Source organism: Orussus abietinus, unplaced genomic scaffold (genome assembly GCF_000612105.2).
Source record: "Orussus abietinus isolate OABI.00-Male unplaced genomic scaffold, Oabi_2.0 scaffold4, whole genome shotgun sequence".
Lineage (NCBI taxonomy): Eukaryota > Metazoa > Arthropoda > Insecta > Hymenoptera > Orussidae > Orussus > Orussus abietinus.
In genome coordinates, this window is record NW_019396014.1 from 1,547,250 (window position 1) to 1,650,518 (window position 103,269).

The following is a 103,269-nucleotide window of genomic DNA, read 5'->3' on the forward strand; positions in this document are numbered from 1 at the left end:
CTTTGTGACTGGGGCTTTATTAGATCTGTATGCCGTGTAGACTCAGGTGCGGCCCAGACGGAACCAATGGACGGAACAATGGCCGTAAAAAAGACGCGAAGTCAACGTCTCTTCATCTACGCTGGCCGCACCCCCACTCGACGCGGAACGTGCCGGGATCGCCTTGGGCCCACTTTTCCTCCAGTTCCTGGAAAATCCGGGAGCGGACCGATGAGGCCCCGAGAATCGGCTGCCATTCCCGACACTTTCTCCGGACTGGCCAGCAATCCTGGCAGTCCTAGCAATCCAGCATCGCTCACGTGATCGGCCCACACTCGCGGGGCCGCACGTGCTGGGACTACTGGACGACGCGCGTCGGGCCCAAAATCCCAAACTCGGTACGCCGAGATTTCCCCTTCTCGGCGCATAATTAAATACTTTGGTAGAAATGCATCTTATATATATCCGCATCGTAGAGATACGGAGTAGCGAGTCCATGTTAAAAAAAGTTTCAGAAAACCACGTGGCAACGTTAAAATTCAATAAAATTAATTACTCCATGTGGCCAAATCTGGACCTAAGACTATTTACCTCTAAGGTACGGATGTATTGGCCGTGCTATTCAATTATTCAATATAAAATCCCGGATTGTACCATTAAGGAAGACGGTAAAATACGCGACATCATATTGAACAACCTAATATCAGTTTACCGAGTATCGTTGGAATCTGTTTGGGCCCATTTTTCCGCTATTCTAAAAAATCTAAAGTAGGCGGAAACAATCCGATGAGACCTCAATTGATCGACTGTCTCTTCTAACACTTTCTGCAAAATAATCAGCGATTTTAGCAGTCCTAGCAATCCAGCATCGCTCACGTGATCGGCCCACACTCTCGGGGCCGCACGTGCTGCAACCACTGCACAGTGCACGTAGGGCCCAAACCGAAGTACTCCTAAATGAAAAAGCGTCGGAACGTTAGAAAGAAAAAAAAAAGAAATAATGCATTAACTATAAGAAAATAAAGTGTGTGTAAATAGGAATAAGCCAATGGGTTTGGATGATCGGAAACGTTAAATAAAGTACTTAACATTACTCGGTACAGGCCAGTATTCCACAGGTGTCCCTGTCCGTTACAAACAGGTTTCGGTATACGGATGCACCGTTGCTCGAGCGTTGCTCTTCTTCCAAATGGAAGGATTGTCAGGCACCGATTTCTTTTTACATTCGTTTTTTCCGAAAATCCCCACCGACTTCGGGCCAAAAACGGGCAAGAAGTCGAAATCCGGAAAAGGGGTCCTCCACTTTTATGACCATTTTAATTAGCACCTGAAATCTGGTACGAGCCTCTGATCAGCCTGGCGACATTAACGAGTCTCGGTTTACGACTCGGGGCGAAAAAGTTTCGTTTTGTTTTCGGTTTTTGGTTCCGGTTTCGGTTGCACGTTCTGGTTGCTAGCCGGTTCGTCTGAATTCCTCGGCAAGGACTTTGACTCCCTTCTCCTCTCACCTTGGCCAGAAATCCTCGGGTGACACAGGCTGGATAAAGACCCGAAGAGACGACCAAACTCCGGAGGAATCCTTCCTGGAACCGAGGATCTGAAAGAAAATTCCCTTGGAATTTTTAAGCTGTCCTTTTTATAAGAAAAGGTACGCGAAAGAAGATGCATACGTGGGGGAGCCTCGCTGTAGGTACTTCGTGGCCTTCGGGTGTCCATAAGAGACAGTTTCATGGGTGCCAAGCACCCATCGCACCTAAACTAATGCATAGTCCGGTTTATTAAACTTTTACTACTCCTTTAATGAACTTGAATTTCCATACCGAGCTCGACAAAAGTTCCTTACGTAAAAATTGCCGTTTCTTTGGGTTGCCTCTGCAGCTTTTACAAAATGGCGGCGTCCGCAAGCCGGCGTCCAACTTGCCCAAGTTTGCGATTTAATACCAAGAAGACCAGCCACCTCTCGGAAATTCAGCCCAGGACTTTTTTCACGCAAATTTCACGAACGATCTCCCCATAAAATGTGAATTTTTTTATACGTTTCGTATACAGTCCAGACGGAAGAACAGTTTCGTCGCCCGCCCTGTACAAATGGCGCGGTACGGTTTTAATGGTAAAGACCGCTTTCATAACCGCCACAGTATATTTCTAACTGACAGAGAGAGTACTAGGGCTGCGAAAACTTGCACGCGATCTTTTGAAAGTCGTGAAATGTTAGCAACGAAAAAAAAAAAATGGCCAAAACTCGAAAGTCAACAGGGGCTCGACCGCGGGCCACTCGCAAGAAAATCCGGACGCAGCTCGTTGTTAGTCGGTCCGACTCGACCGGTTTTGCCAAATGCTAAATAAAGTCATGTATGGCGTACAGGGCGTACCAACTTGGCGAGATATTGGCCATACCGATAATGGTAACTTTGAAAGAGTACCAAACCTGCCGAAAGGAACGCACGACACCTCCTCCTCCCGCTTCGCGATTTCGTGGTGTCCGACATAAATTTCCACATTCATGAAGCCCTTACTTTACAAATAATTGGATGTTATATTTCACCACACAAAGAAGTCATAATCACCCTTAAATGGTAATTGTTTCATAATTAATCTATTAAAGTTTGGACGGGAGCATAATTGATCTAGATATCGTGCGAGTGGGTCATTGAAAGAAGTGGCAGGAACGACTAAAGGTTTTTCAGATAATTTCACAAGTTTTTATCGTCTCATTAACAATTTCATATAAACCAAACCTCAGGGTAACGTAATTGTGTTTGCAGGGGAAGGACCATTCGTGGTAAAAAGCGCATCACGTGTTTTTTGCAGCCGAGGACGCGTGCAGTCGTCAAGGGCCGAATCGGTAGGAGGAGACGACTGGATTTCGTTTTTTTGCTTGGTCCCTCGGGGCCCGGGCATTGCATTCGCTTTTAGCGGGCCCAATGGGTCCAGGTGGGGATATTTTGGGGACCCACTCTGGAGTCCAGCATCCAAGGATGAAGGAACCAAGAATTACCCGCAGCACGGTGCTGGAAGCTGCAGCCTTCGAGAAGAGCCCGCTGACGAAAGGACCTCGTTTCATCTACATCTAAAAAAAGAAAAAAAAAAAAGAAACAATACCGCAGAATATTTTACAGGAAAAATTTGAGAAATCAATTCGTCAAAACTTTTGACAATTCAATATTTACCTCGATGTTGTCTAGTTTGCTCTGAGACATCGGATAGGACATAATAGGAAGGAGGGAAAAATGTGTGAAATTGTACGTGACTGTATGTAGAAAAATTCTAGACAATTTATTTTCTTCAATTCCAACGAGTAGTTAATGTTTAAAGAGAGAAGTGTAGAGGTGGGATTGTCTTTGGAGGGACGTAGATGCACGTGCAAGACTGGGCCCGAACCGAAGCCAGCAGAGTCAGCAGGTGGAGTTGGGCCTTAGAGGCGTCCGGAGTGGGTTTTCTTTTTCTCGGCGTTACTCATTGTAACCGCAAAACCACGATAGTCGGCTCGCACGACTTTTTCGACTTCGTTATCGGCTGGTCCGCTCGGACGCATCCTTTGTCTTCCTTTTTTTCCCTCCTTTCGTCCTACCTTACGACGCGTGCACGCAAGTATAGGTGGGTGCAAGTACACGCGTTAAAATTTTTCGCCGGTACCGAGTGCGGATACCGTCGGCTGTCTCTCGTTTGCGGCCTTGCCGAGGTAAAGGCTTTTCGCCAAAGCCAGTCTGGCTATGTTACGCGTATGTGGTACATAGTTTAAGAAGGCTTGCGAGTATAGGGTGATTCGAGGCTGAGTTTCTGCCCTGCAGCGCGTAGCCGGTGAAAAACCACGTGAAAAGTCTCCTTTGCCCGAATCTCTAAGCCCAATAGTTTTCGAGATATTCGCCGGTAGAGCCGGCCAATCACAGACAGCGAACGGAGGAGTAGTGGGGGTAACGCTGCGCGCGCAGCCACCCGAAGACTAGGAATAAGTCTCCCACTTTAATTTTCGATATCTCCGAAAATATCGATCGTACGGAATTTCTGCAAAGGAGCTTTCCGACTCGATTTTTCCCGTTGGTCCGTTTCGCTTTTCTTGCCCATGACTCGCGCAGATTTACCGACGAGGTGGATGGTTAACAAACTTGTATGTCGACTTTCTTTCTCGAAAATATTGACCTTTAGGAATTTCTGTACAGTTTCTTCGGCCAATTTTCCCAAGAAATTCTCCAGTGAACGGCGAAACCGCGATTTTGAACCACCGTGTACCTACAAGTCGCTTATGCTACATACTTGCGGGAAGTACTTATACACGCCGGCTTTCGTACCCACGTATTACGTACGTCTGTCCCGCATGCGTTTGTCCGACGGGAGTGCGTACCTGCGTGCAGCCCCGCCGAGGTACAATATTTATTATATGCCAGCGATGAATTATGGGCCGTTAACGTTGGCTCGCGGGATACCCGTCGTTCTCCAGGTCTGTCTCGAGAGACCGCCAAAGTCTCCGCGGAGAGGGCGAGGCGAATGCACCCGGGCCCCGTCCCGAAACTCGAGACGCCAGGGTGCGACGACCTCGTCTTTTGGGACTCCGCAAGGCTCCTTCTTCGGCAAGTCCCACCACCTTGTAAATCCAATCTGATATCCAGCCGAACCCGCGGAAAGCGCAATCCATCCGCGCAGATAATTCAAACAGCCCAGCCAACGTAAGGGTTCCGAGCTGATCCCGATCCGTCCGGGTTCCACTATAATCATCTCTTTGTTCTGCGTCTGAAAACACTCCGACAAACATCGTTAATACAATTCACTCGATCCATTATTTTTTTTCCCTAGCTAAGTCTGAATCGGTACAGCAAATTATACTTCAACAACTCTCGAAATGCCCTCGCCGGATGTTTCGAAGGACAGAAGAAGCTAAAGTGGAACTCGGAACACCTGGAGGCCGGAACTTAGCGAGGGGCTTGCGGCCCTCTTCTCGCCCATCTCCTCGACGCTGTTATCCTTGGACATCTCTTCGGGGGGACACGGGCCATTTAAATACCCGTTGATCCGGCGACATTCCTGGAGGTTCCATTATTCCATGACGTAACCACGCGTTCACCTCCCAGTTACAGGTAAACGGGTTCCATTGCCCGGAGAAGAGGAGACACTTTCAGTTTCCACGATGCAGCGGCTAAGTGAGCGCGACCGAGCCATCTTGGACAGCATCTTTGACCCGTTTCAACCGCTGGGCACCGACGCCACATCCGGCCTGGAGAACGAAGACCTCGGTACGCGGTTTCGACGATTACGCTTCGCAAATAACCCTAGTGTCGCTCCGCATTTTCCAGCGCGTCTTAAAGAACACATGAACAACGTATTCCTAACTGACAAACTAAATGTACATTCATGAGCCTTACTTTCTAAGCACTTATCGAGGTACTGCTTCCTATCCAAGAAAATGGTAAATCACCGCCTTCGAGATATATATGTATAAAAAAGAACCGACCTAACATATCAATTAACAATCTCGTTTACACATTGATTAACAGTTTCAGAAGCGGAAGATGGCACTTCTCTCGAGCCCGCGATTCAAGACGTCGTGAAGCGCGCCATTTCAGCATCAGAGGGTGAACATTTCGAGGAGGCTTTCAGGCTCTTCGGGGAAGCTTTGATGGCAAATCCAAACTCGGCGGCCATTTTGAACGACAGAGCACAAGCCTTGAGATTGGCGGGCCGAGACCTAGGTAAATTTGGCCCTTCCTTCCATGTGTACGGGTTCTGTTAATGAAACTTAAAAGAATTTAAGGTAATAACAAAAAGTCGACGTACCTCGGCCTTAGCGAAATTATCCGTGTAACCATTAATTTTGCGCATATTTCCAGAGGCCATGGAAGACTTGAACGCCGCCGTGGGATTCAGCGAGGGTAAAGGCAGAGCCGGCGTTCGCGCACTTTGCCAAAGAGGGGTGCTTTACAGGAAAGCGGGCAGAACGGAGGAGGCGAGAGAAGATTTTACGAGGGCTTCCAAGGCTGGCTCGAGTTTCGCCCGTAGCCAGCTCGTCGCCTTGAATCCATACGCCGCCATGTGTAACGCAATGCTGAGAGAAGTGGCCCTCAAGTCCGGTGAATCCTGAACTCTCTGCTGGAAAATAGGAAAATAGAATGTAGAAATATACTCTGTAAATAAAGTTAACACCATAGTCAAGCGCAGCTGCTCTCGTAAATTTAAATATAATATAATACAATAAAGAAAAGAAAAACAGTTCGAGGTAAAAGGTACCTAGAAATGCACTTGCCGCGAAACTCAGCCAAGTTCCTCGATTCAGCTGAAAATGAGAGACGTCTTAGGTGTCTACGATAGCGATCCGGATGGTCAAGACCGAGGATAGTCTCTCAGATTCCTTTATTTCAAGTTACCTTTGACCGACAATCTCACGGTGCCTAGGACAGTAATAATGATGTCATTGGGGTTCTCGCATAAAAAATATTAGAGTTGTGAGAGACCTGTCACGTGTAGACGCGTGGCGCACCAGCTTAAGTACGAAGACGCATTCCAGTCCGGGGAACAGAGATAGGGACATTTGTATTCAATAAATAATTAAATGATGAACAAAAGTTTTTAACTGCCGTTCCAACTCGATACAATGATTAATTTATGCAATCCTTCCGTAAGCATCGTAGAAATCATCCAACTGTCGTTGTAAAATTATTTATTGTATTAAAAAAATGTATCCATCCGTGTCAGGAAGATTCGTACCAATCGCAACTCGGGATGGAGCGAGGAGGCGTCACTTCTGGGTGTCCCATTATATTCAGAGAGCCGAGTGAAACACCAAGGTAACGAAACAATACCTAATTAACGAGGAAACCATCGAAGTACATATATATATATAAATTACTTATTTCCGAGTTGACGACCTGAAAAACCTACTTGTATTCTACGCTTAAAAGTTACAACGATCGAGATGCACTTAACCCATTCGTAGCTGCGTCATTCAATGTCATTAAATATCTATCCGAACAGTCAATGACGCATCAGGTGCGTATTTAACGAGGCTGCAATGCGTGCCGAAAAGAAGTTCCAGCTCCTGGGGGTACTCTTGCGACGTGACCTCGGTCTCGAGTGAGTTAACTCGGATCCCGTTTCTCTAGTTTAATCGCATTACAGATCATTACCACAAACACAGTAAAACCTTTTAATTTTGCATTGGAACATATCTCCTACAACAATTAAGTACCTATAAATCCCGCTGCATTAAATGTAGTTAAGAACATTGCTTCGAGAGTATCTACTTGAAATAAGTATCCGAAGAACTGTATTCCTGGTTGCTGGATTTAATAACTGCAAATCGCTATTAGGTTCCGATAGGTTCGTCTTTGTAGATAAATAAACTTGGCGACCTTCCTCCGATCAACCTTGATTCCCAAGAGCGGGTATCTAAAACGTTTACTTGACATTGTTGAAGTGATTCCGCGCAACATTTCAAATTTTTCTCGGCACTGCCGAAAGATCTGAATCCAACCAAATGCGTACCATCAGTATTGATGAGAAACAAAGGAGCATTCGAAAATTTTCCTAGCATCGTCATTTCCTCCACACTTTTCTAGCAACGGAAAGAAACCAAACAATGCGTGGGTCTTCAATACTCAGGAAGATCTTAGAGCACATCCTGTACGAAGTCATACGGATATCGTTAAATGCAGAGGAGTAAGTGAAGTGTTTCCTAAGCCTCGTTTAATCGTTCTAGTTATCGCTATAGTCTTCCTTTTAGTAAAATTATAAACCCGGTCCCCATCAGTCCGTATCCCTGCGATAATCTCTTCGGTTCTTGACGCCTATTGAGACTTGGAATTTGATAAAACGATCTAGAATCATCCTACTTTTCCCCATAAAACGCAGCTGGTGCGAATACTCGACCGAACGGAACGACTTTTGTTGTTGAACTGAGTCGTTTTGCTGTCGATGAGTTGACCGTTCCTATATTACACGCGTTAAACCATCACGAAATCTCGGCCAGTGTTGGACTTTTCACTTTCGGAGCCTTCCTCACTGCCCTCTTCGCCCGCGACCGATTCCGAGGAAGGATTTCTCGATTTCTCATCACCGGAGGTGTCCACCCTCTCGATTTCTTCCACTTTAGGTGATGGTAGCAACGGAGCAACTTCTTCCCTAAAATTGTAATAATTCATCAGTAACAATAGTTCAATAAGTATTACAATAATTTGATTTACGTAAAATGGAATTGAATGAAGGAATTGGCTGAATTTTAATTTAAAAGATATCTATTCGATTTCCCATACAATGATAAAAGTATAGGTAGAGTTTGTAAATTATTTAATCAGAATAGAAATACTCTATGTCTTTCGCTTACGATTGTGCTGGAGTTGTGTCTTCTGTATCGGAATCTTTGTCTTTCTTGCGTTTTTTCTTCTTGCTTGATTTTTTCTCACCAGATGATGACGACCCATAGTATTCATACTGTGATGTAAAGAAAATAAATTACTTTCTTTTATAAGTATGTATGCATCTTATTTAGTTTATTTAGTATTAATAACAAACCTGGTACAATGGCCAGAAAGATGCAAAGACCCCTACATCTTCTGCTAGGTTTGGCAAAAGCCAAAGATGATGTCTGCCAAATGTCAAGACCCAGAGTAGACAGAAGACGATCACTCTTATCACAGCTAGTGCTAAAATGAAAACCAGGAAGCCTGCAGCTGCTACGCTTAGATAATATACCCCTTGACGAATGGAAGGTGGCCATAGTGGGAAGAGACAGACACCAATTGATCCGAGAACCACTAAAGTACCGAAAAACCAGTAGTATGCCGGTATCGGTTCATAAATCCAAACGTAGGCATCATTAGAATCAGCAAAATATTGTTCCAAATGCATCTCCAGTCGTATCTGTGTGGAACAAAGTTTTATATTTTTCTCATTCTAAGCATATACTACCATTTTAAATATTATCCTGCTTCAATGAAAGATAAAAATATAGATTCTTACTTTCGGTTTTTGTTTGAGTTCCTTGCGATCATCCTGCTTCTCCTCCCCTTCTTTTATGTCACTGTCCTTGCCGTCTTTGCAATCTTTACCATCTTTGCCGTCTTTACCATCTTTACCTTCCTTAACTTCCTTAACTTCCTTGACTTCCTTGTCCTCTGCATCCTTTTCTTTCTCCAAAGGCTTCTTCTCTTCCTTCTCTTTTTCCGATGACTTCTTTTCTTCCTTTTCCTTCTCCTTCTCTACGGATTTCTTTTCTTCCTTCTCCTTCTCCTTCTCTAAGGATTTCTTTTCTTCCTTAACCTCTTTTCCTTTCTTTTTACCAGCCCGTATTTTAATTAATTCCTCTTTTGAAAGAACGACCTTTTTTGCTCTATGGAAAAACTTGTGCCTTAACATCACATCAAGGAAGTCAATGACGTGTTTGCGATTCTCAAACAAAGTATTGCTCCATGGAGAATTTTCCAGTAAAGCATCCACCGCCCGTGTCCCGGTGAAGTACTCGACATTATGATTGGCAAATTTAGTCTTTTTAGAGGGGACATTGTTGCGGATCCATTTCGCTACCGAGTACTCTTCCTTAGAAGGTTTATCTGGAGCAGGATCACCATCTGGATTTATTCCCTCCTATGAAACAAATTTTAATGTCAATAAACATGACGACACCTCTATTAAAATTACATTAATCACATATCTGATATTACATTAATCAAGTATCCAAAACCTTAACCTTTAAATACCAATGCAAATGAAAATAAATATCAATCCACTTGTCAACACGCAATCCATTAAATAACAATTAATCAATTGTAAATGAAATGTCTCAGTAAATAAGCCAAATTCGACGGATCCTTCGAAACTAAGGATTGCATTAGATGTAGGTTCTTCGAAATTACCAAAGAATTTCTGCAGACACGATAAATCTTAAAATGTAATACGTAAAAAACATGTACACGCGGAAAACTCGTCGACGTCACCCGTCAAACGAATGCGAAAAATGTTCTGGTACTGACACGTGTCACTCGTTTCCGACTTCGGAGAATTCCCCTCCGAACAAATGGCATATCGGATTCTTTCTTGAAAGGAATTCTCGTCGACTCGAAAGAAGACATTATACAGAATTAATTCCATATGTGACACTTACATCTTTGCGTTTCCTGTTTTTCCTCCGTTCCGCCATATTGTAAATTGTGCTGGGACTGTGAGCATATCCTACGCGGCTTAGATAATCCGCGGACGTTCGCTCTTTACTGCCGCATTCCGTTATGAGCCATTTTACAGATTACTCTAATGCCCGAAGCGTGTCACCTTCCCTAGGAATTCAAACCTCTGATTGGCTGAACCGTTACGAGTGCCGTTTGACCAATGAGAAAGCCGAATGTGAGATTTGAACGATAAAGTCGAACTGACATAGACGAATCGGGTGTCACACAAAGCCACACAAAGCGCAGCGCAACACAGTCAAGGATGAACAACCAATCAGAACTCCTCAAGAAATGACGCATTGAATAAAGCTCAATTCTGATTGGTTGTTCATCTTCGAAGCGTTGACGCGCCGTGCTGTTTCACCCGACGCGCCCAGTGGGACTCTGACCTAAAATCTGTATAAATTAATTTATTCAACTCCTAGAATTCCTTAAAAAACCAACAAATTCAATGAAAAGCGAATATTCGTTTTACATATTGTCAAAATCTCGTAAGCTCTAAAATGTATAGTCATATGTGTAGTTATTTCGGTTACTTCGCGTGATGGCTAACAGATGGCGCCAGAGAATAGTTCGCGGCGGACTCTACGATTGCCATCACTGGTATTATTTAATTCATGCTCTAAAAGGATTAGATCACCAAGCAAAGGATGGGATCGTTCTTTTGCATTAATATTGAGATCCTTGCAAAGAAACAAAAAATGAGAAAGTATTGTTTCTTCACAAGAAGTCCCTTTCCCAAAGTATTATTTTGTATAACCTCAATGTGTTTCCCAAATTTTTGTACGTCAGAAACAATAAAGCATTTTGCAAGATCATCACGATGCATTTCATCTCTTTATTGCCCGATATTAACAAAATATTAATAACGCATTGCATAAATTACTCGGCCATGTAGTGTAAAATATTTTTTTATTTATTCTTTAACAGAGTCATAATGGATAAAAATACATGCCATGAATTTCGACGTGATAATTATACTTGAATCACGTTCCGTTGTATTCACAATGTTTATGCGAGAATTTCACGCAATTCATAGCCGATGCAAAAAGAGATTTATCATTTTAAACGGCGTTTTAAAACGAGTGCAGAAACGCAAGCCGACCTAAGCATGCAATAACGTCGATTTTATTGCTATTTTATTATTCCGTACTTGGTACGTGTAATTAGATTATTGGAAAGTTTCACGCTGACTGTTGAAAAAGGAAAGAAGCATTAGGCTAAAGGGGCATAATGACTGCATTACGATGTTAAATAATAAACAGTGTCGTTGGTAACTTTTTCTAAACGATAATACACTGGTCACGCTAGAAATAATTATCACCCTTATGTCAGCATTTAAAATTAGCATCCTTTACAACCACTTTCTCCAATTTCGTGGAAGATGGAGGAACCTCCAATAACGTGTTTCGTTGCAGAATTATTGTCTATTTTCCGAACAACTAAAAAACCTCGCGAATTCCACTAATACCAAAGCTTACTCTCTAATTGAATTGAAAAAAAATTCTCACAAGTCGGTCGAGCTTCAAAGATATTTTTTTCGAGGTATAATTAAAAAAATCGTTTCTTTCCCTAGAACGGCCAGATGGATGCGGAATTTTTATAAACGACTCAAATGATTTTCAGAAGCTGTCAATATTAAATATTCCTGTAGATTGAAGACACATTCAGACCTACTTCTATCTGGAACTACTGTCCGAAATTCCTTCGGGAAAAATAATTCTTTTTTCGCGAAGCGTCGTTGCGCTCGCTCTTCCAAAATCGCTCAGCGCTCTGTCGGAAGAAAGTTAACTTGCGTATCGAACTACAGTAATTTAACGGGGATATAAGTATAAGAACGCAGAGACGGGGAGTTGGCCGGACTAGTAAGGCATAACACACCACACCCAGTGCAACACCACGGAAAGGAATGGCCCCGCACATCATCGCCATAGTAAGTTCCCACTTCGTTCGCCATTTGCATTTTTGCAACAATAACTCCTACGTTTACGTCGCCTAAAAGAAAGCCTAAAAAATGACAAAAAAAGCCTAAAAGCTCAATATTTAATGCGACGCGATTTTTAAATACCCCGACGTAAAAATTATCATATCCAGAGTGTGTGTGTGCGCGCAGCCGATTTATAATAATAATAAAAATATACTTGGAACGCGGAAAATGAAGTTGAGTTCATTGTGATCTTTTCTGCTCGTTTTTCCGAATTATCTGGCAGATTTTTCTTCTCTTTCTCTTTTTTTTTTTTATGGACGAGTTTTAAAGAGCATTGGGGTGGCGGATTTTCCCGGTCGCTGAGGTGTCTGGAGGAATTTTTAAATAATTTTGTCTGCCTCGTGGAACCGGTACAGAATGCGATTCTGCTCTCCGGGTAACAACTTTCACGTCCCAGCGGGCAACGGCGTGGTCAAATGTAGCCTGGAATGTGAAAAATCACGTGCGAAATATGCGTTAAGAGGCCCGAGATGACTATAGAGCTAGCGAGGCTGTAACAATGTACGTTCCCGCTTGTATAACATCCTTTAAGAATGTTCCTTAAAATGAATAAAGTGGAAGCAGTGAATATTTAAGAAATATGTGCCTCGTGTTTCATGCACGTGAAGAATGTTTAACGCTGAGGACACTTTTATCTAGAAAGGCCTAATATTATTTTTCAAAGGGGATAATCAAAATGGCGGCACTGAGGACCAGGATACGCGTTCCATGAGGAGAGTTTCTTCGCTTCCCGTTTGTATAACATCCTTTAAGAATGTTCCTTAAAATGAATAAAGTGGAAGCAGTGAATATTTAAGAAATATATACCTCCTGTTTGAGGCAAGTGAAGAATGTTTAACGCTGAGGACACTTTTATCTAGAAAGGCCTAGTATTATTTTTCAAAGGGGAAAATCAAAATGGCGGCGCTGAGGACCAGGATACGCGTCCCATGAGGAGAGTTTCTTTAAGTAAGGAATTATGTGAATTAGGAATTATGAATGAAAAAGTGAAGTATCGAAGAACCTTTTAATGGTTCAAAGGTATCGATCCCTTGTGTTATCAGATCAACGTGTCTCGATCGAGACTCGGCAGGAGGCAACAAAATGGTTTAATTAAATGTTACGGTTTATAAGAGGAGTAGAAAAATTGGAGGGGGATAAGGACGAAGTGAAACCGTAGTAGCTAGGAGCATTTCACTTAAGAATGTCGATAAGAACTGGTTATTACCCACGTATACTCGACGAAGGAAAGGAAACTCGTCGAGTAAGCTTAACTTTCATCGTCAGTGATATAATCGTCCCGATGATTTTTCCCCTCCGAATTTGAATATAATGGCGAGGTCCTAATCCTTCTTACCCGCTGCGAGTCGTCCTCTGTAAGAAAAAACGGAGCACTTTTACTCGTGCTCTAGAAGGAGAAAGCTTAAGTCCACCTGTTAGCTCGACATTGTTGGGTGCGGCACTTCTTTGACCTTGTTCCTTTTCATCTCTTTTTTTTTTTCTCCCCGTCAAGATTTTTATAGGTCATGCCATGATGACTCGTTTATGAAATGGTCTTGCGACATGAAATCCCTGGAAAGGTTTTCGCCTGAATGGAAAATCTGACATATGAAAGCGACAGTGAATCATAATCCTCACGTTTAGTGGAAATAATCGTATCGGCGATTCCTTTGTATAAATTTCTGGAAAACGGTAATACATTTTATATTTCTCGTTAAATTTGTAGGAAATCCGTGTATTCTAGGCGAATGGGAGTGAATGAAAATCCTCAATCAACCTTTCCTTCTCTTTGACTATTTTTCACTAGGCTTTCTTACAACTCCTGCTGTAAGGAATTCACTTGTAAAATTATATTACGCGCCGTTTGCGAGCAATTGAGGTTTCGTAACCGAGACACCGCAAAGTAACATTGATTCCCTGGAAAAGTTCTCGCTCGAGAGGGAGACTTATGGCAAAAGTATCGCGAAGAGAAATTCAAGGATCGAGTGCTGCCTATACGAAGACATGCGTACGTGGGCGCATGATCGGAAGAAACTTTTTTTTTTTTCCAACAATGTGGGCCGTTTAATCATTCTCGACACGAGTGTCGAGAAATCGAGCCGATCGTGCGATGGCAATTTACTCTCTCTCTCCCTCTCGAGATTGCTATCGCTTTTCCAAGAGTCGTCGATTGTTTTCTAAAGTCGCACACTCCACCTCATCGTCGCTCCTTCAGTTTTCCAACCAACAATCATTAGCTTAAACATAGCTGCAGATAATATCAGCCAGCGTCGAAGAAAAATATAACATTTTAAAAATGGACGCCTTTTCAAATAGAAACTTTACCCTAAGTCTAGAGGAACAATACGCCATATGATAAACTTAGCGAGCTGGGAGTGCTTATTGCAAGAAGTAATGGGAAAAGTATTGTAAAAAAAGAAACGGGTTTATGGGACATTTGTGCTACTTGAGTATCGAAGCCTATCCTCGCTGAATGCAGGCCACTCATTTCTTTAACGAAAAATTCTATTATATAATGCACAACAAGAGTAAACTGCATTCGATCGAGTTACCCAGCCGGGTTTTGTTACTAATTCCATTGATCTTAACCTTTGGTATCGAATGCTTTCCAGTCACCCGACTTTGGTCATCCTTGAATCGGCTTCGCCGGATAAAGTTAGGAGATTTAACCTGGCAAGAAAATTAATTTCTGAACAGGTGAACGTACTTAATGACCCTGGATGCAGAAGGAGTAGTTTTGCGGCCTGAAATGAAGTCAGTGAATTTAAGACACGTGTAATTAGGTCTGGAGGGTAATTAGGTCCTCGGAAGAGGACCTTGAATTAATTCGCTTAATTCGAGGTACTTGACAATAATCACTGTGGTTTTCTCCAGACTTTACTTCTATGCGGCTGCAAATGCATCCTGGCGCAGTTCCCAGAGGTGGACGTTGCAGTCCTGTCGCCGAAAGTCCTGTCGCTAGATCCTGGACGACCTGGTCGCTTTCACAGATTGCCAAATCCTCGATCTGGTTCCCCGCAACCATTAGGAAACCAAAGACTCCGGAGACCGGTCACCTTTAAGTAAGTCAATTTTCATCGATCATCTTAGAATCCATTCCTGCGAGAATGAATAAGAAAATCCTCGGACGAAAATTGAAGAGGGACAAATTAATTGCTAAACTAGTTCCCAGGGATTGTCAAATTAAGTCCTGGGATTGTAAAACGCAGACGATCATGTATCGATAATGTTTAGGTTCAGAACCCTCGACGATCTGGCTGTCAAAAGAAGATATGAAAATATCAGCACATGAAACTGAAAGGAAGAATATTATTTAATTAATCCTGGAGTTGTAGGTGTAGGCGGGATTTTTATTTAAGTCTTAGAGAGCGCGAAGAAACATTTGTATTACTTAATGGATGTTTTTAGGGCCAGGATTACATGTTTAGATTTAGAACCCTCGACAATCTCGCAGTCGAAAGATACGATTATTGTCATCCCATGTGGGCGGCCTTAACTTCCGGTTAATTCCGGTAACACTCAACTCGGTCAGCTACTGTAAACCAGACAGAATTGAATATGCTCATCATTGTTGATGGGAATTAAGGGATGAAACTTGATCCCTATTAGTGACACTAGACCGAGATAATGTCGGCACACCTACTTTTATTCCACCTGATGTGCGAGATTACCCAGCAGACGTTGCAACTGATAAATTAGTGGCTGAAAGTGTCAATGTACAAAGATATTTAACATAGTCAATAATTTAATAAGTACACAGTTTTAAGAAATTTCATTTTACCATAAACTAAATTCCGATATTCTTTAAACTGCAAGAATTCCCTGCCACCTTTGTCTACGTTGTAATTTTATTTTATTTTTAATTGCGTGCAATACATTTAATTCCTTTTTTATTTTTATTACAGGCCTCGATTAACGACAACGGAGGACTCACTGAACGTTCCAAATTACCCGGAAATTCGAGGACCCCGACCAATCCCAATTCAGAACAGTCAGAATTCGGATCAGCTTTTCTCACCTGCGCAGATTCAATCTCCACCGACACAACAGGTGAAACCAGTCAACGAGGAAAGAGAAGACGACGAAGAAAATATTTCCCAAGCGATAGCCAATCTTAGCGCAGTCTCCGGTTTTCCACAGCCTACAGGTGAATAGCATAAACAAATTAATAACGCGATTATTATATTCAATTTCATGCTCCGTATAAATGCACCTCGATTGCATTTAATCCGCAGTTTAATTTTACAGTTAATTACAAAAAACTTAATTCTCGTTTCTCCTTGAAATCTGAAAATATAAATGCCACGCGGGAGACCAGAAAATCAAGGAAATTAATAATTTCTGAGAATGCTCGACCAGGGAATAAGAAAAATTATTTGGTAATTTATTTAAGCGTTACTGGTGTACAATTTAGACCACGATTTATTTTATTCCACAATGAATAATTAAGTCTTACATTTCTTCAGTGCTATTCTTCTATGGTTTGGAGAAATTAATTTGAAATTGATTTTTACAGGACGATCATCATCAGCACCTGAACAGTACCCAACACCTGCATCTCAACAATATGGCCCACCTCAGGGCCAGAAAGTGCCAAAATTGAGGAAACCTATCGAAATCCCCACAGGCCGTCAGCCTGTGCCAATTAAGCAATTTAGGCCTCAACAACAACAAGCACAACAATCGCAACAACAACCACAGCATCAACCACAACCACAGCAACAACATCAACGTGCACCGAGTCCACCTCAGTCGAATACTTATGAAACTCGAGGAAAGAAACCCGTAGCTCAGGTAATATTACGTGAAATATAAAAAAGTACCATGTCTAATTGTTAACCGACAAAACAATCGTGCCGATGTAAGAAATCCGACCCATCGACAGCTTTTCATGTCAAGACATTAAATGACAGGACAAAGAGCAGTTTTATTTATCTTTCCCGGAGGAAATTCTTTAACTTGCTTGAAGAAAGTCGGATTAAAATATCCAGTTAAACTTTATGATAAAACAAGAAAATATCCCAAAATATACGGAATTTAAATTTATTGTGTATTAAATTATCTTTATATCACTTGGGATTTACGAGAGGTACTTGGGTTGCGTGTACATTCAAAGGCATTTTTAGAAGGTTTAATCAATTATAAGAGATATATAAAAATGGGGGAATGTCAGGGAATGTTTTGGTAATAAGTTCTACAAGGAATGCAAATTTTTCCAGAGCATCAAGCGTTATCGCGAAGACAATGCGGACGGCTCCATAACCTGGGGCTTTGAGAACGACGACGGCTCGTACAAGGAAGAACTAATTGGTGTAGATTGTATAACACGTGGCAAATACGGATACGTAGATCCGGACGGAGTACGCAGAGAGTACAGCTACGAAACTGGAATCAGGTGCGACGAGACTCAGCAAGATGAGGACGAGCAAAATGGTTTCGTAGATTATCAGGAGAACAAATTGGTACTTCCCAGCGGAAAGACCATCGACTTGTCCACCATGGGGAAAAACACGCAAGGCAAGCGACGCCCGCAATCGGCGTACAGAAATTAATTCTAACCTGGCAAAAATGATTGCGAGGCGTAGATTTATGGTACATGTCGGTGATACACATCAATACGGAAAAGAGGTTGCATAATGGCATCATTTCCCAAGATACGGTCCAGCGAGCGAATGTAATTGACGTTTAATTGCGCCCCTTTGCGCCGAATGTTATTATCGCTTCCTGAGGCCTGCTACGTACACAATTTTCGGTCTAAATATTTTCAAAGTGCTGGAAAACCTGGAAATATATATGCGTGACTAGATTTATCCAACGAATGTTCAATCTAATTCGGCTTTTATATTTCTCTAATGTTTAAAATTTCGGAGAGTGGTGGAATTATATCTCGTTTTTAGAGTTATGCATCCTTCTTTGTCGTGATGATATGTTAAGAGAGGAGGGTAAGATTCACAGAAACCAGTGAACTATATGTTAAGGAGATTATTAATTTTATATCGTGTAGAAATAATCGTTGAGTGAAATAGATTGTAATTGTAGAGTTTGGATTCGGCTGTTTTTATGCATTTAATTGTTTATATCCGAGCATTGGCTTCTTGAGTACTTGTCTCGGTGAAGGCACATATTTTGTCGAGACGACTCCTCTTTTTTTATATAATGTAATATATCCTGCGATTAATTCACCGAGCCACCTTTTCCTTCTTTTGGCATTTGTATAAAATGAAAAGTGTACTTCTAGAGTACTTATAAATTATCACTGAAAGAATAGACTCACAAATGAGGCACGTCAAATTGAATGAAAATTGCCACAGGCCATAAAATTGGCATTGTAAGATTAATTATTAGATTGTGATACCGTTTACTTCATCTCTGTGAACAGTTCCATTATAAAAGTAATGTAAACATAATAATAAAGTTCACTATTCCGTTAGTATTGGATTTCTTTATGCGTTGTATACGAAATATCTGATATTCCAATAAAAACACTGAAAGAAGGTATACTAAAAATTAAATCGGCTTTCTTGACATTAATTAATACCTTTAATGTAACAGTAATGTAGCATACAAGTTAGCTATGATAATTTTACTTTATTTTCAATTTTCGGTAAGAAAAAGTAGTTATAGTTTTGTGTGACAGAGAATATGTAAATTATATCTTTAGGATGTGTATTTATAATATATCGTAACATTAAAATATATTCCTTCAGTCCCATGTTTTTCGGGGCTTCGCCCCGAATCTCTCGGAATATAGTATTCAGTTCATTTTTAAAGCTTTGGCTATAAATAGGGAATTCCGGGGGGCTTATTCGATTCTCGTAATAGTCACGACAAGATCGAGCCACACAAGTTGAGGTCTTCTCTTGCGCTTCTGTTAAATTTTCCTTCTTTCAATAATAATCAAAGATTTATAAAAGCAAACAAAAGGATAAGTAAAATTCCTTGAAACCATAAATAACCATACAAATTATAAGCAGTACAGTCATAGTAGATGACATCAACTTTTGTACAATTTTTCATGTTAATTTACCTGCAAAAATTAACTCCTTGACCAGGAGTGCCGCGTGTTAATAATTATCTGAGAGTATTAACTAGCTGGCAAAAATCCATATTATAACGAAATAACTTAAGTTTCCTTCTTCCTCATACAATTGAAAATTTTATCTCTGGATAGAATTATTGAAAATCATAATAGAAAAGGTACTTCTGCATGCAAGATATTACCGCAATAATCTATTACTTCTCGCGTCATAAGACTTGGTTCATAAATTTAATTTTACTGTCACGTCAGGCCAAGAATGCGAGTTTTCCTTGAGTTCAAGATCCCCGAAGTCTCTTCGTACAAAAGCATGCATTCAAAACACTTGTACGCTACCGTATTAATCTCAGTCCGATATCTGATATTGTCGACGACACCTAGATTCCCGATAAAAAAAAAACTACTAACGATGCTTAATCTAAAAATCATTCCAGAAAGTACATGCAGTGCAGAAGGATGAAGTACACGGAAATTTTCGGATCAATTGCCAAATCGAGGGTGACCTTACCTCTGCCAGGAATTTGTTAAATTATTCGAGTTGGCAAGGGCACGTAGGAATTAATAGGAATTTCCGGATGACGATGAAATTCTCGGAAGAAATCATTGACACGCGTTTTATTGGCAGGAGTCCGACAATTCGCTGGAAATTTAATGTTTTGCCAACGATTTGGCTAATGATTCGTTAAGGTAAATATGCCTAACGCAGAATTTAAAGAGATAAAAATGTAGTTATGTTAATAACTTGGTGATAAGCGGCATTTATCTATCAAGTGATATTGAATATTCGATCGATGGGTTTGGAAAGTACTCCACATTGGACGTAAATGTCCGAAACAGTTGGTATTTTATTGCTAATAATTGTTTTTTTTAATTTCTCGTTAAAGCGAGAAGCTCTTGCCTGTACTTTTTACCAATATAAATAAATATCGCCTGAAAGCTCTGCAGAACACTACGAAATGGTAAAGATAAAACTGTACTGATATATTAATTATAAGAATGTATGTACGTAAAATACTTTCTCGTGTAAACATACATGCAAGGCCGGAAGAAGGTAAGGCAGTCGAGAAAATATTGATGAATGGGCCTACTTGTCTTCTTAAAAATCCTCAAAATGAACACAAGCTGAACGAAATGGTTCCTTCGGTCGAAATGATTTACAGTGTTTTGCCATAGAGAATTATTTGTGGACGTATAAACGTAACCCTGCGATTATCGTATGTAGATCATGGCCGCTCGGTGGAATGAAGAGGTGCAGCAGGACGTACGTCGCTGTAAACGTAAGATATTTTTCAAGTCGTTAAAAAGCTTATAATTTACAGCAACATCTCCTCAAAGAACGGCTCAAGCCCCCGGAAAGCCGAAAATATTTTTAAACTCTCCGACACCAACAAATCAACCAGCGCGCCTCCACCAACAATACCATAAATTAACAAATGATTTTCTCAAAGCTGATTTTCTGCTAAAGAATGACAGGTTGAAAAAAGACCAAGAACGTGGAAATCATTTCCTTCGTCACCGTAATAAGTCACAAATGATTAATTTACATATGAATATCCCACGTGGCGAAGTAGTGCACGCGTGTACACAGGCCGACATGAATGTCTTCCCATACCCTGATCGAACACTGGTAGGAAGGGAAGGCATTCATGTCCATCAGTGTACTCACCCTCATACTGGTATACCCTCGTATACTTAAAAACACTAAGGTACACTCTTACGTATCAAATGCTTTACAGAGTCCTCCCACTCCCTGACCGCCTAAACCAACACAGGCGCAACAAACAATAAACGAAACAGCCAACACAGGCAAAGTGTACAGTACATTGCGTCTAGATCATGGCCATTCACCGTCAGGAATCACCGAGCAGGAGTTCCCTCTCCACCTTTTTCCCTCAGCGCTCCTGTCACTCCGTGGATCGGCCAATATTTTGGCATCTGTCAAGACGTCGCGCGAGAGGAATCTTCTACGGGGGGCAGGTCCTTATCAGGACCTTATCAGGCTCCTTGCGGCGCAGGAGGGCCCAGGTACTGCCACCGAGCACTAACCAAATGGCAGACAGAGTGCGACTCGCGTGCCGAGGAACTATATAAATAATACTTCGCACAAAGTCAGATCAGTTCGCCTGCGGCCACCGCACCTGCCACAACATAATGCGACATTATCGCACTTACCGGCGCTAGTATCGTGTCTCACTTGGAACCACATCACTGCCCTAGAGTGCTCCCGAGGGATTGATCAACACCTCCAGGAGGGAACCGGAAATCCAAGGAAACAGGAACACCGCGAACATGTCGCACGACAATCTCGGGTTTACCTCCAGCACCGTAAGTATCGAAAACATTCGACCCCCTTTTTTTATCCATTTTTAATCCACTGTTATCATTTTTCTTTTCCACGCCTCGGGTGTCCCTAATCCTTGCTTTATTCATTTTTATCCAATTATCGGGAGATACTGGAGCTTGCCTTATGAGATTCGTGCACAGGGAGTGTTCGACGAGATTTTTTCATGTTAATGTTTTCTCGCGGGAAAAAAAAAAGGTTCGTCCAACGAAATCCTTTAATTGACTGCATTTTGCTCCTTTTCGAATTCCATTTGCTCCAATTAACCGTATCTTAGGTTGCTTCGATCATACGAAGGGTTTTGAATAAATCGGAGTACTTTAATATTTGGTACGATCTGCCACTATGATCTTATCGATCAAACGATTTTGTCACATCCAACAAAAATATTTCACCGTCGATTTAATAAGTATATTGTATGGCTAAACCAAGAAAAAGTTTAGATTGGAAGTGTCGAATTAGGGTATTCGGAAGTTTTATTCTTCGTCTGAATTTTTAGATCGATTGGCTCGAAGGTTTGTAGTGCTCTTTTATTTGTTATAGTTATTTTGAGTCTTTCAGAGAGTTGCATCGTCGCGCTATTTTGAATTCGTTTGCCTCTCCGTCGCCGTATAGAGGGTAAGATTTCATGTCTAGAGTTTCGTTTATCAACATTAATCATCATTGTCAACTAGACAGTATTTTCATCCTTTCATCTCGATTACACGTGCGAAGAAACACTCCAGAATTAATGTTTAATCTTTGCGAGGTTCAGAGTACTCGTCGGGGATTTTCTATAAAATATTTCCTGACAGTGATTCAAGAATTAATTTTTTCTTGTCTTTGGTTAAATGTTTGACCCGGTTTTAATTAATCTTTCGAAGAAGAAATCTCGGACAAGAATCTCATTTTATCTCGGAAAGTCACCATATCCGAGAGTTCTTTTTGAATACCTGCACCTGTAGAATCTCATTATCTCTGGATTTTTGATATCTAATCTGACGTCTTCCTTTCGTTTTGATAATACTTCTGAAAGAATAAAAAATTCATACTCATGTAACATTTCTCCACGTGATGACTTCCACTCGGAATTTTATCTTTAAATGGGGAATGTTTAAAATATTTCGGATAAATCATTTAAGTAAAAATTAAATAAACAAAAATACCACCCTACAAGAAAATCACTTGTAAACTGCCACGAAACGCGAAACCAGATTTGCCTTATTTTGCATTTTTTTTTACCTTCTCGATATTTTGAAAAATTGTATACTTTCTTATTTCCGTTTTTCTCTGACAACATTTATTTATGAACCATTGACTTTAATATTTGAATTCATTTCAAGCAGGTAAAAAACTTGTTTTAAGTCTTATCGTGACGCGAATGTGTACTCTGTTTGTAACAATTACAAAAATTTCAATTATGGTGGGATTTGACTGCAAAGTTTACGTTGCGTATGTTTGGTGTACTCAGTTTCCATTGAACGGTAATTTTACACTGATTCGGGTTAAACCGATTTCACGAGTCTCGCATTTTGACAATCACCGCACACGTGAACACCGTACGCCTTACGTAAGTGCGCACTTAAACCAATTATGCAAGTATGCCTAAGAGCTGTCTGTACAAAAGTGTTACATGTAGTATTGCCAAGGCTGAACGGCATTCTGTATATATTTCCCATACGTGTTTACGATGCACAAACGTAAGTGCATCGCATGGAACACATTGCAGTACGTCGAAGTATAAACCTACATATTTATTATAATAAACCTTCACGTATTGCAAAAATAATACCATTCACTTCGTCCTATATATCTGCATTCATTAATTATCAATTCAGCGTCCACAAATGCAATTTAACATTTCTTTCTCATTTATTAAATACATCGAAATGTTCGAAAATGAGGGGTAAAAAATATTTCGTGTTTATATTTTCTAACAGATTAAAAAAAAAATTCTTTCTTTACAATATTTAACGATAGAAATAACATTTAAAGGGCGATTATGTGCATTCCTGGGCGCTTTGCAGTGCAAAGTAAAAGGAAAGTGATACGAGTCGCCCTTGATGAGAAAAATAAATACTTTAATGGAACGCGACTTAGCCCCATTCATGTCGAGTACTAAAGTCAACAATTTAATTATAACGATTAACACTGGCACGTGACAATGAAGTAGCGATATCGCTAAAGCAGAGTGTAAAAGTCATTGTGCATATATATGTATATTCCTTTGAAGCGCATTTAAGTCGCTTCATACTCGATCACCGGTGCAGTGTGTACATTAAAATGCGACCTAAACAAAATGAAGAACATCAAATAATAATCTCAATTAATTACCGGAAAATCAATACCGCCTGAGCATTACTCCGCATCAGAGCAATGGAAATCCATTTTCACTTGCCTTAAAATTATTATTCGGCTCGTGAAATTGTCCAAGCCCTTATATTACGTGTAATGTAACAAAGCAGGGTTTATTTTATAATGAGGAATTTCTGGGGGCGAAAAAGAAATTAATTGCGAGGAAAGGAAGACGCGCAAACGGTCCAGTTTACTGAAGGCGCGAGTACACCCACGTACTGCACCGATTGCTTGTCCGTAATGATCCGGTAAGGACGGTGTACTTATGGGCAGAAGTTCACGTCAATATCTACCGAGGAACCACGTGGGCTAAACGGGGTCTGGATTTAACGAGCTGATTACAGGAAGTTTTTAAGATCGGAGTGGCCCGACGATCAACGATCGTCAATCCTCCTCGCTAGACAATCGGACTCTTGCAGACCTTGTATCTCTACACGTACCGGCGAAGAAAGGACGCCTAAATATCTCCAGTACTCAACTTTAATGACCCGACTAGCATTGGACCACGCAATGAATACTTGAACCAGGGAATAAAATTAGACCGACCTATTAGAAGCTCCTCCGGGGTCGCGACTTCCTGAAGAGAAGCTGCTTATAGGAAACGTGCTCGAAAATTGGGAGGAAACGTTAATACTCAAAGATTAATTGATTCTCTCACAAAAAAACAATATATATACCAACTAATTAGTAATTAGTAATATTACCGTTTTCTACTGGGCTCACTTTTCTGCAACGACTGTAAGAGTTTCTTCGGGAGGGATAATTTTTTTATCGTGAAAAAGAGGCAAGCTAATCTTGGGATCTGATTCCTTCTTTTTTTTTTTAGGTTTCTTTCGTTTTATTTTTTAGACACATTGTGATAATTTCATGCTTGGGTATTTTTTATTGGCAAATTGAGTTCGTAATTTGCGTTTATCTCGCTGTGAGTAAATTCGATAGGGGAGCTTATTTAATAATTTATCTGGACAGCTTGGTTCGCATTTTTCTTTGTTTTAGGGCCTTATTGAGGTCTCATATATTGAAACAATGTGTGTGCAGCACTTGTTCTTCCGTGATCTTGCTTTCAGATATCTTCTGTGAACGGCGACACGTGCACAATATAGCGCGTTGTTTTACCTCCCTATCATTTTCTCGATGATAATTCTAACCAGTTATTCAGTCATTGAAAACAGGTATCCGATGTTGAACTCGATCGATATTTCTAAAGCAAGAATTTATCTAGAGGAGAAAAAAAAACGAGTTATAATTCCACCAATGACGTATCCTGCATATCGATTTTTAATGGAAATTATTAATCTCTGATAGACATTTTAGTACAACATACTTTTCCGTTAATTGACAAGAAGAGTTGTTTAAATAGCCGAAACATTCCAGAGTGTTTATCGACCGTGTTTTTCCATTATTTTTCAGCGTCTTTACGATCGCGGAAATCCACGATTAACAGCCGAATAATGTTAATCCCAAATGAGTATGCGTAAGGTGGCCGCTCATTATCTGCAGGCACATTATCGGTCATTTGTCGAGAACAAACGAGATTTAACTTCCAATAAAATTGATGAAACGCTATCTGAAGGAAAAATCTTCCATTCGTGCGAAGGCTCGCTCATGGCTTAGTGTAATCGGCAGATAAATGTTAAGCAACACTAAAAGAGCATTCCCGGTCTAAAATTGTTAAGAATTCCACATAGTTCGAGTCGTTGTCTCGCCCTTTAAATTTCCTAGCGATAACTGGTGGGATTACATTCCTTGGGTCTGATAAGAGCTGCCTCTCCCTCAATTTCTAGATTTTTAGAGCGGCAATTAAAATACCTCCATTCAAGACGAGAGATTAGAAAGAAATCGTTATTTCTTAAAGTCCCGTTAAAAAATTACCATCCCATGTTTGACGCAAGGATATCTGGTGACTTGCGGTTACGAGAAATCGATTGTTAAACTGACCTTCCTCAACGAGATAGTTATTAAAGATTGTTTCCTTATGGGCCTGCGTCAGTCCTTTCTCTAACAGGAGGAAAATTGCATTATTCACTCCGCCCCTCGGTAACTAAGAACCGTGAAATCCATCTCCCTGCAATGATGACGATAAACAATATAAAAAGGCTCTGTGTACTGGAAAACCACATTTCCTAAGATACTCGTACGCGGTAATCAAAGACGACCACAGGTTCACTCGAGAAAAACGATCCGTATTAATTGAGAATATCTATTCTCCTTGGTCTTGCGTAATTCGGTAATTTTTTTTCTTCTCTTGAATCGCATTGCGAGTACTGGCGTTAATTGTTAGCGTAGTGAATCCCTTACTGAAAGGATCTTCACGAAGCTGAAGTAAGACCTACGGAGTATGCATCACTGACCAGCCCACACCGTGTCAGGTACATAAAAGTGAATGTCCAATGAGCAATCAAGTACAGCGGCATTCAATAAAGAGGGAAAGTTTACGGAAAAAGGCACGAGAAAACATTTGTTACCGATTCCGTTACCGTAGAAAGCGAGGAAACGTTTGCTTAACCTTCGGTCTCTTCGCGCGGTTTGGAACGTGATAAAGAGGAGTTCTCTCAAACCAAAATTGTACGAGACGGAAATGCAACTTGACATCTCGCGTAAAAATTTCCCCGGAATTCTCGTAAAGATTTCCAATGTTTACGCAGGGGAAATAAGTTACGGTAACATTTGTTTGATCACGTACGTACGATGATTAACTCAATGAGAGTGTCACTCCGACGTGCAATTTCGATTTCAATTTGAATTTTAATTTCAGAATCCCACCGGAGCTCCGACACGTGTTAGTAGTAAATCCGTATCTTTACGACGACACGTATTATTTTGTTAAAAAATAGGGGAACATTCTCTGAATGGGGCTGTCAATCAATCGAGTCTTGCATACGTCGCATCAATTCTTGCAGGGTAATTGGAGCGTCAAGACTTGTCACGTACTTGGGGAAGATACATTTACTATCCCGGCGAATGATTAAACCTGCAAAGAGTCGGTTAAGTTTGAAGAAAGAATTCTCGTAGGAAGATTGGGCGACGGTCGGGTTTCACGGTAGGGGCGATATTCGTTGGACGTAGCTTGGGAGTTTGACCCTTATCTCGGTATGATCGTGACAGATGGGCCCACGTGGGTTGCGGACTGCGGAGGTTCTCTTTTTGACCGTAGACCCGGAGATTGTCTTCGCGGGTCTAACCGGAACTTTCCGGTTTAGTCGATGGAGCAGATTCGAAGGCGGAACCCATGGAAAACCGTAAACCGGTTCAATAAGCTCACTTTATTGGCCGTCGTGTGAGACTTGACGCGCACAACTTGGGCGACGGCCATTAACCTGAAAGGTGCTTGCCGGAGCAATGGGAATTTCCTACAACACCGCGAGCCGGATCAAACTTGATATTCTCGATAATTGAAGGCCCTGGATAAGTCCCGATTGATCCGGGATATAGGGATACACACAGTTAGCTATTGAAGTAATGTCCATGAAACATGATCTGCATGGACGGCGAAGGAGTCGTTAGTTCGAAAAGTGTTGGTCAAACTCAAGAGCTCATGAGAGCTTGCTCTCTACGGGTTAAAATGTTGCAACGGTTCCAGTAATTCTTGGGAAAATCGATCTGTACGAAATCGAGATTGATCATTACCGCAAAAAGTGTTGGTTAAGACTCAGGGATTACGGGTCGTGGAGGGCAGGACATAGACTATGGATTACGAACTCTTGATTGCATATTCAACTTTTGGGAAAATTCACTTCAACGATATGAAGAGCGATTATATCTGATGGTCTAATCCAAGACTGCGGAAAATGTCACAATTTTCTACGTATTAATTCGGATGAAAATTGCGACCAGTTGAAAATAATATCCAAGACTCGGTCTGCATGAAACGCGGAGTGACCATTACCGCGAAAAATATCGGTCAAGCTCAAGTACGTGTGAGGAATAAAAATGATCACGTGCCTCAGATGAAATTCAATATCATCAATAATTGAAGCTCCTGGTTGAGCTGCGATTGATTTAGGGACACGGGTACACGCGTTCTAAAATTGTTAACAATTTTAAATTGTTAAATGAAATAATTGAAGCCCACGGTTGACCTAAGATTGACTTATTATTAAGAATACATTAATTGGTTGGCAGGACCAGAAATATTAATAATACCCGGACAATCGAATTCGGTTTATTTATTCTACCAGGGAAGGCTTTGAAGATGGCTGCATAATCTAAAAAGAAGACACTATATAATTACAATGACCATCGCGTAATCTCCTTTGCGGTAATTATGATACAAAAAAATATGGCCTTTACTCTGTATTTAAGTGACGCGGAAATTTGGCTGAAAATTGTTGGTAGTTAGGGCAAGTAATTATTTTAAAGCTATATGCGCACAACATGCGAAATGGACATTAACACGGAAGGCTCTGGTCAATTGTCTTGTTTCACGAAGGGAGTGATCAAATTTAATTTTCCTCCCAAATGAAATCCCTGATTTACTCTTTACTCATAATTATTACCTTTTACATACAAATATTTAATTACCCAATTCGAACCATTTTTTCTTTGTCCAAATTATTCTTGATTTCATCAATAATTTAAATTCAATCTCGAGCTTTGATTAACTAAAAGAATTAATTGGAATGTATTGTTAGAATTAAATCAAATGGAAATTTATTTAAGACGCTCAGATTCATATTCATATTCGTGGGTCAAAGGTGTATGGGACTTTACTTATATATAAATCGTGGAGAAAATTGTTTTGCAGCACAATTGCGTGGTTACGCGAACTTAAATGTTTTCTACTTGTTTTGATAACTGAAGCTCGCAATTCGCAAGATAACTGTTAACACGAAAGTCATTGACCATACGCATGTATGCGTGTAGGAATTTCCCACCTCGTTGCAAGCCAGATTAAACGCGATTCTATCAGCAATCAAGTATGGAGTTAGAGGGAGGATTAATCTACGGTACGTCAATTAACAAATAAAATACCTCCGTAATTATCGGTGTCAACCTCGGTGACGTAAATGGAAGATTTCCTCGAATGCCGCGATTGGGATAGGGCAATATTGAAATTTAATTACTTTCAATACATGTGAAATTATTATAATTTTTTGCAATTATTTAACTGTGCGTACAATTCGATGCTCGTAATCGCCTCCCAAGAAATATACACGCCGTGATAAGAATAATCCCGTTTGCATTAAATATTAAATTCTAGAAATTATAGATTCACCATTAAATTTTTCTTCGATTATAAATCATGACAAGTTACGCTGCCGTTTATTAAAAAATATTCCAGGAAATGGGGGCTTTTTAAGAGAACGTAAAGTAAAACGGAATCACGAGAAAACATGGTCTTACCAAAAAGTATCGTTGGAATTTAATTTTAGACTAATTAGCCTGTTAAAGTTCTAAACTTTTTAAAGGCAGAGCCAGTAACGTTTTATGCACTTATTCATTTTACATCTCTTCCAGGAGAAGCTATAAAATGTGGCATTTTATTGTACACGTAACGATTAGTACCCGAATGACATAACGATGACAAAAGAAGGAAAAAAAGTCCGTCATTGACAGTTGCCAAACGACAAGTGATCTTGCCGAACTTTCGTAGCGAATTTAGGTATTGTTTTTTTTTATATATATTTTATCGTCTTATCGCTCGAATGGCCAGTAATTTACGTTTATCCGTGGGAACGAAATACGAAAGTCAGTGCCGACGACACTTTTACATTTGTATACAGAAACAGTATTCTAATCATCAGCACTGCAATTGCATCCGTTCTTCCAGTAAAAAAAAAGGCAGAAAATTACAAATTAAAGCATAACTAATTCAAGGAAAAGTTCAAATTTTACCCGAGGGAAAGAAAAGGAGGCGAACTTTCTTCACGTTCACGTTTTTATTTTTAGTTATTTTAATATCGAATGAATTTGCATTTCTTTAATGTATAATCGATAGAGCGTAATAGGAAAGGTACTCGGTGAGGAGCCTTGTACAGTTTCTCAACTAGTCTAGGAGTATCTAGAAAACGGGTTCGACAAGTGATCGATCGAAATCCTCGACAGAGAATTCGCGTTTGACGCAGCTTTCCAGGAATCGCGCGGCAAGGAAGAGCAAACGCAACATTTACGAGATGCCAATCTCGATACGACCTCATCGAGTGCGGTCGATAAATTATTTAATGCAATCCTTAGATCCTTCTTCCTCGCGGTCGCATTAAGATGTACTCAAAGTGCCAAGAATTATTATCAATTTATTCGGCTTTGAGGAATAAAATAGGAAATTAAATGGCGAAGCCTTCCGCAGGGAATACTTAAAAATTGATGTTTAATTTAATATAATGGGATTTAATATAATGTAATTCATTAAACTTAAGCAGGGAATGTTTCGGTCCACCCAGAAAACACTCCTGGATCCTATAAACGTAATTAAATATTCACGTCGTTCATTGTTCCCAGAATATGATGGAAATATTTAAGACGAGTATCCCTAGGTACAATGGCGTTATCAGGGCATTTCAATACACGCGTTTATTAATTTATTCCAAAAGTCTCGGTACGATGCACCTTGTGCCTATACGAAACACATTCCAGCATATCCCTGACATTACGTAATACATGCCGCGTCCTCTGTGCCATTCATAATTACCGATACAATTCTAATTGACGAGCTCTCGATACGGCCGATAGTGACTGGCCGATTGGGTCCCATACAAAAGATGACGCAAATCCCCGGGAATGACATCGATCGTACGATTTGTTGCATTCAGGATTAATTCGAAATTACGACATATCTCCTATCTCCCCTGGAGGCAACATCCTGCGAGAATAGCGCGTAACCCGGATAATTGCCCTGTAATTGCGCGCTGGGAAAGATTTTACCGCACCTTGCCTGCCCCTCGGTACTCAAAATGGCAAAGGATTAAAATCTAATAGATTACACCAATTTTCAAAGCTAGATTTTTTTAATCCACATTTGCCTTCCGAAATTACCAGAGGCGATAAGTGCGTGTTCAATGTCAGCTTTTTACGCGGTAAAGATTTAAAAAAAATGGAAAAATACGCAGATGATTAAATGTGTATGTGGTTATTTTCTGTTTTTAAACTGTAGACGATTCCATGTACTGTTATCTTCTTTTTCTAACCAATCGTTTCCGATTACTCTTGGGGGCTCTAACCTGGCTCAAAAGTGTTAAGTGTTAGTGTACCATCCTTTCATTGCCCAGGTGTTTATCACCAACATTTTTAAACGCGTCCGTGACACGATATAATTTGTAAGCAAACCTGTTCCCAGAGGTTTTGTACATTGACTGATTCGCAGATAATGACGGACCGCCAAAGCCAATATTTTCAGGCTGACGTTACGCGGAAACTTCCTCTGGCATCCGTCAAGATTTTCGGAAAAAAAAGAGAAAATTAGTATTACCGATTTTCTAACGCATCCTAAATCTAATTATTCTAGTTTTTACGATTTCGTGACTGATACCGATAAATTGGGCTTACCGGAAAATTTGCTCGGTAATTTTTTCCCCGATTAAAAAAAGGACTTAATTAATTTTTCATCGATTTCAAAGGAATTAATATGCTTCCTGCGCTTACATGTAGTACTACCACGTTTACCTTCTAAGTATATTTAAAAAAAAAAGAAAAAAGAAAATACTTCATGCTCGACGAGCATCACTGATAACTAGGAATCATTAATCAAGTAATTATTAAGTACGACAGAAATGACAAAGAAGGTTAAAAGACCGTATCGTGAAGGAATCATTAATTTGCCCTGCAAATGGTATCGAGTAATCGCCGATTAAAGGCCAAACGTCTCGTCGCAATTATCCGAGATGGCGGAAAGAAAAAATATTGCAACATTATACGCATTAATTCGAGACGTCTCGCGAGGGGATGCTGGACCCGACATTACTGCATTTTTCCTGCATATTTATTCATGAGAGGGAAACAAGTATGTAATGATTTCCTTGACTTTGCGTCGTTTCACATTTGGCACATCTCTCTCAGCGCTTAAACTGCGTTTAATACATCCTTTTACAAATCGCTGCGCATCGGGGGACAGGGATTGGCCATAATTTATGCACCAGGCTTGCAGGAAATATACGATTAATTACAAAATGACTCATAAATTAATCCTTGCTAATGAAATTCATGGATCAGAGGATTTAACGAGTGGAACGAAAACGGCGGGATTTCTGCCTTGAATGATCCCAAGACGTCTTTTCATTAAATCTAAGAATGATACTTGGAGGACATTTTTTTCCCTTGATAAACTTCATATTTAAACAATGGGTTATAAGTATAAAAGATACGATACCTGGTCAATTATCAGCCTGGAGAAATTAACACTTGCCTAAGGGTGTCATACAAAATAGGGTCAATAGAGTGTCAAGCCGGTGATAATTTAACCACGAGTTAATAGGGTCATTAATTAATCATTAGTCGAGTTTATCCCGGACTTGATAAAAAAAAAAAAAGGAATACGTTTCCATGGATTTACGTCAATAGCACTCTAACGTCTATTAGATACTTTTGTACTTTTATTAATACAAAAAATGCCTCCCTTATATCATAAAACAATTTCAATGTAAAATTAGTACTTTTGAAAAAAAAACGTTTATTGCAAGTACCGTTAAAACTGTGAAAAAAAAATAAGAAAAACTGTGTAATTGTGATATATCTGTTAGTGGAGACGAAAATATTCTTTTAAAAGACTGCATTTGTTAGAAGGGAATTATTTTAAACATATTTTTAATGACAAGGTAAAGTTTGTATTTCCTGTTGTGCGCTGATTTTTGGAGGCTTTGCGCGTACGCATTCTAAACATCAAAGCTCATTGTTGACATTCTTAATGATAAGTAGATCACTATCATCTATTAAAAGCCTGTATATCTAGTAGACCATTTTTCGCGGTGAATGACTCTTAAGCCATTTTGGTGCAATCTTGCATGCAGGTGTCTATTGACTCTGTTATCTGCATTGACTCGGTATCCCGTGACTATCGCCGTAGAAAACTCCCTCAAGGATTTTCCTTTCACGATTCGATTATCCGAGGTGTTCAATTAGGTCAACGATCCATAATACAATCGAGGATACACGAGACATGCTCGCTTTGGAGTTGTTCCAAGTTGAAACGCAACCTCCGATCTTGGGAATGCACAAGTGGAAAAATTCCCAATCGGCGGCAAATGTTCGAGTAGACGATAACTATACATAAGAAAAATAATGCAAAAAAAAGAGAGAACAAAAAAACAGCGCATCGACCATTCGGAATTTTTCCGGCATGATCTGTGGATGATCTCGCGAATGAGTGAAATAATCAACACGTGATTCACAATCAGTCAAATGGAAGATTTCCATGCGACATTGCCTTGATCCAAAATGATTTTTATCGATCTCATTTTTCCCGACAAACAAACCATCGACCTGTATTTATGCAGGATATTTTTATTAAGATTATGCCTAATTGATCAAATTTTTGAAGGAGTGTTTTATTCGCCTCGATGATTTCTTTTTTCTTTTTTTTTTCCAAGGAGTAATGTTAATCGTTACAGATTTCTGACATATTTTCCTTAGCCAGGAAAGTGAAACGAAACGCACGCATGCGTGGTAAAATGCCTGCAATAAAGTCGCCGTAGAATATTATTTATCGTAAATGTTAATGAAGGCTGTTGGGTTCGGTTTACGGGAAAACTATAAAAATCGAAATACGGAATCTTAGCTAACGGTTAATGGAATACATTAACTCTCCCAGCTGTAGTTGTCTATTGTAGAATATCGTGCCAAGGTGAACACGATTCCGGGAAAGAAACTGGGAACAATTAAAGATGGGCGGTGGCATAGTTACTAATAGTGGGGATGACTATAACATAGAAGTTGCACGCATATTCATTTAATCTCTTCTCCTCTCTTCTCATTCCAGTTTCCCCTTGGGGTTTTAATTTCCTCTATTTTTCAACCATACCGAAATGAATTCTTTCTAAGTGACCCGAATAACACTTCATCACTTGTTTGCAATTTGTACACACAATGAAGTCACTCAATCGATGGACAAAGTTGCTTCGTCGGATTGCGAGGAATTCCGAATTTCTTCCGAAATATTGGTACAGCTGTTTATTAACATTGACAGGTGAAGGAATATTCCGTGTCTACCTATTTCTCCGGGAAGGCATAAATTTCAAATCATTCAAAACCAACACTGGATTGTTAATGTCGTAATATTTGTAGCGTCAAAGTCATCGACTTTTATATCTCTTTTCCATAAATCCCCTCCTACCGTTCCTCCTTTTAAATAAATTTAAATCGTAATTAATCGATGTTGAATTACTGAAAAAAAAAATACTCCACATATTGTCGCTACATTTCTAATAGATATTAAATACACAAGATCATTCTCAAGTATAATTATAAAAAATTAAAATATATCATTCTAGTGAATTTCATGATGCTGCAGAATAAAATTGTATTGCAATGTTTTTATACAATAATAATTCTTACGGGGGATTAAAACGATATAAAATTGTGAGAGATGTCGATGGGACATGACGTGGACTAATTTATTCATTTACTCGATCAACATCTGATGAGACGAAGCATTTTTGCAACCGGCTTAATCTGCTTTCTCGGAATCGGAAGGCCGAGGAAGTTCTGCTTGAAATGTTAATGGAGATGTGTGTGTATGTATCTTGGCATTTGTAGGTGGTGGGAGAGAAAATATTCCGTGGTGTATCCCACTTTATTGTTAGGCTTCCATTCCTATTGTTATGACTGTATCTCCTTCTCTTTCCGACCTACACTCCTGATTTCTTCCTTTCTCGCCCTGTTCCACGCTAGTTACCTTGCTCGATAAAAAGAACCCCGTTATTTCACTCCAACAGTTCTTCGTCTCACAACTCTACATTTCTCCAATTGGCATGAAAACAATGGAAATAATGAAACGATTAAAAATAGTGGAATTCCAAAGGAAATCCCTAGAATCGATTATCGTTACAGGAAATAGCGATTCTGGTCCCTATTGATTCTTCTTCCCTCGGTTTTGGTTTTTAACTATAGGTTTTTTTAACTATAGCTTTTTTGAGGTATTTCCAAAAGAATCGAATTTAAACTCAGGAAATGAACAAAAGGTCCTCGTAAACTATTTTCCATGAATACGACCGGAATGCAGAAGGATTCTGCATCTATAAAGGAGGATGACGAAAAATCTGGAGAAATTCTTTGAGGGCTGTGAGTCATTAGGGTCATCCTGCGGTGTAAAATTTGAATGTTAAGAATTAATTTGTCGACCACGTGAACGCATTTGCATACGCTATTAGGTTGGTGAGAAACTTTCCTGCATGGAAGCGTTTTAAAATCTTTAATTTTGCTATTAACTAATACTAAGCATCGAAGCTGCATTATCATATCATATGCAACCTCTTCGCAAAATGTTCTGAAATTATGAAAGAGGGTAGATAATTCATTTTTCATAATACATCAAATTCCTGCCTACTTTGTCCTATTTATTTCTTTTTTTTTTTAACTTTTTCCAATCCGTAATAATCTTCAGGAATTTCCAGAAAGGTTCTCACTCGCCGTTAATTTATTTCTATCGTGGATATCAACACGTGATTCTGAAATATATGTCCGATTTAATTTTTTAACCTTCTTTCATTTCAACAAGTTTCGCAAGTTAGCGTTTCTTATAAACGTCGGATTGAGTAATAAGTTAGGAACTGGGTGTTACTGTTTCAACGCTCGAACGCTTTTTTACATATTTCCACGGTAAATGTTAGGCGTGAAAGAAACAGTCTCGTGACCTAGAAACTGAGTGTGTAATAATCTAAAATAAAATGTGCTATTAATATATAATTTCCCATATGGACGTATAGTGTTAAAATGCGCGTAACGTTAAATATATCGGACGATGGCGCTTGGCAAATTTCCCAGATTTCTCGAAATTTTAGAGTCCTGTCATAGAATCTAAATATGCACTACGTGCACGATCCACTTCCGTGAATAGTACGATTAATCCTAAGTTTACATCGAGGTGACGTAAAAGTCCTTCTCATTTGTCGAGCACGTGTTTTTTACGCACTCGGCTTGTTAACGTTACAAAGTATAACTCTCGGAATATTAACAGTGACTAACGATCACTTTCAAGAGTACCGATCCTTCACATCATTTCTAGCAATGAAAACTATCCTCCAATTTTCAATTTTCCCATCATCCCCATCATTAAATTGAATTAATTAGGCTGAACTCTGTCCTGATGATCATCATTCGAGTGATCGCCATGAAATACGAGATCCGGTACTCGATATGAATATTTACGTATTCAAATATTCCCGTAGTGATAAATTACCACCTCCGATTATTTCATTACCTCGTCAGACATGCACTTTAAATTTATAATTACCCTTGCCGTGCAATAAATTGTTTACGCGTTCAATTAACTCCCATGGAACAGTATTAAATCCAGACTCGTGTCCTTCTTAAAGGACACTGCCTCGGTTTACAATAATTTTCCTCGGACATTTATATGCCATCTATAAATTGGCAGCTTTAGTTATTTCATTGCCTCGCGTGATTTATGCACGCTTTTCGTTTGGAAACACGCTCTCGGGGCGCGATAAATTGTCGATTTTCAATTATCTCATGTTTAGTATCGCAGACCCGGGTCCTGGAGAGTCTTGTCCGCCTCGAAGGACACCGCCTTGGTTTGAAATAATTTTATTCGGACTTCCTTTTTATTCCTTCCGAGACCTTCCTTAGGCCCATTATCGGGCTCGTTCCAAACCTGATGTACTTCAATTTCTAAGTGGAAGAGATCCGGCATCGTTATTAAATCGTCACTGCATTCAGAGCACGTTTATCAAGGACGCTCCCTCTTTTATCCTGACGGAGTGTCTCGTTTAAAAAGCTGAACGCGTCGAATCCTTACCACCGCTTATGGGTTCAGGTGGACGGAAATAATTCCGAGGCAATGGAACTTTCAAGGCTCCCCATTGAAGGTTTCGTTGGAATGCAAAACGACGAGGAAACGCCACCTAAAACGGATTTCCATGTAACGCGAGAATTATGCAGAAAGTGTTTCAAAAGCAATAGCGGCTCGTCGAGTTTTCACAAATTACAGAAATCCAGAGATAACTTACAAATAATAAGAGCGTGCAATTGTAATCGTCCGCCGTAATTACTAATGAAATTAAATTAATGAACATAATTTAGTCCACATTGAACACACTTTTTTAAATAGCATTATATATGACATTTTGGCACGAAATTGCATTTCCGAAAAATTATCATACCAAGTCTTCTTTTCTCGGCAAAGAAAATTATCGGCAGATTATTCTGACTTGAGTGAATCTCTTTCTTTTTTTTTAATTAGTAAGCGGGACAATTTTTCTTCTTGGCCTTGTTCAATAATGTTGTTGGAAATTGCACGCGATGCACCCACATGAGGAACGTTGCAATTGTCGGGAAAAAGAATTCCAATGTGCATTTTCTTGTTAACTGGTCGTGGAATAATGGCCACATTGGCAGACTGTTTGCAACGCCTCGTAACATCATAAGGATGTGCAACGTTTAAGGGTGACTCATACACGGGGAATTTTCATGAAAACCGCAATTACCGTCCACGTGTTAGTTATCCTGTGAGTAGACCGCGATAATCTCAGGAAATGAATACAAGTCCGCGATTCGAATAACCAGGTGTCGTATTATGCGATCGCGAGAGATCTTTAGAGTCTAGGAAATAATAAGACCATTATAACGTAGAAATATGTCTCCTCAATCACTTGAATGGCACACGTATTAACCTTTGTTATTAAATCACGACGATTTTTTTTTTTTCTTTTTTTAAGCGGCCAATTGACTACATCGAATTTCTCGATTTTTATTAAGTAATGGGAAAATTGTCCTGGGGGATTATTAAATTCTTTTTCGGGATTTTTTGAACATTAAAGGGAACTAGAGAACGAGCCGACGGCACGTGGTCGTTACTGCACTTTTACGACGAGTTTATCAATAAAAACGTGTGACGTATTATTGCAGGAAGGAAACGTGCGCCGCGTATGACGTTCCGACGAAGTGTACGCACGTGAGTCGATTAAATTTACTCGCTCGACTCGTTACATCACTGTTGTAGGTGAAGAACCTTCCACAACATATCGAACTAAAATACGTCTTTCAGAAAAAGCGTAGTGAAAAATGTTTCACCGGTAATTACTTAAGGAATATTCAGGAAGAGATCTGGGGAGATTAACTTTGCAAGAGAGCCCGGAAAAATCATACAATAAAATTGAATATAATTCCCCGGTGTTTGTAAAAGTTTTTAACAATTAGCCTGACATCTTCGGTATCTTAAGGATTCGTAAGAAAAATTTAATTTGGAAGCTGAAACGTCTAATAATATTTAACATTTTTTATTCTTTCAGGAAGCGGTGGACGTCAAGCCACTCCCTCCGACCGGGAAGGACTATCCGCGAAGGTAACTAACAATTTCCTAGACGATAAAAGTTTATTACATCGGTCTATCGAATACTAATAAATAAACTTGGCTTGCAGTAAAATTTTCGTCGCGGAAGTTGAGGAGAAGAAGAATTACTTAAAGGATCCAGAACAGCCTTACGAACCTTATGAGAACAGAGACGTACAACATCCGACTACGTAAGCTGAACTACTTACTACCACTATTTAGAAGCGAAATAATGTTTTACCTTATCACCGAGTGGCAAGATAACAAGGCGAATCGTAGATTTGCATAATTAGCACGGTGATACCATTCTAAGGAAGTCGTGCTCTTTCAATGCAAGAATGCATTGCGATCTGCATTCTGCGAAGTTTCCTCGCTCGAGCCATGAGTGAAAAAGTGGATAACAGCTACTCTAAAAATAAACTATATTTAATAATAGATTATGCAACAATGAGTCAGCCAATAATCGCTAATAAGCATAACACACGTGGAGAAGTGAATAAAATAACCTGACAACAGAGTTTTTCGAAGTACAAGGGGGCAGAGATTTTGGTTGAATTTAATTGCAGTATTCATATGTATCACGGTATTAATTTCCGTAATATTTATATTTTAAAGCAACCGGCAAAATGTTCCGGAGAGAATTCGAAATTCCGTTTTGTGTACAAAATGGGGAAAAATCGAAACGAGGCATTCAGTACAAGAACGATAAGCAGACCTTGAGCTCGATTGTTGGCAACGACCAGTCTGGGACATTCTTTGTTGCAAAAACGGGTTAACAGCGTTTATTGTTTGCATGAAGCATATTCAGGTGTACCTTTGTGTAAATTCTCGGGCACGAGAGTAATGGCTTTATTAATTCATCCAGACATCAAACTTTCGCTTCTGGAGCAATGACACCGAGTTGGGACGCAGCATCTTAACAATTTCGGAAAGCCCTTTTTTCGTTACCAATTTATACATATATATTTACCGTTCGATGCTGATTTTTTGTTATAAAATCCCACTTACAGGACAATGGCATGAAGTCACGACGAAGGGCCCGTAAAACCCGAGAATTCATCAAGAGCCTGTTCCGCAACGAGGGGAACCGCGTCATTGCACCGGAGAAAGTCCATTTCTTATGACCGGCGGTCATTACTACTGCGTACTTGTCGTATTACTTCTTCCTCGAGGTTTAACAACCGCCGAAATCCCGCGAGATGAAAACCGCGCCGAAAGCAGAAAGTTAACGAGGTTTACATACCCTCGAGAGCGTTTCGATAAATTTCACCGCAATAAATGTTACATGCCCAGAAGAGTAAAAGCAGAGCCGAGGAAATAATTGCAATTGAACTTTTACACATTCGCGAGCATGACGCACGGGTCCACGTGTAATTTGGCGCAATAACTTTGAATGATGCAAAGACAGGCTCGTTACCTTTATAGGTGTGATATCCCGTGTAATTTGAGGTAATATCGAGTGCTTGGTAAATAATTCCCCCGTTTACTCCCGATGTTAAATGGAGATCTCGGCGCAGCTTTCGAGAGATGGAGATCAACCTGAAAGCAGAAAATTGAGGAAGGGATTATTATATGCGGTACTCTGGGAACGTTGGAATGAATTTAACGCGCAACGTGGTTCCAATACTGGGAATGAATGGGACGCCGGAAAAGGACTCTTCCTTTTTTAGAGCTGTATTATTTGCAACAATTTGCTCTCACTATTCAATCATAAAGTGTTAGGTGACCGGATCAAATTGTCGTTCCGGTGATGGAATAAACTGCTATACTGAATGGTCTTGAGTGGAGTTTATATTTACCACGGCCAACCCCCCGCAAATGTACATCGCATTTGTATGAAAGTGTCTGTCTATTAACATTAAGTACGGTGTCGATGGCATTCTACCGAGTAATTCAGCCTTGCCTTTCGCACGATCAGACTCCTAGTTGATAGCATGATTGTCGCCTGTGATCGCTATCATTCAAGTGGAGGAGCAATGGAACTTTAGACTTTTGACAAGGCAAATAAAACACCGCTGTGATTGTCTAATAAAAACATTGTGAAAAAAAGTAGCTTGCTAATGAAAGCAACCTGCAAATTTTCCGCACTATCGTTGGGGAAAATAGATCCTTAAAAAAATGGCACAGATTTAAAAAAAAAATTACCAGATTAATTTCTGTCATTTCCCGAGGCACCTGATTAGGCGTAATCATTAATAATCGGGTTAATCTTAATTTCATTGATTTTGTCATTTTCTTTTTTTTTTCAGGAATTCGGAGACGTTGCTGCACCTTTTGAAGGGAAGTTTGGGGACGGGGATTTTGGCCATGCCAAAAGCCTTTGCCAATGCAGGGTACGTCGTCGGCTTGATCGGGACTGTTGTCATTGGACTTTTGTGCACATACTGCATACACCTGCTGATAAAGGCTCAGTACGAATTGTGCAGGAGGAAAAAAGTACCTTCCTTGAGTTATCCGGCGACTGCGGAAGCGGCGTTAAGCGAAGGTCCGAAGATATTGCGACGATTTTCCAAATCGGCCGTGTAAGTACTCCTTCGTAATACCCGCACGTACATTTATTACACCTAGATATCCTTGCTGGCGGTATCTAGATGGCAAATTGTCACGTATTCTGAAAACATAATTCTAACGAAAGGCAGCGCGTGATTCGCATCCGAGTTCGCTACCGAGTTAAGATTTCAGATACCGAGACATCCGGAGCACTTGCATAGTTTATTCATCGTTTCCGAATAATTGCGTACACGTATTAAACGGCGCGTTTACATACGACGTACATTAAACGATGACGGGAATTTTATTCTCGGGGTAAGATGTAACGAGCAACTTAGAAATTTCGACCACGCCCCAAGGATCGATACTTTTAAGAGAACTCTTAATGAATAAATACTTTACTCGGATTTCACTCCACCTGCCATCGAAGTTACACAAGTTTGAATTATTGAGGTGCAATGATTCTGACAATTATGCCTTTAATTAGCAGCTACTAGGTCCAGAAAGGCACTTATCGAGCTTTTATTCGGGTCCCAGACAAACCCCTAGAAAGCAGAAAAAAATAAAGCATTCGCCTCTCAAGTACATCAACTTACAAGCTTCCGGAAGTTGCATTGAACGCATTTCACATGGAAGTCCATAGATTTAGCAGAAAAATTCAGGCCAGGGCTGTGCGACCTGGGCCACCATCTACATCAAGGTAGATTAGCGTTACGGGACATTGGGCACTAACTCGGAAGTCCGGAAATGTGTTCTCGGTGTCATTAAACGAGTTACCTCCGATATCGGAGCCGTTCTAATTGCTTCGGACAATGTCCGTCGACTCCTTTTTGCCCTTATTTTCTCGCTTACTGGAAAAAGGGAACGTATCGCGAGCATTACCGACACTTAGGGGTTCCGGAAGTTGAATTGAGCACGTCTCAAGTAGAGGCCCGGTAGACTTACGAATTTAGGCCAGGGCTGTGCGACTCGAGCCATCTACGTCTAGGTAGATTCTTGTCACAGGACGTTAAGCACTGACTCAAAGGTTGACATTGTCAGGAAATTATTCCGGCCGTCATCAAAGAAGTCGCCTGGCGTCTCGATGCCGCTTTAATTGATCCGTAAGGTCCTTTCATATTTTCCTAAATTATATGGGAAAGTGGAAAGTTCATTTTAGTGGTCGCTACTTGTTAATCAATTTCCTATTTCCAAGGCCCTTAGATTCCCCTAATTGTCGGGAATCCCTCAACCGGACTTCCGTTGGCACTTCGATGACACATCCTGGGCGTATCAATGCTCAACCCAAGGGGAAGTTGTTCCGCGACAAGTTTAATTGGTCTACTCTCTATTAATAGATCATGAGTCTCTCTGATCGGTACTTCTCACCAATTGCCACGCTCGTAAACGTCTTCAATGTCATGTTCCTTCCTTGGCAAATTATTTCCTAGGTGTCGTCTACTTCGGTCGCGATCTCGAAGAAATGCGTATAGGAACATGCACCTAGAACCGAATATTCCGAATACTTAACTTCATCTATTAGTCAACATCTTGTCATAGATAACTTGAAATATTCTATATATGTTCTACTTACCCTCTACGCACGTGGAGAATTATTACACATGTAACTTACACTTCTTCCAAGGAACTCCTTTCGATGAAATATCCTCCTTTAATACAAAGCCATTCCTTAAAACAGAACATATCAATTAATACCTGGTTTACATACTTTAAAAAATAGTTGAATAATAAAATCTTAAACATACAAGCAGGCTCGATTAAAGATAAAAGAAAATGCTCGTGCGCCCGTCCCTCAATTTAAGCGGAGTACCACGTGCACTGATAAAAATTCCCATTGGTCATTTTTATGATACCACAATAAATTGCAGCAAAATTACATTGTCTCCGTAATCTCCCATCCAGCATCTAAGTTAAATTAAAGAAAGTTATAATATAATATTACATCTGGTTCAAGTAAAAATCCACTAACATGGTAAATAGTGTTATGGATTACCTCGTGAAAAAAAAAGGTGCCGCGTAAATTGAAGTATTCGGTTCATTTGCGCCGATTTACTATATCAATGCAGATCAATCGGAGCCGAAATAAACGAAGAACCGGACGATGCCTCGACACGGTCACTTCCGGTAGGCACGGCCACGGATTTATGCCACGATAGTGGTCAACCTCGGACGAGAAATGACGTCAGGACTATCCTCGACATATCCGAAGTACAGTCGTATGCATAGTCGGTACATCGATACATGTCGAGGGTTCTGGTTGACGCACGTTTACGAGGCTCTAAGTCCTGCTGCGCCTCTTTACCTCCCATCCATGGTCATACCAATTCGTCATACTTCACCTTCAATGGCGCAACAGGTGTCTCCGCCTCGGAGTTGACTGGCCCGAAAATTGTATGCAAAATTTAGCATTCCTCGAGGTTGCTGTAAATAATTTACACGCAGAGACGAGGATGTTAACGTTAAACCTCTCTGGCCTACTCCTGGTTATCTCTGCCGTCTGCAAATGAATAAAAAGTGATTAATTGTTTGTATTTCTTTTAAAGTGGGACTTTCAATTATTCGACAGGATGCAGAGGTCAAGTCAGAGTCTAATTGCATTGGTTTTACCTGAATGGCCATTCTGCTCATGGGCATGCATTTCGTCACACTTCAAAATGGCGCAACAGGTATCTCATCTTCGGAGTTGATTGTCCACAATGTTGTATGCAATTCTCCACGTGTGGTACACCGCGGATTCCCCGTGGCTTTTTTAAAGCGTCAGGTCGAACGTTATGTAGAATTGTGGTCGCTTGAAGAATTTCTCACCTCCTGCTCTTAAATCGGTACCCGATAAGAGATAATCATTCCTTATCGTGATTACAAAGTGATCCCGTTGTGCCTGTCTTGAATTTCTTTTTTATTTCCCTATAAGCTCAGAATTCAGAAAATGTCTGAAAGCGCTTTAGAAAGCGAAAATTCCGATTTTTCATTAAAACATAAGGAACAAATGAACCCTGGATTATAAACCCACTAATAAGAATAATTAATTCCTTTCTGTTATCGGCCCTCAATGTTTTTCCTTAATCTTCGTTTATCTTGAATACAATTTTGAGGATTTAGGGTCGAGAGATTCGATTTTAACGCCACCTTTGTCGCTCTGTAAGAATTTTCCGCTGAATAACAATGAAAACTAATTAATTGGAGTTTACATAGAGGCTTGGGGTTAGATAACAAAGAACTGCCGACTGGCCTTACACTTTCTCGAAAATATCTCGTGTCTAATTAAACGGCGCGAGAGATACATTGAACCGGCAGATGTGCGTAGTTGGAATCCGCAGAATCAGCAAAAGATACTTAGAAAATCTGAGCGTAGCGTGATCGTGACTCACGTGACGATACATAAAGTTGCAAGACGTGCATCGAAGTCACTGATCTTCCCGCGATGGAAAAGAGCCAAGGACCGACAGATGCAGAGGATGCAATTAATTATCATCGGGATATATCACGGAGGTGATATTTGAAAATGCCTCGGAATTCGAGAAGGATGCACCGGGTGTAAACTGATCTAATCAAAAGTAGATGATAAGAATTCTGCACGGGTGATAGCATTTTATGCGAGCAGTGTATTATGTTACCTCGCATCGTGAATGCACTTTATGAGCTCGGCGAGGTAAATGACAGATTATTATAATTAATTAATTGAAAGCGTTTCAAACCATTTGGTACATCTAGATACCGCCATTAAGGTAAAAAGTCTTTATCAGATACATTATCATGTTTTGGTAAGAGAAACGATATGCTAGATTTTTTTTTAAGAAAAATCTTACGCATAAGAAATAAAATTAAATGATTAATTCTTGTTCACAGGCATGTAGTAAATATCTTCCTGTTAATTTATCAACTGGGTGCTTGCTGCGTCTACGTGGTATTCATCGCGCAAAATCTTAAGTCGGTAAGTAATATTGCAAAATTGCAAAAACGGCACTAATGGTAGCATGACATTTTGTAGTTTGTATTTTGCATTGGCTATTGTGTTTCATTAAATGTCTGCGGATGACAACGAGAGTTTGGAAAGTGGAATTGAAATTGCAATGACTTAAGGACAGTTAAGTCGTTACTCCGCCTACATCCTCAATTATTGCACGTGGCCTTGCAAAGGTTTACTCATTGCGCGAAGTGACGAATAATATGGCGATTAGATCATTTGCAACCGTTATTATTGTACACCGTTAGGAGAACGTCGGTATTTAACCTCCCAGAGGCCGTTTTCTAGATTTCTACGCAAGATGTATTACATAAACGTAATGACTGTAATGCATATTCAGGCAAAATACAAAATAAATCAAGTCCCATATTAAATTAAGGTTACAAGAACAATTCGACTTCAGTGCAACTGTCTAAGAAAATATCACGAGGGAATTATTTATATATCCTTTCTCTTAATCAATTTCATTACCGATAAATATAGACAAAAATATTAGGGAATTAATTACCAATTTTAAAGCACTTTTCCCGTACATACTCAACTCGTATGCAAATAGAAATACCAATATCAACAAAGGAGACATTAGCCTGAACGCGCAGAATTTATAAAAAAAATAGTCTTATTAATCGCACCACAGGACTGTAATTAAACAATGTCAAGAAAATGACAGTCAAATGAGAGAGTTCACTGGAAAGGCACGACAATTCATTAAGAGAGAACGGATTGAGGCTGCTCTTGACGTCATTGTACCGACGAAACAACATGCCTGAATTTCAGCGAATACGCATCAACAAATCGATCTAACGGCAGTAACAACTAGCATGGCTTAAAATAGAGGAACAATAATGGATAGAAGATATAGCCAAACTTGCGATTATTTTTTTTTCTTATTTTTCTTATAAGCGAATCGTAAAAACCACTTTCTTAGGCCGCAGTTAAAAATAGTTGGGCCTCTTCCGATAAATTCCCTCAACGAGCGTTTATTATGCATAGCGAGGCGGAATTGGATAATATGGTTGTTTTAGTTTTTACAACATTAGCCAAGGCTGGGTCCGTTCAATCGACCCAATCGGCAATTCAATCACATCTGATTGAGCGAACCTACTCTTAATAATTCTGCACTTAAAGCCTCGGAAGCGACTGCAAGTCAAGCGGAAAGTTTGACAAGTTTCGAGAGGAGGAAAAAAGAAACTAAGAATCGTGAATTATTTCGCCGACAAGGGCCTGGAGATGATAGCCGATATAGTTCAATCACTGCCGATCGAGTTTGCCGATAGCCGAATTAATTTCAGATCACGCGAGAGGACTTTAACCGATAATACGAGCTTAAGAGAAACTCCAAGAATTCTCGAGAGAAATACGTAATTACAAAGCCTTCATAAACATCAATAAATAAACCTCCCGAAATTCGATCAAAACTTGTTAGAGCTTAACGAAGATAACGAAAAGTAAATCCGCTCGCAACAATAGCGTCTCGAGAGAATACTTAAAATGAGTGATTGAATGTTCCTTAATTATTAATTTTTGTTTCTTATCAGGCCCTGGATTCCTTCGTGACGCCGATCGACGAAAGATTGTACATGCTCGCACTCCTGTTGCCATTGATTCTGATCAACTGGGTCAGAAATTTGAAATATCTGGCGCCATTTTCCACGATCGCGAATGCTATCACCCTGGTGAGCTTCGGGATAATTCTGTATTACATATTCCGAGTGCCGCCGAGTTTGGAGAAATGCGACCCGATTGGAAAAGTGGAGAATTTCCCTCTATTCTTCGGCACCGTACTTTTTGCTCTAGAAGCTATCGGCGTGGTAAGTTGAAAAAACCATCCCTGCTCCTCGTAATTTCATTAGCTACATAGTACCCATTTCACATTGGTGATGAAGTCGGAAATTTCGTATCACTAAAATTCCCCTTTTGATCGCCATTGTCACATAAAAAATGTTTCCACGACCTCATTGTCGTTCATCGCAATTCTCCCTCAAGAGTAGATCCAGACGTTTGATAAACATTCTATGATTAATTCCTGCCAAGACGGGGTTATAAATTAAATCTTTATCGACAGATCATGCCGCTGGAGAACGAAATGAAGACTCCGAGGTCTTTTGGGAAATCGTGCGGAGTCCTTAATATCGGGATGTCCACGATCATTCTTCTGTACGTCGGCATGGGTTTCTTCGGGTACATGAGATATGGAAATGGCGTCAAAGGCAGCATTACTCTCAGTCTTTCCGACGATGAGATACCCGCTAAAGTTGTGCAGATCTTGCTGGCACTGGCCATTTACGTCACACATGCTCTGCAATGCTACGTGGCAGTTGATATATGCTGGAACGACTACCTCGGGCACAAATTCAAGTCGAATTCCCACAAGCTCTTCTGGGAGTACTTCGTCAGGACCTGCCTCGTACTCGTAACCTGTAAGTACCCTCTGGAATTACTATTCATAAACGAATAATTAATATCTCAATTGCACGGAAAAAGAAAAAAGAAAGAACTATAGCTTAAATGTCTTCGCAAAAATCCGTCATGCTTGAATACGATTGACGAAAGGTGACACTTTTAAATATTACAAGATTGAGAGATCGGAATACGTACAAGCTTGCAGATTGTGAAGGGAGATTGTTTCAAGCATTTTAATTGTATCCTAAATTCATGAAGTTATCCAAAATTCCCATTTTGCGTCTTCCAAGCACGCTTGTCCTGAAATTAAGAAAGATAAGAAATGAAAAAATGAATAAGTTTATATCGTAGGATAAATACTCTTGTTTTTTTTTTTTTTATTTAAATCCTGAATAACCTTTTTCTTTTACCTTTTCAGTTTTACTCGCCGTTGCGATCCCAGAGTTGGAGCTCTTCATCTCCCTCTTCGGGGCTCTCTGCTTGTCTGCCTTGGGCCTGGCTTTTCCTGCAATTATACAGAGCTGTACATTTTGGAACGTAATCCAGGGCAACGAGAAAATTCTCATGCTCGCAAAGAACACCTCTTTGGTTCTTTTCGGCATTCTAGGCCTAATCGTAGGGACCTACACCAGCCTGAGGGACATTATAACGACCTTTTCTTGAATCGACGCCAATGTGACAATTTAATTCGGAATAAATCACGTGTCTCGTTGCATTAATAGCGACACACTTTCGTCACTGTGCGCGAAAGTGCTCATTGTCGGCCGAATCGAACGAATGCATAAGAAACGAGAGGAGAGAAAATAAGAGAACAAAAACCGACCAAGAATAAAGCCAACGCTCGAATGTGAAGTGCGACGAGCCATCCTCGAGCTGGACATAGAAATAATTGTACATTCCAGTCATCGAAAGTGAGACGTACATAATGTTTAAGATAACGTAATCGAGGACGTGTGTGTGTAGAAAAAAAAAAAAATAGAACCGAAGACTCCTGACGGGGCGAGTAGTACAATTCATAATGCAATGTAATTAATTGCATACCTGAAGAGCTATTTTACAAAAAGTTCGTCCGAAAAATGTCCCGTTTCCTCAGAAATTACCGAGCCTAATCGTTAATTGTAGAAATCTATTAAACCCTAAAAATGTTGAATGATTTAAATTCCGTATAATTTTTCATCCGCACATTTGTATTTCAGATACAAAACTGCGATGTCGTGATTTCGAGATTTTCTTGGCTGTAGAATTTTTTTTTTTATGAGGTTTAATTGTTGTACAATGTGTAGCCAATATCATTGAGTATTGTCTCCTTGGATGAAATAATTGAATCGAGGAAACGTGACAAATGTAATGGACGTCCATGTAGTATTAGTGACATGCACTTTTTGCTGTACGCGCGGCAATGAGGCCAATTATTTTGTATATAGAGGATCGCATAGCGAACGCACAAATATATTGCAGTAGTTTTAAATTAAGTCGAATTTTTTGCAGAATATTTCGCGGGGAAAATGGACGTTAAACCCGATGATAAATGGACTCATGTAGTAAAGCATTTTGTTTACTTCATGTATTCATGAATTGAACGGCCAAGTAAAAGGAACAATAAAAATAATGTTAAAGCTAAAAAATAATGTTAGAGCTAAAAAAACCAAACCGAAATGTCAATAATTACCAACACGTTTGAGCTCATACGTTATCCATAAATTCTTATTGTCTAATTGTCTATGATTTTGCAACTTCTTTCAACTACCCCAATTGATCAAGTAGTATTTACAAATTTGTCAGTAAACTTATATTTATTCTTTAATAGTTTAATTAATTTAATAGATTTGCAAGTTAGGATATTTATATTCATATCGTTAATGTCCATTTTCTCCGCTCATCTGTACCGTAAATACCAGTAATAACTTTTGTCGAACAATCATCGCGTCGTTTATTAGAATTACGTCCGCAATATTCCGACACGGAGTGTCTCTTTGTCTACAAATGTTAGTACGAGTTCAAGGAATTTTTGTCAAATGGCAAAAAGAAGGAGAAAATCGCCGTGACGCGTGTAGCTTACCGAACTAGTTAGAATAATAATTGCACTAATAACCGTACCTTCTTGTACAACATAAAGTATTATTAAGGACAACCGTTAAGTTCCTGACAAGTACTGCGTGATATGTTTGTATCGTTTTAGTGTATAACAACGCTAATATCTTAGTAATGATACATACTGTATATACGTACACCGTCAAAATTTCATATCAGTTGACTTACAAATTTCTCATTGTTGCCTAGTTGTAAAAATCAGGACAAGTCAGATATTCATCTGGTTTTTCCAATCATTATACAGTAAACGATATCAATAAGTTTGCGCTTTAACCCCGGCAAACAGTAATTCATCCAAATTAAAAATTGTTCATCGTAAAAGTACATACAAATGTCTACTTTCTTAATTTTTACCGAACAGTATCCAACTCACAGAATAATTTCGTTAAACATGGAGCTTACTTTACGCATTCACTAGGTATAAGTAGAAATACAGTAACTTAAACCGCACTGTAGATATTTGTATACACGATTCCGGATATCCAGGGATCCTGTGTGCCATTAGTAACATTAGTAATATTAATAGCCAAGACGAGGAGGCGTTGTAAATTCGTCCTGTACATTTTACAAAGCAGATCTCATCGATATCCGTAAAGCACAATATTGCTTAACTATTCGACGAAAGAAATCCACGAAACTTGACGCACATATTGTTATTCGATTTTTTCATTCTATCTCCCTAATGATGCTCCGATCGCGTATCACTTATACAGTTACACTCTTAACTTATTCGAACAGTAATTATACATTTGTAGGATAATGTAACGTCTGTAAAATAAAGTACACGTTGAAGTTAAAATGTAATGATCACCTGTATACCCAGACTTGTATTTATTTCACCATTCGTACGCTATTAGAAACTTTTCAAGATATAATTTTTTTCATAAGAACTACTCCGTGGACTCTGTACATAGATTGTAATTGAAACATTACAGGGGAATCAGTTCGTCCCACTTTCCAACCCTTCCGGACCTAATGTCATCGTCATCTCCACTTCTTCCTCAACACATTTTGAATCACCAAATACATGAACCGCATTTTTACTTCCACTTCTGCACTACTATTTTTAAGTACAATAATATATTAAAAATTACCGTAAACGTTGAATGTTCCGTGTTTTTTTTTTTTTTTTTTTTCTTGTAAATATCAAGATTGCTTAAAAATGTCTTAAAATTTGAAAGTGAAAGTTACAGAAATCGAAAATGTTTACGGTGAAATAGTCGTTCTCTCCCGATGTTCGTTATTTCTTACCGCCAAAGACTTATGCTCTTGTTTTCATTAGTTGACTCGACTTCCTTGATACATATCAGTTTTATCAGTCAACGATGAATTACTTCGAACCAGTGAGACGTAACCGTGCTGGCTTTTCTCGTTTAAAACAATTGCGAACGTTCGTCATAAACCATTCAATGACTCCCATCCTGTCCTCAGCAAAACAGCTCGAATCCATTGCGCGACGTGAATAAAAAGTGCAATATCTTGCTTACGATGATATCTTCTTTTTTTTCAATTCTCCAAAAGACGCAATTCCTGTAAGCCTGAAACTTCTGAAGGACGCCAATTGTCTTCATAATAAATTCAAGGGAAATCCCTGGAAATTAATATTAAACAGTCAATAAATAATATACAAAATAGCAATGTAAGAGATATTTAGAGATCATGACCATGACATCGAATGATATATTCGGCTTGCGATGCAACCTTCCTAATTTTTGCATATTCAAACGTGGAACGCCATTTTCTCTGCGAGCTGTAAATCTCTAAGGGCTGATCACTAATGGCCCTGGCAATGAATCCAGATGTGATCCCTGAAAATGAATAATAAATAAAGGAGTAAACCATGGCGAGCCGCATCGGATGTGTCCGGCTGAATCACGTGACATGGAATACCGTGCTGAGCTCGGAGGAAATTGGAGCACTTGTAGTCGGTATGAGACAGTCGGTAGAACTCCACCACCGAGGACGCATTACCGCTGCCGAATTGTCCCCTAACGAGCGATTAGTTTCCCCTTCCTCGGATTGGTAAGTCGGACAACTTCCGAGACATCCGCACTTGTCGTTACATCGTTAGTTAACCCTTCCTCGGGCCGGAAACAACCGAAAGCTTCGGCAAGCAATCCCGCCAAGCTGCACGTCCGCCCCTTAATTACCGCTTAAACGCGTAATCATGAACAAGCTGTGCAAAAAAATTAGGTACGTTAAACATTTCACTCTGACCAAAGGTAAAGGGAATAAATTCAAAGTCTTGCGTTAACAAACTAAAAGGCATACTTACAGCGCACATTCTGTAATACCGCCAGTATGCCCGGATAGGTAAATCCATTTTAAAAAAAGGCTACAAGTACCAGAATCTAAATATTTCCTTCATCCCTAAATCCTACGAAAGAAGGGAAAATTATTGTCGTATTTCCTTGAGATTCGCGTTAAACAAACTCCTGTAATAAAAGTAATACATACTTGTTATCACCTGTAACGTTCTGTCGAATCGGGAAAAAGAATAATACTTTATAACAATGTATGGGCTGGTCTCTCTATAATCTCCTCCCTGCAATCCGCTCTGAAAAATAATTACTTAAAATAATTATCATTCTGAAGACGTGTGTGCGTATGGTAAATTAAGAAAAAAAAAAAGGAAACTTTATCTCGTCAAGAAGAAGGGAAAACGGATAGGATCTCTCGGCATGCGCCTGCCCGAGTCATCGCCCTTAGGTTTCCTCTCCCATCGACGAGACAACTCGAGTCTCGCTCGTCATTCGAGAAGTCGGCCGGTTCCACCAATAACCTTTCATTACGCCGGAAATAAGAATAAACTCTCGACCGGGGCGGAAACGAGTTGCACATTCCTCGCGGTTTCAGGCCTCGGTAATCCCTCCTTAAGTACATCTTCCACGTTAAGTACGACGAATGCAGTGGGATTTCTGCGCCCCTGGAATAACGTGCCCGTTCCCGTGCCGACCTGGCACTGTTAAACAACTTTTTAACCGTACCTGCGTAATTAGAGTAATGCAGGTCTTCAAAGGCGACGTAAATGCGGATTCTCGGAGCAGAGAGGATACCACTAGCTGGGCCATCCTCACTTTTCCTACCGCCGTGCATCCATTAAATCACGTAACGGGCCTCGAATTGACGGGGTAATGTCAAATCGTTTGACAACTTGTACGATCAAGAAGAGCACTTGCTGCCAAGAGTGCCTGGAACGAGAAATTCATTTCTTTTAATACACTTTGCGCGTACTACATCGTCGTAACGAGGTGAAAATACCGATTGCAACGGGTGGAATAATATTTTTTATCTATGAACCTGCAACATGAAATGTCTGATTATTTTATATATACATTAAATGTGAGCCTTGGGTGACATTATACAGGGCGCATGAAATTCACTTTTAAATTCGGGGAGTCCTTCCTTAAGCCATTTCGGAGCTTCCTGAAAGGGAAGTCTTTTTGAGAAATTCATTTCGTACGTCTGATTCGCTAGTTATATAGAATTGCTGGGCAATTTCTACTTGACCTGCCGATACCTCTGGATCGCCGTTTCTCTGAAATTAGTTTCCACCGCGAGTGCGCATGCGCAGCCGCTCCGTAACGCAGCTCGCTTGTGTTTCCTCTCTTAAATATAGAACACGATATTTCTGTGAAAGGGTGCACGTAATTTGGTGTTGAAGAACTCGGTGAACGGACAAATCCACCCGGCATAGTACCCTCTCGAATTAATTCAAAGTCCCTAATGAGAGTTTAAAATTCCGTACGTGAAGATGTAAGGAAATCGCCTATTAAGTCTTCTTGACGGAGTAAGAATAAAATAGTGAGTTGTGGTTTGCTGTGTTAAAAGAGAGAAAAAGAATAAGAGAGAATTCGAGAAGAGTGAGTGGAATTTCAGATCCACAGGCGCGAATGGAAATACGCTTACGAGGTGTTAATAAAAATTAATGAAAAATTAATCGTACGACTGGACGTTTAGAGGCGATTTATGCTTTTTTGACTTTGGAAGTCTATTTAAACTTGATTGTTTGAAAGGCTAATGTTCAGAATACCTATGCTCACTCTCGCTACAATGTAGTTCACTTGTGTTTCCGCTTTTAAATATAGAACACGAATTTTCTGCGAGAGAGTATACGAGATTTCGAGGGGCAAGACTCGGTTATCGAGCAAGTCCACCGGCAATTTGCCATCTTATAAATAAATTCCCGGTTATTATCGGCAGTGAAAAAATTTCACGCCCGAAGACATAACGATATTGCAGATGAAGAAAAAATGCGAATAGGTTGCTCCAAATTTTTAGGATTAAAATCGCTTTTGGTCGTCGCTATGGAAAATACATTTTTTACTAGGAATCGTAGATTTGCGTTGCGTGGTAAAGATAAAATTTATTATGGCACAATTTTCCTTTCGGGAAAAAAAAATGGAAATGCAGAAGTGATTGAATTAAACGATAAATCCAGACAGGCATCCGATGTGTTAATAAAGATTAATCAATTTACAGCTAGCCGTGTTTAAGGATGCGCTCATGCTCTTGGGGCTTGAGAAGTTTAATTAAACTTGACTTTTTAAAAGGCGAATGTCATGGCGCGATGTTGCATAATAAAGGCGCGAGTTAAAGGAAGAACCGAGAGAACGGATTTCGGAAATCCTGTGATAGATGAGGACACCTTACAGCTGTGTTAACAAAACCTAATCATCGAGGTTCCACAGGTAGACGAGTACTCAAATACTTATGCCATTGACATTTGAAAGACCTATTGTTGGGCGGAATTAAACGTGTGAACAATATTAAAAAGTATACGATTTATAGAAAATTCACTACAGAGCAATTTAATATTTTTACGGGATTTTAAACCATAAATTGGATATTGGCATGTTCCAAACGCGCGCAATTTGCCTCAATTATTATTTTCTAATTTTTATATCTTTTAAGATTTTTAATTCAATTCTCCACGTGCGAAACATTCCGCCAATCTACACTTTTACATAGGCTTGACAAAAGGGATTACTTTAAGTTTTGCCAAGAAGTTTTATGTAGGACGTGTATATATCGGGCATAGGTATTCATTCTCATCCTTCAAATCGGGACAAGTATTACTGGCAGCAACCTTGGGTTATGCAAGACGCTGTAAAACCATTACGTGAGCGAATTTTTGTTTAACTGCAAGTGTTCGGTATCCAAATTCTCGCATCCCTACCTAAAGCGACCATACAAATGTACTTCCCACACTCCGCTGCATCCAACACGATTCGCCGTATAACCATTAAAGAAACCTCATTCTAACGCAGTTCACTATAAATTAATTCTCTCGCGTTATTACCTCTTAACAATATTAAATTAATAAATATATCTCGCAAATGGCATAAAGATAGTTCCAACCCTCTTGTTTCATGGGAACATTGTATACGATTATCGTTGCACATTCCGCAACCAGTCGGTACAATTTTCTATAGGAAGATGTCGCCTCCTTCGAGTGAATTTCTTAATAGGACGACATATAAAATTTCTATGAAATTTCTGTGTGTGTGGGAGGTAACGAAATCGAAGCCGTTGCAAGGCTGATCGCGATTTCGTCGGCATCCATCGGCATCCTTCGGATTGAGAGGTGACGAGACAAGTATTACGGCATAGGAGTACTTAATAAAGTAAGCATCAAGCTGCCAGCAATCCTCAGTTAATAGCGTTTGACCTCAATGTATCGATTAAGAGCAATCAATTCGCGAATAGTAACCGCGGAGTGTCGCAGGGCCACATCTGGTGAGTACTATTTCTCTCTGCATCGATTCTCCCCGTGGTGGTTCCCCGTTGAAATCACCTCGGAATTAGTCACGATTAGCCTGGACTTAATTGGATCGACTCGTCCTTGCGTTGGTTGGGCCGATGGGGTTGCGGAACATGTAACGAAACGATCATGTGAAACGCGGCCATTATGAGTGGACGGGCACCGTGGATTAAATGCCTTTTGCTCCTCTCTTTTGACTCCCCTTTGTCAGATGCGTTGCAATTAATTAATCGTGACTCACGGAACGTAAATCATCGATTATCCCTGGCATTGCGTGGGTCCGGTAACGTATGCTGGACCTTTGTGGACTCGTTTGATGCAGGAAACAATCCCGGATGGACAGTGCTCGTTAAGGGCCCCTGAAACCTCCCAGGGGGTGACGGGAATCTGAAAATGAAAAAAGAGAATTATTTATCGAAGAGATTTCATTAACAGCGAATCGATTTCATTTTCAGGTGAGTCCACATTTCGGTTCCAAAGAGGCGTCCACCAGAAACAGGGTGGTCTCGTTGGAATTTTATACCAGGAATAATCTCCGAAGGAAATCAACGTTTGGAATAATTTCAGTATGCCATAGTACGTACTTAGATGACTCTTTGAACCAGGTGTACTTAAGCATTATTACTGGGCCTTGTTCAGTTTTTCTCACAATTGTTCGACGATTATTTTCATTAAAACGGAGACTTTTCCAATGTGAATTGTTACATGCGGACCGTGGATTCTTGAATACCATTGACTTTTTAATAAGGTTCCTACGAATCGGGGGACGGGCGCTTCAACAGGTGCTTTGAATGTGAGTACCTTGTTTATAGAATATATTGACAAATTGTTTCAAGCTCACGTAAACTATGCCACTAACCCATTTAGAACGAGAATGTTCTAATTCAAAGCAGAGATATACTTTTTAAATAATGAATCATAAATATGGACGATATAAATGTTGTTAATTTCCAACTATCCGTCCATCCCTTACCTCGAACGAACCGCCTTTAAGGGGTAACGCCATTCCGCACCGCGAGGTGCTTTGCCACCAGCTGGAAACTCAATACTTGGAGCAGGGTATTCCCTCTTATTAGAAGACTGCCAGTCGTTTTCAGTAACGCTGAAAAAAAAAACAGAAATATGAGTCTGCAAAATTATATGCAATATTCAATTCTGTTACCAAGAGCGCACCTCTTTCAAAAATCCTCACGGTTAATATACAAATGATGAACACGAGGTCATTCACTTCCTACGTGACGAATGATAAAGCTGGATGTCGCATTCTGTCAATTTGCACATTTCCATACGTTTCCTGCCTCGAATGAACCGCCCTCAGGAAGTGACGACATATCGCCCCACAGGGTAGTTTACCACCAGCTGGAAACTCAATACTTGAAGCAGGGTGTTCTCTCTCTTAAAAGGACTGCCAGTGGTCTTCAGCAACGGCGAAATTAGGCTGAGAAAAATCTGAAAAACGAAAGATTGTTACTTGCGATCATCAAGATGAAGAATTTATTGAATTGATATTCTGGAACCCACTATCAAGAAATAAAGAAACAGAAAAAATGAAATACTTGAGCTACGAAAGATACACTAAGCATGAGTGAAGGTGTTACTTTTCGGAGTGCAAGTAAGAGGGTAGTGGCACGATATTAACAGATAATTGTATTGTTTATTATGAGGTGTCTGGGATAAGATGAGTAACCTCAAGGAAGAATATATGTCGTGAACACGGGATTGCTTTGATATTAATTAAAGAACTGTAAAGTAATGATACTGTGCTCGGCATTGATCAAGCGAGGCAATATTTAGGTCACTAATTTATACAATATCTGTTAAGAAAATTGGGTTGACCAGTCTGTTGTGGATAACAGTGTGCATTGATTCTTCCGTCATTGTTTAGAATTGTCAAGGGTATAAGATGTGAACGTTACAGAAAATTATTACCTTCTGGAACATAGCAGATATGAAAATTAATGCGACGTTGGAAATAAGAGTTGCATTTGGAAATGCTCCATGAATTAATATACGTTACATTTTAAAGAAGATATCACGTCGCCTGATGCAAAGTCATTTTTAATAACACAAAATATACAATTTGGTAACAAAGGCTTATTATTAAGTAAATTCTGTAAAAGAAACCCGTAAAATAATTAATTGATCAATATTTGGAGTTTCTAGGAGGAAATTAAATGCAAAGAGAAGTCGTCGATGTGATGGTTGACTCATCGAAAGATTAATCTTGTATTATATGTCTTATTAAGACATCACGTATTAAGGGATAGACAAAGATTTGAAACATCAATGAGCCCATCAATAGCACTAATATATAAGTACATAATATATGAATTCACTGCCAATAACGTAAGCTGCAGGATTAAAACAAAGTGATTGATTATATCGATTATATCAAAATGTCTCAGAAGCTTTGGTGGAACTATCGATTATGGAAAATAGTTCTCAGCTTCTTGCAAGGTCATCTCTGCATTCGTCGAAAATTTAATAATAACATACATAACAGAAATTACATTTCAGGATTATTAGATGCACAAAGAATAAAATAGATCAATCTTCTCAGAAACGCTTTTACTTTTGAAAATTTGTATCAGATTCATTCAAGATTAATTAATACTCAAAATGTATAAATATGGTTGGAAAGGAAGAGTAAACCAGATCATATAACCCATCTTGTTTCTCCCGTTACATCGAACAAACACTGATAAATATTAAAATTTATAAGAAAACCTAGAAAGTATATCTTAAATATATTTTATCTTTTTTAGGAACACCATAGTCTCGTATTTACTAGTATAAAACCATGGAAAATAAGAATGGGGAAACAATTAACATGCAGCTTATCGATACACCAAGTCCGTACAAGTAAGCATCATTGTTTTGCTTCCCCCATTATGTTACGCACTGGCACACTCATTGTAAAATCTGGCAGTTTAATTTGTATCATTCTAAATATATAACTATCTACTACCATGGCTCCTGATTTTTATGTTTAAGTTCACTTCATCGTAACATTCCTACATATTTTGAACTACTGAAATTCAAAATTATGAACACTCGTTAAATCATGATAATTTACTTATTCTCCCCTGTTCAATAAATTGCATTACAAACCACTCATTGTTCGAAATACATCTCACTTGTACATCCTGCACAAAATATTATCTTTTTTTCATTACATTCAAACTCGCATCCATCACTTGTTTCGCACTCTATCCGCACTTGTGTCGGCAAAGTGAAACATTATATTTACGAATTCCATTCTGACAAATGATTTTCCTCGCAACAAATCCACTGATCTTCCTTCAAAATATGTGATTCGGGACCAAGTCATCTCTGATTCGAAATTAATTTTCAATCATTTCACTGTCTAAAGTCGAAAACATCGGTAGCAAAAGTTTTTCTAGGTTACAACTAAAAAGGGACCTTACAACTACAAAGTCAATGGCAACGCTGGACAGACACACCACGTGACATTTTGAATTTCGCGCCGTACGACACTACCAATGAAAATTAAAATGAAAAATTTGAAAATTGTTCCATACTTGTATTCACGTATCTTCGATTCACTTTTTTTTTACCTGAATGTACTATATCCTGAAGATGGAATCCGTAAAAAGAATTGAATAGATTCGAAAGTCACTTGTTTCCCTGCCCTGATGAGAAACTTTAGTAGTTCGGCTAGTGAAGAAATGCCACTTCTAACGGTATCGCGGCCGTGCAAGAAAAAAAGGAAGAAAATAGCAATAACTAAAACAAAAGAAAAGAAGAAAATTCGATCGAGGAAATTCGATCGAAGAAAATCCCTGGGGTGCGTGGACTGTCAAATCTATGAAATTCTTTACGCGTCGAAAGAAAATGGCGACAATCGACGAACATCTGCCATCTTGGTTTCACCTTCAATTTCACATTTTTACATTTTCATCCCATAAAGAATTAAATCGAGTTTGAGGTGGTATTGTAATCCAATAATAAGACCCAGAATATTAAATGAAGTCACGTACACGTAAATAGATGCAACAGAGTTTATCAAACTCTATTTTTTTCGATAACCGCTCCGCTTAGTTCTTAAGGTCAGCATTCTAACTTATGTAAATATAATTAATTACAGAAGCGACGGCCAACCTCCGGAAAACTCTCTACTCAGGACAGAACCAAATGCGTTGCCATCGTTAGATTCGGAGAACTACGACCCTCATAAGCACCGAAACAGACCAAAGCCTACCACGTAAGTATAAGACTAAACATTATTCCCTTAAATAAAGAAAAATTTGAACAGTGTGAAAATTTCAACCGATCAGCACGATACTTTACCATGAGTTTTCTTCCAATGTTCATTGACATCAACAATCAAGAAACCACTACTCCTTTACAAATCTCTTACATGAATAATATATAACAAACGTAATTATCTGAAATGTTGATCATCCTTAGGAACGCAGAGACATTGATTCATCTACTGAAAGGCAGCTTGGGAACCGGTATTTTGGCGATGCCAAATGCATTCCACAACAGTGGACTTATAACAGGTGTAATAGCCACTATTTTAATTGGGATCTTGTGCACATACTGCCTGCACATATTAGTGAAGGCTCAGTATGCCCTATGTAAGCGGTTAAAGGTTCCTATACTGAGCTACCCAGCAAGCATGAAATGCGCCCTGGAACAGGGACCACAATGTTTAAGATGGTTCGCTCCTCACGCACCGTAAGGATTGTTTAAACAATACTCATAATACGATATGAAACATGCATGTACTCGCTAAATATCTCTCAAAGAGTCCAAACATTGCTCCCCTGGGATCATGCTCTTACTGCAAGGGAAAGCATCAAAAGGAAAAATTAATTTCCAATCATATTTATTACCATACACGAAGCAATATTTGGGATCTTTCCTGGTTCTGTATACCCACCGCTACTGCTGGGAGTAGTTAATTAATGGTGTATGTATGTTTATTTTTTTTAGTTAACCATTTACTTGCGCTAATACGGATTTCATTTAAACCTCCGTTTCGAAGAAGCGAAAGGAATGTATGACATGTATGTGATTGGTTGTTAAATGTGACACTAGCCGCGTGTGCAACCCAGAGTTTTACGATCTTAGTTCGTAGTCCAATGAATGCGTCACCCCTTTAACCACACACGCTTAATTTCATAAAATATCAACCGCACCGGTTCTCTCGCATCCATGAACTGCGCTTTGTTTTGCACCTTCCAGGTATCGCGTAGTCCACTTGATAATACTTTTATTTAAGTTCATATTCTTCTCAACACGCGAATTGCATTTCTGCAAAGCAGAAAAGATACCGCGCACTCGACTGGTTCCGAAATTTACCGACGAGCCGGGTAATTGTTCATACACTTATCGAACAAGCTCAATATGGCTAGAGGAATATCTTTGTACCCGTTTGCACCCTCGTGTTAGAAAACTAGCACAGGATGTGCAGGATCTCTTCATCGACACGTAACAGTGATTGAAATATAATTAGATGCGCTGCTTAAACGAATAATAAGTTGGGAAAGATTAGCGCTAAAATAAACAATTTGTTTTCCAAAAGTTTAACTGTAGGACAGAACATATATATATACGTTATTTCCTCCACATTGTATCGATAGAGAAACCCTGTACATACTACCGAATGCTACGATAATTGTAATTACTCGCTAAAAATGCACACACAGCTATCGACAATATGATGAAAGTGATTGTTTACAGAGGAATCGTAGATGGGTTTCTGATAGCATATCAACTGGGGATATGCTGCGTGTACATTGTCTTCGTTGCAACGAATATAAAACAGGTGATTGTATGATACGTTAAAATTAGGCTGATATTAACCAAACCGTAACCGATAGACTTACGCAAGTATTGATTACTTTGGCAGAGAACACAAAAGAAAATACTGAAACAATTGCTCACACAAACCTACGACACGTTTTAAACGTTGCCCTCATAATTTCCAAAGACAAGAAAATAATCTCGGATCAGATACACGTAGGATAAAATAACGACGGTAATTAAATTAGTCGATAGAGAGAATGGAGAGGTTTGGAGATTGTTGTTCGGAGTTTTCTACCCGTAGGAGCACTGTAGATTAATCCTACCAGCAATCTAAATCAACCTAATTTTAAATTCTCCTCCTGACATTTTAAGATTCTAGGAGTAGTGACAATCACATTTCTCATCATTTTCTCAGACGACATTCGAACATTGTTCCGTCCTTATAGTCTCGGTTGTACTAACAGACAAATGATCTCGGATCAGCGACTCGTGTCATTAGGATAAATTGAGGAAATTGATTAAACTAGACCATAGAAGGAATGGAGACGTTGCTTAAAATTTAGCGTGTAGACGCATAGCTAACGAGCCGATTTACAAGACCGACCTATTCCTAGGTCCCTGTTGTGACATCTTAAAAAATTCGTAGAAGTAGCACGTTACGTTATCACGAGTCACATTTCTCATAACTTTCTCAGGTGGCAGATGAGTATTGGTCGCCGTTGAGTGTAGAAGTGCATATGCTGATTCTATTAGTACCGCTGATACTTATAAACTACATAAGAAATTTGAAGGTATTAGCGCCGTTTTCAACTCTAGCCAATGTGATCACGTTCATTGGACTGGCAATGATAATGGTTTACGTTTTCGATGATATGCCGTCGATAAGCGAAAGGCAGCTCTTTGGTTCGGCAAGGAATTTTGCTTTGTATGTGGGAACAACATTGTTTGCCCTGGAAGCTGTCGGTGTGGTAAGCCTCCCATCAATTTAATAACGTTATCTACCTTTTCACTTTTCCTTTAAAAAAAATAGGCAGTCTAAAAGAAACGTACCCAAAGAATTAAATAACGAAATTAAATCATTTCTGACATTCCCCCTTATCTCCCAGAGAATGGGCGCTATTCAGTAAGTTACACGAATGTTCAAATTTAACGTGTCACACGAATATTAAATACGTCACTTTTACGTTAATAAGTCGCAGAAGAAATTAATACGCTGCTCTCGATTAAGGAGTTGCAAAGAATTATCCGATCTTTCTCGTGCTTTTAACGTTTGCACGACTTTCGAGTACAATTCTGATGCATCACTCCCGATTCCGATTCACGTCCATTTCTTTGCATGCGATTTCCGTTCATGTCTGTGTACACGATACCATTTACGTCTTTCCAATTATGGCAGAAGTTCATAATGTTATTATCATCCGTGCCCGATGCAAGAACGCTTATTTAACTGTGCAGCATATACGTGCGTCTCATAAGCTTCGATGTTTCATATAATCGTGTCACAGTCTTGACAGAATATTTTATTATTAACGCTCTTAACATTAGATATCTCATTTTCGCAAATTTATTCAGACCTATTGTTTGACGATTTTCTGGGAAACGCAACAAATGCAATTTAATGGAACCGCCGCTTATCAAATCACATAACACAAACCAATAACATTTTGACAATATTAACTCTAGCTTCTAATTTTTCTCCTTGGTCTTTTGTGAATAGTATAAATAAATTAACTAGCTATCATCCATTAATGCCGTGGAAAATCTTGCACGGTTGAAGACATTCGTCACATTTGCAGATTATCGCCCTGGAGAACAATATGAAAACGCCGCAAAATTTCGGAGGCTATTGCGGTGTCTTGAACATTGGAATGACAATAATTGTCATTTTGTACATACTGGTGGGTTTCTTCGGGTACATAAAGTTTGGTGCGGATGCTGGAGGAAGCATCACGTTAAGCTTGCCAAAGGATGCTGTGTAAGTTAACCGAATTGTTAGCATTAATTTAACTCTCATCGTTGCGTTCTTCCGATGAATCCTTAATTTTCCATTCAATAATATTTCAAGCATTACCACGTTTCATTTGAAATAATGATTATACCGTTTCTTCTCAGCATGGCGCAAAGCATTCGAATAATGTTCGCCATAGCGATTTTGTTCACATACGCACTTCAAGGCTACGTTCCAGTTGAAATTATCTGGAATACGTACTTGGACCATCGCATACAGAATCGCAAACTCTTTTGGGAGTACGTATGTAGAACCGTAGTCACCCTAGCAACTTGTAAGTATATCGTTACTCTGCTTATCATACTTAACTTTAACTAAATATAATAACATTTCATACCACTATACCTAATGCAATTATTAATTAGTAATTTTTATCTCTCCAGTTGTTTTAGCCATAGCGATACCAAGGCTCGGACTGTTCATCTCTTTGTTCGGAGCATTGTGTCTCTCCGCCCTGGGAATAGCTTTTCCAGCGATCATTGAAATCTGCGTGTTGTGGCCGGACAAGTTCGGGCCTCTCCGAGTGATTTTGATAAAGAACGTCCTTTTAATCATCTTCGGTATATTAGGCCTGATAATAGGGACCTACGTCAGCCTGGTCGACATAATAAAGTCCTTTGAGGCTCCTCCGGACTCAACAGAACTGCTTTAGGCCCTAGAGCAGAGAATGTGAAATTATTGAAGAAGCCTATTAATTAAATAACATCCTCTTGGTTCGCCTCAATGCGTCGAACATTTAACACTTAGTGCCGATCAAGCTACTTAATAGTTGCAGGCACAAAATTGGCCGACTGGATTAACAATAGGTTAATAGGATTTAGAGGGCGTAAAAAGTATTCGATTTTTACAACGCTATTGCGAAGACTACGTTCAAGGCGCTATCCTGTAATGGTATTCGATTAGTTGAAAGTAATAAGAGCTCGAGGTCGACGCTTTTACACAAACTCATGGATAAGCTATCGTCGCCACTAGGATGAATTTAGCAATAATTAAATGCAGAACGAATTATTATATACATCGTAGTGTCTTTTAGGGGCAAGTTCTCGCGACAATTTATCTCGTACTAAGATACTCGTTAGTACTATTATAGACGCACGGAATCACGGATTAATACATAGCTTCAGGATGTACGATTTATGTTATGTGTAAATGGAACAATCACTTTCATTCGTTTGAGTATAACGCGCGGTAATGTGTAAAGAAAACCGTCCCTGATGAGGAAATTGCACTTCGTGGCAAGGTGGAGTTGTTTGACGGATGTCAACTAGTAGTATTACTGCTCAGCGATTATTAACTCGTAATAACGAATGTAAGAGGTTAATAACAATAATGCGTAAACTAAGCGAGAACAAATGCGATGATGAAAGAATTATTGTTACCGCGAGATCCCGTTATATGACAACCCTGTTACAGATGATAAATCGTCAACTTTTTTGATAAATTGTTTGGAAATGTCAAATAGGTTTCAGCCATTTTTCCCGACTATTAGTACCCCCCCTTTTCCCCTCGAACTCGTAATCGTGAATTTTTTAATCGATGTGTTCGTCCGACCTTGTTGAAAATTTCGCATGGAAACTGGTTATAGTAATAAAACACCAAATAAAGACATACAATGTTTATGTACCTTAAGTATTTATATACACGTTCAGTCGGCCCTATTCATTTGTACGTGAAATTTTCAGCAGAGTGTAAACATTCTTCTCACTACAGAAATAAAAGTCTGAAAAGTAATTATTAATCATGAATCACCTTGACATGCGAAAACTATTTTATAAGCAACGGATCATTTGAAATCCCCGACAAAGTCCAATAATACCATTTGCTAAAAGCATTCAAAAGTGACATACGTTGTTTTTAATTCGGTTCGGTTATAACATTCCGTAAATTCCGCATTTCATTTGCATTTTCAAGTAGTTCTTTTTATAGACTTTCTAAGTACACACAATATTGAAATAAATGTTGCGTTCCTTTTACTTAAAAGTTATGTAAGTGATTCCACTTATGTTCAAGTGATGCTTGCTAAGTCCAGCCATCGAATAATTGACAGGTCTGTACAATATAATGTATAACTTTAATTGGCCATCGTTGTTATAACAGCTACAATAATACCTCTGATATATAACATTACAGTAATATTCGGAATCTGTATTTTGCACTGTTGACCAATAATCGAGGATTGTATGACTTACAACTTATTTAGAAATATTTAAAATATAAATACAATGATTAGTTGCGAGCTATGTACCTATCCAAATTTGACGTCCTCCGTCGTATACATATCTTTACAAGACCCTGGCGAACGAGGATCGTGAAATATAAATATAAGGTCATATACATATATACTGTTTTTCGCGTCACTAAAAAATGGAAAATACGTACATCAATAGGTTAAGCTAGAAATTCAAAATTGTACAGGAACAAGTGAATAGTAATTTCACCATGTCAAAAGAGCATTTCTAAAATGTTATTTATGGCTTCACGAAATAAACCGATGAAGAATACAAAAAAAAAAAAGATATTTATTTGAACACCTTTGATATTAAAAAAAATCTTTTGAACTCACTTTGAAAAAGAGAGCATTCGAAAATTAAACACACATTGGACTTAATCGCACCCTGATAATACTTTCGATACCTCTTCATATAAAGTCATATGTAACTATTTTCAGTGAAATAAATAATTTCCTCTGCGTCCAATCAATTGTTATGTACAATTGTTAAGAGACACTTAGAGGGTATCTGTATTAATTGTGCACTTCTTATTCAAGATCACTCTTTCTTCGCCAAAGGGCTGCGTCTGATTTACAAGTAAACCAAACTGAAACGTGATACATTTTTTTTTTTTATGAAAACGACGTCCGACATTAGAACCAGCTGACACTTCACATGGTCATTCGACTGTTTTCACATTTTGTAAAATGAAAGGCCCTTATGCCCGCAAGGACACAAACTGGTGGAACACGTCGAGGATGTGCGGATCTAAGTCCGGAGTAAAAAGAAGTGTCTCTAATGTGGACGAGTACTTCTGAACTTGTTCATGGTGCTAAAATGAAAATTGACCATTAATAGCACAATACCTAAACACATAGAATTAAATCGAAAAGGAAAGACCACGTTAAGTACAGTTTGATATCATAAAAATACAAGACATACAGTCAAGAAGACTTGCTGAAGTCTTCCAATGGTCCACTTGTACCAATGCGTGTTGTAGTCCACACCGTCAGTGTCACACCGAACTAAATGTTCGGACAATATCATGATAAATCGCTGAAAAAGAAAATATTAGAAAATATTGAATACATCCACTGAAGATATTTCTAAATAAATCATTACTTGGAAAATAATTAGGAATAAATTCTTCTGATCGGCTTGTGCAGCTTCTAGTTTTTCCTCCATACGTTCCACCACATCTTCGGTTGGCCTTTCTCCACTTTTTTCCTTATTATTATCCTCATCCTCAGAAGAAGATCCTGATCTGCTTTCAGCTCTTCTCAATTTTTCTTTGGCTTCCGACAACTCGTTGCTTAATTTAATAACGTGTTTGTTCTTCTTACGAATGGTCAGATGCAATACCTCCCAAATGTACAACCTGAAATCAATCAGTTTAATAAAAAGTAAACCTGTACTATCTAGTGCTTCTTATAAGAATTACGTTAAAAAAAAAAAAATAGAATACTGATACCCACTTCGTAAATTCGGAGAGCATTTCTTTGGAGAATATCCAGTTAGCAATTGCGCTGCATTCGATAATCCCAGTTTTCAGAAATTTATCCGTCAGCACTACCATCATTTGGTAATGATTCTTCCACAAGGCATGCATATTTCGTAAAATGCAAATCTGCGCCTCTTCGGTCTCCGCTAGGACCTGATTGCACAAGTTAATAATAAATGTAAAAAACCCTTATAATAATTAAGTACAGCATCTTTGAATGTTTTAGCACGGACCTTAAAAACGTAATGGAACTTTCCTATAGCTGCAAAACTATGACTAAAGCTCTTGGATCCCAGATTCAATAAAGTCTGTACAAAAACGTCAATTTTCAAAGGATTAAATGTATTCTGCTCTTCGTTTTCCCCAGGCCCAGGCAAAGTATTCAAAACATTTAAAACATCCTCCGGTGTACACTTCCTCCGAATTGAAACGACCAGTTCATGGGCCACTGCAGTACCCGGAAGAGCACCTGAAAAAGAGATTTCATTCTTAATGATAGATGATAAAACTCTCCTTATCTGTATTTAACATTCTCGCTATCTTTTAAATCACGAATATATTCGCCACATTGTACAGTAACATGTACGCGATCGGTTTCATTCAACATAAGGAGTAGGGGACATGGCTCATCTTCGGCCTTCTCAGTTTTCACTTATACTTCACCTGTGAAACATGAAACCGAAGAACTCTCGCTCAATCCTACGAGCTTTCGTGCTGGTAAGTTTAAATAAACATGAATCTACATTAAACTATCTCGGAATGAATTAAACCAAAAAGCCAAAAAAGTCCCTCCGTTCCAGAAATTCTAAACCTGAATAATTCATAAAGTTTTCATTTAAATTTTTTTCTAGATGACTATGATGGGAAATTGCATTGCAACAGGGAATTTATTTATCCCTGCATTGCAACGAAAGGCAACACCAAGAACAATGACTCCGAGAAGAACCCATCGGGAGACCTTGAAGAAGTATCCTTACTGGCTGGATAAGCTGAAGGAGAGCATTTTCAAGACAATATCACCAGAGCCTCTGTTCAACAAGGAAATTTATCATGCCATTTTTATGGCCCCTTTTTACGGTCCTCAAGAAACAATCTCATCGACTGATTCGTACAAGGACACCGAAGTCCTTGCTTCTGGGGATTTAAGGACAGACAAAAACGAAACTTGGATTCTCTGCCAAAATGACTGTTTCAATTGTCCCCTCTGCACGAATATACTGTCCATACAGAAATTAACGTGGCTCGTTCAACGAGCAAAGCACCTTATTGCAAAAGACACATTTCGTTATGACCTTAATATTATAATTACCACATTCGCCCAAAATCGTCATCGTTTTGGGAAAGGTAAAATTCTAACGGACTACGTGTACTCCTTCAAGGACTTTCAGCCCACGAAGAGAGATGTCTCGGAAAAGAAAAAGTATCTTCTAAGTCCCGATGACTATGAGATGGAAGAAGAAAGGAGTGAAAATGAAAAAGATTTTTATAAACACTACGACCATTCTTTCCTCGATGGTACGAACTACATTCAAGAAAGGAACGATAAAAAGAATACTTTGGACCCTGAAGAAAGAGTTGAAACTCCTAATGGGTCAGAAGTAACGCCTGTAAATGAATTCCCGATCGTCCATCGCCATCAAGGTCGAACGAATGAGACTTTGTCGAGACTAAAGAAATTAAAATACGAAAAAGTATATCCAGACTATTATAATTTGATATACAAGGAGGTTCTCCAAGCGCTACTTTCTAATGATAATTTCTGGAAATTTATTCGCCAAAGGGGAAGTGAATGCTCAGAAAATACAACCTTGCAGGTAGAAATGGAAAATAAATTTAATGAGGTAAAACGAGAGTCTACTCGAGATGTAAGTAAGATTACCGTCCATGATAATGGAAGAGGGAGTAATGAATCGCAAAATGAAATTGCTCCAAAGCAGTCTAACGAATCTTTCGCAATGCCCTTTTCTATCGATGACTGGCTGGAATTTCAGAACTTCAAAAGTCAACAAAAATTGAATACAACCGACAATTTAGTCTCAAAATATTTGGAAGTCGACAGAAATTCAAATGTAGTTGAAGATTTTAAAGAAACATCATCTGCGCAGAGTTATCCAGAGGATAAAAATTCAACCGAAACGTATCCAAGTGATCTTGCAATAATAAGAGACAAACACGTAAACGAGAGTATGGAGACAGAGTATATGAATAATACACCTTTGAATGCCAAACAAGAAACAGAGAAAGAGTTAAAGCTGTACAAGGAAATATTAAAACAACTGGCCCTTTCCGTAACATCAGAGACAAGCGAACCTACATCGGACATGTTAGTGACGACATAAGAACTATTTATATATGTAATATTTAATGCTATGTTATTTCTCAACATCTGACTAGGATAAAAATAATACTAAATGTATCAAATGTCATTTAAACGTACTTGCTCCTTCGGAAGAATATTTGTATACAGGCTCTGGAGGTGCAGGAATTAATTCTGCATAAGTTTCTGGCATCATATCACGAATCCTCTGATAGTATGACAACCTGCAACAATTGTCGAGTGTAAATATTTAAGTATTAATGCCTCAAATAAAATATTAAACCATATGTAATAATTCCAATTTTCGCCAATGTGTACTTTTGTAAGAAAGTAACTTACCGCAGAGCTTTAAGCAGTACCTCCCTAATGAACTTTGGTCGTGGATGTTCAGCATCTCTTTGAAGGCATGAATCCCAATCTTCCCACGACCAACGGAACTGAAAGTTGCTTAGATGATAAGCAAACCACCAAACAAATCGATCAAATGCTGCTGCAGCCATACTATCAATACGACGGAACAATATCTCTGTAGCTTGGGCCAAAACCTACAAAAATTAACAAATCATAAATTATGCAAAAAATATTAATAGATTAAACGTAACTTAGGGGATAATAAGAATTCCTCCCCCTGCTGTCAGGATAAGGCTGTTAATGGACATACAATTGCAAAACTCGATGAATATGATTATATCCATTTATATTTAGTACCTGAGGCATTGTGGACGGTTGTAATTTACAGAGCTCAATTAAGATCGAACCGTAACAAATGTCCAAATACTTCGGCGTTGGAAGTCTAAATAATTCTCCAAACATTACTTCTACTACACAATAGTCCAGTGGAATTTTAGACTTATAAGGAAAGTTTAGTAAGTGTGCAGCGCTGTAACAAATAATAGTATGTAAACTATTCTATGCAGAATTTTCAAACAAACACAATAGAACGCTAAATTACCAGTCTTTCCTTTCGAAGTAATGGTTATCGATAATCTGTCTCAGGTGTTCTTCAATAAGGAATCTTTCTATGGCGTGACTACCTGGTAAAAGCGGTCCTTCAACTGGACAGTCCGTGTAGTCAAACATTCGAAACACAACAGTTGGTAATGGATACAAATAAGACTCATGATGAGGAGGAGGTAGTAAAGTTGGCAAATTATGTTGCAAGGCTTCACATAAAATAGAGTCAAAGGCAAGATAGGGTCTCGGAATATGTTTCTCAGCCCAATTATCCTGCCTGAGTTTTCGTACTTGAGCCCACAGACAATCTAAATACTCCTCTTGTGGATGCGGAGTATCGCTTGACCAGACTCTGAGAGCAGGTTGGTGTTTCTTGCTACGTTTGTTTAAAAATATTTCAATCGTCACCATTAAGTGATCCAATTCTTGTTCTTTCTTCTCATAAAGCTCTCTCCCTACCCAGGGTAATGTTGAAAGAACAGCGAACACATACCTAAAATGGTTGAATTCAATTTCAAGTAACTTTTGAATACAATAGGCATATTTTATTATATATTTAGTTGCTTGACTATTTTGAATATAAAGCGAAGAATGATTCAAATTTACTTTAACTGAAACCTACCAATCACGTCGAACTTGTGGTACGCCATCTTCGTTAGCTGCATCCAGCATATTGTCAAATAATTGCATTAACGATCCACAAGATAGGACATGGCAATTTACCAAATCTGCTAAAAACCTGAGAGAATACCTTGCAGCATCCCACTTACATGCTTTCAACGAGTCTTTGAAATTTCTTACCATGTAATCAACAAACTCTCCCCCAAAATTAAAGTTCTTAGCATTCAATAACCCTACCAATGTAGTATATATTGTACATTTCTCTGGCATCTTAATTGCACAATCGGTGAGGATTCGAAGAATTTTACTTCGAAATAGCCCAAGATCAGCTTCTAACACCGAAGCTAAGCCCTCTAAGTTACTTTCCAATGACGATGTAGATTTCTCCCCAACCCGCAAAATAAGAGACTCAAGACGATCCTCGATCTCTTGATTCTCTGACACCCTTCTACGTTTCTTATACACACGTTCTGAAAAACATTACCATTCATAATAATTAATCAAATCACTGAAAACAAAGAGACGTAAATATCGTAACAGTACATCGCAATACTATTCAATGAACCACTTAATCTGAATGTTTTGTACTTAGTTTACGGAGTAACAATCTATCGAGACTAAATTTTGTAAGTTCAGCGAACGATGACCTCGAAGCAAGAAAATATTTTAATGGAAACTTGGCTTGAAAATACGGAACAGAAATTGCAAAACTTTGTTGATTTTAAATAATAATACTACTAAAGTTTCAGTAGTTTACGAAGAACATACGCTGGGAAAACAAAATTCGCTAAATGACTGGTTCTGCTTACCGTATCCATCGTCATCCTCATGTGCTCGCCTACGACTCATTTTTTATAAAATTCTGTTCACTTGAATTGTAAACTGGACTGTTAATTACATTTGTGAGCACCAACTTCCCTCGTTATTCTTTCTAATTTATCATCCGTTTCCGAAGGATTCCTAACCACTAAATCCTATTCCGAAGCGAAACAGCAACGCCAACCAGCACCAACCAGCACGATCGTCCTCTCTCTGTCTTGCTCTGTCTTCAGCTCCGGCAATTAGTTTCTACGTTCGGTAAAGCATCAAAATTCGCTCCTGTATTCCTAAATCGACACGTTTCTAACCTAAGAATAGAGAAGTAATCTGTGTTGTCGCTCTTTAGGTAATTCAGTCTACGTATAGTGCCGCCATCTCGAATGGAACTACCAAAGCGTTATCCTCCACCGGTAACAGGGTCGTAATGATTTATTGAATTTACCAGCAGATGATGGATTCGTTTGATAAATAACAAACTAAATATTTTAATACTTTTAATGCACTAATTTAATATTTGATGTCAATAACCTGTTTACGAGAATTTATACAAAAATCTCTTCTGCGTACAATTATTCCCCCTGTATTCGAAAAATGATTTTATACGGACTTTACAAGCGACGGTAAGAAATATTGCAATCACCTTTCAAAGTGCTCGGTTGGATGTCTTTTCGAAGAAAACTTAAATCAGTGGGAGTGCCGTATACATTTTCTCCTAAAACTTGGGGCTTACGCTACCTCGAGCGTGGCAATTTTCAGTCCTATTGAAAACGGCTCGAAAGCCTTCCGAAGCGTTAAATAATCACCTTTTCAATGGGAAGGGTGCCGTTTAAGCAGATTAATGGTCGGGAGGGATATTCGTGAAATGGATATCCCAGCTTAGCGGCAGGGGACAACGACACCTGAGGCAGTTGTGAAGACGCTTGTACGAAACAATGAGATTTCCCTTTTGTATTCCGGCCGACAGGCCAATACCACGGCCATTGCAAATTTCCGAGACCTATCCAGACTGAGATCATAAATACGCGACTCTATTAAGCTTTGCCGATTATTAAAGGTGTGTTACCGTACACGGCGGGGATTCTAATACCTGGAAAGGAAATTTCCGCCGACCGGAAATATATTTTCCATATTCTAACAAAAGTAAGAAAAACAGTTCGAGAACCTTTTCATTAATTGATTTATTGGCGTGGCAAAATTCGAACGTTCCCAAATAACAGTTCTTATTCTTCCTCTTTTTCTTTGCCCAGAGAGTAAAACGAACGATTTGAAATTTGATAGGCGCTTCGGAAAACTTGGGGGTTTTATCTCCAATTTCGACTTTATTATTTACAGTTTTCTTCATTTGCATTTTATCCTCCGTCCATGCGTCTGCGCGAATGCCCGTAAAAAGTTGCGGTCCCTGCCATCCCTATAAAAAGCGTACATAATTTATGAACGGTCCCTAACATTACGTGATAAAATTCGGCTGCGATGACTATTGCGAATTCACTGCGTGGATGCACTAAACACGTCTTCGACCTGTCCACTCGCTGCTAGATTGCTTGACTGATTAACGGGTTCATGGACAGCCCATAAAAACCGGGAACAGCAACGCATCGTCTTCTTAACTCTTAAAAGAAAAGCTTCTCTCCATAATATATACCTCTAAGGAAACGCCATTTCAGATTTTCAATACTCTACGTGCATACTCTTCCACAAGATCTTGTACAATTATTACTATGCACTGAAACTTAAGAAGTTCTGGAATCCAAGATGGCGGAGCACGCTCGCAAGAATGACGAATACAAGACATCACCTTCTTGCTGAAAGGTACCTTTTCTTCTTGCATTGTTCATCTCCGCGTGGTATCAGATAATTAATTACGATTAATTACAATTAATTCTGATTAATGACAACGCCTCTTTATAATGGAAACTAGGTGATGAGAGATTCCCGCTATAACGCCATTTTGCGTAACGATCTTTATCGGTGTTTCGCAATCGGCAATCGCAAGAGCTACCGGAAGCATGGAGTTGTGAAGAAGCCGACAAAGATTCTCGCCAGGGAATCGTAATCGAGTGGAATGAAAGAGAAGAAAGAATGGAGTGAAGATAGCGAGAGACGCGCAGCTGGGCGGCGCGAAGTTCAAAGCGCGCCGCGGCCCACGCGCGAAAACGCTTTACTGCGCCCGGAAATGCCGTTTTGTCTTCTTCGTGATCACGAAGGAATTAAGGCGCCTACCGTCTTTTAATGCCGTGCCGTGGGGGCCATTTTCTCACGTATTTACGCACCCTCGCGTCCCTCGAAATGAAAAGAGCCTGGCTCCCGGCCACGTCGTTCCCACGTAGATGCGCACATACCTCTCAACTTATAAAAAAACATTTCCATAATTTATTTCAACTGATTAAAATTTCAACCATCTTAATATTTCGCGGACGTTACTTCGATTCCTCGGAGCCGACTGTTGCAAAAGAAACTCAACCGCAGGAATACTTTATAATTTAATAACACATTTGCAAAGTAAAACAAAACAGTCCCGAAGGATTTAATAATCACATAAATTCTAGTCAACAATCTTTTATCGAGTTTCTTCTTCTAGGACCAGCGTCACCGTGTGAGGTCTCCGCAAGATGCGAGCAATCCTCCCCGCGTTATTATTCCGCACGCGGAATCCTGGACTTCCTGTCGGCCATATTGTTCAAACAGAAGACCAAGGGGCGTCACAGCCCAGTCATATTTTTTATTATTAAGGATATGGTCGTGTATACCCATAAAATACATAAGTAAGGGATTTACAGAAGGAGTCCTTGCGAGTGCCGCGTCCTTCGGGCAAAATCGAAGGTCCTTCGTTCTTGCTTCACGTCACGCCATGTGTAAACATCCGTAGGGATAAGAGAGCGATTTCGAGGGTGTTTGTTTACGTTTATACAGAGCACAGGAAGCTAAGTTTTGGGGTTTAATACGACAAATGAGAACTATGGGTAAGTAAAGAGAGATAACAGGCACGAGTTGAGGACGCTCAAACCGGAAGCGGATGCATGCGTTGTAATTTCAATCCACGGATGACTAGAACTGCGCTTCTTCGCCCCACACCTCGCGATACATGGCACGATTTTACAATAAATAAATACAATTATATACAAGTCTAAACCTCGTTGCCTCTTTTACGAGTAACTCTTGTCCTGTATTTTCCTCCCTGCACTTGTGCATTGTCCACCTTTTTTTCAGGTCTCGCGTGTGCTCGGAGCAACGCCGCGCAAGAAGCGGCCGTAATGGCGCGTGAACAGTGGCGTTTGTTCATTTCGAAATCGAGGGCGGCTTTTTTAATGTCTCGTGGAAGCCAGGATGCGTGCCGGTTAAAGGCCACCAAGTTGGCGGTTTTTCTACTTCGGGAATCCGTTCCTCCACCGTCCTCTTCTTATCTCACCCCGAGCTCCGCCATGGCCGACGACTCTCCTCGCGGTTGTTTACGTTACTCAGTCCTGAAACAACAATACCCAGTGGCTCGTCCTGCCAGCCGTTCCTCATTGTCCCGTTTATTTGACGAGCCGTGATCCGAGATTCGGCACGATCGGCGTGCGAGACACGTGTCGCCGCAGTATTTGTACGTCTCGTGCTTAACTTCTTTATCGGGGTTTCCATTGAAGAGAGGCGGCGGGAAACTATGGGAACGCCGTTCGGTAAACGGCTGTAAACTGTTGGAAGCCGAAGACGTACCGAAAGCACTCCAAGAACGGCAGTTGTATCCGTCTGCACTCTCGACCGCAACGTAAAGGCTTCCTGGTGTGTTTAGTTACACTTGGAGTTAAGACATGGCGGGATAAGAAAAACGAAGTTGTCCCAGCTACTCGATAGAGCCACCCTTGAATGTGAAATGCAGGAAACCATAAGTGACCTGCACGTACTTTCGTGCTTTTTTTTTTTCTCTCAAGCATTAGATGTTCCCCTCCAGTAAGAACATACATTAGCGTCAACTTCACAGGCAACACATTTTTTATACAAAAGTTTAATTTTAAATGAAAAATTATTCCGAGGAGGTAACCAGTGTCAGTCATATTGATCCTTACGTGGAGTAAAAACTAAGTGTTGAATAAAAACTTGTTAAAAAATATATATATATAAAAGTGTGTGATCGTTCATTACTTGTGCTCTTCTCCCGATAGCAAGTAACCTTACAACCCCCTTCTAGAAACTCCGGAAACCTTTTTTTCTTAAGTTGCATCCCGTGATCAGAATCCTTCCGCATCTGCGCAAGAGGAAAGTCTGGTCGCCAGACGGCGAAAATGATCGTGTTGGAAAACGCGAGGGGTCTAAAAAAGTATAAAGAGACGTCGCGCGTCTCGTTGTCGTCTCCGAGTCGGCCGTTGTCCAGTCGCCATTAGCCGTGACGCGACAGGAAGCGAACCGTAAAGCTCGTTTGTTAACTTCCTTCGGGTTCGTCCTTCCTTCCTGCAGAACTGCGCCCCTCTACCTCCCCCCGCCGGGCTTCGCAGAAGGGGACCTGCAATTATCGTAGGGCCACTGAGAGATCTTTGTCGCGCCGGCAAAGAAGGTACCTACCTTGCTAATTGAGGTTATGCAGACCGGCTCGCGCGACGGTTTCCCCGCTGGAATGCGACCTGCGCGATTCTCGTCCTTTCCCTTCGATTTCCTAGGCCAAACTTCGCCCTCGACACGTAATGGAACTCCTATCTTAATGGGAAATGGCGAATCTAGATTCAGAGGCCATTTAGCGTTGCCTACTGTCCGAGCCGACGCTAATGCGAGACGATGCGTCTGAAAGTTTCAAGAGGTTTCTAGAAATTTCAGGTTTCCTCAAATTTGAAGAAACTACGAAACTTCATATTTCTCCAATAGATTCATATCGACGAGTAGACTGAACTTAGTAACGCCATGCGAAGAAGGCAGGAGGTTCTCCCGCGGAGATCTTATTTTTACCCCGTTCAAGAAAACGCCGCCATATTGCACGGCAACAGTTCGTTTACGAGTATCACGACTTAACTGCGTTTTCGACACTGAAAGATGCCTGGATGTTCGGTAAAATCACGTTTATACTGGAATGAAAAGGGAAGCGTTCCTATTTATTTATTTCCTTTTATTTTATCTCTTATAAATTTATCTAGTATTCGGCACCGTATTCTCATCCATCGGTTAACAAAGATGGCGGCGTTATGGAAAGGTACTATTGGTCCGTCGAAAGGCCTGCCCGATAACAAAACTTATCTCCTTTGCATCGTGCTTACCCTAAAACTTTCCCCGGGAACTCTGGAAGGAGTGAAGCCATGGACTTCGACATGACATAGGAAAAGTGAAACACCCATTAAGTTAATTAAAATTTGATCGAAGAAAATATTCGACGTGGAAAAATGACTGAAAAATGAAATGAAGATCCAAGACTAAAGGCCGGTAGACTTCGGGCAAAACTGACTTCGAAGGACTTCAAAGTTCCAGATTAGGTCGTTCGAAGTCCATCCTTTCTGAAAGCCGCGAAAGCAATGCCGATTCAGCCTCGAAATGCCGCCAAATAGCGAAGGACCTCTCAATGGCCGAAGTGAGGTTAGGTCGGCCCCTCGGAACGGCAGGACAGGTAGCCGCCGTTCGGGGAGGTACGCAGGGCGAACCGCATTGTTGTGGGTATCGCTTACAGTTAATCCGCAATTCAAAATCCACAACAATGACCCGATGACTGCACCCGGCCGCGCAAACGGGCGAATACGTGAAAAAGATGGTCCCGAGGAGCGAGATGGTATCGGCGGCCACCGTTTAGTCGGCCCGACGGTCGCGTTCGATTTTATCTCTCGGCTCGATCTTGTCCAGAACGAACTATTAACTACCGTCCCGCCAGGATTCCGTAATTTATGGCACGCATTTCGCTCACGACTACTCCGGTCCTACAACTCCATACAGTCGCCGCCAAACGATATCCGAAAAGTTTTCTTAAAGTATAGCATTCCTAACGAAACTCGTCACGCCACAATTTCGTTTTAAATATCCCTACCTAGCTCAAGCGCAAAATATATATTTCCATCGACAAATGTACGTAACTCTTTCATCTATTCCCAACAACCCAGGGTACTAAATTTTCTAGATTAGATTTGAAGATAGAAACCTAACGGCGGGACCAGGCATTGAAATCACCGAAACTCAGAAGTGGAGGTGTACATTTCCCGACGATGGGCGTCTTTACCTCGATTTGGAGTAACGATCTGTCCCTAAATTTAAGTTATTAAGAAGTGAGTAACCACATTGAGCAACCATTGCGCAGCGAGCACGTCGCTGCGGAAGATGCGGTCCTAATGGCTGTCGAGAGTCGGGGAGAGAAAAAAAAAAGGAAAGAAGGGACATTAAGGGGTGCGCTTTCTCCGGTGACTAATCGTGAGCCCGGGGAGGCGGCGAAATTCCAATTAACGAGTGCCGTTCGATGTCCAGAGGGTAATTAGTCGGCGTTAATGGGCACTCGGCGCGCGGCACCGAGGGCGCGCACCTTGGGGGCTCGATCGGAAGTGACAGCGCGCATCCTCGGGCGTCGGGTCGCAGTCCTCTCGGCCAATCAGAGGCCAGGAAACGGGAACGCCCCCCGACCAATCAGCGCTCGGTCCCATCCAGGAGAGGAGCCGACCCACGCGGTTCACGCTTCTAGGGGCGCGCAGCGTCTTCGTCTCTTCAGTCAACCTCCGACTGCGGACCCGTGCGTTTGCGTCAGCTGCATCGGTCCACCGCGATCGGTTTCACGTATCGGGGTGATTCAGATTAAAAAAAGACGCGATCAAAAGTTCGTCGAAGGGGTCGCCTTCGAAACCGAAGATATGAATCTGGTCTCGCCCATGGAGCTGCAACTGCACCTGCACCAGCAGATGCTCTACAGGCAGCAGCAGATCACTCTACATCATCACCGGCCAGGTATGACGTTATTACGATCACTGATACTTGATTAAAAAAAAATAAACAGGCTCTTATTTCCTTTCAACCGTATGGACTAACCATAAACGGGAAAATTAATCCAGCTAGTTAATTAAAGGATATCAAGGATTGCAGAATAATTTATTAACGTTTATTTATTCATCAGAGTTATTGTAGAGAGTTTTTATATCCTAGGGATGTATTACCCCAAGCACTTTGAATTCTGTTCCACGCGACGTGAAATTTTATCCGAGGTGACATCTCGCGGCGCGATCTCGTAATTATCAGACAATAACGAAGAATCCGGCCCATCGAGTGGGCACTTACTTCTGGCGAACGACTCCCCGCAATAAGTTCGGAATGGACGGCCGAGCTACCGTTAAAAGCTTCCCGAAAGTCGGCGTCGTTCCCCGAAGAGGACGAGGATCGCGTAATTGACGAAATTGCACCCCGAGGGCGGAAAGGGATCGTCGGGATCGTTATTATTTCTGGGTTCCCTCCTCGCGCACCGGCACTCTGTTATTACCCGGGGCTGGCTCGTTTACGCAATGGAGATCCGTCGTGGCATTGTTTTTCCGTCCCATAACGTCTCGGGACCGCCATCGGAGGACGTCAGAAAAGGACCGCCCTGTAACCGGCGACACACACACGCTCGTACCCTCGCGTGAGACCGAACCGCGGTTTCCGGCACCCAAAATGGGGCATCTGCGCTTGTTTGAGCCAGAAAACGACCGCCTATCCTCTTTTTCTGCCTAATGGACACGAAGGTGTTTGCTTTTTCCCCTCGGTCCCCGCTAGTCGGGGCAGGACGCGTTTCGGCAACGGTCACCTGATCGGGGACGCCGATGCGCCGCCATCTTGGATCCGGTGTCGCCATCTTTCCGTACGATTTTAATCCCGAAGGACGTATATGTAATCGCGTTCCAAAATAAAATCCACCATTGCCTGGGCGAGTTTTCAAATTTCGCTGATTTCGTCGAAAGCTTAGTAGAGTTCATACCTGGAAATGCGAATGAAATAAAATGTACACATTGAGGTCTTCAATTAAGATCGAAGAATGGGGATTAACGCATCTAGGGTCGAACGGTCGAGGTCCGATATACAAGGAGCGATCCAGGCCATTTGTAGCTTTCCTCTGGCTTTCCTTCGCGATAGCGAGAATGTTTGCTCTTTCTCCGACTCCCACGATTCAAAGACGACCCTCTCCCCCTCCGGGTTGACATTCGATCAGGTAACGCGACGGGGGCACCGCGCCGCCATCTTGGCAAGCGGGGCGATTCCCATGACCCTCCGAACATAACCCCCATTCCCTTTGTATATTAAGTCGATTACAGAATTAAAGTCACACAGCCGATAAAGTATGCCGCTGCTTACGAACCTGACCAACGTAATTTCTTTTTTATTACTTAACATCACATTCTAAATACACGAATGAGCACAAATATAGGATAAATCCGGTCTTCCAGCTTGGACCACTTCCATCATTCTCACGGACAAGAAGTATGAATTAATTCCTCACCGACTCGGTATACCCCGCCGATTATTTCCTACATCGCTGACATTCCTAAATTCACTCCTCTTTATGTACTCCCGTATTCCTGAAGGAAACACAGGTTCGCCGGGGGACTCGAGAAGCAGGACCTCCTCTGGCCAGAGGCAGGACCTAATGGCCCGTAGGTGGCCACGGGCGAGAGATCGCGGCCCAGACCCCGTACTTAAATTCCTCCCCTTCCCCTCGCGCTATTAAGTCACTTCCCGAGGGATATAATTCGGTCCTAATGGTTTGTTTGTTTTTCGCCGCGGTCCGCCCGGCCCGGGTCAGGTTAGGCCGCTGGCGGTCGCGCGCATGCGCGCCAGCCGGGCTTTCGGTGCGCGTTGCGTGCGTGACCGCGAGCATTACGGCCCTCGCCCCCTCCGTTATGCGTTCATTAGCACGCGAGCGCCCTAGCGGGGCGCAACCCGTCATTACGTATCTCCCGACGCGCTCTAAGAATTCCTTGGACAGGCGTTGAAACGCTCTCCTTAGGCATGAGAAACGCGCCACTCGCACGACCGCTTCTCGGAGGACGCAACGCTCTCGGCCCTGATCCGATTTGCCATTTTTATGTTTTCTTTTTTTCCTTCCGATTTTTTTTTTTTCCTTCTTTTTTCCGATCGACTCAAGGACGCGCTTCACGCCGTTCCCGGGCTTCGAGGGTCACGACCTTCGAGGAAGGAGGACGCCGCTCGAGACCTTGCGCTTCCGGAGTCCATCTTATTACCATACTCCCTGTCATCGATCATTATCGCCGACGCCTTTCCCTCTCTACACGTTTTTCATCCGCGCTTGCAGTGTGATCCGATGATTGGCATTATTTTGTTAGCTTTGTTGTATTTTCGGGTACCCTAGTTCCCTCGGTGGACCTTGGCCTGGATCTTCTCGGACAGCAAAATGCAACATCCTGCCGGGAATCCCTCGACTCGTTCCTCCTATAATTTCGTGCTCCAATTTGACGCCTACCTCGCGAAACGCCCTAGGAGGGGCTCTTACGGCCTCGGGGTTGATTTGAATTTAATTAATGGTTACACTTTACTGGAGTACCGCGGCTAATCCTAATTTATCAGGATACCTGAGCCGAATCGGTTGTTTTCGTTCCTCGAGGATGGGACATGGTCGCGGACGCGTGAGAACATTTTAAGCTGCTCGAAATTTATACGTGTACCAGTAAATTCCAGAAAATTATAAACGATCAACTTTTAAGGTGATACGAATGTGGCATCTTAGGGTCTTGTCTATGAAACTCTTCTTCAACCTGGATGCATCGAATTATTTCAACTTTTACCTCGTAGACGTGGAGGCTCCAAGGAAAGTTGACCCGTCCGTAAACTTTAATTTTCTAAGATTTGTTCATAAGCGTTATTTTAATTCGTGATAAGCAATTAAATCTCATTGGTATCAGGACCCTCTTTGCTTCTCCACGTTCAGGCGATAAAGTGTAAAACAGTTCGGTACATCCAGCTCGAAGAAAAAAATTTCATAAACGACGGATCACCCCCGGATGGCACCTTCATATTTCCGGAATAAGTAAAAAAATCGGGCGATCAGATCGCAAAATAATTATTCGATCATTTTTAAATTGTATGCAATCTCATTAGCTAGTACCTCGTGGTTATAGGCATCAATGTGAGGTTTTTGCAAAGGCTCTTGTACACCTTCGCCCGGGCCCAGGATCCCAGGATAACCAATCGCAACGCTCGCGTAATAACTAATTGAACGGCGTCTCCTCTCCACCCTCCTCTCTCCACCTCCTCAATGGAGACCACGAGACAGAAGGTTTCTTCTCACCTACTGTCCGAACATCCCTGCTGTTCCTTCCGCAGGTATCGCCCGTGTCCGGGGTACCGCAGGACGCGTCCCGGGATCCCGTCCTGGGATCCTTAGATCAAACGCACCGCTGTCCGACCATCCGTACAATCGTTATCTGCCGGCCGTGAAGAGGACGGCTCGGGAAGTCCCCTGAATGTCCCGCGAGGTCCACGGGCGATGCCAATTATCCTTGCCGGGATATAATGCGTCGTCCGGGGGTCCTGGGAGCGAGACAAGTGCGGCTCGCTCATGCGAGGACACAGAAGAGCCGGCCGCAAGGACCTCTCCATTTGGGGCCCCTCATCCGGGCCCCGGGTCCTTTCATCCCGTTCGCCCCCTTCGTCCTCGTCCTCGCCCGGCCAGGACTCCTCGAGTGTCCCCCGAGGACCTCGGCGACGGACGGCTCCCTTCTGCTTCGTCGAGCGTCGCGTGCGCCTCTCCATTCCGAAACGTAAACAGCGATCGCTTAGTCCGGGAACCTCTTAAGATCCTCCAGGACACGCATCCTAAACCGCCTCGAGATGGCGATCGAGATGAATGGATCCTGGATTCGCGCTCTACTCCGAAATCGCTCTTCTTGGGCGCCCGCTTCGACGGCGGCGAATTATTTATCTTTCATGGGTCGATATGTAGATATTAACTGTACGGTTTTGGGAGGATCTTAGGAAGGATTGTTTATAGAATTATAAATATAATCGCTTAAACGGTAATTAGGGATTTAGTAATAAATTAATTATTGGGCTTTTCTCTTGGTTCGATAGAGGAAATGCCTGCTCCTAGTGGCTGGTTCGTCCCTCCGAGTCCTGGCGCCGGACCCTCTTTACCGAGAGACGTTAAGGTGGAGCTGCACAACAAGGAGCTCTGGCAGCAGTTCCACGCCGAGACCACGGAGATGATCATCACGAAGCTCGGACGGTAAGTTGGCGGATGGACAATTGAAATTAGCTCTTCTACGCCTCCGAAGAACCGCGCGTCTCTTTCCGGAGCCTCGAACCAAGAGGGACGGCGGAGGGTCTTATTTGGGACCCTGGATGGACGTTTAGCGGCCGCTTAGTCGCGCTACGATGATTTCTGTGAACGGGGGTGTCCGGGTATCGCTTACCCGGCGTAACGAGCTCAGTCCGGGCGAGGCTGCCGAGGGATTATACTCGGCGACCGGACGGTAGCCTTTTCAACGGGGGTCCGTCTCCTTCGGCGCTCCTGGATAATATCCCATGGTGGTCGCGACAACGGCCGAGGCGCATCCATCCTTAACTCGCAGCCTTGCGGGAGACGAGGTCCTCCAGCTCGACCGAAGGCTTCTTCTCGTATACAAGAAGTGCCCCAAAATGGCGACCGATATTTCGTTCCTGGATAATGTCTCGTAGAGGTCGCGACAACGAGTATATCGTATCTTTGCTCAAGGTGATGTCAAAGTGGCGTCGAGGAGGTCTCGTTTATGAAACCTCTCTTCAAACCGGGTGTACCAAATCGATTAAAACTTTACAATATAAATATGGCGGGTTTAAAGAGGGTCCTGAAACCCATGAAATTCCAGAAATATATATTTTTCATTAATTTCTTCATAGATATTTTTAAAACTTGTTATAAAAAATGAAACTTGATGAGTGTCCTCCTTATACGTTGTCAAGTTTGAAACGATTGGGTACACCCAATTCGGAGAAAGTTTGATGAATGATTGACTCTTCGGGTACGACTTTTCGCATCCTTGCGGATGAGGAGGACCTCTAGCTCGACCGAAGGCTTCTTCTCGTATACAAGAAGTGTCCCAAAATGGCGAGCGATGTTTCGCTCCTGGATAATATCCTACGGGTGAAATGCATGTCTATACTTGACTTACGACTTGACATGAGACGGGAACCTCTCACTCTACCGGAAGCTTCTCGCAAACGAAGAGGGTCTCTCATAATGGCGACCGAGATTTCGCTCCTTCGGGTCCCGACGAATCCTTTGGTTCCCACTTAAAGGCTGTTCTGGAGGGTTTCTCGTCGCCTTTCTGATCTCTTGGAGTGCCTTCCGAACGTCGGAGGGACCCCTCGCTGACCTTGGGTCTTGGGGTCACCGAACGGACCTCCAAATGAGTCACTGCTCGCTCTATTTGCGAGTCGGCGAGGAGGCTCACCTCGGCGAAGAGGCGCGGCGCCACGACCGCCACGCGTCACCTACCAATTACCCAGTTATTCAATTATCCTCTCGCGCCGCGAGAGATCCGTCCTCGTGCACTCTCATCCTCCCCTTCTTCGCTCCGCGCAGAGGAGTTTAGAGTACGCCGTTCGTCGAAAAAGAGAAAATAAGATACGTACTCGTGAAAACAGGATGTGTTAATAACAGGAAAACGGACAAACCTGGGTTTTTGTCCCAGGGGTAGAATAAGCAGGGAAGGAGAACACGTAAAGACGACGAAGAGGTCCACTGCGTCCTCGCCGACGTCGCATTGTCCTTAAGGCAGCTATACCATGAACGCAAGCGATCCGTGAGATTTAAGAAAGTGGCGCCTAAAGGGTCTCGTCGGTGATTTCGACGATTTTGAGGTTGCGGGAGGTCTTGTATTTTTTTTTTATTTTTTGGCTGTCCAGGACCACTCCTATCGGTTGAAAAAAAATTCTTAACTTCGGTACAACCCGCAGTGTATGTACGGAAATTAATCCCTAAGTGAAAGTTAAAAGTTGAAGTCAACGTAGGAAGGGCGGACAATGGAATGGACAAAACACTATGTACAGATTCCAAACGCATTTGTATGAATCATGAGTTTCTTGTACGTCGTAAAGTCTACGTGTACATCGAGCTTTCTCTTTCGTTCTTCCATATCCTCCGTATCGGTATATCGATAATCCGAGATCTCCCGAGTCGCCGAAAAGCTCCGGTCAAAGGAGCGCGTCTAAGTCGCGCCGTAAATCAGGCGGAAAATCGCGGATATCGACGGGCGGGCAGGCGGCAATTTCAGCCGGCCGGGCGACGCAGGCGCGCGAGAGAGAGAGAGCGAGGCCGCGCGCCGCGGGAGGGAGAAGGACGAGGCGAGGCAGTCCAGTCCCACGCGCGCAGGGGGTCGGTCGGTCGGGTTGGCTCGCTCGGCGGAGACGGTCGGATGGGTCGGATGGGCCCGACGGACGGATGGACGGGGACAGACAGTCGCCGGCGCCTCCGACTACTTCTCTCCGTCTCCTTTGAGAGCCGCCACCGCCGGCGCGATAGACGGCGGAGACACCGCCAAGTTCGGGGCGCCGCGACGCCGGCTCGGAACGGACCCACGGAACCGTCCCATTTGAAGGCGACACGTATACCTACAAAAAACACCTTCGGTGTAAAAAAAAAAAAGAGAAAAGTCTAAGACCGCGCTCCTACTTGCGAATGCATGTTCCAAATTCACTCCCTGAGAGTTACCATTTAACCCTAGATCACTAAATCCTGATAATTACGAAGGAAACAATTGAATGATAATGTTAACAATGCATAGCTTAGTCATTCAAGGTCAGAGGAGTTTTATATACCTTTTGAAATTTACCTTCGTGTTCTCCTTGAGTTTCGGGGCGACGCCATCTTGGTTTTCTCGCGGTCGCTCGATAGGAAGTAAAGAGAAAACGAGGAATGCCGTTTCTGCGGCAGGTTTTTCATGGTTTTCCAGTCTTCGGGTTAGTAATGTAGGGTGTATCTCGGGTTTTATTGCGCTACCGACAGGTAGCCGAGTTATACAAGGTTGAAGGAGCTTGCAAACCTCGAGGTCTTACCTTCCGCCGTGACGCCATCTTGGTTTTCTTGCCGACGCCTAAGGGCAAGTCGTTTATTCGAGGGAAGTTTCAATAGTTTCCGTATCATTTTCCAGTTGAGGAATGGAATGGAGGGAATTTCTGGTTTTGTACCTAACAAAGGGGTAGGCGTGGATTTTGGTCGCCTGGGTGTGGTACACAACGGAGTCGGAAGAAAAACGAGGGGCGATTGCAGATGGCGCTAAGGGAGGCAGGGGACAGCGGCAAAAAGTGCCCAGGAGGAACTTATCTCTCGGGATCTCGGACGTCGCGTCCCTTCGGACGCCCAGGCGCCATTTACAAGCTTGTGGACATGGATCCAACCTGTACCTCGAGTGGGCCCCGAAAGTTACGTGTATATCGACCAGCGCTGAATACTTCCCAGAAATTGTCGACATTTGCAGATTCCTCGTACGGGCGCGCATCACGCAGGAGGAACTCGCAATTATAATCGTATCTCGCCGTAACGCGAGTAGAAAAAATTATCGCACGATTAATGCTTACTAAATCATCGGTCAATCTTAGCTGATTGTTCCTCCTCCCTGATGGGTGTACACTTCCGGTTTCTGGTGGAAGGTCGAACGATTGGCAATGGAAGCCTCGATAAGAGTACGCGGAATTTCGCGATTCGCTCTCGACGCGGAAACGGAAATGTGGGCGAATCCTTCGAACGAATAGCCTATCGGTCGATGATAACGACCCTACGGAAATACGCAGAGAAAAAGAAGATTAATTGACCGAAAGAAATATATATACATATTGTTGCCTGAATTGTATACGATTGCAAGAAATAATTTTTTTTGAGAAGAAAGATACATATTGATTCAAAGGAATTTTCTTTTACTCAATCTGATATTTCTTTGGACGTGTTTGATCGTTTGTTATCGCGATGCATATTTCCTCGAGTCAACCAATTTTTTTTTTTTCTCAGTCTAGACACCATTTTCAATCGATAGAGTTTCTGGGTGCCGATCGTTCTCTTTCTCCCGTGGACTTCTACCTTGGAGAAACGAGAAGGGATCTACCTGGCTTTTCGGTATCCTCGGGAAAATGCCGGGAAATGTCGCAACGTCTGCTCGCCAGATCATGACCAGACGTCAAGATGTAATGGTCCCTGTACACTCGGCGCAATAATTCTTGGGCTGTCCCCCGTTAAAAGGGAACACAAAGGGATGAACACAGTGGTCGAAAATGTCCGCAGTCACCAGACACCTCCCATGGAAGTCGCAGTTTGGCCTCCACGTGCTCGCCATGTGCGACCACCTCCTAAACTGATCAGTATTCTGCGACACGATCGACTTCTTTTTTTTTTTTACCCTCCCCGTAGCCTGAGATCCTTGCGACGTTTTGCAACATTTGGCACTTACTTTCGACATTAACCCCTGACCTGGGGCAAGGATCTCGTTTGTGCTATTGTTGCACAATCCTTGGGAAAATGTGCAGTACACCTTTCCTTCACTTTTTTCGACTCCATTCTCGCGACGTAATATAAAGAACTTGACAAGCATTTAGGCACTCATTACTGCATATGATTAATTAATTCCATTTAATTTCACGATAACACATGGCTGTGCAAGACGAATCGATTGAATTTCATTAAACATGGCTTAACGGGGAAAATATTTCATGAAACTTCTAACTCGGTCGGTCTCGATTGTGGAAAATCGATCGCCATTAATTTGAATGCTTGTAAAGAATTTTGCATATGAGAATTTAGCAAATGCATATGATTAATTAATTCCATTTAATTTCACGATAATACATGGCTGTGCAAGACGAATCGATTGAATTTCATTAAACATGGCTTAACGGGGAAAATATTTCATGAAACTTCTAACTCGGTCGGTCTCGATTGTGGAAAATCGATCGGCATTGATTTGCGCTATCTCCTTCGCTGAATCTAATCACGCTTGTCCCTATCGGCGGCCCCGCGGGGAGTATGAAAGGAATACTGGTAGCTGCAATTTATACATTCTGTATTGCGATCCAGATGACGACAATTACCTTCGGCGCGACCGAGATATTACCCTCGATAAGGCATTCCCGGAGGTACCTCTCCTGGTAATGCCTTTCTAACACCCAAGTAACGCCGATTCTGCCCGGCAGGAGACGACGTAAAGCTATAAAAAAGAGAAAAACGAAAATCCGAGGGGGAGGAAAAAAGAAAATAGAAGAAACACCGTAAGAGGTAAATCATACGGTTTCGACTTACGTGGCTGCTTTCACGCGCAAAGTAATGCACTTCTTAGTCCGATCGTGTGGCATTAACGTGCCTGACGCTGCGGTCGAGAAAGAAAAAGAACGAGGGGAAAGAAAGGATGGAAAAAGCGACCAGGGGGAGCGGGGAAGTTCTTCGGGTAATTGGTCGAAAATTACCGACGACCTGGGAGCAGCCCTCGGTAGCCGCTCGACTTTTAACCGGACCCGATAACCATCGCTCCCTTAAGAGTGTCAACCGATTACTGTCTTCGTGGTGCCTTTACGCGGTGCCACGACTCGCGTAATCATTCACATTAGCCATCGGCCTTTTAACGGTAATGCGATGGTAATGCTACGAGTGCTCCGCGATTACGATCTTCTCCTCTAGGAGGCTTTTCTCTCCGCCGAGTTGTACAAACAACCGAGTCTTCTCGAGGCTCGAAATACGCGAAAGCCTGACGAAATTGTATTTTTCACTTTTTATTTTTTTTACGGAGAGGAAGAGAGATTCAGCCGCCATGTTGGATAATTCGGCGTCACCGATTCGCCCTCGAGATCGGTCCTCTTGATTTCTTTTTCTTTTTTCGGAAAACCTACATCTAGTCGTTAGATTTTTCTCGCTACCGTGTTTTAGAAGCAACCATGGTCTTTTCGAGGCTTTGAGTACGAACAAATTCAATGAGATCGAGATTGTTGTGCGAGAGGTGGAGTGAGATTCGGCCGCCATCTTGGATAACTCGGTATCATCAGTTCGCTCCCGTAATCGGCCTGTTTTTCTCTTTCCTTCCGCGGGAAGGTCTCGTCCCGAGGAGCCTGCGCACTTGACTTTCCGAAAAGGAAAGCCTCCTTCTCGATGCGAGCAGTCGAGAGGTCCTTCGGGCCTGGAGGATCCTGTCGCGATGGGGGCAGACAGGCGCCATCTTGACAGGCGCCACCACGGCCGTCTTTCGCTTCTTGTCCTTCAGTCCGGCCGATTATTCGACGCGGGGCTTTTACAGGCTTTTACTGGCTTCCAGGTTGGCCGTAAACTGCTCCAGAAGTGCCACCGCGTGGAGTCCTCTTGTAATCCGAGGCACCGATGCCGACGCCGTTCTCGCGGCGGCCATTTTCTTTCCTGTCTTCGGCGACGCGTTTCACGAATTTGAACCGTCCCTTTACCTTTTTCTTCGCTCTTAGATGTTCTCGATAGTCCTTATCTGTTATTCCCCGTGGGAGAACGGTGTTGATGATTTTTTCGAAACCGAGGGAATGGACATAGCGACCATGTCGAGAGGATCTCAAAAGCGTGTACGTGGTCGCGAAGATATTCACGATAGTCATTATTTTTTATTCCCCGTGGGAGAACGGTGTTGATGATTTTTTCGAACTCCAGGGAATGGACATAGGGAGCATGTGAGAGGCTCAAAAGCGTGTGCAGTCGCGGGCATGAATGCCTCCCCTACAGATACGACATCGCCTGTGCAGGATGGGAGGGCATTGATGTCTTCCAGTGTACGTCGTCGCGGAGACGTTCCACGGAGATAATTTCGCTCCGCGTTGCGAAGGGCTGCGCCCGTCATTAAGGGTGGAGGCTCGCAATTATCTAGGCAAACTCCGGGGGCCTCCGAAGATTGACTTTTCGGACTTGACTTACGGATTAACCCGAGTCGAAAATGTTTACGCAGCAGAGCGCGGCTCGGAAGATAGGGCCACGGATTGCCATCCCTTGGGGACTCCCGTTGCCCGTTTTTCGGGCCCGAAACGCCCTCCTCCCCGGGACGCTAATGGCTGGGAATTTTCGTTTATTGTTCCTAGGCCCTTCTCCTCGGAGTTTGTCGGGATTTTCCTAAGAAATAACTAACAGACTCTGGGGCCCGAAAAAAAGGAAACTGCCAGGTCCCTCGAAAGGGTTGCCTCCTAAGGTCGTTTAACTCTGGCGCCATCCTTCGAATAATTAAAAATCTTATTTCCTTTCCTCCCACGTTCATGCCCTGTTAAAAATATTCATAACATTCACGCAATTTTCGTACATTAGGCTGTGGGATAATTAATAGAAAATTCAATTTTCTTCGCTTTGAGCGACGACTTTTTCTAAAGCTTTCCTGGATTTGTGGCGTCAGCGGGTTAATGAACATGTTTTTGTTTCTAACTAGTGCATGTGCACTGCCGCCGTGCCGGAACCGCCAGACGCTCTGGAGATTCAATCGCAGACGCACTAGGAGGTCACTTAGGAGGGTAATCTCGTGACACGGTGCCGGTATATTAGCCCCAGAGGTTCGAAAAAGTCGAGAGGCCAAGTCCGTTATCACGAGCAATTTCCGTCGCGTGCATCCACCGCTCGGTCACGCGTCTGTAACCGCACGCGTGCATCGCGTCAGGAAGCGGTGCACGCACCGGCAAATTTACGACCGCAGAGATACCGATCTTCCTTCGACGCTTTTGAAAGGCATCGGGTACGAAAAAAGGTTAATAAACGGCAGCGGTAGAAGATGGATAGCTTCCCGGAGAATCCGAACGTCGCGTCTACGAGTAAGGTCGTTATTACATCTGTACCGTGGAAATACATTAATTTTGCATAATATGGGTTCACGATAAGTCCTCTTAATAGAGAAATAAATATTTAAAAAATTAAAGCGCCGAACTTAGGTACTCGTTTCCGTTCGCGCATGCTTTTTAATGCATTTGGCGCGAGACTCTACGCATCCTGAGCTTGGACTGACGTCTATGTATTTACATTTGATCTTTACTAATTTTAATCCTTAATACTATTTTTTCTTCTCGGCGTGGTTCTGGAAATATCGTCCCGAGAGAGAGGTGTCCGGTCTCTTATTAAGTACTCTCTTTGGTGTTCCAGGCGGATGTTCCCCTCCGTGCAGCTCTTGGTGAGCGGTCTGGACCGTCGGGCGCGGTACTGTCTACTCCTGGAGGTCGCCCCGGCGTCGCCACGCCGCCACAAGTACGTCGGCGGAGCCGGGGGCGTGGACGGCAGCGGCGCGAGGGGGTGGACTTCGGCAGGGCCTGCGGAACCCCAACCGCGCATTAATCGCAGGGTGTACCTTCATCCCGACAGCCCGGCGTCGGGCGCCCATTGGATGCAGCATCCCATCAGCTTCAGCAAGCTCAAGCTCACCAACAATGCCGTGGATCACCATAACAACGTGAGTCATCTTGGTTAATCCAGTTAATCCAGTTCATCCAGTTCCTCCAGTACCTTCCAGGTTGAGGGTTGATTAAAAACGGATACGTCACTAGGGAACAAACCAAACAAATATGATTATTTCAATATAAATCTAAGAAGACGTTGCCTATTAAAGGACTGTATAACCGGAGTTTAAGGGTTAAACGTAACATGCATTTTTATTATTACCTCCCAGTCGGTTATATGACCCTGTTAAGGAATAATCGAATACGTAATATATGTATTTGTAACAATCTAAGGGTAATAATTCTCAGGGTCATGTAACTGTAACATATGTGTACTCAATGGGGGTGTTCCCGTCAGTATCTAGAGACGGAAATGTTACATCGATGCGTGCCAAAAAATAGTCCCAATCCCAAGTGAAAGGGTGGATATTATAAATACTGGACTGCGGCATTTAACAAGATCGTGGTAATATTTTTATCGATCGGAAAGTGTGGAGTTAACGCGATGGCGAAACCGCGGCTTCCTTGGTGGTGTCTCGAATCCAACATGGCGGCCATCTTGATCGCCACCTGGGGCCCAAAATGCGAGGGGTAAACTCTCTCGGATTGAAACGGTAGAAACGTGGAGCACAATCTTACAGGAACCCGGGATAAAATTCTTACACGGCGAAATTGCACCGCGTCGGTCTTACCTACCAGCAAGCGTCCTGTGAAACTCCTCGCAAGAAGCGACTTCATTATCCTGTCGCACCTTGGACCTCACAAGAGAGTTTTCACGCGACTTCCTGGTGGACGGATAATTTTCCATCTTAGCGGGACTAAAAAGGGGAAAGGGAGCAAATAAGAGGCCGGCTCCATTTATCCGAGGTCGTCGTGTTTGGACAGCTTCTTGTCGGGGGTTGCTTCTACCTCGGGTTTCCGGTTACCGTGGAAACATGTCCGACAAGGATGAACATGGGCGGTCGCCGCACACGCTCGTTTCCTTCACTCCTCTTTCCGACCTTCTCTCTTTCTCCGACGTTCCACCGCCAGCTATTGTTTCTTCTTTCCTGCCTTTCTTCTCTCCTCTCCATCCATTATGGCAATGATGCCTTTTAACCGCCGGGGGCAATCAAAGCGTCGTGTTTCCGGCGCCAGCCGCCGTCAATGTTTCAGAATGCGACCCCTCGTTGCGTTATTTTACTTCTCGAGAAAATAGTCCGCGTATACCTTTCCTTTTTTCATCCACTTGTTACCTGAAATCAGTAAACCTTACTATATATATATGCATAGATAAACGTTTATCATAAATACCTATATTAGTTGGTAGCATTACCTATTCTGTGAAATCGCGAAGTATAGGGAAATTAATACATGCGTTAAATTAATAGGACGTAATGTGCATTTAATTTTAAAATGTTATAGGATTATTACGCTTGCTTTTAACAGTGTAGGCCCGATGCCACGTTTGATAGCGGTTTTATTTTCGAGCCCCCTCGGAAGGATGCGCCCGACGAGAAAGACTTTATTGCCACGTGCCTAATTTATCACTCCTTAAGGAACACTTCGGGCTGTGGAGTAGCCGACGCCGTTCCACGGGCTTTGATAAGATTTCCTGCACTTTCAAGATGGCCGCCAGCCGAAGGCGTGCGCCTCCATATAGTCGTCCCGTTGCCTGCACGCTTATAATTCCCCGTTATCTAACGATGCATTAGAGCTTCCGTGAATCACCGATAGGCGGATAGCGTCGTAGTTGGACATCGGGACGCTAACCTCAAAAGACTTTTGGCCCGTGTCTTCTGCGTTGCGGTTGACTAATTGCTCCGGCGCTTGCCGCTCGTGTCATTGACGAGAGCCCTGCACGCGATAATCGCACTTACCAAATCGTGCCCGAGGTCACGTGATTCACGGCCTAATCCGGCGGCGAACCTAACCTCTTCGGGATTCTCCGAAGCGCCTCCTTGGTCCGAATTTCCGGAATCGCGTCTGCCTTCAACGGTTCGCTCGTTACGGTGGCGCCATCTTATCTCTAAAGCGCGGCACCCTTTCAGGAGTCCGACTAATTATAATTTTCCGCTAATTCGACGCCCCGGGCCGCGTAATTTCAGACGCACTCGACGTCGAGAGGAACCACGCATTCCGCAAATTACGTTTTTCAAGGATTTCCCCGAAACGCTGCGTTAACCCTTTGCACTCCATATATGCTCGCCAGGCGTTCCGTTAAACGCGTCGCGGAGAAAGTCGGAACGCAAAGGGTTAAGGGGATGTGAAAGTAGCTTCCGAGGAATCAATGGTTCATGAAATTTCTCTCCGAACTGGGTGTACCGAATCGTATCAAACTTTACAACGTGAACATGAATTTTTAAAATGCCTATAAAGAAATTTTTTTTAAATTGTAATTTCATGGGTGTCCGGACTTTCCTCGTAGTCTCTATATTCAAATTGTAATTTTTAAAACTATTTGGTACACTCAATACTGTCAAAGATTTCATAAACGACACCATTTTCATATCACTTTAAGGCAATGACTAATTTTCAACGTTACCGCAGCGCCCTCGGAAGGGATTGAACGGAACTAACTGGATAAGAACGCGCTAATGGAACGTTGGATTACGTTTGCCTAATTCCAGCGATGTTTTTCGTCTTTCAGGTGGTCTTGGCCTCGATGCACAAGTACATACCAAAGATCTGGATAATTCGATGCGACGACCTGAACAGTATGAACAACTTGAGCTCCCAGCCAGCGGCGTCGTTTTACTTCAACGAGACGGAGTTCATCGCCGTCACGGCCTATCAGGTAAGCATCGATCTTGCTGGATTGCTCCTAAATCAAAGTAAACCACTCGAGTTAACAATTGATCGATCTCCTGGCTCATACTTTAATCGTATATTTGCAGAACGAGAACATTACTAAGCTGAAGATCGACAACAATCCCTTCGCCAAGGGGTTCCGGGAAACCGGCCAGTCGAGGTGCAAGCGGAAACTGCATCACCTTACTTCCGAGGATTCCAATACAGGATGCGAGGTGCGCTCGCCGTTGGACGACGAAGAAGGGAACGTGTCCTCGTCCGAATCGGAATCGAACCGCACATCGAGTTCCCACGATGGGCAAATCGTCGAACAGAGGACGAAGAGGGCACTCAGCGAGGCCGGAAGTTTGGACGACAGTGGAGTCAGCAGTTCCGATGGAGCCAGTCCGCCCTTGCCTTCGGTGAACTTTCATCCATCACCAACGGTGGAGAACAACCAGAACCCTAGACCTCGTCTTCACAGACCTTGGGCCGATTCGCCGCCACCTCCGCTTCCGAAACCGGCGCCTGCTCATCAGCAATTTCCTTTGTTCAATCCCTTTCTGATGCCTCAGCATCATTTCGCGGCCCTGGAACTAGCGAGGATTCAGCAGATACACCGATATTACCCTGGACCTCTTATGACTAAGTTTTATCATTAGAAGTAGTAGCCGAAGAGGCTATCAATCGACAGACCATCGAGAATCGATGCGTCTGTGTTGATAATAGGTATAGGCGAAGCAGGGATGGACATTCATGAAATAATCTTGCATTTATTTGTCACTTACTCGTTATCGCTCGTCCCTGTTTTCGATGTGGGATGAATGTACCACAGAGCCAAAGAAATTGTTTAGAACTTGCGTGCCATTTGTTAGTTCCGTAAGAGGGCTTTGATTTCTTGCTATTTTTCACTTGAAAATGTTAAATGTGCGCGAGGTACTCTTACGGGAAATGGCTTGCCGATGTTGGAGGTCGTCTTACTTCCGTCTATTGTCAGGAACTTCCTAATGCACTAGGTGCATACAATTCAATGGCTTGTACGGCTCGTTACTGCTGCTGCATTGTTCACGAGTACCCGCGACCTTCTGCTCGGTTTACACGAAGTTTGTGAGAAGGAGTGCGTCCTCAATCAAACGCTAAATTAGAAGACTGTCGTTACACCGCGCCGTAATTATCTTCTTTGTAAAATATCTTCGTAAATTTTCTATGACTCATGTGCAATAATATGTCTATACAAGAGAGATTGTAAGTAAGGGGACATTTATTAGGCGAGTGATCGTTAGGTTAGTTATAAACACCGTATTGTTGGATAGTAAATAAATGATTAAGGTGCAGATAGTTAAATGTAAATTAAGTGGAGGCTTGTAATACAATGCGATAGCAAGGTATTATTTTTATACTTACTCCAACGTCAAGACTTGATTGCATTTATAATATTGTTACATTTCACTCTGTGCCAATTGTTGCCGTGTTCTTCTAAGGCTGCGAAAATGAGCTCGAGAAATTTTATACATTCTGTTATATAACCGTCTACGAAGAAAATCGTATTCTACAGTCTCAGTGTTTCCATTGCAATTACCATGTACCTACAGATGCGGATTATCTGTAAATATGAAAGTATTTCTAATGTGCCTTAACTCGTTAATATTCTGTACATATGTTATATTTTTATAACGCCACGATCTATATCTCTATGCAACCTACGATACGCGTCTTGATAGTACGTTCTGTAAATAGTATATAGTTTATAATCGTGGCAAGTAGATTTAATAACTATAGCTTAAGCTCGACTTAAGGGTGACTTCCATTTTTAGTATTAGAAGTGGGCAAAATAGTGCGCTGGAATATCGACTTCAATATTTTGGCCATTTTTAACCGCGCGATGGTCCTTTGGAAGATTCCTCTCAGGCCATAAGTTGCAACATAAAATTGTTATTCCTAAGTGATAGTCTATAAAAAGTGAGGCAGGTTGCCTTTATGTTTCATATTACCGTTGCAATAAATTACCTTTTATACAAAGCTCGGTGCACTTATTAACCTTCCCGTTGCACGCTAGTTTTCATTTTCCAACAATTATCCGCACATCGTGCCCCTTGTCGATCCTATCTCACGAGAACTGATGTAAGAGTAATGACGATGTAATTACTTGCAAATTAAGTATTCCTCAGGGCTGCTATTAGGGTGCTGTCTACTGTTCATAGACATACTTTCCTTACGATAGGGTGCCTTATCATTAGCTGTTATGGTTCTCGAAGGGCGTTATTACCGATGCATCTGATGAATATATCAAGTTATTATTTTTTCGAATGAAAAATATTTACCTCTGCCGCGTAATGATCGGATTGTTACATCTGCACCTAAACAGTATGTTACCCTGCGTACAGAGAGTCTCACCGGTATAGTCCTCCATTAGGCGCCGAAGAACCGATAAAAATTTTATTTTTTAAAAATGAACGATGGCAACAAATAAACTAATGTCATAACTCTCAAAGTGCCCTCTTCCATTTTTATTTAATAAGAAAAAAAAAACGAGTATTCTAAAAGATTCAGATTAATTAAGGGAGATTCGTGGCAATTAATACTTACCGTTCGGTCCAAAGGTTCTTCGAGTGGGTTTTCGAGTTTCCGGTTACTGAATTCGTCTAGACACACCCTCCAAAACAGACTTCTTCGGTAAGTCAAGATGAAGCTGCTTGAAAGGGCCAAGTCCTCGACGGAAAACAGAAGTTCCTGCTTCTGTAGGACTGTCAACCCTTAACTCCGTATATACACTAGAAAAATCGAAGGAGCTATTATAAAGTTCTTCGATAACCTGTTACTTATCTTCGGAAAGATTCTTAGTTACAAGTTGTGCACAAAATGGACCTAAAAGAGAAGAGAACTTTATTTGAAAACGAAGGCTTAAACGTCAAAAACCGCATTCTTGACCACCTAATAATTAGTTACTGGAGCAACGTACCAAAGATTATACGATACGGCGTGCAAAATGGCAGTTGCTTAGATTTTCCTGAAATTAGTCCGATACTATGTTGCAGTTGTTACATAATACAGGCATTTTCCGAAGCCCTCTGTAAACCCTCCGTTCGTCGAGCGACTTTCCTATCTTCCCTTCGCAACATGCCGGAAGTCGTCACCGCAGCTTCGATGACTCGTTGAGAAGGCCCAGAAGAGAAGAGCCAGAAGTCCAGAGTGCTTTAATGGAAGACGACTCATCCGTTTCCGTGAACACAATCGTGCGTGGCAAATTGCCGTCAAGTTGACTGCGACCTCGCCGGGCGGCGCCACCGGCGGCGTCACGTGCCTCGAGTATGGCGACGACACTTTGGCGTTAACTGGCGCCGCCTCGAGTTTTCCTCGAGATAGGACCTCCGCTAATCGCCGTTAAACGAACTTTAGTGTAGCTCGGTGACGCAACCAGGATGGCACCCGGCTTCGTTGCGCCGAATTTCCCTTTTACGCCTCCCCAGGCCCCGGAAATGGCGGCGAGGAATGCGAGCCGATTTCGGACAAGGGACGACGGGAACTCATCTTAACTCTCCTTAATCTCTTCTCCGAGCCCCCATTTTTCTCGCTTATTCTCGACGGCCACGCGCCTCCTGCAAAGAATTCCGCCTCCTTCTGACTTTTTAAAACCCTAACGCATATCCTTTTTACACGGGCACATTAACTTAACTGCGCACTCGAGAACAGGTTGTCCCGTTGGGCAAAGTCAATTCCAAGGTTTGCGAGGAACCGCAAACCGCCATCGAGGAACGGAATACGACACTGGAATGCAACATTTCTTTTACATATTTCCCAAGCCAGAGCATCTAATAAGTATGTTTCCTTTAATTTGGAATGTAACGTTTTAGAGGTGGCGTCATTTGGTACCTATATATCGAGCGACCTATATATCTGCATTATCATATCCTAATCCTCTTGTACGGACTGTGAGGAATATATTATAATATTTTAACCCCTTTTAGGCTCAAGGCAACGATCCATCGTTAACTCTCCCTAATTAGGGATCGCTCCCTAAATATCGATCCTGAAAGCGTTAAGCGGAGTTATTAATGTCCGTGTAACGGCGTTACGGTATAGTGTCGTTGTCCTATCGTTACGCGATTTACGCAATGACTTAGGCTACGATCCCGTTCGATCGAGCGTACATTATGTCGACCGCTTAATCAAGGTGATCGTGCCGGTGCTCGTCAGGGTGATTGCATGAATTATGCAAATGCGGGGCAGGTTGTATCGTCGTGTCACTTCGACGAGCGTCATATGAAAAAATGGCGTCTTTAACGCGCCGTTAATCGCGGTTACGCGAGACCCTCACTGATCAAATCATTTTGTTTTTTTTTCCTTTTTTTCTCTGTACATTGCCACGATGCCGGGTCAAGTCCCGACATCATTAGCATATCCCTTACTAAAATGGTGAGTTTATTCTTATCCAGGAATGTTTTTTGGAGCACTTAACGGTACCGATCCGTTACCATTACGAATGCACGAATGCCCTGGATCCAACCTGGCATACAAATCAGCCGTACTGACTATTGAAACTGACTCTTGATCTACGGATAAACGATGGAAAGGGTAATTACTTTCCACTTTCAATTAGAATTAAATCGCAACTGGCGCGAATCGAGTTTACCTTGGGCGAAGGAAAATATAAACTGGTTATAATTTGACCGACTTAAGTTGATCTCAATCGACCTCGCGTGTTAGACTTGTCTGAGGGAAAAGTAAATTGTGGTCTAAAAGTGGATTTCAGTCGAACGAGGCAATTGCGCAAGACTTTACTAGTGCATTACATCACCGAGTTTATTGATAACGAGGCATTCTCCTACAAACTGTATCAACTTATAAGTATGTCATAAATACTAAGATGGATCGGTCGAGGTGAAGGAATTTATACATTGTTGTTAAAGTCGGCACGGTATAGCGCGGGAATTAATATAACATTATGATTAATAACATTTACTTATCGATTAGAAGTACGGTAAATTCTTAAATAAGGAATTAATCCAGGTAAAGTGGAACAAAATGGCGGAAATAAAGCTCAAGGTCGTTCACTCCTTTGTCAATAAACTGTATAATACTTTTTTTTCTTATCCAACGTGTATATATGTATATATTTTTGTTGGACGTGGACGTTACAATGCAATACTTAATTCCCGAAGTCGGGAAGACCTTCTTTAATGATTCATGGGGACAGACCCTGACTCTACCTGAATACGAAATCGAGGTAAAAAGTCATTGGGAAAGTTCTGCACTTCCAAGAGAAACGTTTGCTCGGAGCAAATAAACAAAATCTCTGTTTAACTCTTTGCAGAGATACACATTTCCACGTTCGAGACCCGACATTTCTACTGGAGAAATTTCAGAAAATGGCACAGTTCGTGTAAAGCCATTTATCGGCAAAATGTCTTTTCTCGTATTCAGGACGCCTCGATCGATCTGATCGATCGATGCCCAGCTTTCTTTAAAGGATGCACAGAGAATGCAAAGCTTTGTGGACGCCAACAAGCAAACACAAATTCTGATCAAATTGCTCCTCGAACTCCAGGATATCGTTTTTAAGAATCCTATAAACGCGAATAACTAACTTATTTTAAATATAACATCTTTTAAATATAATAAGGTCTTCTGCCTAAATCATTTAAAAAATGCATTCATGTCACATACTTTTCTAGCGATACATCAGTCACGATAAGAATTCCACGAGGAATCAAATGAGACCAAAAATTCCCCCTTTATAACTATTATGAGTAAAGTTATAAAATCAAACGCCTATTGGCACAAAAATGCACATCAAAACCTAAAAAAAAAAATTTAAACAGCTCAAGAAATAATAATAAATTTAATCCGTATAGTTTTCCCTTGCCTTCCATTAACGTCGATATGGTAACATAAACCTTCGGGGGAAAAAAAAACTACGGCCAATACGTTTTAGGTATATCTTGAATATCATCAGAATTTGTTAAAAATAAAGAGATTATTCAAATTTGGAGAAAGGAGTCTTAAACGTTTCACTCTGTAGAATTTTTTGTCGGGCTTCCTCATCGTTCCATTCCCAGTTTTTGGATGGGACATCCAGTTGGAATGAACTGGTATCAATCATGGCGAATGTCAGGTCGAATCGGCACATCAAAGACAGCACCTCTCGTCTCCACGACCCCGATTATACTTAGGACAATACGGTGGATCGTAGCCAGTGAGACAGAAGGAGCCTCTAGACCCGGACGGAGTGTGCTGGCCCATGATCAGCACTTCGTTTGTCCTCTGCGTGATCCTGGGTCCAGAGGGACACCTCCTGGAGCAGGCATCGGCAACCATGTCCTTTCCTCCGTCGATACTCTGGGCCATATAGCAAACCACCCAAACGTGGCTACACAATTGTTCGTTCCTCCTGTTCTCGCAGAAGGGCTGCACCTTTCCGCCATTGACGCAAAAATCGACGTGGCCCACGCGTCCGGTCTCCCCGTAATACCCAGCATTGGTATGAATGACCTGGACGAATTCGGCATCGCCACTGTCCAGCCGATTAACCAGTCCAGGTCTGACCAAGGGCCTGGCAGGGTCCAGGCCGATGATCCTGTGCATCCTGAAGAGCAAGTAGTTGGCGACGATGCCGCAGAGATGGGCCCCCAAGGAGTGTCCCACGCAGGTGGTCCTGGGGATCTGCAGGCCAAAGTTCCTCAGGGCGGTCAGGGTGCCTGCCAGGCACCTGGCAACCGGCCTCAGGTTGGCCACTGCTGCCGGATAGCAGGGCGCAGCGGACAACTTGCCCCAATCCACCAGGAAGACGTTGTAGCTGCCGTTCTTGACGTAGGCGTCCCTCAGGACCGCGATGGGCAGGGTGTCGTCGCCGCCCGCGTAGCCGTGGATCAGGATGATGTTCTCGTTCTGGGGCTCGTAGTCGGGACGCCTCAGCCAGTCGGACTGGGAGACGTCCAGTTGCCTCCTGGGGTTCCCCTTCGTGTGCAGGTACACGTGGACGTCGGGGTCCGGACAGGAGTCCCGGTCGTTCCCGCGTCTCCAGACGCAGTCTTCGCGGTTGTAGTCGGCCGCTGCACCGCTCTGAATGGCGTCCTGAATGGGACCTCTTACCGTAGCCCCGACCTGGCCCAACGTCACCGCCAACAGGCTCAACGTCGTCGCCGAGAGGCTCAAGGTCTGCGCTCTCCTCATCGCCGCTGTCGATCTTGGCGTTTCCTCCTCGATTCGAGGACTAATTCAAAAGTCATCGACTGGGAGGCCCGAGACTAGTTTACCTCTTCCTCGCGCCCCGATACCGTTGTTTGGCCCCTACCTCCGGCGTTCCTCTACTACTGCCGACGCCGCGGGGACCGAGCGACGTGAATTCGGCGCTTCCGCGCCGCCATCTTGGTTCTCGCGCCGGCTTCTTACGCGGCTTCCTCTTCGGGTATGGACGCCAGTACCGTTGACGGGCACGAACTTGCAATGAAATGGAATATCTACAATTTGGGGATCTAAACCTGATAAACTTTGTTGCAGAGGAGCGGGTGGAGCTTGGAAAAAAGTTTCCATGATTTCTTTGGCTTTTCGTCCGGCTGTGGACCTTCCGAAGAGAGAAAACAAAAATTGAAATTCCACGCTATGTATGAACAGTAACGTATGGAAATGGACTGTGATACTTTAGAATCTGTTATTATAATTCTATACGACGTGAATTCGGCTACGCTTCCCCGCCGCCATTTTGCTTCTCGCGCCGAGCTTCCTGCCGCTTCCTCTTCGAATACGGACACTGGTACCGTAATTGATGGGACCGAACTTATAATGGAATGGAATCTATAACGTTACTTGGGACACTGAACTTGGCGCGGGTTATCGGCAAACTCTGTTGCAAAGAAGGTGGAGCTCAGAAATAGAGTTCCCATGATTACTCTGCTGTTTCATCTGGTCATGAATCTTCTGACGAGGAGAAAGTGAAGTATACTGGGTATTTTAGAAGAAAATAGTGCCTGAAAGAAAGTACATAATACGTAGTGAAATACTGTAGAATGTACAAGCGCTTGTGGGCTTTAATCGTTCTACGTCCCATATGAAAATGGATTATGTTATTCTATAATAGACGTAAATTGGGCTGTGCGACGCCATCTTGGTTTCCCTCGCGCCGTCCCCGGATGCCGTCTTGCTTGCAACTCTTCTTTTTTTTTCGATTACGAACACAAGTATCGTCGTCGAAGGACAAATTAGTAACAGAATGAAACCTGTAACGCTACTCGGGATTCCAAACTTGGCGCGTATTCTTGGCAAATTCTTTTACAAAGAAGAAGTAGGCGTAACTCGGGAAAGAAGTTCCCATGATTCCTTAGAGTCGTTCTTCTGGTCATGAATCCTCTGACGAGGAGAACGCCTCTGAACCTTACCATGTATTTCAGATGAAAGCAGTGCCTAGAAGAAAGTAGAAAATATGTACTGTCGTAGCGTATAATGTACGAGCTCATGTGAGCCTTAATCATTCTGCGTACCGTATGATAATGGATTATGTTATTTTCGAATCTGTTATTATAAACCAGAGACGGGGAGAAAGTAACCGATGAACGAACGGCTAAGGCTTGCTTAACATTAAGATTTAAGCGATTTTATCGGTAAGGCGTTTCTCGATTAGATTCACGGCAAATGTATTTTCGCAAATTTATGTCTTTGTTTTCGTCCTTGGCGCATTTCTAAATTGCAGATGTAAACATCCGGCTCCTCGACTTAGGTGTCCGAAGCCAAGAGAGGGAAAGGAACATAGCCGAATATTTGTAAAAAAATTAGAAAGCAACACCCTGAGCTCCGATAATCTGTAGCATTATTCCGTCGGTATTTATGCATCCTGCCAATTTTTAACTACCAACGCCATGAACGAGGTTCAATTACCATTCCGTTCAAATTCACGAAGGTAATTTCAATGGACAAAGAAATTCCTAAATGTCATATCGGTTGCCAGTCGTCTCACCTTGTTTTATGGCACCAGAAAGACAATTACGTGACCTTCACGGTTCGCCTAATCGTCCAATTACGGTATGCGCGATATACTTGTAATTTCTAAGATGTTAACAATGAATGATTAACTTTTCAGGAAATATAGGGTTTGAAACTGTTCGGCCAGAGTGTAGATACAAAAAATGGACATTCGTCTAGTCCGTAGAAAATGTATACATCAGCGTTTCTACTTTCTATGCGGCCAATTATATAACGGGGAAGTACCCAGATCAGTAATGGGCCAGGGGCAAGTCTCTTTACATACCGGCACGCAGTTACTCTTCGGCAAACACCGGATATTGGGATAAAAAATTAAACTCCCCGCTTTCAGCTTGGGAAAAGACATTCACCATTGTCAGGAATGAAATCGTGTTTATTTCAAGGCTTCTCACAGTTCTTACTGGTATTTACATTTCCCACGATATATTCACATTACTACACTTTGATATACATTTAAATGTTTCGCGAGTGTTTCAACTCCGTTAATATATATAAGACGACGAAATTCTCTTCAAACTTCCTATTAACTTTTGGTCCCACCTGTAAGTAATGATCTTTCGTATAATTTAATGTTTTAATGTTACAGTGTGCCTTGAATAAATGGACAAAGTCAAGAAGACCTCGGGATTTCGCGCGCCGCCATTGTGACCGATTGCGACCGAAAGCACCGATGCACGACGGGTATTTTTATTATTTTCGCCGAAGATAAAAAGGAGAAAACTTCCGAGTCACCCGTTACAAATGACCGTCCGTTTGGCAGGTTCGTTGACAAAAGTGAAAGCCATCTAAGGAACCAATACCCGGGACTTGGACGAAATATCGTGCCGACGACCCGCGTACTTTAGAAACGTGTCGGAGTGATCTTTAACCTCAAAATCGGCATGCGAGCCGCGTCGGCTTCTCAGAAACCGACATCTCGCTTTCCTCGTTTCCCCGGCCGGAAAGGGATGAACGGCAAATTTCGAAATTTAAAATACGCAGGTTATATAATAGAGCCATTCGATAGACTGTAGACCCAGCCATGATTAAATAGAATGTCTAGTATATACTACTAATAAGTGTAAATTGCTGTGAAG

At 41.6% G+C, this 103,269-nt stretch overlaps 8 protein-coding genes and 1 long non-coding RNA gene across 15 annotated transcripts; 5 read left to right on the top strand and 4 right to left on the bottom strand.

Annotated features, from left to right (window-relative positions):
- The first annotated feature begins 5,101 nt into the window (after positions 1–5,101).
- On the top strand, positions 5,102–6,128 carry LOC105695810 (tetratricopeptide repeat protein 36). The gene is made up of 3 exons (XM_012417751.2): positions 5,102–5,207; positions 5,469–5,663; positions 5,802–6,128. Exons 1-3 carry the CDS (start codon positions 5,102–5,104, stop codon positions 6,050–6,052), a joined length of 552 nt encoding a protein of 183 aa, XP_012273174.1. The 3' UTR covers positions 6,053–6,128.
- Positions 6,129–6,304: 176 nt separating this feature from the next.
- LOC105695809 (translocation protein SEC62) lies at positions 6,305–10,202 on the bottom strand. The gene is made up of 5 exons (XM_012417750.2): positions 10,067–10,202; positions 8,926–9,549; positions 8,479–8,826; positions 8,291–8,397; positions 6,305–8,088 (listed from the first exon to the last, which is right to left on the bottom strand). Exons 1-5 carry the CDS (start codon positions 10,100–10,102, stop codon positions 7,911–7,913), a joined length of 1,293 nt encoding a protein of 430 aa, XP_012273173.1. The 5' UTR covers positions 10,103–10,202; the 3' UTR covers positions 6,305–7,910.
- A 1,830-nt stretch (positions 10,203–12,032) lies between these two features.
- LOC105695483 (mastermind-like protein 2) lies at positions 12,033–17,666 on the top strand. Its single transcript, XM_012417030.1, has 5 exons — positions 12,033–12,060; positions 14,968–15,155; positions 15,999–16,240; positions 16,610–16,887; positions 17,313–17,666. Exons 1-5 carry the CDS (start codon positions 12,037–12,039, stop codon positions 17,643–17,645), a joined length of 1,065 nt encoding a protein of 354 aa, XP_012272453.1. The 5' UTR covers positions 12,033–12,036; the 3' UTR covers positions 17,646–17,666.
- A 3,414-nt stretch (positions 17,667–21,080) lies between these two features.
- On the top strand, positions 21,081–48,112 carry LOC105695654 (proton-coupled amino acid transporter-like protein CG1139). The gene is made up of 8 exons (XM_012417423.2): positions 21,081–21,454; positions 38,201–38,253; positions 38,331–38,432; positions 40,491–40,763; positions 44,578–44,662; positions 46,234–46,506; positions 46,761–47,115; positions 47,517–48,112. Exons 1-8 carry the CDS (start codon positions 21,419–21,421, stop codon positions 47,759–47,761), a joined length of 1,422 nt encoding a protein of 473 aa, XP_012272846.1. The 5' UTR covers positions 21,081–21,418; the 3' UTR covers positions 47,762–48,112.
- A 2,260-nt stretch (positions 48,113–50,372) lies between these two features.
- LOC105695714 lies at positions 50,373–58,399 on the bottom strand. Its single transcript, XR_001103660.1, has 10 exons — positions 58,065–58,399; positions 56,127–56,402; positions 55,927–56,055; positions 55,195–55,340; positions 52,177–52,380; positions 51,647–51,746; positions 51,465–51,566; positions 51,080–51,365; positions 50,854–50,997; positions 50,373–50,780 (listed from the first exon to the last, which is right to left on the bottom strand). It is a non-coding gene; the product is annotated as an uncharacterized LOC105695714 (long non-coding RNA).
- Positions 51,127–64,470, top strand: LOC105695712 (proton-coupled amino acid transporter-like protein CG1139). Of its 7 annotated transcripts, none has more exons than XM_012417538.2 (11): positions 51,128–51,211; positions 55,409–55,529; positions 55,702–55,746; positions 57,719–57,815; positions 59,062–59,178; positions 59,385–59,657; positions 60,666–60,750; positions 61,427–61,699; positions 62,528–62,706; positions 62,844–63,013; positions 63,123–64,470. In XM_012417538.2, the coding sequence occupies exons 4-11, from the start codon at positions 57,754–57,756 to the stop codon at positions 63,389–63,391; spliced, it is 1,428 nt and encodes a 475-aa protein (XP_012272961.1). In that variant the 5' UTR covers positions 51,128–51,211; positions 55,409–55,529; positions 55,702–55,746; positions 57,719–57,753; the 3' UTR covers positions 63,392–64,470. The 7 variants fall into 7 exon arrangements, with proteins under 7 accessions (XP_012272962.1, XP_012272961.1, XP_012272958.1 ...); XM_012417535.2 differs by lacking the exon at positions 51,128–51,211 and adding exons at positions 52,641–52,993; positions 53,672–54,928 and having other exon boundaries at positions 55,409–55,746; XM_012417539.2 differs by lacking the exon at positions 55,702–55,746 and having other exon boundaries at positions 51,127–51,211.
- A 166-nt stretch (positions 64,471–64,636) lies between these two features.
- LOC105695711 (nuclear cap-binding protein subunit 1) lies at positions 64,637–71,191 on the bottom strand. Its single transcript, XM_012417533.2, has 11 exons — positions 71,152–71,191; positions 70,344–70,812; positions 69,720–70,214; positions 69,476–69,647; positions 69,107–69,312; positions 68,888–68,991; positions 66,684–66,919; positions 66,425–66,603; positions 66,072–66,327; positions 65,892–66,005; positions 64,637–65,781 (listed from the first exon to the last, which is right to left on the bottom strand). The coding sequence occupies exons 1-11, from the start codon at positions 71,189–71,191 to the stop codon at positions 65,668–65,670; spliced, it is 2,385 nt and encodes a 794-aa protein (XP_012272956.1). The 3' UTR covers positions 64,637–65,667.
- A 6,648-nt stretch (positions 71,192–77,839) lies between these two features.
- LOC105695464 (T-box transcription factor TBX6-like) lies at positions 77,840–95,400 on the top strand. Its single transcript, XM_012417007.2, has 5 exons — positions 77,840–78,040; positions 82,148–82,301; positions 90,162–90,465; positions 93,081–93,227; positions 93,328–95,400. Exons 1-5 carry the CDS (start codon positions 77,947–77,949, stop codon positions 93,880–93,882), a joined length of 1,254 nt encoding a protein of 417 aa, XP_012272430.1. The 5' UTR covers positions 77,840–77,946; the 3' UTR covers positions 93,883–95,400.
- A 3,855-nt stretch (positions 95,401–99,255) lies between these two features.
- LOC105695432 (phospholipase A1) lies at positions 99,256–100,390 on the bottom strand. The gene has a single exon (XM_012416971.1). The coding sequence runs from the start codon at positions 100,388–100,390 to the stop codon at positions 99,347–99,349; it is 1,044 nt and encodes a 347-aa protein (XP_012272394.1). The 3' UTR covers positions 99,256–99,346.
- Between the last annotated feature and the right edge of the window lie 2,879 nt (positions 100,391–103,269).

Excerpts from the sequence above, each read along its gene's own strand:
- LOC105695810 (XM_012417751.2), top strand. The coding sequence starts at position 5,102 with ATGCAGCGGCTAAGTGAGCGCGACCGAGCCATCTTGGACAGCATCTTT. Across the intron at positions 5,208-5,468 it reads CCTGGAGAACGAAGACCTCG|TTTCAGAAGCGGAAGATGGC; the intron begins GTACGCGGTTTC and ends ATTGATTAACAG. Across the intron at positions 5,664-5,801 it reads ATTGGCGGGCCGAGACCTAG|AGGCCATGGAAGACTTGAAC; the intron begins GTAAATTTGGCC and ends GCATATTTCCAG.
- LOC105695809 (XM_012417750.2), bottom strand. The coding sequence starts at position 10,102 with ATGGCGGAACGGAGGAAAAACAGGAAACGCAAAGAT. Across the intron at positions 9,550-10,066 it reads AAAACAGGAAACGCAAAGAT|GAGGGAATAAATCCAGATGG; the intron begins GTAAGTGTCACA and ends TTTGTTTCATAG. Across the intron at positions 8,089-8,290 it reads GACACAACTCCAGCACAATC|GGAAGAAGTTGCTCCGTTGC; the intron begins GTAAGCGAAAGA and ends TTACAATTTTAG.
- LOC105695483 (XM_012417030.1), top strand. The coding sequence starts at position 12,037 with ATGGCCCCGCACATCATCGCCATA. Across the intron at positions 12,061-14,967 it reads CCCCGCACATCATCGCCATA|ACTTTACTTCTATGCGGCTG; the intron begins GTAAGTTCCCAC and ends GGTTTTCTCCAG. Across the intron at positions 16,888-17,312 it reads GAAAGAAACCCGTAGCTCAG|AGCATCAAGCGTTATCGCGA; the intron begins GTAATATTACGT and ends AAATTTTTCCAG.
- LOC105695654 (XM_012417423.2), top strand. The coding sequence starts at position 21,419 with ATGTCGCACGACAATCTCGGGTTTACCTCCAGCACC. Across the intron at positions 40,764-44,577 it reads CGATTTTCCAAATCGGCCGT|GCATGTAGTAAATATCTTCC; the intron begins GTAAGTACTCCT and ends TCTTGTTCACAG. Across the intron at positions 44,663-46,233 it reads TCGCGCAAAATCTTAAGTCG|GCCCTGGATTCCTTCGTGAC; the intron begins GTAAGTAATATT and ends GTTTCTTATCAG.
- LOC105695712 (XM_012417539.2), top strand. The coding sequence starts at position 57,754 with ATGGAAAATAAGAATGGGGAAACAATTAACATGCAGCTTATCGATACA. Across the intron at positions 57,816-59,061 it reads GATACACCAAGTCCGTACAA|AAGCGACGGCCAACCTCCGG; the intron begins GTAAGCATCATT and ends AATTAATTACAG. Across the intron at positions 59,658-60,665 it reads TGGTTCGCTCCTCACGCACC|AGGAATCGTAGATGGGTTTC; the intron begins GTAAGGATTGTT and ends GATTGTTTACAG.
- LOC105695711 (XM_012417533.2), bottom strand. The coding sequence starts at position 71,191 with ATGAGTCGTAGGCGAGCACATGAGGATGACGATGGATACG. Across the intron at positions 66,328-66,424 it reads ATGCTCTCCGAATTTACGAA|GTTGTACATTTGGGAGGTAT; the intron begins GTGGGTATCAGT and ends GATTGATTTCAG. Across the intron at positions 66,006-66,071 it reads TATTCCTAATTATTTTCCAA|CGATTTATCATGATATTGTC; the intron begins GTAATGATTTAT and ends TTTCTTTTTCAG.
- LOC105695464 (XM_012417007.2), top strand. The coding sequence starts at position 77,947 with ATGAATCTGGTCTCGCCCATGGAGCTGCAACTGCACCTGCACCAGCAG. Across the intron at positions 78,041-82,147 it reads TCTACATCATCACCGGCCAG|AGGAAATGCCTGCTCCTAGT; the intron begins GTATGACGTTAT and ends TTGGTTCGATAG. Across the intron at positions 93,228-93,327 it reads TCGCCGTCACGGCCTATCAG|AACGAGAACATTACTAAGCT; the intron begins GTAAGCATCGAT and ends GTATATTTGCAG.
- LOC105695432 (XM_012416971.1), bottom strand. The coding sequence starts at position 100,390 with ATGAGGAGAGCGCAGACCTTGAGCCTCTCGGCGACGACGTTGAGCCTG.